The sequence below is a fragment of the Hoplias malabaricus genome, chromosome 1 (assembly GCF_029633855.1).
Source record: "Hoplias malabaricus isolate fHopMal1 chromosome 1, fHopMal1.hap1, whole genome shotgun sequence".
NCBI classification, from domain to species: Eukaryota; Metazoa; Chordata; class Actinopteri; order Characiformes; family Erythrinidae; genus Hoplias; species Hoplias malabaricus.
Genome location: NC_089800.1, coordinates 25,496,230 through 25,640,408, shown reverse-complemented (window position 1 = coordinate 25,640,408; position 144,179 = coordinate 25,496,230). Strand labels below are relative to the sequence as shown.

The window sequence follows — 144,179 nt, the reverse complement described above, 5'->3', positions numbered from 1 at the left end:
TTAAGGTCACTGTATTGCTAAACTATTGCAGATTGCTGTAATGTCTGGCCGTAACAATGAGAACAAGAGAACAAGTCACATTGGGAAAATAACTGTAAAAATACTTGAAATAAATTGAAACTGTGAAATGAATCATAAATCAATCAAAACAGACTGCATTTTGATTAAATTTCTTGTTTTGTCCTGTAGTGAAGAGAAAAGGTGAAGGAGAAAGGTGCTTGAGTGCAAAATGGTCTTTTCATAACAATCCTGGGAACAAGCCACCGATTGAGCAGCCCAGCACCAACTTCCACGCCAAATCTTAGGGGAGGTACAGTAACTAAAGTGGCATAGACACATTGAGACATGACTTAACCACCATCTCCACACCACACACCAAAAAAAACAAGATATTAACAATGCATTTTGGAAAAAAAATCCGGGATAAACTTAAGAACGAAAAAGTACAATTCAGAAAAATACAAAAAAAAAAAATTTTAATATAGAAGTATTTCTACAAGTGCTTTAAATACAGAACATGAAAAAAGAAAAGCAGGTTTTGGAACAATCTTCAGTTAAACATCCACTATGTCAGTAGATGCTGCTGTTATCACACAGGAAATGCCATTATCGTTACTAGGTTCTGTCGGTAAACCACATGACATATTTGTGGCAAATGTGGGCGGAGCCTATCTTTCATTGACGATCTAGACCACACAGAGTAACTGCTGAAAAACACGTTGAGTTTACCGTGATTGCAAGTTTATAAAACTTGTTTATAAAACGTTTATAAAACAAATGATAAACTGGTATACGACTAGCATCTTTCCTTATGACATAATTAGGCCTGGTGTTTCTACACAACAAATAAGTTCACGCATGGCTTATATCATTGGTGTTCATTGGCTGCAGATCAGCACAAGTCTAAACATTTACTACTACTTCTGCAGTTGGATATGTATTAGATCTACAGATCTGTGTTTCACTGTTTCTGCCCTGTAACAACACAGTACTATTACTGTGATGTTATTGCTCTTCAATATTTAACACATGTTCTAATGCGTAGCTAGTCATTTGACTTTGGAGCATGAAACTGCTTTGGAGTTAAAATACTGAACTGGAATCGAATATGGAAATTAATCTGTCTGTGTTAAGGCTTGAGTTCAGTGTTTTTGTCATGTTAGCATGTCAGGCTAAGATGATGTCATCATTTACATACATCTACAGCATTTTAGCCCTGCCCATTTCCGCTAAAGCATTTCCGCATAGACAGCCAATCAAAACAGAAGTCACACATTGTCACATTATCACACTGTCAACCAAAGTAATAAATATGTAGTTCAGGCTTACATAATCATGCTTTACCTTTTATAGCCCCTGCATTCTGGACAGCCCTCAGCGTGTTCTCCAGCTCAGTGTCATTGTTGCCAATAGATGCTACAATGCCTACGGGAAGCCCCTGGCTCCTGAGAGAGCTGGCCACTTTATTAGCTGTGTCAATCCATATATCCTCATTAGAAGACACGATGCCAATGTTGGCCCAGCTGAAATGCCTCAGCACGGTGAAGAGCACTCGAGTGGGGGATGGCAACGTCCGGGTGAAGGTGGGGTAGCTTTGAGGTTGGTCCAACTCATAGTTGATGCAAGCCCAGGAAAAGATTGCCTTGTCCCAGTTCTTGGCCAAAAGGGTCGCTGCGTTGCAGTATCCTGGATTTGTTGGGCCTAAGAAAGTGTCAGCTGATTTTTCATAATATACAAACGTTGTCAGGGCTTTTGCTGTTTCACATGGCTCATGAAGCACCACAAAGTCCACTTTACATCCCAAGTCCAAAGTGGAGTCCTCATTTATCCTCCCAATGGCTAGCCTCGATGCTACAGACGGGAGCGCTTTAGAGAATACAGGATCACAATTCCAAGGCCCCACAACCCCGACTTTAAATATCAGACACTGCACACAGCAGGGGAAAGTCAGCACCCCTAGAATTATCCACAGGGTAAAGTTATAAAGGCTGTGTTTGCTTTTGAGTAGGGGGCAGCAGGGATGGCTGGATATCTCCCATAATGCACCTCCAAAATGGAGAGGAAACTGTTGCATTGTCCTCTTTTAGTATCTGTTATGATACATATAGTTTATGCAGCAGTCTTTGGTGCCAGGTAAAAGCACATCTGAAAGAGAAATAGTTTTAGTGCTTCAAAGTGTGTCCTCTTTATTCCAACTACATCACATCATGAGTCTATGAGGCTCATTCTTGGATACTGCCTGTATCCAGTACTAAGGGAGGTTTTCGTTTTGAAGTTGCTTGAGTCTTTTCACATTGGCTTAATTACATTGAGCTATTGTGACAAATCCTTGTACCGTAGAAAACGAAGAAAAAAAAAGTTCAAAATTGAATGGTAGTGAATGACACAATGTGTTTCAAAATACTTTTGAAGCATAGTTGTTTGCCCTTTTTTAAAAGACATTTTAGCCCAATTTAGCATCAGCTAACATTTTCACATTCTGTCAACTGTGTTAAAAAATATATATATATTTTTTCTGACTGATGATTTATAACAAAAAATCATTGCAGCCTAAACCTTAGCATGACTCAGGTAACCCTCTTCACAGCGTGGATTCCCTATATCACAAAACATTTAGAAGTGTATATAAAATATAATAAAGGCTTTTACTTACCATTATGGAGCTACTGATTCCATTTCTGTAGTTAGATTAATTTTCCTTTATTTACTTTCCATTTATCAACAGGTCTGTCTCCAGGGGACCATTTCAGTGGTCTTTTCCTAGCAGTTTTTATAACTTACAGCAAGTTTTAGTAAGAGCAGCCCCTTAGCTGTTTATGAGCCATTGGTAGAAAGAGTGGAGGCAGTGGTGCGATGTAGCAGTGGCTCTGTAGAGAAGCGACTTCAGCACCCTGGAGAGCTGCTGTGCTCTTAGTAACGCTGTTCATAACCACTCCACACTCGCTTCCACTGCCTTCTTCATGTCTGACAGTCTACTGCAGGCCTAAGCTTCAACTACAGCTTTATTCACATACCTTCCTTACATTTCCATCACTGCATTTACGCTGTATCCACAACAACTCTGCAGCATTACCTTAATCTCGGTTCCTCTTCAGTTCCCTTGTCCTGAACAAAGTGATATATGTTGAGCAATTGCATTTTCTTGAGCAATTGGTGGAAAGTTACATAATCATAGTCCAAACTTATTCATGACCATTCAAACAAAGTCTTTTCAAAGTGACCCTTGGCTGAGACGTAACCATGAGCCCTGGATCTAATCCACAGAGGCGCTTCGTAAGAGGATTGTAGATGAAGCCCACATTTACGCCTCAGATGTTTCCTTACTTACAGAGAGAACCATTCATTATTTTAACCTTCGGTCATATATTCCTCTTTTATTTTTTAGACTCAAATATGACTCATGGATACAGCAGTGACATTTGTTGGTTACCAGTTCATAATGTTACAATTATTATAATAATACCTCAACAATTATTATAATGTTGAGGTATTATTCACTTGATTACAACAACAACCAAAAGATTCACATGAACGTGATCATATTCTAACTTGTGTTTATTCTCTAAAATAGCTTTTTATATATTTATATCTTTTTATAGATGTTCCCCTATGCCTTTCAAGACTGATAAATGAAAACAAACTCTTTTCTGATTGGCTTTCAGAATGAAAGCCGCCTTATTACATCATTATGAATAGGCGGAGCTAGTCTGCTGACTAGTGAGTATATGTCTATGTGTTGAGTCGATAATTTTTGTATGCACCATTGAATACAGACTGAAGAAATACTCAACAAAACCTTTGTGCCATAAAGTTTCTTTTACTGATTCTCTGCAGGAACCATGTTTAAGAACCATGTGAATGTGGAGAAAATGTAAAGCATTAAACAACCTTTGCATTATATGAACTTATATGTTCTTGATACATAATGAATTAAAGAATTATATGTTTTAAAATATACATTTTAAAAAGGTTATTCAAACACTTTTAATTGAACAAATATCCTTTAAAAGCTTTTGTAGGGAAACAGAATTTTGTTCTACAGCATCATGCAGAGGTCGTTAAGTCTGGAGGACCCACAAGCCAATGTTTCAAACCCCCTTCTTTGACAATAGCTTCTCAGTTCTTCTAAACTGGCATTTTCACAAAGTGCTGCTTTAAGCTCCAGTTTGAGTCCATTTAGTGAAAGACCCAGAAAATGAGGTAGTCCCCTGAAGTGCTCCGTGACGACAGCTTGAACACACTGGAGCAGAGTGCAGTAATTGGCCTTCTGCTTTGGTGATAGCCCCAACAGTTCAATTGAATTAGAGCAAATGTGTTTTGGGAATAATTAAAGTTAACAAGGGCCACTCTTCGGAACACTCCCTGGAGCTCTCCTACATTTGCGTGCGTCAGTTAAAAGGCACTGAATTGAGTAGGCCAGTCTCCAAGCTCATTTAAACAGAGCAGAAAAGCAGACTGCTATTAGTATCCTACAGCTTTGGAGACGTTTGTTTGTTTGTTTGTTTGTTTGTTTGTTTGTTGGTATTTCCTAGGTGAGAAATGCAGTAATAAAATATTGCAAAAGAGTTACAGTATTGTTATTTGATTTATACATTCATTTTCTTTCACCTTGTTCTTTGTTTCTGCCACAATTTATCAGCTATTTCTTTACACTCCATTTATTCTTTGCAGTGTCACAATTTCATAATGAATGGCAGAGAACAATGGATTCAAAACGACATTAATATTTTTTGATCATTCAAGGTTTTATGCCAACAGTGAAAAACATGGACTTCTAAGCGACCCCTCTATGCACCAGCCATATCACATGGACAACAATAGCTAGCATTTAGCATTGCTCTCGCAACACCTGGAATACTGCAGTAACACCTGGGTCAACATTGCACCTGTTATCAACCAGCTGAAATACTATAACACCCTTTTTCTACACCCTAAATGTCTTTATTTTTCAGAAAAATTTAATCAAGTACCCTCAGGTACAGGCCCGTTGAATGACATACAGACTGTGTGTGTGTGTGACTGCATGCGCGCATGAAACTGGGAGAGAGACATTGCTTCTCCATTGTGTTGACCCATATCCAATAAGCCCCTGAGCTTCTTAAATACAGCACCTTCACAGGTCTGTCCTGCAACCAGAAATAGGGGCGGAGAAGTGCGCACTCAGCACGGGTCAATCACAACACGCGCCGACTCCATTACTCCTGCACACGGCCTTCACGTTCAGCTTCCTGAATAATTCATTCAAACAATGTTCATGGAACATAAATGATCTTTCTCTCTTTCAGTTTAAATGGATGAGACATGGTGAATTTGAAAGATTGACACAACCTTATCTTAAATACAGGTGGCATAAAATAGTTTATGGAGTGAGGCCAAAGAAGAAGTATTTCAGGTTCAGCGCTTGAGAGCGTTTACATTTTTTTGTTGCCTTCTAACAAAATTGCCTCATTAGGAATATCTTTTTTATGTTGAATTTACTCCATTGATTATTATCAGTGTTTTGCATCAGTGGGTCTTTTGTTATCTTTCTGCTCCTTTTTGCTAAAGCTGTTTAGGGGTAATGTAACATACATTCTTTACATTATTCACCCAAGTAGAGAATTTACAATGCATTTGTATTTGGAGAGAGATTGAGATAGAGAGAGAGAGCACCTTTCATACAGGAGCAATACAAAATGTTTTAGAGAAAAAAGAAATTCATTTTTGATGTGAGATTTTAATATTGTGGATTATTTAATAAACATATGAATCTAGAATGGTTGAATTAATGTTTTAAAAATGGTTAGATTAAACATTATACATTTGGAAACTGATCTTGGGCAAAGATATGCATGATTTTATGTGAACTACAGTATGTACATCTGTAACGTAGCACCCAGTCCAGTAGATATAGTTCAGCACACCTCCACAAGCAATAAGGGGGGTTCTAGCAATATAAATATGACCAAATATAGGTATATTTGCTGCACTGGCTGTGCAAACGGTTCAAATATTATTCAAAGTCACTACAAGTGCCTCAACTATAGTTTAAATACAAAGCAGCGCGGAAATAATCAGGTGTTTTGAAATTTACCACCAGAGGGCAGTGTTTAATCGTTGATAACATTTTCTGCGTATTTTCAGTTCCTCAGCGTAGCCTATTTGTTTTTAGCATCCAACGCTATCTACACACGGATCAGTATGATTCACTGACTTCATTACATGCCTCAGTAGTGTGCTAAAATCTGACAGTTTTTTTTTTCAATTCCAATGAAATTGACAATATGCAACCACCTTGCTGTGGAAGGTCACAAACACGTGTGGATTTCAGATCTGAAGAGTGGAACTTGATTTTTGTCTGTATATTAAACATGAAAGCTTTAAGTGCTGTTAAAGAAGATTGTCAGCATAAGATTATCTCATGGCTTTTATAATATACTTTAAAGTCTTACTTTCTTTGTTGCACATCCCACTTCCTCTATATCTTATAATTGTCATTATTCAAGTTTAGAAACTCCCTGTTCTTGAGTAAATGTGTTGTTTTATATTTAATATGCTCAGAAATATTGAATAGCTTCTACCTAATGGCAGCTACACCTAACACGAAGCTTACTCACTAGCTCTTCACAGGGGTCATCAGGTAGGCACCTCCCCTTGTCAGTGTTTCGCTGAATTAAGTTCATGACACCTCCAGAAGGCTCAACAGTGAAGCTTTACAGCCTTAGCATCCCTCAACAACCATAAATTCACACTGGCCTCCCTGGTGACTAAGGCTGTACCTAGCCCCACTGGCACTGTTAATGCATGCTCAGTGCCCCCAGTTCCATGTGAACTTTACTTAATATTTCACCGGTAGCCACAATAACACAACACAGCACCCGACGCACCTGTGTTGTCCTCTTCATAACTATAACACATTTACAATATGTTTTCCCAACTATTCTGTGCTCTCCTTATCCACACTCACTGACTAGACCTTTCAGCTACTACTGACATATATTTACTACAATGATAAATATTTTAAATGGGTAAATTCTTAGCAAAAACATCTAAAACAACCATGAAACACGTGCCTTAGGTTTAACCCTCACATACGCCTTCAGTACAAGTGGATCTATGAATATACAATTTGTCCACACCTCTATCTCCACTCCTTGAACACACACCTAAAACATCGAAATGATGACATTGCTTCCTTAGGTTTATGGTGGAAGAAACCTTGGCTGTCTTTATTTGCCTGTTTTTGTAACACTGCATTTTTAAATTGTAAATCCTCAGCCGTGGCACTCACTGCATATCTCACTCATGATACATCTTCTTGCATATAAACAATACCATATTGACATGTTAACACTTTAAAAACTTGTTTATTGCTGAATGGGGTCAAGTAAAGAGCAAGCTCTCCGTGCGTAATCTTGTAACACATCTCCGCTTTGTTTGTGAGTATGCACATCTGATCCACCATCTGGAGCAACAGATAAGATCAGAATGACTCTGCTTACTGGCCAAAATAAAAGGGCACCATGCTGGACTGACTGTGTTGAATAAATATATCCAACCAATGGAAATGTCATCAGAAATGTGCCATGGATGTACTCATTATTTTTTTGTAGATTGGTTTAATATGGAACAAGGGATCAATCAAGTACATTTCCATTCCACCTTAATTGCTGCAGTACACCAGTTGACAGAGTTGAATATTTATATCCTTTAAGATGGAACAGAAAAATCCAAAAGCAAAGTTCATGAACAAAGTTCAGTTTAAAACAAGTAGTTTACAATTTTCTATTTGCAAAAGAGGAAAATGAACAACGTACTATAGGTTTCCCCCATGTGTCTAAGACCTTCATTCCTTCGAAACAAATGAAGCTATGCTAACAACCTAATAGTGTTTGAGAGCAACATACGTCATGGAATGGTCTTAAAAAGCATTAGGGTTTCCATAAGGTGTTGTAAAAGAATTTCAATTTGAAATATATTGTATATAATATGCTGGGCTGGTGTTATGTCATTTCTACACATCTATTTCCCAGTCATAATTCCTACATATTTATATGTACATATGCTACCAGCAGGGGTCTGTGTATGTCTGTGATCGATGTGATGTTTTCTTTTTTTTCCCTCCTCCTCCCCTTAGTGTCTGTAACAAAATGGATGCCTGGGCAGTACAAGTTTGTCGGACTGAGTCAGTTTACTTTGCAAAATAAGAACAGAGGTTATAGGTAAGTGGTGTTAGATTAGTGTATTAATTCAATTAGAGGCAATGACCTTATCAGATATTTTTTCACACAACAAAGGTAAAGGAAAAAGATTCTATCTTGCAAAGTTAACTAATATTGTGGCTTTGAAAGATGTACAGTAGTTTACTGGTATAGCTTGTAGTTTACCATTTTTAGTGGTAAAGCATTGACTATCCATATATTCACATCTGTGTATGTTTATATAGCCCTTAAGCCTATGTAATGTGGCCTAAGATGGTGGGATTCCCCAAAGGGAGAATGACAAGGCCAAATGGAGAAGAGCTTGTTAACATCAGTGTTGAAATGTGCAGAGGCTTTCGAAGCCGGGTCAAGTGTACTTCTACTGAAGACCACAAGAGAGCAGGGTTTTCTCAATTTTGTAAACATGTGCACCGTCGGTGAAGAGATTGCATGTGTGCATAGCTGGGTCAATTTACATTTTGCCTGTTTGTTTGTGTAGTGTGTTTGTGAGTGAGTGAGACAAAGCAAACTAACGAGAACCCAGAATAGCACTATCCTCTTTTGCGGCTCGCTCATATGGAGAGAAATCAATTCAAAGTAAACATAAGCCAAAATAAACATAATACACGTGTTACTTCTCATTTTCAGACTTAAGTTTCACAAACATTTACATTAAGATCAGTTGTTCATTTCTTCATTACATGCTTCAAAGTCTCCTGACTGATGTGGGAAAAAAATTACTTTTATCAGTTGGATAATATTAACTCACCTTTTGGTGTAATATTCAGTCTCCCCAGACCATGTACGCCATTTTATTTCAAAAATGTAGCTATTGCTATGATTGTGACATCAAGCAAATTTTATTTTATAATCATGCTTTGTTTTCTAACAGAAACATTCAGAGCTAAAAATCACAAATACCTTATAAGTATTAAATAAGTATTAAGTATAAAAATCATCAGCATCATAGCTAATTAACATGTCCAAGTTTACTGGCTGTTCCATGCCTATTCTCTTTTTAAGCCACGGTCAGCTTCTGGGACAGATCTGTTTACAGCTGTCTGACCAACAAGGCTCAGAGACGGGTATTAAGACGCGAATATAAATTTGTTAATGGAACTTGAACTTGTCACCGAGATGCATTATGTTTTTAATCTGAACTGAGGCACTGCAGCTTCCCAGATGAGCTCATTTAAAAATGCAATTACAATCAGGCACGTAGAGCCCGCAGATTGTGTAAGTCTGTTTCAAACTCACACAATCGTTCTTTTGGCCTTTAAATCTATATGATGGTGACATCACCAAAGTGTTGATTTTGAAGCAGAGCTTAGGACTGGTCTTATGATCTTTATTATACTGTAAGATTAGTATTGCTGTGTTTGGTAAAGCTGTGATTACTGTGAATCTGGTTAATGTATTTACCCTGAGTCAGTATTAATTGTTAATGAAGGTACTGGAATAAACATCTTTAAAACTTAACACTGACAGAGTGAAAGAGATGAGGGCTGAGAATGAACCCCAAATCTGAACAAAAAGCACAAAGGGGTTTATGTTGTCAGCTCTGAAAATGTGAATTTGTTGTTAGACTTGTATCAAAAATACATAGTTCATTCAACAACTGCGATTAGTCGTGTATTCCCGGTTGCATAGACTGTTTTTGTTTGAGACCACAAAAGGATTGTTCTACTGAAAGGGAATGGACAGGTTGTACATAAGTCCTCGCTCTTTTTAAAACCCTTCCCTAAGGTTTCAAAGGTAGTTTTACGTTGTTGTTTTTATTAGCTTTCTGTTAGCTCAACAGTCAAACACAATTTTTCACTCTATTCACTATTCACTACGCACTATACAGTGCACTATTATTGGGAACTGAATTTAGCAGAGTAGTGAATGGTTTCGCACACTACCTCATGCAGGTTTTTACCAAACTGTTCACTAGCATACACTACTTTTTGCAGTACGTTGTTGGATTGTTGGAGTGCACTGAAGATTATCCACTATGTTTTCAGATGCTACAACAAAACGGAGAGACACCAAAATACTGGACACAGCATGAGTGCTGTTTGAATCAACATTTGATTCAATGATCCAATGATTCGTAGAGTTGAATTGCTTTGAGTTCATTTTCGGTTCATTCTCGAAATTACAATGTCAATGTTAAATAAATGCGAAAAGAAAAATGTGGCTATAATTTTGGATTATAACAAACAACAAACTTCAAACTGTTTGTTTGTTTTTCTCCCCCATTTTAGATTTTTGCAGATTGTGATTGCAATAGCTGCACCATATCAAAAAATGACCCTAAACCCTAAACTCTTTATTTGGAAATGCCACCAATTACAAAATGACATATAACCTTAATGTACAGCTCGGCGCACAGTTGTGTCGATAAAAAGGTTATGATATTAGCGTTAGCCTGATTTGTACAAATCTTTGATTTGTCAAATCTTTGAATCTCCTGATTTGTACAAAGCACTTTGAATTGCTTCTGTATGAAAGGTGCTCTATAAATAAACTTGCCTTGCCTTGCCTTGCCTTACAAAACTCGTTCTTCCAAAGGCAACCAATTAAAGAAGGCAATTCACTCTGAGATTACTACCGTTGGATTTGTGAAAGTACAGTCATTGTAGACTGGGTTAAATCACTGCTCTGGTTAGTAATCTCTGAAATGAAATTGGGTAATGCTTATAAAGCCAGAATGGGGGCTTCAGTCTCCAGAGGCTGTGATCGAAAACCAGCCGTAACTAGTGAGGCTCTGAAGCACAGTGTAGTCCTCTATTCCAACTCATTAGCTTTGTGTATTGGAGATGGAGGTGGAGGAGAGGGTGGAGGAGGAGGCTACATGAAAGGCCTCTCTCTTCCAGTTCAGAGTGCCACTCCAGCAAACTAATGGTGTCGAGCCACCAGGGGATGAGCCCCTCACTGCGTCTCCTCGTCTCAGCAAGGACAGCCCCAAGTCAGATGCTGTGTGTTCATGTGCTGCGTTTGTAGGTTTTCTTCACTCCCCTTTGCTTTCATCGGACTGGACGTCCTCAAGGGCATCTGCCCATGCCAACAGGTGCACTTCATTTCAGAGCTCAGTACACAGAGCCCTGACCATTTGGAGATGCAATTTCAACCCCACTCTCTTCCCCTTCACCTGTCATCACTGTGATATTAGATGTGGTCCTCAGACTCGCTCGCTCGCTCACTCTTTCTCTGACTTTGTCTCTGCACTGACATATCTCGCTGTATAGATGACCAAAGTGCAATCTCTTCCGATGAGACAGCCCAGCCTCTGAGCCACAGATATGAGCAGTGAAGAGTAAATGGCTTTTAAAGCATTTTTCACCCTGGCTCTCACTTATTCAGCCATAGAAGGCTGTCCACTCATGAAAGCCCTGAATTATACATTATTCCATTGCTTCTGCATCATATTTCTGAGCCACTTTAATCGCTTTTAATCCAACCACAGCCTCACTTTTATTTTAAACCCTATATGTCTTTTGCATCTTGCTCTGAACGCTTATCTAAGAAATACTTCAGCATTTTTTTCACTAAACACTCTTTGGCTTTGATGTTGGGGTGCATTTTATAGTTGAATGTGTTAGTGACTTCTAATTTGGTGTTTAATTGTTTGTTTATTCATTCATTTATGCAAGCCCTCCCCAGCGTGTCCCCACCTTGCTCCAGACCCACCGCGACCCTCAACTGAATAAGCAATGACCAGTGACAATGAATGATTGATTGATATATGCAATTATTAAGATGACATACAGTCTACAAATATTAAAATAATGTGATTATGATAGACTTTTGTATTTCTAAAGGATGCTCTGAGCTTTGGATGCCCTACACGTTCAGTTCCTTTTTTTTTTCTCTTTGCCGACATTTTCTATTCCTCAATGCAACTAAAGTGTATTCATTCATTCAACACATGGCTGTGATCAGAAGGAATGACATTTAAACCTGACTTTGAAAGATGAGTTTGATATGGTGGGTCGCAATTTTTTTAGCAGTGTTGTGTACTCCTGATATGTCTTGAAAGTGCTTGTCACAAAAGGTTCAGTTAATCCCAGCGGAGTTTTCACTATTGGACTGGACTATGCGAGCTGAGTAAAAATACTAAGAAATAAAGAATACTTTGAGCTGTATGTAAATGTAAACTTACCCTTGTGAGATTTGTAATTGCCTTGGTTCATTCACACAGCACACAGCAAACTACAGGACCACCATAGGGCCCCCACTGACAAGTTATAATTTAGGAGGTGGACCATTCTCAGCACAGCAGTGATAACAGCATGGCAACAGAATGTTAGTGTGAGTTGTGCTGGTACAAGGGTACGTGAAGCATTGTTAGGTGTGTTGTTTAATGTGTTGTATTATTAAACCTTCAAGATCTGTGCTGGATATTTTGTGGGTATTTCAGATTAAGTTTAGATCTGCTAAATATTTTGCATACATTCAAACATTGCCCTGCTTTAAAAACTGCTTTAAATATTTTGTGTCCCCGGTACCTGTTAACATTGGGTGATTAACAAAACTACCATCACACATGTGTTAAAACTGTGTCAACACAGGTGAGTAAAACTGCCAGAGCAAAATAGTCTTTGGATTTTCATGGGGGTTCCTGCGATGTATCACACAATTATTTATTTATGTATTTATTTATTTATTTGTCTATTTATTTATTTTTAATTGTCTGCCCCTGCACATCATACTAGAACAACTGCCTATTGGTCATTGTACCTAACACATTAATGGACAGTAGGCAGAAGCCTGGCTTGGGAGACTAGACATTGACTTATCAAAATGCTACATTAAAAATCTAAACATTACATGCCCAAAAGCTTATTAACCCATACCATAATTTTTGTCTAAAATGAAAGGTATTTCTTGGGTAATCCCCACATTGATGTAATCTTCACTCTTCTGGCTTTAGACTGGATTATTTAATAATTCTTTGAGAATTTGTTTGCCATTAGTGATGTCAGGTACTGATTTTTATTGTTACTTGATCACAAACAACAGTTCAATTAATTCCAAAAGGACAACACTGCTCCATCACTCCAGTGAATGCTGTTGCACTGCTTCACATCGTAAGGACTTCAAACCCCTCGAGCTGACACTTGACTTTGGGCATTGTGACCTTAAGCTCATGTAAATATAATGCCCACTTTCATTATATATGTTTTCCTGTGCATCTTGAAGTAGCTGCATTCAGAAATTATAAAGGAACTTTTAACATATACACAAACTATGTAGGTGTTTCATATGAAGATGCTCCTAAAAAAAACATTTTAACCCTCAGTAATGCAGCTGTGCCTAATTCACATAGTGTTTTTGCACTTTCTAATGTACACGGTAAAGGCAAATAGTGTAAAATTAAAAAAATTATATATATATATATATAATAAAATGGATGCTGTGAATCCACGTGTTGCCCTCACACTCAGTAATGTATCTTCATCTGCGCTTCTGTTTCTGGCTTGTTCTGCACACATGCTATCTTTTGCAGTGGAGAGGTGGAGTGAGTTCAGAGCTGCCCGTCACAATCATTGTCTCTCACCCCACCGTTCTCTGTTAAAGCTTTTGTGAGGCATGCACTAAAAGCTCTCAGTAGCCTGAAACCATAACTCATTCTCTCTGCGTCTTTGGCTGGCTCCTTCTACACTGCAAAAATCTATTTCACACTGTTAAAACCAACATATCGTGTGATTAACTAGACATTTATAATTCATAGAGTACTGTGCAAAGACAGAAACCTTTTATTGTTTAAATGGCAGTCGAAATGGCAAATGTGCACTATATGACTCCATTCATTTTTGAGAAGATATTTCTGAAGAGACGGGCTTGCAAAAGAAAGAGCAAAATAAGTGAAACCAGAGAAAGAGGCTGCTGAAGGTAATGTGCTTGGAAGGATTTGGAGCTTGAAAAACAGCAAATGCAACCAACATCTAAAACTGAACTTTGGCAGGATGGAAAACGCCTGTTTCTCCCAAACATAATGGAAGCTGTAATAAAGGCACAGAGTGGAAACTCTGGGAAAGCCATGGTCTAATGTGAGAGCAGAGCGCTTGGGACCAAAGTTGTCACCGGTTCGTCTGTGCTTCACTGCTACAGACCAGTTAAATGTGTTAAAGTCTCAGTTTCCACAAAATGATTCATAAACTCACTTCTTCATCTTGGATTTTGCTGTTTTACTTTTGGCTGCCCTTGTGAGGAGTCACCATAGTTAATCAGTTGATCCACAGAGTCAGCTTGGCACTGGTTTTACGCTGGATGCCCTTTCAGAATGAAGCCCAGGGCTTGGGACTGGCACTAGGAGTGCACTGACCAGCACGACTCAAAATGACAGTGATCTGAGACATGGACACCCAGGCCCCAGAGCTGTAAAGTAGCTTCATTACTCTAACGTCAACATGACGCAAGTTAACTCCTAATTGACCCAAGAGTATATCACAGATGTTGAAGTTGTAAAACGGTTGCGTCTGGGGTATGAAACGCCTGGTGGGGCACAATAAACTCTACATAAGCAAAAGCCAAATGAAACTACATACAAAATTCATACAGCCCCTACTGTAGAGACATGTGATTCCTTTTTCCTCCTGTGTCCTTTCCTTTCCTTTCCTTTCATGTGTCCAAGTGTATTTCTAACCTAGTTGTGCCACTCTGTCAGTGCTGCTGAAACGGTTATATAACTCAGCTTGCTTGCTTAACTTGTCTGCTTGAGACCATTTAAATACAGTGTATCAATAATATAGATCACTATCAATCTGAAATTACAATTCCAGTCAAGCACACTGACCATTTTCTATAATTTGTGGTAAAATACACCTGGAGAATGTGTTTCTGACAGGCTCCCGGGCCGAGAGAGGAATGGAAATGTAAAATACAGAGTAAGCTGGGACCTGGCAGCTGGGTCATTAAAGGCCTGTCCACAGCAGGTGTGCTCCCAGTCCACCATGTGTCAGACGGAGAGCTAATGCTAATGCTGTGGTATTTTCAGAGCTGTAAGGAGAAGGCCTAAGGCTCAGCTCCAGAGATGACACTGTCACTCACTTTGACTGAGTCTCATTTGCCTCGTCATTTACTGTCGGCTCCAGGAGAATTGGGAGAATCGGAAGTGCTCTTCCTCATGCAGATGGAGTGAGATATAAAGAAAAAGCAGAGAGAGGGAGATAGTGTTTTACTTTTAATATGTTGATGCAAACCCTTATGCGCCCCCTTTACAGCTCTATGGTATTTACTGGAGTAAAGCAGAGAAATGTCAAAAGCGACTGTCCAAACGATAAGAATGCGAGCTGAGCTGTACATGAATGGAAGTGAAGGATTTTTCTCTCTTTTATTTTCTCAAGAGCGCTTGAGAACAAATTCAGAAAGTGCTCAAAACTCTACAGGGCATAAAAGCCTGCGTCAGTGTGCACTCGTCCTGCAAGCCTTTATACTCTGAAGATGTTCAGAGTGGCTTTTGAACTTTGAGAACATTCCTTAGGGAAAAAAAATCTGATTATTTATTCCTGTCTTTATACAATATCATATTCACCAAGCACTGCCTGCGTATACGTGGTATTTAGAGAGTAATTTCTACTGTTACTGTTTTGGTTGGTGTTCTACAGCAGATAATCACACCAATGCAATTCTGATAGAAACTGTACTTACACTGAAGCATTCTTAACAGTGAAAATATCTGGGAGATAAGTCAGTGACTAACGAAAATCTGCCAAGAATCGTAAAGTCTAATAAGTTTCGTGGAATCTCCAGTTTGCGTGCTTTTGGTACCTTGTAGCTAAACTCCAGCAGCACTGCTGTGTCTGATCCACTCGTACCAAGACAACACACACTATTTCACCACTGCCACGTCATGGTCACTTCATCACTGAGCATGATCCATCACCCAAATTACACAACCACTCTATGTTGGACTTGTGGGGTTCTTGGCCATTTGAAGAACAAGGTAAAAATGTAAATAGAGGAACAGATGACCGACAGTCTACAGTCTAGGACTATAAGTGCACCTGTATGTTCAATGGAGCTGGGAGAATCTGCAATAAACGTAGAAACAAGGAGGTTTAAAATTATGGCTTAGCTGTGTGTAATAAATCTTTTAATCCGTACGATTAGAAACTTAATTTAGATTTAAATCATATTTAAAACGTATCTTGACAGTGGCATTTTATGAATGTCGACAGTTTTTCCATTCACCGTCATCAGAAAACTTCTCACTTGCCTCTTACCACCACCATAAACAGTGGACTGTGGACATACAGCTGGACTGAGCAGAAGTGGAGCCTGTTTTTAACTGGATTGCTACTACTTTTCAACACTTATCTACAGAGAGAGAGAGAGAGAGAGAGAGAGAGAGAGAGAGAGAGAGAGAGAGAGAGAGAAGAGAGAGAGAGAGAGAGGTGTATCCAGAAATAGAGACAAACCTGATTCACTGTGTAATGATTCTTAACAGCTCTGAGGAAAATGTAAATAACTAAACCATAACATTAAAAAGACAATTATTCATATTAGTGGATTATGGGAGAATTAGAAATGGCTGGGCTGCAAACACTGAAAAATATATATTTATTTTCTTATTTTGTTTTAAAATCCAATAATGCTGCACTCGTACTAATCCCGTGTTTGTGTAACTGGAGAGGGAAGATATCAGGCCTGCAGTGGTTTTGTACTCCCTTGACACTGGCAGGCTGTGGTCAGTAATTGTTAACCTACAATTATTGTTTCTGATCAAACGGCCAAGGGTAAGGTAACAAACACTGTGTTAATCAGGCTGCAGGCCTGTATCTTGTTTATGTTGTTAGAATAGTTATTATTTGTCTTTCCTACTGCTCGACCATGCAGTGTGTGTTAATGGAAGTTATTGTGTGGTCGTGAGGATGAGCTGCGCTCTCTGTCTGGGTTTTGTCATTAGCATACGTATCTCTGGGAGCACTGCTGGCCACCTGTCAGCAGATAAATAAGGCCCAGCAGTGGACGGCTGCTTGTGACAGTGATAGGTCTTTCAGAGCTTTGATAACATTCAAGTATGTGTCCGACTAATCAAGCTCACAGCTGATTAATGGTCTCACTGACGTTGTCCATGCGTTAGCGTGGCATCCACTGACAAGATTAAAAAGGCTTCCTTAATCGTTAGGATTTGATCTTGGTTGATATGCCATCCAGCGTCTCTTTACAATAAGCGCGTAATTAAAGAGGCTGAGCGATCTGAGCAATCTGCTGGATCAACCTTTATTAAAGAGCAGATGCTATATTTATAAATAAGGAGAAGAATGCAGAAGGATTTTCATGCTTCAGTACCTTGAAAATGTGTACTCCATGAATTACACAGTAAAGCAAATCGTCTCTCAGGGACATGGTCAGAAGTCCCAGTCCTGATGAGCTAAATCAAGTGTGCACAAGAAAAGAAAACCTCATCCCTCAGGAAGGGACTGGAAATCACCATTTTAGGTACACATTTTGTGCATATGCATTTTAAAAAGCTAACTGCCCCAGTCCAGTTTGAAATAACGGAGCACTGGGATTTTATTTCAAAAATAACAATATAAATAAATAAGTGCTAACTAGTCTTTCATGTTGTCAAGTTGTTTATCCACATAATGAAAGAGCAGTTCTTCAGAAGATGTGCCTGAAAATATTCATGAGAGCGCCACAGCTGAGGTTTTTTGTTTTTTAACTGAGTAACTTGCATTGCAGATTAATGCACAGTGGCCTTTTTATAAACTTTGTTGGTGGATGAAAAATAAAAAAGTAAATAAATGAATAAATACATGGAACGTCCTGGATTTGTCAAAGCACTGGATCCTCTGTAAGATCAAAGAAAAGAACTGCTGACATCCCTGGAATTTGGCAGCTAAAATGAAAGCTAAGCCATTAAAAGGCAATCTGTTTGTGAGGCAAAGAGCAACTGTGATCTGACAAGCCACCGTGAATCAGTCTGGATGTTGGGTCTTTTAGGAATTGGCACAGTTTTCTGGGCACAAACTAGTGCGGATTTCCACATCCTTCCATAGTTAGGACACATCACAGAAGGCTGCAGCATCCATGGGACTGGCTCCGTCACGCTTGTGCATGTTTTTATGCTGCAATCTTTATGGTTTTGCAAGTTGCTGAGACATACAGCATAAAAGAAATGATAAACTCCTGTTTTGAAAACCCAGTAACACTATATTATTATTAACGTTTTTTTTTTATTTGAGAAAAAAAGAAAGTATTTTTTTCCTCTCTCCTTTCAAACCCAGAAAATTTTACACACTGTTCAGTGGGTGTGTGTAGTCAAATGTGCATATAGGAAATATTGTATAGTAGCTCCAAACATGATTCAGCCAATCATGTTTTAAAAGCATATTTTTCTACTACACTCAACCATTTGGAAGCCAATATTTTTTAAGTGAGTTTCACAGTTAGACTCCTAATAAACTCAGAACTTAAAATTATTTCAGCCTGGTGAATTTGATCAAAACTTTATCACCGGTAAATCCCTTTATCACAAGGGAACCGGTGAGCTGAGCAAGGCAACCAAGTGCAATTAGTGCTCAGAATTTTTTTATTAGGCCTATAAGGAATGCTAATTACAGAACTCTTGAAGTGGAAATTTTGGAATGAAAATCATTTGCCAGCTTTAAGTGGGTCAATTAGTCTGGAAAATAATGCAAGGCAGGTTCTGTGAAGGAATTACTTTTCTGCGTGAATCATGTATTAACTGTGAAAAATGGTCCCTGCTCTGTATGTATGATACACACACCTGGCCCCAGTCTGTGCACCACCATGACCTTTCCATTCTGCCTCCACAGACCCTGTAAACATCTACAGAGAGCAAGTAAAACCCATATCAAAGCCCAAGATTATATGACATATACCTACAAATATTGTATGAATTATATGTCATGATATACCTTGAAAATAACCTCAGTATTTATAGCATTTTTTGCCAAACAAAAGGAAAAAATGACATTTGACAAAGGAATGTTTTACTTTATGTTTTGCTCATGGTAGGCTAATGTAGCATTGGGAGTCTTGCCAAAGGGCAAAAAAATATGATTCTGAAGAAGAGTGGCCTGGTGGCGCTGCAAGTTGTGGTTTCGATCCCTGCTTTGCTGAGACTCTGTGAGGATTTTGGTGTGTTCTCCCTGTGTCTACATAGGTTTCCACTGGGTACTCCTGTTTCCTCCCCCAGTCATTTTTTTTTATATTTCCCCCTAAAAAATTTGTACTTGAAGCCAATGTACCAGAGAGAACTAATTCGCTGACACATTTGTAAGCCAGCACATATAAATCTTTTTTTTTACAATCACATTAACACATTTCTGAGAACATTATGTTCCTTTTATTTAATGTATTCAGCTGGTTCTTTTGAAGGGCATGTTAAGCTCTAGTATATCAGTGGCATTTTTCTGCAATTCTGGAAGGAAGCCATACTGGTTGTGCATGGATGAAGGCCATGCCTCTAAAACATAATGGTAGGACATCCTGTCTCTGGGGGGGCATGCACTTTAATATTCATGAATGCATATTTATTGTTGAATGCTTATATAACTATGACCCTGCAGCAGAGATGGAGAGTGCCTGGTGTCTATGCCACCAGCGACAGACCTAATCTTTATAATGCTTTATAATTTATTTTCCTTTTCCATTTCTGAATAACTAAAGATAAAAACTGGGCTAAGGCATGTTGCAAATGAAGAGATGCAGAATGCAACAGACTTTGCCTTTCATACTTGTAAAGTGGTATAAAGGTGAAGTTCATGATTTTAAAGGCAATTTAATCCAATACACTTTTTATAAAATTCAGAGACCGTTTCCTCACCCTTTGTTAGCTCTTCAGTCAGTTTGTGCCCTGAAAAGACATCTGGCTTAGTAAATGGGAAACAAACTAAGAGGCTGAGTTCAAAAAGAGCCCAGGCGCTCTCTCCCTCTGTTGCCTGCTCAGGCATGGTCAAGAAAAACTGAATCTGGAGGAGTTTGGACAGTGGAGAGGCTAATCCTATTGAAAAAGAGATGTCTGTAATTTTGTAATAGACAGCGCTGTGAGTTTATTTTAAAGTGTACATAAAGTAAACATAAATAAACATGTGCTTTCTGTCTCATTATTTAAAAAATCCATATTGCGGGTTGGTAATTAAAACAGGTTGCATTTCGGAAGCTTCAACATCATAAGCAGCATCTCTTCTATTGATGTTATATGTTCAAAAATATATTCCAATGTCTCTGTTGAATTTGACTTTATTAACAGGGTGAAAATCACCACTGAAACTCACTTACGGAACAAAATCATCTTCGTATTGAACAGTCAAATCCGATTCAACTGGCAAAATTTGGAGTCGAGGACAGCCCTAATACACTCACCTTGATTTTCAAGCATACTGTCCCATCTTAAAACATGCAGAAACACAGATGGGCAAGGGAATATGTTTTGCTGTGTGACCTGTATTTCTCCAGAATCATTTATGTTACTTTTAAATTTCATATATACAGGGTGGGCCATTTATATGGATACTTCTTAATAACATGGCAAAGATTGGTGATATTAACTTCCTGTTTGTGGCACATTACTATATGGGAGGGGGGAAAATTTTCGAGATTGGTGTTGACCATGGCGACCATTGAAGTCAGCCATTTTGAAGTCAGCCATTTTGGAACCAATCTTGTTTTTTTCAATGGGAAGAGGGTCATGTGGCACATCAGACTTATTGGGAATTTCCCATATACTGTGCCACAAACAGGAAGTTAATATCACCAGCCATTCCCATTTTATTAAAGTGTATCCATATAAAAAACCCTGTAGATTATAAAATAAATTTAGCAAAGTATGCTTCATGATTATTGACTCCCATAGTTTATCGACCAATATGGCTCTCTCAGCAAGACTTACATTTAAAATCTGAGGTATCATCCAACCTTTGCCTAAATCTGGGTCTCCATCGGGACAACAATCCAAACACACAAATAAATTGAGACAAACTGGTTTAGAAATGTCAGAATCAAGCTTTTGACGAGATTGTCTCAATCACTCAACCTAAAGAACATTGAAAACCTGCAGAGAGAGCTGAGGAGAGTAGCAAGGACACCGAAAGGATAGTAATTTCTTTGAAGAACTTTGCCTTCATTTTTTCATCTTCTGTAAATGTTCATCCTGTTCATGGTCAAAGATGCACACTGGACTCACACATGGGGACAGTTTCACACACCAACACCTGGAGGAAACCCACACAGACACAGGGAGAGAGAGTGACCTGAAGTGAAGGTTGAGCACAGAACCCTGGAACTGTGTAGCTGTGTGTCAGCGAGATTAACTGTTGTGCCACCGTGCTGACCAGAACCTTGCACTGGATGTTTATCATAGGTTTAGAAGCTAGATGTTGTTTAGAAACTCCACATTTGTCCTGTTTGTGGCCTAGAGAAAGTTTCTTTTACTGTCGCTACATTTCCTGCTGAGCAAAGGCCACAGGAGACAGCAGAGTTTAAATTCTTGTATTTGTGGAGAGAGCAGCCTTAAGCCCTTTAATAAATGTTTGTTGTTGTTTATTCACTTCTTCAGGGCCAGAGTGACATGGAGATTCCTGAGCTTTATATCAGATGTGTTTGCAGCCTGCAGTCAGAGTACATCTACAGTTTCTCTGTTTAACTCAAAAGTCCTCGGAAAAAACAACCTGTCAATACTTTGGATAAACCTATAAGTTAGCTTTTAGTTTGGATGAACATATTTATAACTTTTAACCATCCACCAAAATACATCTACTGAAGTTCAATCTGCAAACGTAAATGTGCTGGTTCCTAGTTGGACTTTGGCTTAGAAGCATGGTTCATGGAAAATGTTATTATAGGGATCATCACAATATGTTTTTTCTTTTTTACAATTCATCAATTTGCCAAAATATTAGAAAGATCTCCTTGGTTCCACCCTCATTTACCATTTTATCAGCTCCACTGACCACTTACGTGCAGTTTGTAGTTTTATAATGACAGATTGTAGACCATTTGTTGCTTTGCATGCATTGTAAGCCACTTTTCATCCAGTTCCTCAATGATCACTGCCCTTACCTGACCACTATAGAGAAGGTTCACAGAGGCATTTATACAGGTGGATCAGACACAGCAGTGCTGCAGGAGTTTAAGAGTTTGAGTTGAAGAGGGTGTGAGTGAGTGAGGAGAAAACTACAGCATGCAGGGCAGAGCCCCCCAATACCAGGATTGAGAACCACTGGTCTAATAGAATGGACAGTGTTTAAAAAAACCCTCAGCACTGCTGTCGGATTCGTTTGTACCAGCGCAACACACAATAATAGTACCACCACCACCACCACCACTCTAATGTCACTAATAACGTCAAAGCAAGTGGAACTGATCAAATGGTAGAGTCTTATGTCACTCCAACTATGTACTTAGCATGGCATTTCTGTGTTCTTCTCTAAGTTGATAAAATGTTTTTAAAAAATAAATAAATAAAGGATGTTGCAGGTTGTGAAGGATTTTTTAGAAAATGGATGAACTAGAGAGAGAGTCTGTGTGTGTGTGTGAGAGTGTGTCTGCCCCAGGAGACTGAAGCATGAGGGAGACTGGCTCACAGTGATAGATTAATGCAAACATATCTGGTGACAAGGATGAATGGAGCGATAAAAACTCAACATGTGAATTACGGCCCAGAGTTGAGGCGAACAGTCTCTAAAGCCAAGCGCAGCCACTTTATAGAGCAGCATTTTTATCAAAACAGATTACGAACTTAACAAAAGGGCTCTGAGATGAGATTAGCTGCCTTCTGTGTGATATCAGGGACTTTTCTAATGCATCAGTGTTCACTGCTATTACATTTTCATAATAGATTTTCATTATCGACAGAAGTGGAATTTAAAGCCTAAAACTGAGTGAGGCAATTGATTGTCCTTGAGGCAATTGATTAGAGTTTAAGTCATAATATTCGATCATCCTTCAGAAGAAGGATGTTTATGATCTATGACTAATTATTGTCCCAATAAATTCTGGCTGTCAATTACATTATATTCAAAGTTTGAATATTTCATAGAATTATTGAGATACAGTGCTTCAGTGTGGAAAGAGCTCAAGGTGACCATTGAAGAACATGGATTTATCTTTTTTTTCTTTTTTTTTTTTTTGTAATTTTTTTACATTTTCATTTGGTGTCCCTGGCATTCCTGATCTCTTTTCAATATTTTTTACTGTTTTTTCATGGTTAATTACAACTGTGAGCTTGAATAGTCAGGCAGTTTTAGAAAGCACGAACTGCAAAACTAAACTTTCAGTTTCTCTTTTGCCCTTGAGTACAGCTGCTCAAAGGCATGCTTATTTCTTTATACTATGTACAATATTTGGCAGATAGAGGCTTTGCTATCAGTGCTTCTTGACATTTATAGTCATGGTACCAGTGCATGTAAGTGTTAGGAGTCAGGGTTGTGTGTGAACTGGGGCAGGATATTGAACCACATTCTCCTGTACTGAGGGCAGTGGTGTTACCCCCAGCACTCTGATAATGCTGCCTTGTACTATCACTAGTACTGTGTAAATTACAAAATCTTGTCTATAATAAATAGAACTTTCTATCGTATATAAATATAATAGACATCGCCTGCACTTTAAAAAAAAACAAACAGTAAACTGTTGTGTTCCAGTTCCCAGGACATGGTCTGCAACTCTTAGAGGAAATCTAAAGCTGCTGGCAGGTAATCTAAAATGGGCTTGTCTTCATCTCTTAAAGCAACAGTGATTTCTGGATGAGTCATGCCTTAACAAGCTTGTAGCATAATAGAGTTAGACCCAGCTAAGCGTAGCTTTATCCTTGGCTTCTGTAAGTGTAAACTTCTGTAAACATTGTCACTCCAAAAAGCCCTCACATATCTCCCAAATAATTACTGTACAGAAATTCAGAAATATACGATACATGGTTCTGTTGTGACAGCCATGATAAAAGTGAAAATCACATTCATAACGCTTAGCTCTGCAGTGGAACTATATATCACTGCATCATCTGTATTTCTACAGCCCTGAAACTGCACTGGAAACAAGCCTTTAATATTAGGGAGCGTAAAAGCCTGAAGAAAAACATCTATCTCCAAAATATTCACTTTACAGGAGAAGGAAAAACCTTATGTTTCAATGGGAGTCAAAGAAAAATATATTATTCCAGGTAATTGTGGAGCATTTCTATTGGCCCATTCGTCCTGAAATTTCACACAATGTGAATGACAGTTGCTATGTTCAAACGATGTATTAAACAAAAAAAGATTACAGTTATATAGGTTTATAAATATCTTAAAAACCTGTTTATTACATGTTTTTAATTAGGTTGTAAACACATTAAAAGTAATTAATAATCATTTCTAACACAGAGATAGGGCGACAGTGACCTCTTTATTGTAATACTGAAAGTGTCACAGAACTTACTGAAAATGTCAAGATAACGAATAAGCTAAAGCCTGAGAATGTGAATTTAGTTAATTCACATGTTCAGGTTATCATTATCATTACTCTGTTGGTGGTTAATTCTAAAACTTGGCTGTTAAATGGTTAAACTATTTAAGACATGTGCTGAAGCCAACAGGCTTAATGTCGACTGATGGAGAAGACAATGTAAGGTCAATATCTGGCAAGACCTGAGGTCTAACAGTGTAAGTGGATGTAAGTTCATGTCTTTGCAAATAACCGGTCACTTTCACCCTTTACATCTAATAACCGATTATTAATGTATTATTATTATTAAACAGATTTTACCATTTACAAACATTTATATATGGAGTCTTAACATTTGTTTTGCAGCTATTCAGTTCCTTGGATCACCACCTTAACGTGGTGGAGGGGTTTGCGTGCCTGCGTGAGCCTAGGAGCTATGTTGTCGGGGGCAATAGCCCCTGGTAGGGTCTCCCAAGGCAAATTGGTCCTAGGTGATGGGCCAGACAAAGAGTGATCCATAAAGACACGAATGAAAAAGATAACAACGAGGACACAGCCTCCCTTGCCCGGAGCAGGGTTACCGGGGCCTCACCCTGGAGCCAGGCCTGGGGGAGGGGCTCCTTGGCGAGCGCCTGGTGGCCGGACTTTCACCTATGGAGTCCGGCCGGGCTTAGCCCGAAGGGGATACATGGGTCCACTCTCCCATGGGCCCACCACCTGTGGGAGAGGTAGTAATCCGGGTCTGGTGCATTGTGGATCGGGTGGTGGTCGGGGTCGGGGGCCCTGGCGTTCCGATCCTCGGTTACTGAAACTGGCTTTTGGAACATGGAACCCAGGGTGAGAGGCGTAAGGCAGGTGTGGGCTTACTCATAGCCCCCCGGCTTGGCGCCTGTACGTTGGGGTTTACCCCAGTGGACGAGAGGGTAATTTCCCTGCGCCTTCGGGTTGGGGAAAGGGCTCTGACTGTTGTTTGTGCTTATGCACCGAACAGCAGTTCAGAGTACCATGCCTTCTTGGGGACCCTAGAGGGAGTGCTGGAGAACACTCATTCTGGGAACTCCATTGTTCTGCTGGGGGACTTCAACGCTCACATGGGTAATGACAGTGAGACCTGGAGGGGCGTGATTGGGAGGAACGGCCCCGCAGATCTGAACCCGAGTGGTGTTCAGTTATTGGATTTCTGTGCTCGTCACAGTTTGTCCATTACGAACACCATGTTCGAACATAAGGGTGTCCACAAGTACACCTGGCATCAGGACACCCTAGGCCGCATTTCGATGATCGATTTTATAGTCGTATCATCTGACCTGCGGCCATATGTTCTGGACACTCGGGTGAAGAGAGGCGCTGAGCTGTCAACTGATCACCACCTTGTGGTGTGTTGGATCAGATGGCGGGGGAGGATGCCGGACAGACCTGGCAGGCCCAAACGTGTGCTGAGGGTTTGCTGGGAACGTTTGGCAGAGGAACCTGTCAGAAAGATCTTCAACTACCACATCCGGCAGAGCTTCGACTGCATCCCGGGGGAGGCCGGTGACATTGAGTCCGAGTGGGCCATGTTCCGGACCTCCATTGTTGAGGTGGCTGAACGGAGCTGTGGCTGCAAGGTTGTCGGTGCCTGTCGGGGTGGCAATCCCCGCACTCGGTTGTGGACACCCCGGGTGAGGGGGGTTGTCAAGCTGAAGAAAGAGTCCTATCGAGCCTGGTTGGCTCAGGGGACTCCGGAGGCAGCCGACAGGTACCGAGGAGCCAAGCGGCTCGCAGCCTCGGCAGTCGCTGAGGCAAAAACTCGGGTGTGGGAGGAGTTCGGTGAGAACATGGAAAACGACTTTCGGTCGGCTCCGAGAAGTTTCTGGCAAACCGTCAGGCGACTCAGGAGGGGAAAGCAGTTTTCCACCAACACTGTATATGGTGGGGGTGGGGAACTGTTGACCTCGACTGGGGACGTCACCAGACGGTGGAAGGAATACTTCGAGGATCTTCTCAATCCCACCAGCACGTCTTCCGCAGAGGAAGCAGAGCTTGGGGACCCCGGGGGGTGGGGGGGGGGCTCTTCTATCACTGGGGCTGAAGTGGCCAAGGTGGTAGTGAAACTCCTTGGCGGTAGGGCCCCGGGGGTGGATGAGGTTCACCCCGGGTTCCTCAAGGCTCAGGATGTTGTGGGGCTGTCCTGGTTGACACGTCTTTGCAACATCGCGTGGACATCGGGGGCAGTGCCTCTGGACTGGCAGACTGGGGTGGTGGTTCCCCTTTTTAAAAAGGGGGATCGGAGGGTGTGTTCCAACTATAGGGGGATCACACTCCTCAGCCTCCCCGGTAAGGTCTATGCGGGGGTACTGGAGAAGAGAGTCCGACCGATAGTTGAACCTCGGATCCAGGAGGAACAATGCGGATTCCGCCCCGGTCGTGGAACACAGGACCAGCTCTTTACCCTCGCTAGGATCCTGGAGGGTGCATGGGAGTTTGCTCAACCAGTCTACATGTGTTTTGTGGATCTGAAGAAGGCATTCGACCGTGTCCCTCGGGGTATTCTGTGGGGGGTGCTCAGGGAGTATGGGGTACTGGGCTCTTTGTTACGAGCTATCCAGTCCCTGTACAAACAGAGCAGGAGTCTGGTTCGTATGGCTGGCAGTAAGTCCGACTGGTTTCCAGTCGGAGTTGGACTCCGTCAGGGCTGCCCGTTGTCACCGGTTCTGTTCACAATTTTTATGGACAGAATTTCTCGGCGTAGCCAAGTGGCAGAGAGTGTCCGGTTTGGTGGTCTCAGGATCCCATGTCTGCTTTTTGCAGATGATGTGGTCTTGTTAGCTTCATCGAGCCGGGATCTCCAGCTCTTGCTGGACCAGTTTGCAGCCGAGTGTGAAGCGGTAGGGATGAGGATCAGTACCTCCAAGTCCGAGTCCATGGTACTCAGTCGGAAAAGGGTGGAATGCTCTCTCCAGGTTGGAAGTGAGATCCTGCCTCAAGTGGAGGAGTTTAAATACCTCGGGGTCTTGTTCACGAGTGAGGGAAAGATGGAGCGTGAGATTGACAGGCGGATCGGTGCAGCGTCAGCAGTAATGCGGGCTCTGTACCGGTCCGTTGTGGTGAAGAAAGAGCTGAGCAGAAAAGCAAAGCTCTCGATTTACCGTTCAATCTACGTCCCAACCCTCACCTATGGTCACGAGCTTTGGGTAGTGACCGAAAGAACGAGATCGCGGGTACAAGCGGCTGAAATGAGTTTTCTCCGCAGGATGTCTGGACTCTCCCTTAGAGACAGGGTTAGGAGCTCGGACATCCGGGAGAGACTCGGAGTGGAGCCGCTGCTCCTCCATGTCGAGAGGAGCCAGTTGAGGTGGTTCGGGCATCTGGTTCGGATGCCTCCTGGACGCCTTCCTGGAGAGGTGTTCCGGGCATGTCCAACGGGGAGGAGGCCCCGGGGCAGACCAAGAACACGCTGGAGAGACTATATGTCTCGACTGGCCTGGGAACGCCTCGGTATACCCCCGGAGGAGCTGGCGTCGGTGGCTGGGGAGAGGGAGGTCTGGGTTTCTTTGCTCCGACTGCTTCCCCCGCGACCCGGACCCGGATAAGCGGTGGATAATGGATGGATGGATGTTCAAACTTGTAGATGTGTTCCCTTGGTCCAGACCAAACAAGAAGTTACATTGTTTCATTTCAGTCCTAGTTTGCTTTGTGTTCATACTGACACATTTACAATCAAGACAAAGTAAGTAAAAGAACAAAGTGACACATTTTGCACTTTTTATTAAGTCGTTAGCTGGGATTAATGCTCTTATTGGGGTAGTGTGTATTTACCCGGAAGTAGTTTTACCAACTGGAACCACAGTAAGATGGGGTAAAATGGATGAACTCTTCAAAATGGCACCCAAAATTCTTCCACCTCACAAATCAAAGAAGGTCAGCTACAGAGAGGAGAGTTTGAAAGGCATCGTTCACACTAACTCTAAAAAAACTGCTCTAATAAACAGAAAAGTTGCACCAGGGTTCATTTTAGTAGAAGAAAGTCTGAACACACCCTAAGTGTGGTCCTACTGCTTTGATGCAGAAGCATTTCTAGAATGTAATCTTCTAGAGGTCATTTGGATAAACTTATCTTCAGGCATAGCCCTTACCAATAACAGTAAAACTGAGGGTTGATAACAGATTCATAGTGAATGCCTGGTTCAAATTTATGGGAAATTTAAGTTTACTCTTTCAAATTCAAACACACTGCAGCTGAGATCTCTAAGTTAGGTGTTCCCCCTGAGCTGAAGCTGAAAATCATCACTTGCAGGGCCTCGGTGTGACATATTTGTGTTGGTGTAACAGTCTGAGTCCTTGTTGCTGATCGATTGTTTTACATGGAGAGCTGCACCCCATGGTTTGACTGACTATGTCATCTGCAGAATTTGTGGGCCTCAAATATAGACGCTGCACAAACATTGATTTCAATCAGTGTCCACTGCAGTGGGCAGAGATGCTTTATAGAAGGTGGGTATAATTATAGCTTTATTCGCTCTTGAAATAATATCAAATTGGAGGATATAGATTTAATATCTCATTCAGTTGATCCCAAAATTATAGTATGTCTCAACTCCAGCCTGAAGTTCTCCTAACATGTTCTACGACTCATAGTCCATTTGCAAAATGAGCGAGCAGTATCTTGGCATGTCTGCAGGGAGTGGCTGCTTATTCACACTTCATTGGCCACAAGCACAGTGATAAATTATGGAGCTGACAGAATCAACGAACAGCAGTGAAAGAAGGCAGGTTGTACCTAGGCTCAAGTAAACTGATGTTAGAAGATTGTCACTATCCATCAGTACCTGTCATACTTACACTGTCAGTCATGGTTACTAAGTGTGGAAATACACGGCTAGATCAGGCTCCCAGAGTCCCAAAATGTTTGCCAGAAACATGGCAGCAATTTAAAATCTTCACTATGTAAGATTTAATAAACTGAAAAGTATCGCTACACATGAATGCACAGAATAGTCCAAAAATGACAAACCACTACTGTAAGTAAAGTTACTGTAACAATGTCAGACACGACAAATGACCAACAAACTCTACTCACAAACACAGGGCTTATATAGAAACACCTGTGAACTGGGTCACCTGACCCAACAAGGCTCACAGGTGAAGATCCAACCACAAAACATAAACAATGGCACATGGCAAGAAGTCATGACAAGACACAGCGATAAATGTGTAATAATCATGTCATTTGAAGCTAAAAATGAAGAAACGGATTGGTGGACTGGGTAGGTGAGGTTTTAAAGGGCTCAAAGGGAACATCAACACTATACTGAAGATATGATGACACTTGTGGATACGTCCCTTACATCCTCAGAGTACAAATCACTTTGAGTTTTGCCCTGGCTTTTAGAAACTGCACACCAGAGGATGAAAAGAAGCGAAGGACAATAAATGTTACAAAAATGTTCACCAAAGAGGTCACTATATACCACATTTATTAATGTATATACAGTAGTTTAAAATAATGGGGAAGGTACCAAAGAGGTTATCTGGAAACCTACAGTATCAGTCCGATTTTGGACACATCTTCTCATTCAATGGTTTTCCTTTATTTTATTATTTTTTAAATTGTATTAATATTGAACACATCAAAACAATAAAAGAACAAGCACGGAATTATCTAGACATAATTATCATCATCATCAACATCTACAGCTTCCCCCATCTCCTCCTGGGCATTCCCCAGGTGTTGCTAGGCCTGTCATGAGCACCTGAGGATCCCCCAGGAAGATCTGATGGAAGCTGCAGGGGTAGTGAGGTTGATGTTTGTTAGTTAATTCCTCGGCTCACAATGTAAACACCCATAACTTTTTGTCAGCTGAACATTCTTAAGAAAACATCACCATGTTCAGACGGGGGATGAGGAGATCTAACTCAACCAACACTGCAGTAAAAACAAAAGGTACTTGAAAAGAACAAAGGTAGCATTTCAAAAGACATCTTAAGTTTTGAATAACCTGTGAAACTTTAGTTTCTTTAGAATGCACCCAGAGAAGAACTGCAGTTGTCTGAAACAGTAGTTCTCTTTTCTTTGATGATCCTTTTGAAGATCCATTGATGATCCTTTGATGACATAAGGGATGGTAGACAAGGAAGCAATGAAACGGAGTGAAATTAAACACATATAAATAATGATAAATATGGATAGTTAGTGGCTAAAACTTAAGAAGGACAAACCCTCTCTCACCAATGAAATAGAGTGAAAATAAAATCATTATTATTTGAAAGTAAGGTACAAATCCAAGAAAGATGAACACTCAAACATTTGTCCACAAAATATCCTCTGTGATGTAAAAAATGCTGTATAGTATATAATATGATTTTGCATAGTGCCAAATGTAATGTGTTACAGTTGTGTTACATTGCTTTCAGTTAAAGAATGCTTTTTCCGTACAAAATATATTTTTTTTTCTTCTAACAGTGCAGCTAGTTACTTCCTTTTCTCATGACATTGCAAGAGTTTAATTGAGTCCCATTGTTTATTCATTTATTCACTCTGCTCTTACCTGAATTAGCATATGTCACATTTTCCAAAATGTCTGTCCCTGCAGAAAACACATGTATGCATATAGCCTGGCAACAGCACTGTCCTTTATTTATCTGTTCTTTGTTCTTTATTTTCTTAAGTGACTATGACAGGAACTTCGAGACTACCACATTAATATTTTTGCATGTAACTACTGCTTGGCTTAATGCTGCTGCTAATCTTCTCTCTCCAATTCTTTCGCCTTGAGCACCTGAACGGTTGGTTTCTTAGTTGCGCTTCTTAGGGGAACCCTCTCCTTTTCCACTCGCACAACAAAAAAATAAGCCATTTCTTGTTATGTTTTGTTCTGCTCAGGGAGATGTATTTCCAGCATGTGGTCAGAATACAGATGACTGCAGTTCTTACACACACACACTCACACACAGTCATCACTCCAGTTCCAAACATCCATAGCTGAATAATTAACGTTCAGATTCAGAGGCTCCCTGTCGTATTGTGCTGGCAGGTCAGAGAAGTGGGAGATGAGCCAATAACCTTTCGCTGACAGAGTGTGTGTGTCAGTTAGGAAAACACAGCCACTCTTTAATTTAGCCCTCCCCTGGCCAGAGAAGAGAAACAGCTAATCAATTAAGAGCCAGTGAATATCTGTCGAGGGACTTCAAGATTTGTTTGTCATTGAAAAAGCTCGGAAAAGTAGGGAGGGGTGGCTGTAAACAACATTTTAAATGTACTCCATCCATCATGCTGGTCCTTGACCTGCTTTCTTCATGTGCAGGCTGCAGGTTGTAATCTCTCTTTCCGCTGGAACTCATTTCTGAGTGTGATGAATTGGCCACAGAGATGATCAGTGAAGTTAATTCAGGCCAGATCTAGTGTTACATTTATATGACACAGGGATTTTGCACAAATTTGTTCGATGACATGCTGATTGACATCACCACAATTTTTATTAATGCTCCTGTGCAATACAAGCCAGAATTATATCAGGGAGCAAAAAAAAAAAAATCCAATTAGACTGCGCTAAACGCCTCATTTAATATCTCTAAGAGATACGTCAGGGTTTAAATCGTCTCCAAACAATGGAGGAAACTAGTGCAGTTCATCAATGTAAAGTGATGCCCTTGTTTAAAAAGCAGTAATTCATCACATTCATTTATTTCTAACGGTTCGTTATAGGCCATTTGTCTTCTCCCGGCAATGTTTTCCTGAAGTGCAGGATTCATTACTCATACATTCATCAGTGAACCGTATACAGAATCTAAACAGAACATAGTGTCCCATATGCATGTGCGCCGTATACAAGTAAACAAACAAGAACACGCTCTATAGTCTTTTTGCAGAAATGACAAAGCATGTTTCTCAGGACTCACCTGAAATATTTACCCAATTAACCTCAATCATGATAATGGCTGTGGAGCAGACAGAAATGAGTAAGTAAGCCTGCTGGAGAGCTGCGACCCAGAGCACTTTTGTAATGAAAAGGCTACGGCTGAGGTTTGGCTGGCGTTCAGGCCGGGAACGGAGGGAGGAGAGAAAGACGAGCAGAGGAAGGTCAAAGTCCCAGAGGCTGAGTGGCACCTGAGTGGAAGCACGGCTTGGGTTTTCAATCGCCGCCAGAGGAGCACTCCTCGACTCATTAGGCCAAAGAGTGATCGCTCGGTGTGTGGGTGTGTGCGCGTGTGGGGGGAGAGCGAGAACATGCTCGGAATCTCAGCACAGCCCTGGCTGAGCGTGACCAGAGCACGAGGCTCTTGTTCTGGGGAGAATTATGGCGGCTCTGGAGTCAGAGCGCTGCTTCTCTGGGTGATTGACTGCTCCTCTGGGTCCATATCCACTCTCACATGTGACCGGGTCCTGAATGTACCGTGCTGAGCGCGGTGAGTGATTCGAGGTGTGGAGGAGGTGGAGCAGGTGCCGTAGACATGAAACTGTTCATAACTGACACCATCAACACATTAAATGAAGACATTAAAGCAATAAGTCTTGAAAGAATGTGTTTCAGTGGTTTTACTACAGTTAAGGAGTGTTATTAGGCATGAAGCAAAGCAGAGTACAGCCTCCTCTTATCCATGATTTTAAACATAAGAGGTTTGATAAAACAGCAGCAAAATACCATCTTAAACATGCAAATGATCGAGAGATATGTGATTAAATATAATTGAAGTAAACAGCACTTTTGAGTGTAATTGCATATTAACCAGACCAATGAGGTCAACTGGGCAATGACCCCAAGGCACAAACAGACATAGAGTCCACCTCAGCTGTAGTTCAGACAGGAGGTGGAACTTCATACTAAAATGGAGATGAGATTGTGTTCTCCTCTTCATATCTCTAATTACACTCTTCGTTTTCTAAATAAAACTCTTCTTAGCTTCTTTTCCAAGATCACATCACGACCACAAGCATGTTTTACATCTGACAAAAGCTGGCTGTGTCTGAACTAAGCTTTTCAAGGATGATAATTACACAATTCAATGTCCACCTTAAATCAGGCTGTGTACTTTGAAAGGCAGCATGCTGAGGAACTGGTTTTTGTTTTTAGTGGTAGGCGAAGAGGATGCATATGGCAGCTCCATATGTCTTTGCTCATCACTGATCTGTAGGAAGTGTAAAGAAGCTGTGAATCCTCTCCTAACAGCTGTAAGCAGCTGCTGTCTCTCTCCAGAGGGTGCCCACTTCATGTTGTGATGTCTACGAATATTTAGGCCTGGATTAGTTTAGGGTGGTCCATATTCCTGTACTGATATAAGCCACGTTACTTTCATTCTGTTTTCTTGTAACTCACTGAGTTATTGCTCTGTAGTAGTTTTAGAGGTCATTATGCTTTACACTATTAAAAAAAAACACTGCTTTTCATTATATTCCATGATCGATAAAAAAGGCCAAAGTGATTTGAAACAGAGGCGTTAGTAATGAACATATTTTGGCTTCCCCTGTGAAGTCAGCATTTCAGAGATTTGACATTTTGTTACGGCAGCAATGTAATATTTATTGGAAGTTGCCTGTTGAGAGATGAGGAATGGAGAGATAAAAAAAATAAACTGAGTTTTTCCAGGCTATAGTGATGTCTACATTTTCAGAACAGTGATTTTCTGAGGGTTCTTTGCCAAAATCAGTTTAATGGAGATTCAAGAGCCCTCAAAGAACCTTCAGAAAGCTAGGTACCCTCAAGGCAACATATTCAGTACCTTTACTTAGGAAACTGGACATTAAAACCACTGTTGAACCGTTAAAGGTACCTTTAGGATCATTAATACACTTCTACCACACGTTTATTCTGAGAGTGTATGAGACAGAGGCTTGTATCAATTCTATATAGAACTCGGTGCTAAGACTTTTCTACACAGCTTAGCTTCCTCTAATGTCATTTTCGAGTTTCTATTCCATTTAAAAGATCCAGCTGTCCTCAAATCTCTAGTGCTCTACTGTGCCACAGCACTGAGGAACTTTCTTGGAATCGCAGAGGTCACACGACCAGGTCAAGCAGAATGGGTCAGAGTGACCAGCCCTCTCTAAGGTACTCATCAAGCCAAGCAGCTGGCACAATCACAGCCCACCTGAGGCAGAGCACATCTCCGACCCCCTCTGAGCCCGCAGCGGAGAGACGGGAGCTCAAGGTCGAATGAGACTCTGAATTGCAGCAAGCGGCAGATGAAGAGAAAGAGGCTCAGCATGGGGCCTGGCTGGCTCTGGCAGAATAGAAAATTGCATTTAATCTGCTTCCATTTTGAGTTTCCTGTCTGAGTCATGCTAGTTAAAGTTTTGTTCTTCCATCCTGACAGCATCAATTAGATGACTCTGAGGACTTCTCACTGAAATGACAGTTACTTTTTTGTAATATAAAAGAGGAGTGACAAATCTGTTATTTTCCGATGAATGATGATACGTTTGATAAAACCAGTGTTTGCTGCTGATAGATTATTTGGAGCTGTCTCCTGAGAAAGAGCTTCAGGTCTACAGCCCTCAGGAAATCAAGTAACTCGATCATGCTCAGGACTTGTGACACTTATGTCTATGGTGTATTGGAAATTTGTGTATGTCTATGGTTTATTGGTTATTATCGATTCCATGAAGCATTCAAATTCCAATAGCAAAAGAAATGGAAATTAGGATGCACACTTTAATTAGCAAAGAGAATGGAACGAATGATGGAGGACTGATGGGGCAGAGCGGGTTATGTCTATGACTTGGCCTTGATCTTTTACTCTGAAGAAACTAAGAGAAATTTCTATTGATATAGGATTGCTATTTAAAGGAAATTGTGCAATTACAGTTTGATTTAGACATTTTATTGCTTTTATATTCAGTGAACTATACACTGACAAGTTAGAATTTTCACTTGAGTCTTTTCATACCCCAGCAGTAACTCATTCAAAACAATAACCTGAATTTCATTTTCTTCCTGCTTTTCTGTAAAGCATGTTCTAACCTTGCAGTGTAAAGCGTATCATTTCTGGTACTCAGCTGAAAGATGGTTACTGTGGATACAACATCACAAATAAGAGCACAAGTAGAGCTCTTCTCAAACTGTGTGTTGTCTAAGCAAACTGTTGTGTAAATCATAATATAATAACTCCTCTGCTACTTAAAGCACAAACATGGGATTTTTAAAAAAACACACTATCAACAGAATATCTCTGAAGATGTTCCTCTGCAGTTTCTGTGCGGTTTTGTTTTCATTTGCAATAAATATTTCAACGCTCAATCTTTCAAGGCATGCAGGTTTTCTCATGTGAACAAACATATTTTTGAGCAGTTTATGTTGAAAACTCAGAACTAGGCAGCCCTCCTTCTTGTTCCCTGTGCAATGAGTGTTTAACAGAATGTATGAAGCCAAATGAAGGACAAAAGGATTTACTGCAGTCAATATGCTCCCTCTAAGCTGAGAGGAGTTTGAATGTTTGTTCTGTCACACAAAATGCAGACAGAAGGCTCCCCAGTGGCACCACGATCTAAGCTTTGGCCTTATCTTCAGGAGGCTGCAAGTTCACCGATCAATGTTGATGCCATCCCAATTTTAGAGATCCAGAGAACACAATTGTCATCGCTCTCTGGGTGAGTAGGAGGACCTCAACCCATCTCTCTGCTGTCACATCTGTCACAGTGCTTATGTGACACATCTGGGCACGTTGCATTCTCTTCTGGTGCATTAACCCTTTCACTGGGGTTGTATAAGCTTCAGTCCGAAAAGAAGCAGGGGGCTGGCCGCACACGTCTTAGAGAAACTACATGAGGTAGCCCCTAGTCTCTCCAGGCTGGTGGGGCAGTTTACAATCACACTCAATGATGGATGGAAACTGCAAAGAAGGCACAGTGCATCAGTGCAGGCATCAATAAGCCACGTAAGTGAATTGGTCATTTAGTGTTCTCCTAGCATTTGAAGTTACCCGGCATTTTTTGTCCAATAACATTCAAAATAAAATGTTTAAAAATAAATGTGGCATTTGAAGGAATTTCACATAAATATTTGTGGGAGATTTATAAGGAAAGGAAGAACAAAACCTAAAGTGTAAAGGCATTAAAAGTATCACAACCTGTCAAGCCTTCATCACAGGGATAGACATGTGTTGAGTGTGCACCTATGAGATTAAACAGTAAAACACCTCACTCTTTGTCTGGCTATGAACACAGCTGTGGCTCATTCTCATTTAAAGGATCAGGCACTGAAATGGGTCTTTCTGGACAGGGCTGTTTATAAAGGGAAGAAAACTATTGCATTGTTTGATCCTTGTGTTATTTTAACCAAATTATTGTAAAAGACATTTAATGAGGACCCCAAAATTGTGTTAACTTGTGGAAAAGGGGTATAATATGTCCCCTTTTAGTTTTTTTCCCTGTTTTTAGAAAATGTTTACTTGTGTGTATGTACACAAAGCATATATAGATATAGATGTGCGGTGTGACCTCAGAACAACCTATTTTTCAATGCATCGATGTCTACTGAGGTCCACTGAAAGACAGAGCAGCTCATCGCATGACTTCCTGCTCACTGACCCTCTGGACTCTCTGATGGTCGCACTTTTCTCTTACTTTACAGTCTCCCTGCACACCACAGTTCAACCATGATCCTGCACTAAGTAACACTGGATCTGGAGTGGAACTCAGTGGTATGAGATGAGGGATGCTGGAATGGTTTGTTGAGCAGCAATTAACACTTCACTCCTAAAAATAAAGGTGCCAAAAAGGCGATTTGCAGAGAAGGCATAGAAAAATAATAACACTATTGGATCCCTGAAGAATGCCTTGAAGGACAGTTCCTTAAAGAAACCGTTTTTTGACATGTGTGAGTGTGTAGAACAGTTACATGAAGAAAATGAAGAATCAGCATTAGGCAGCTTTTTACACAAACTCAGATATTTATATTTATGGAATTTGGTAGATAGTATCAAAGCAATTTTATGCTTTGGCAAATTTTGATTATGTTCTCAATGTAGTAGATGTGTTGTAAGTATATGTGAAGAACCAAGTTAGTGTAGTGAACTCAGGATGGAATATCAAATTAAATCTCTCTCAAGTTAATCAGATGCCCCGAGTTAAAATCTGTTATTTACTCAAGGCCACAAAACAAACCTCTTTGTTAGGAGATCTGTCTGTTTTTTTTCAAGATCAAGGTGGATTGGGGGATGTAACCTTGCTACATTCTTCTTCATCATATGGATTTGTTAAATCAACAGAACCCTTGATTTTACATAATGAAGCATTTATTAACCAGTAAAACTAGGTAATTGATGATAACCTCATATAATACTGGACTGCCACAAGGACAGATTTGGAAAGGGTTAAACCAACACAAACAGAACATCACTACTTACTGTAATAATATTATGGGTTTTTATTAGAATATTATATTGTAATATTCTGGCATTTCTAAGATGCCTCACTCTGGGGAAAAAAATACAGTTACGTTATTGCCACTAAATGTACACAAAACAAAAATGAACTTTTTAAGGTAGAGCGGTGGTTGTATAGTTAAGTTGGGTCACCAGTGTTAAATCAACACTAGTTTTAACTTAACACTGAGAGTGTTAAACTATTACACTAACAGTGTTAATTTAACACTAATAGTGTTGATTTAACACTGGTGAATTTACTATGTACATTCTACAAGGGGAAATGAGTTTTCATTATAGAACTGTGTAGAATTAAACAACAAAATACAAGTCCTGGAGATGAAATTGGCCGTATTATATCAAACAGCTTCAAAATCTACAACTATTATAGAATATAGTACAATTGTATTTGCTAAATAAAAGTACTGACTATGTGTCCTTGAGGGTAGCACCACAGTGATAGTTTTATTGAGAGTGTAAATCATTTGCACAGTACTGTATTCTGAGACTTCAGTTGTCTACGGGAACTCGTTTTTTGTGTCATATTCCTTTTTTGGAATCAAGGATCCATCTTCAAATCTGAAAATCAACTAAAATATCTTTAAAATTCTCAGAGGCCATGTCTTTCACCGTCAAATGTTTACTGGTAATGTACTGCGCTTTCTGGAAGTGTCTTGTTTGCTGAGGGAGCTGCTATAAGAGATCTTTATTAAGTTAAATGGAGTCCTGCAGTAGAATCAGTGATCAGTAACTCTCAGTATGTGCCACTGTTTAGACTGGAGGGAATGAATGCTATTTGTTTACATTACGCTATTGCAGTTATGTGACAGACCTCATAAGAGACAACATTACTCCATCTTAAGATCATTCATGCTTTCCACAGGAAGGAATTGTGAGATCGACCTTCAGTCATTTAGCTCCACAAGCAGTTAGCTGTACATTAGGACCACGTGCTGTGACTTTCAGAATCGCTCTGCTTACACAGCCCTATTGTGTATAAACATTATTGCTTTAACAAAATTACTTAGCTAGTATCTGCCTAGACACTATGGGGGAAAAAAATCCAGATTTTATCGTCTTTCATTGGGCGTTTCAAGAATGTGCAGCGCGGGTGTGTCACTGTCACACAGATCCAGAGTCCATGGGGTTGTGAGTTAGAACCCCACCTCAGGCGACTCTCTGTGAGGAATTTGGTGTGTTCTCCCCATGTCTGCGTGGGTTTTTTCCGGCAGCTCGGTGGATTGATAGTGTGTGAGTAAGAGTGTGGCCATCGATGATCCGGCACTCCATCCAGTGTGTGATCCCACCTTGTGAATGTGATTCCGGGTGAGGTTACAGACAATTAACAAATAAATGTCCCAGGAATTTAAACCTTTAGTTATATCCAAAACGTAACAATGGAAAAAATGTATTGACTAAATTTGTAAACCTTAATGAAAGCCATTTGACATACTTTGAAGACTCACTGCCTGATCAGAAATAAACAGATTACATGTGCCTGTGGAGCATGGATGGTGTTACATAAGCTTTTAAACTGGCCTCTTCATGTGTTGGAGAGCCTCTGTTCACGAGGCTGTGAGATGTTTTATAACTAAATTCTCTTTCAGAGTTACAGTGATATAGGTGGACAAATGAACCATCTGTCTTTACAGTCCCCCTTGAATCATTTGTGGCTTCAGTGTCTGGTGAATGGATGTTTGATGTGCATGAAATAATTTATCTTATTAATAATTGTTGTTCTTAATAGGATCTTCAGCAATCTAACTAAAAATATATGTCCATTAACTGTAATTAGTGTATTAAACTAATTTAAGTTAGACGCCTTAAGTTTTCAAAAATGTATGGCCTTATATATAGAGAGAGTATATATATTTTTTGAAGTGTCCTGTGGTCGGTGCTTGGTTGTGTTTTGCTCAGTTAATTTTGTGTACAAGCAGTGTGCAAACTCTTGTCAGCATGTAATTAAATGATCACTCAGTGAACTGGACACAAAACAGTGTCTTTAAATGAGACGCCCACGGTTTTTCTCTTCATGCCCAGGATCACATACATTTTGCTTTTGTATCACATGGCCCTGTCACATCTCCATTAGAGGCTGAACATTCGTGTGATTTTGCAATTATCTTCTTGCTTTTCATTTTGTTTGTCTAGATGAGCATGTCACACATGATTACAGAGTTAGCTCAGTGGTAGTCGCAGAGTGAAGGAAAAAGGCTCTGTTTGTTGTGTGACAGCAGTGGGGAGCACTTGGGGATTTCTAGGCCTCTAGAGAAGGTCTGTGATGAGTTAAGAAATACACGTATTGGTTATAAATATTGCGTTAATTTTTATACATATTTTAGTGTTGTTTTTGCTTACATGTCTCTGTGGGCTGAAGGCCTAGTTTTAATAGTAAAACTTCAGCCCCGCATGAAGTGTACAAACCTGAACTTGCTCAGTAATAAAAACAATCTGTCTTCACTACATTTCACAACACTCCAACAAATCTGTACTCACAGGTTAGACAGATCCTCTTTTATGAGTATTTTTGTTCAGGACTTTCATTGAGATTCACATCATTAACATGAGCCAGGCTTATTTTGGCCCTTAAGCGTAAACAACACATCCAACCCAGACTCCAAACAGCAACAGACAGAAGTCTCTGTTGGGTTCCATTCAGTAGAATGCTCAGTCCTGGAGAACGCACTGATCTCTGCTTTGTTCTCAGAGCTGACTACAGTTTTCTGCTTTTGCACAGAGCCTCTGGGCATCCATCCCTGAACCTCCCTGCTTCAGCACCAACTGGCAGAAGTGCACTTTAGCGCTCAATCTGTCTCCAGTTTCCCTACTGTTCACTCCGAACTTTCCCTCGGCCTCCGTGATGAAGGGCAAAAGCTCTTTGTGAGATTATAGGTTTGAACGGCTTATGTGTTAAGGCCCCTCTTGCACTGGTCAAACTGTTTTGGAATTTAAATGAAGTTTCAGATTAATTACTATTCACAGCTCGCAGGACTTTTAAACAGCTTATTAGCATGTCGGTATCGTCAGGATTAATGGAGGCGTTGGGGTGGCGGTGTTATTTTACCGAATGTTTAGTCTACCTGATTGTAATGCATTGTTAGAAGACGAGCAACACCATGTTAAACAATAACAAATGAGAAGGCTGTGTTTTCTTTTGGCTGCAGAAGAAACCATTCCATTGTCAAGCTACAAGTGCATTTGTCCAAATTGTTTCCTTCAAGGTGTTATGCTAAAATGCACCTCAATCTAAAAATGTTGTTTAACAAAGTGTAAAATTAATTTCATTCCCATGTAAAACCATATTCAGACTGTGATTTTCTAGCGTGTTATCAGTGGGGCTTTCCTCCAAACATTTTGTGCTCTCTTTCCAATTACAGAGAAAATTAAAATGTCATTCAGCTCAATGGGACTCAGTGCATTACATTTCAGTGCAGGTTTGAAAATGGATTTTTCAATAATCAGAAAATAACTTTCCAGTGAATATGCTATTGGGGTTTCAGAATAAGTGATGCATTAAAATGACCTGACTCAATTATGAACATCATTTTCACAGGAATAAGATAGATCAGCAGTTTTAGCCAAATGGGTTTTACATTTTTTTGTAATTCCTTTTCATATGCATTATTGTTATTAAAACATAAGTGTACTTTATATATTGGAATGATATATATTGTGATGATTTATTCACAATTTAAAGCATTTTGAGAATAGTCTTGATTCTGTAGTTATATATATCATCGCTGTCCAATGAAAACATCTATCTCCAAAATAGTAACTTTAGAAGAAAAGGGAAATGAATAACTTGTAATTGATAGACAGTTTTACTAGAATAAATATAAATTATGCGGTCTCTGTCTTTTGCCCAGTATTATATGCTGAAACATGAATTTACTGCATGGCTTTGCACTATTGTAGTCTGCCTCCCTCTGTGCAAGGAAGCTGTTTTTGGACAAAGTGCTTGTAGTGATAGCAGATTATTGAGATTACAGCCAGTCATGCTATTCTTTGCTTTTATAAGGAGCTGCGTGTGTTTGGAGTCTGTAAGCAGAAGGTCTTAGGAAACTGCCACACTATGAAGATTCATCATTTTATATACCTGACAGACAGGGCATAACTGGCATGACATTAGGGCACAGAAAAGAAACACTTTCCATGGCCAGCGTCCATATGCTCTTCAAAGCCATGTGTGATCAGGGAGGTAAAGGTTCTAATAAGAAGTTGCCATCTGTTCAGCTGCAGCCAGAGCAATTAGTTCATGTCAGTGTCGTCATCTGAGCCTGAATATGCGGCACTAAGAGTACCTGAGGGAATCTGACAACCTAGAGCTATCATGCCTGCCAGCTGCAGAGGTGAGCAGGCCACAACATGCCATGCATAACAAAACACACTCAGTGACTTTTAACCAAACCTGGAACTGTTATATGACTAGGTCATTGTAAAGACCTGGGACAGGATGTAAAACTGTAATTAACAGATTTATAAATCAATTTTGCAATTTGTAAACAATATTATAACAATATTAAATGATTTAACTTTAATACTGACACATTCCTGAAAAGTTAGTTAGTTAGTGTTTATTTCGGTTTTCAAAATGAATAAACTTGCCAAGTGAGCTACACATTTTTAATTCCTTATCAAAACTATTCCACAAATTAACCCCCTTAATGGATATCCATCTATTTTTTTATATTTGTCCTTGCTTTTGTTTTTGTAAACATACCTGTTCCCCTCAGTTCATATTTGCTCTCTTTAATTTCAAACAACTTGTGAACACAGATGGGAAGTAAATTGTATTGTGCTTTGTACATTATTTGTGCAATATTAAAGTTAACTAGATCACTGAATTTTAAAGCGTGTTATTTAATAAATAGTTTGTTGGTTTGTTCCTAATAATCCTTTCGATTTACAATTTTTATAGCTTTTTATTGTAGCATGATAATTGGTTTAGTTATGGTTTTATATGTGTTTCCCCATACCTCCACACAGAGTTAATGACACAAGCCAGTGTAAGAGTAAAAATGTGGTGAAATTCTCAAAACATCGTATCAAGTTTCTGTATCAAAAGTACCGAGCTGCCACTTTTCAAGGATGGGTCAAGGTTCACTAAATGACCAAAAATGTATGAGCAAATAATCCAACATTGTAACAACAATCTTCCTTGATGCAGGATGGAAATGTATATTGTGGTCTGATGAGTCAGATGTTTATGGAAAAGACCATTCAGCATAAAGTTCAAAAGCCAGGGTCTTTCATGGTGTGGTATGTGTGCCTATGACCAAGGTGTCTTACAAATCTGAGGCCACCATTAAGACTGAAAGGTATAGTGACATTTTGTAGCAATATATACTGCTTTACAACTTTTTTGTTTTTAATTTTGGCAGCATGGTGGCACAGCAGGTAGTGTCGCTGTCAACCACTCCGGGTGAATGTCTGTGAGGACTTTGGTGTGTTCTCCCCGTGTCTGCGTGGGATTCCACTGAGTGCTCCGGTTTCCTCCCACGGTCCAAAAACACACATTGGTAGGTGGATCTGTGACTCTGAAGATTGTGCATAGGTGTGAGTGTGCGTACCTAGCCACTGGAATGCATCGTGTTGCAGTGCCAGTCCAAAGCCCGGATAAATAGAAGTTGCGTCAGAAAGGGCATCTGGCGTAAAAACTGTGCCAGATCGACTGTGCGGATCGCGGTTGATTCACTGTGGCGACCCCGGACGGGAGCAGCTGAAAGAATTTTTTTTTTTTTTTTTTTTTTTGTCAGGAACATCTATGTATATTTCAGCATAACAGCACCATGTTACAGCAGCAGACAGGTGCTGGACTATCCTCCTGTTCAGATGTTTTTCCTTTAGAAAATATGTGGTGCATTATGAAGAATAAAACATGACAGCGAAGGCCCCATATGTGTGCAGCTCATGTATTGATGAATGGCTGAAAATCTGCTTGCAAACCTGGATCTTTGGTGTATTCTGTCCTCACATAATCATTTATATGAAGGCCATATCACTCAGTGGTGAGTATGCTCTTGTACCAACTTTTAAAAAACATGTTACAAGCATCAAAAATTAGAACTGAATTGTGTTATCACTTCACATCCTGTCCAGCTTGTTAGGAATAGTGGATTGTATTCTATGAGTCAATCTTCATGGATAGATGATTATAAGTACCTCAGCAGCCAATGCTAATTTACAAAATGTCAATAAACTATTTCTCAGTTGAATAGCCTTCAGTGTAACAAAGAACAACAATGGAAAAATGATTCTGTGTACGAATGAAAAAACTATGCATCCCATAAAGCCCTACTGAAGTGTCCCGAGAATGAGTATTAAGTGCCACTCTGAGGTTAAGGGATGAGCATTCCCACAGAGGATAAAGAGCAGCGTGAGGAGGACTCTAAGTGAAAGATCAGCATGCCGCGAGCCTTCACTTCCACCAGGGATAAAGCAGCAAAGCTCCTCCATGTTTCAAGTCTCTGAAGGCCTGAAGGATAGAAGAGCAATTAAAGAGCTTCCATCTTGCTCCAGGCGGCTTGTGTCTCAAGGAAAAAGACAAATGGCAGGCCACCAGCCTAAACGTCTCTTGAATAAGTCAGTAGGAAACTGCTGAATAAGTCAGTAAGAAATTATCTGAATTCCAAAGTTTTTGCATTCATTAAATATTGGATTAGTGAACACTTCATTGACTTTTCCTTATAGAAATAAAAAGACTAATGATCAATTCATTAATTTTATTCTGTGTAATCACCAGAGCAATTAAACCATGGGGGCTGTCCACATGCAGAAGCACTTTGACTAAACAGCATCAAGGGTTTTACTTTTAATACTTCAAGTAGCAGTTGTTTTTTTGTGTGTTTTTCTTTTAACAACACTCGATAAGCATTTGGGAACTAAGGAAACCAATTGCTGTAGCTTTGGAAGTGAAATATTATTCCATTCTTGCTTGTTATAGAATTCCCCCTGCTCAGCTTAGGTCTCCATTATGTTTTTTTGTGTCATCATCAGTTGTTAATGACAGGCCTGGACTAGTTTAGCAGCTGCATACTTTACTAAGGAGCCATGTTGTTGTGACGCATGCAAAATGTGTAATGGCATGGTATTACTGAAATAAACAAGGCCTTCCCAGAAAAAGACATTGTCCGGATGGCAGGATGTTGCTCCGAACTCTGTATATCATTCAAGTTATGAACTACTGCACCCTAATAACATCACAGTGATAGCTTTTATGCACTGTAACAAGCCGGCTGATCCCTCTCCTCTGTAACCTGGAGGATGCAGCATCTACTCCAAAAAAATTTCAGTTTTTGATTTGGTGGACCACAAAACACTTTCCAACTTTGCCTCAGTTCAATCCCAAATGCACTTGGACCCAGAGAAGGCGGCTGGATTATTGCATCCTGTCTGAATATGTTGTTTCTTCCTTGCATTTGTGAGTGTTAACTTTTGCACAAACGTAGCATTTGTGGATGCAGCAATCAACTTTGTTCACAGATAGTTATTTTGGGAAGTATTTCTTAGCCCATGCAGTAATCTCCACTACAGAAACATGTCTGGTTTTTTTAATGCAGTGCCTCCTGAGGGCATAAAGCCACTCAATATTGATTTAATCCTTTTCCTTTGCATTTAGAGATTGCTCCAGGTTCTCCAAACCTTTTTAATGATCTTTTTAATGACATGTTTCACAATATTTCTCCTCCCCAACTTACCTTCTGAAAGACTCCACCATCAGATGCTCTTTTTAAGCCCAGTCATGTTTTGCCAATTAACGTTTTTGTTTTGTAACATGCATTTTTTTTCTAGTAAACTACAATTTCTGGAAAAATAATGCACGATATTTTAACTTGGAGTTTCTGATAAACATTAAAAAAGTTTGTATAACCCTTTACATTCCAATGACATCAACGGGCAGATAGTTGGTTTGGTTACGTCTAAAGCCGCATGACGAATAAAAAAAAATAAGTTAGTCGATAGTGAAAGTCGATTTTAAGGATGAATGAACAAAACAAATGTCTCATTAAGTTTTCCCCTTTGGACATTGAGCTCATTGGAAAATGGATTAGGTGGACCAAAAAAAAATAAAATAACATTTTTACCTTTAAATGTTTCCTTTGCATGGAATCGACGTTTTGTTTTGATAATTGGAGAATTTGCCCCATTGTTAGTCATATCAGCACATTACACAGTCACTGGAAGCAATTTATCCTCAACAATCTGTGCTCATATTGACCACTTTTCAACTGCAGGACAGCTGATGTAGAAGCAGTGCCTTTCTTTGATCTTTAATCGTGTTACATTGAAGATAAAGGGATATTCATAGATTATAATTATAGAGCAATGAGATTTAAATTTTCCAACAAAAAAAAGGCACTGCAGTGTGGATGTTGCATACACACCTATACAAAACAGTCATCTATAACAGAAATAAAATCCTTTTCATTTGTAGATTAATCTGTCACAGGCTTGAGCCCAATGATGACCTCAGTCCAATTCCTGGAGGAAATCACAGTGGGAAGCCATTAGGATTCATTCATAATTCATAAACAGAACATAACATTCTCTCTAAGGCAGAGGGCAAACCAGTGCATTTTAACAGCTCTCTGTACTGGAATTGCTAATAATACTCAAAGTCATGTCAGCTATATGAAAAGCGGTATTTATTTTGTGAGCAGTCATTCCTCTGCACATTCTTCTTTGATAATCCTGAGGCTGAGAGACATAAGGAATAGGAATCAGTGTGTGACTACAGCCAGAGGATTACAAAATGAAATCCAAATATTCTCCCCTTTTATATGAAAGTTTAATTCGTTATGTACCATACTGTGCAAAAGTCAGAGCCTACCCTTCGTTAATTCCTGTTTTAAACTGACATTAAGTACATTTTCTTTTTTCAGAATTAAAAAAATTGAAACCTTTATATTCACAGTAATACAGAGTATTTGACACTTTTTCTTCAAAGACGGGGGGGAAATCCAAATCTCTTCTTGTTTCAGATCTGAAACAATCCACTGGTGGTTTTGGTCATTCTTCAAAACCTAAGAACACAACTCAGCTTGATAGGTCTGAAAGGACATGGCAATGTCAAGAAGTCATTACTGAGAAATAGAATTGGATTAAAAAATAATATGAAAATAATATTGGCAAATGAAACAAAGAAACCACCTTAAAAAGTGTAGAAGCTGTAATTAAGATGAAGTGTGGACACATTAATTACTGATAATGAGATACTACATGTAGTTGTTGAGGCTTTTTGGTAAAATGTGTTCTGCTAAATGAACACTGCAGATTTTGCACAGTATTGAGGAAATATCAGTGGCTTCATAAAAAATGTAAGATGTGGGCCCACTCCAACCAATACTTTCAAATTGCTGCTAGGAATTCATTTGAGACACTCATTTCACAGTGTCTGATGTCAGTTGTTGCGTGATGTGATAATCAGATGCACCTGAAACTGGCTGTCAACTAGTAATCAGATCAGTGAGGATTAGTGCACTACAAGCATCACTCTGCTAAAGTTAGTGTAGATATAGCTTGAAGCCCATGACATAAAATCACTGGACATATGCTGTATCCATCATACTGCTGTATCTGCCGTTGGCATGGTGACAATCAAGGTGTTACTTCCTTTCTTCTTTGCCAGTTCTTGATTAGGTTTCATCTGTAGCTAATGGTCTCTTTACATATGGAGCCTACCTACCAAATCAGGCTAAAACAAAGACTGGTGGGGACAAAAAAGGAATACTAGCATGTACTGGTCTCTATAATTCTTGTAAGCAGGCAAAGAAACATTGTTTTGTGTTGGCTCTATTACAATATGCTGTTTTCTAAATTGGACGCTGGACTGCTCAGTGCTTGTGACACAAATCTGGAGTGAAGCTTTATGACTGAAGCTTTTTTTTTTTAAGTTATCTTGCTGCTGTTGACATTTCCTGTACCAGAATGTTGTATTTATCTCTCCTTTTTTAATAGCTGACAAGTGACAGCCCACTTTCTCACTGGCTTGACACTGAAGAGCACCTTGCTTTGGTGCTATCAGAAAATGAATAGTTGTAACATATAGATCTGTACAGCAAATACCGCAGGAGGCAAAATGGTGAGCCAGTCTTACAAGCAGAGGTTTAAAATGACAGAAGGAGTTGCCATTGTTAGAATAATTTATTATAAAACACTAATGTGATCTAAATACACACAAAACATCTGGGAGAGGTGAAGTTTGTGGAATTAAACTCTCACAATGTCCTGAAGGCTTGAAAGTGGCACACGGTGACGAGTCATGAGCTTCCACCTTGTCAAATGCTGGACATACCCCCTGCGGCATAATCATAATCACACAAGATTTAATCTTTTATAAATCTTCACTGCAGCATTTAAACATAGTGTTGTTCAGCTTGGTGGCTAAGCTTCATGGGAAAACCTTACCAAAAAATAAATAAATAAATAAAATTGAGCTGAGTTGAGGCTTGGGGCTAAAAATAAAGCACATTTCAAATCCTGTCACTTACCAAATCCAAGAAGCAACAAAGCCCTTAATACAAATATATATATGTGTGTGTGTTTATATAGGTTGTATGCAACAGTGAAAATAAGAAAAGCATCCTCTACACAGAACAAAAAAACACCCTTTGGCTCTTTAATACACAATCCCCGTTTTTCCCCCTGAATCAACACAGATGGGGGAAAAAATGTGGCTGGTGAAATTTTCAGCAAATAAATAGACATTGTGCACTAACAATTGTAGAAAAATACCATATTGTTCCTTGTAGAGTATGTGTTAACTAAGTTTCACTCAAAAACAGACATACAGACAAAACCTGTCATCAGACCACCCAAACTTTTGCATACTACTTTAACTACACTAATTAGCCATAATGATTAAATGACCTCGTTTCTACACTCACTGTCTATTGCATCAGCTCCACTGACCGTGTAGGAGCTCTCTGCAGCACACAAATACAGACTGTACTCCATTTCATTCATTCCACACTAACATCGTGGTGGTGTATATTTTTTAGACCTGCTCTGTAGTGGTCCTGTGAGGGTCCTGGGTTGGAAAGAGCTAAAAAATATGCAGAGCAACATATGGACTACAGCCTATAATTGTAGCGTTACCAAAGTCTACCTGCATGGCCAATGGTGCTGATAAAATGAACAATGTGTGTAGAAGCAAGAAGCAACCGTTTTAATGTTATGGCTGATCAGAGTATTAAATGGATCTTTGTTGACATCCTCTAGCTGGGAGTGAAGCCCAGGTTTAGTGTAGTCCAAAGTTCTCTGTTGAGAGTTTGCCCCTCATCATCTCGGGAGGTATTCCTGAGGCAGGCCTGTGTGGTTGCTGGCTCGGAGAGCCTGGTCCACTGCACTGATATAACCGTCAATCAACCTCCTCATGTCAGGGGTGAAAGGATCGAAAGTGGGTCTCCGGGCACCCGAGCGTTTGAAGTGTCCATCCTTGTTGTTTTCTGCACAGAGGAGGCGTTCCTCACTTGTGCTGATGTTCAGAAAGGAGGTGATGCCACGTAGCCTGGGCACCAGCGACTCCTGCAGTTCTTCATAATGAACCACCAGCAGCTGTCGGCCAAAGCGCAACCAGTCCAGCACATGGGACGCCCACCAGGACGCGTAACTGCCCACAAACTCCGGCCACTCTGCGGAGACAAGGACAGACAAGAGTCCATTTTGATAAACATTTTAAGCCCTAACGTAATGCGTTATTAACAGTAGATTCAGAGATTTATATATCATGTAATTACTGCGTATGATCCACTCGGACCAGCACAACACACACAAAAACACATCACCATCATGTCATTTTCATTGCAGTGCTATTGATTATCAACTACCCAGATCATACCTGCTTTTTGGCAGTCTTGTTTGGGCCCTGGGTTTCATTACTTAGTTATCAATTATAGATCAGTTAATTATCAGTATGCACAACTTTTTCCAAAGTTATTAAAAAAAAGATAAAATCTTCTAAACATCTTCAATGTCCTGTTTGTTTTTAATATTGTAAATCCTCTTCTAACTGGCTCTGTTGCAATTGCATTATGGAGGGATAATAATAGCTGTGATCCAGGTAATACGGAATGTGATTTTTTTTGGAGCTCAGGCCTGATCCCATTAAAAGAGGTTGCCAATGACACAATGAAAGAATGCAGTGTGGTGACCGTACCTTTGCTCTTCCAGTGCTGGTCAGACGCATAGCCAAGGTGTCCGGCACATTTGCGATTAAACTCTGCCATGAGAGAACGGTAGGGGTTCCTGATGAGCAAGATGGCTGAGTCATACATCTCTATGTCTCTCTTGCTGCTCTCGTGTGTCTTCACACAGATGGTCCGTCCACTTTTCCAGTAATCCTTCTCGCCCTTGAAGCCTGCACAGAAGGAGGGAATGGAAGTTTGCAATGTGGAGCCAACACCATGTGGCGAGCTCTCAGAGCCATGTTGCAATCCAAACACAAACACACACACACACTCACACACACAATGCAAAGGAATGAACCCCCCATCCTCCAACCCTTGTCACTCCAGTGATGGATATAAACCCGCTGTGACTTTCAACCTGGGTCAAATTCTCTATTGCAAAGACATGACTTACATAAAAGTTCTGATCTACAAAAAAGTAAAAGCTTTGGAGATAAAATATGGCTGAAATTTAGTCCCGCTCACAAAATTGTACACAGTGGAACCAGAGTGATGAGGTAAAAATTAATAGAACGTTGAAGAGCGAAGAAATGAATAGTGATGAGTCAACCAGAAAAAAAAAATCCATAATGGAGGACGCACTTCAATGTCATCAGAATAAAAATTCTATATTTGACTGCTCTAATGAATCATAATGTCAACAACCCATTTCTCATCAGTCAAGGCAGAAGCTAACACTGGAATTTCACCCTTAAAACTATAAAGCCATATGTGACTGTTACCATAAGAGTACTTATAGAAGCCCATTCCCACCAGGTAGTGGAGAAAATTTCCCTATGCCTGTTGTCCCATGTTTCTGACAGCAGTGTATAAAAAAACTGTGTCAGTGCTGAGTGTGGAAGGTACTGTAGATACTACAATACTTCAGTATCTTAAACTACTAACTTATTTTCACCAAATACTCACATCGTATCTCAAAGCAATGACTGGGTTTCTCAGATATCTTGAAGAAACTGGTAAATGTATGCTTTCTTGTGTGTAACGGACTTCTATAAGTTTTCCTCAAATCACTCTGAAAATCTGATCTAAAGAAAAATGGTTTGTACCTCTGTTATAGAGGGTTCCATCAAAGTAGTAGCTGCCTGTGTAGTAGCCGGTGGCCAGTTCAATCAGATGCCTCACCCAGGTATTTCCTGCTCCAGGGAAACTGGACAGAGCCACCAGCCAAGTGGATTTCTCTGGCAGAAATCTCCTCTCAGTACATCTGGAGTCTAGAAGATTGTTCATTGGTCACAGGATGAACAAGACTATACTGAGGAAATTAACACATTCATCACTCGCTGTTAGAAATGAGCGTTCCCATCCACTCACTTTGTAACTTGGTAACTTTATGTGCTCTGCATAAATTACAGGTCCATTATATTCTGTATGTGTAGGATTATAGACTTTAGTCTGTATCAGTTATGAAGCACAATGTTTCAGTTACATTCCGTCCCATTATTGGTCTGTTTCTGACCACAGAGCCACTGTTGGCCATAATTATGTTACTGATATGGGAGTGCCATTTCCATAGCCTGGGATTTAGGATATGATGATACTGTGATACTCAGTATATTGCAAGACAATTCTCTACAATACATCATGACATCTGTGTAAACGAAGAGGATAAAATACTTTGAAATACTAGGAATTATGTATTCATTAGTGTCAGATTCACGGAATGTGACCACCAGTATGAAACAGTGTACAACTAAGTGCATAGCTTAGCTTGCTTATGTCTCTTTAACATCAACCATCAGTTCAGGATGATGGCGAACAAGGTGGCTATGCATGTTCATTGTGTTGCCCTTAAACTTTATTTTAATAAGACAGTTCTGGCAAATCTATTTTTAATTGATTCTATTTTGTTTGTGCCTTATTGGTTGTTAAAGTTGAAGTGGGCCCAATCTTTCGACTTGAAAAAGTACGGTGCCTGCTTGATTTGTTTTCCCCTATTTTCTGCCTTTTCTCTACTGCGAGTTACTATTTCTTCACCGCAGGTTTACCGTCTTCATATGATTAGTACCACCATGTGGGGTAATGAAGCAGTGACTTCAAACTAGAGGACGAGTCTTGTGGAGTTTAGAGCGACTACGTTTCAATAAAATTATCGACATTTGATGCCATGTATCAATAACATAGCAAATCAAAATGATACAATATATCACTGTATTTGTTTTTCTTTGTCTTTGGGTTGTGGCCATGGAAGTAACACTTCCACAACAGTGAGGTTTTATAGTTTTTTTGTGTGCTATCAATGGAACAGTTTCACAGTTTCACCGAAGCAAATTACCATTTTTAATGAAGATCCAAAAACTAGAATAGTAACAGCACCCCCTTGTGGAGAATATTCAGTCTGCTAAACATGAGTGAATAAGTGTGTGAATGCATGAGTTATAGGCCAGCTCCATGAGATGCTCAGTATTTAAAAAAGACAGTACAGTTTTCTACAGTATAGCAGCCAAGGGCTTTTTCTAATCAAGTAGAAAGTGAATGTATTTGAGTTGAATTAATATGCAGGTCTTTTTTAAGAAATGACCAACACAAAATATTTTTATAATTCATTATTTAATGCAACTTGTAAACTAGTTTGCCTTTTCAGGCACATCAGTCCAACAGTGATATTACAGATGTGTTTGTGTGTGAACTGTACATCCTTAGGTTCGGGATCTTACCCTGTACCGGGGTCTGGTAAACCTTGAGGAAGTTTGAGTTGGGTTTGGGGGTTGTCTGGCTGCTGTTAATCTGGGCACAGTTTTCTTCATCCACAGGCTCATGGAGGGAGAACTGGGGTGTGGCATAGCCACAGAAACAAGCTGGTCTGCTCAGTATGGCTAAAGGAAACTCCTAATCCAGAGAGAAATCCAGTGTTAATATGAGTGTAAGAGAGCCACTGCTTTTGGCTATGTGTTTCAGACTTAGACTCTCTTCTGTTTACAGAGACCTGTAATAAATTTGATCTGAAGAAAAATTAAAACTGCATCTAACTTTTCATTTCAGCCTACTTTTATTCAGATGGAGACGCTCTCTTCTCTGCGTATCATTGCATCAAATCCCATCTATTTTTAGATCCCATTAAGGGAAAGCATTTTCAAACGCCGCAATTAGTTTCTCGGTTGACAATCAATTGACCCTGTTGGCAGAGCGTAACAAAGCATGTCTATCTGATGGAGGGGGCTACGATTACGCCGCAATCACAGCATTCAAGTAGTGTGCAAGATTGATTATGGCGTGAATTGATTCTCTTAAGGGCCACATTAATGTTTAAACAAGCAGATTGTTTTCAGAACACTGCAGCAAAAAATCAAACTTTCATCCTGAGCACCTCGAGAAGAGCATTAGCCACAGCACAAACCCCCAGGAGAATGGACAATCAATGCTAATCTTCACTGATTTAGGCTGAGGAAAGCAGCAGAAAGTGAGTGGGGAGCTGGGGATGTGAAGAAAAGGGCAGAAGAAAGAAGAGAGACAGACCTTGTCCAGACAGGCTTCTATGCAGGTCTGGGATGTGAGGTTGGGCTGGACCATGTGGACGAAGGATGCTGCAGAAGTGTTTTCTGGTCTTTTGAAGCAGCCTCGGTAGCGGACATTCCTGTCTGAAAGCATATATATTATAGCTACATTCGTTTGGCCAAATATAATAGCATGGTACTTCTGTATAGTTCCAGTTACTGCCACATTATAACAGACCTCCATAACTGCTAAAATTCACAGGTTTACAGTTAAGAGAATGTTTTTAAATAATTGTAACTCTTTATATTCCCATGTCCCCGAGATAGAGTCACCAAAGTTGTTTTCTGTTTATAACTCTTCAATTTCTGTATATGGCTTGTTAGCAATGTTAGTTTCATAGTTTCGTAGCTTTGCTAAAGAAGATTTAGAGCAGAGGACCTGGATTATCAGTTGCATTTAACGTTATGATTTTTTTAATTTTGTACGTGTTGTGTCAGTTTCTAATGGCATAAGCTGTTGTTTGGATGATTTGTATGTTGGGATTCAACCCAGCAGTGATGATATATTTGAAAAAATATAATTTTCTACTTGTTTTTAAAAGTGATTGTACTGTATATTATTTTCAAATAATTTGACCCTAGTTCTATATCAATTCCCACCAGGCAATTTCTCTCTGTGATAAATCCCCCACCAGGCAATTTCTCTGTGACTGAAACACAGTCCACTATATAGACTGTGATTATAACCCCATCCACATCACATTCACACCCAACTAATCACTGAAAACTTCTTATGTACACACCAGAGACACACACATTTTAACTTATATTTTAATCTTGTGAATTCATAGCAAAATATAATAACATTTAATTAAAAAAAACAGGATGTGATTATCTCACTATACCACGGTAAGGCTTGTGTTTCTGTACAGACTTATTTGAGTAACCTCCAACCTGCAGCAAAGCAGCGCGAGCCACATCCTCCAGAACAAGAGCCTCGGCCACATCCCACTCATCTGTAAGAGTGCGTGGACTGTGCAATTAGAGCAGTTACAAATTCATTAAGTACCATGTGTCATCTGCCCTGTGGGACATGCCATGACACAGTACCCATCAGCACCTCTCTGGAACGAGCCAGTGCCACAAAGCCTGCAGGCTTTTGTCTGCCTCCTAATAAATGAAGAGGCACTTCGGCCTCGAATGGACCGAACAATGTTTGATCCTCAGAGGGCGAGAAAGATGATACAGCTGCAGAAAATCATCAAACACACTGCTTTTGAGATGGGGGGGCGGTGGGGGGATGACAACAAAGAGGGTTTAACTCTGTGGCTGCAGGGCTAGCATCTATAAGCATTTGCCACGGTGAGATATCAGTGTGCAGGAATGCATTCGCAGTTTTGTTCTCTTTAAAGGTGTGTCGAGAGGACAGGATTATAAAGAATATAATTTTTTAAAAGTTGCATGCACAACTTAGACACACGTTATATTACATTATTTAGTGTAATAAAATTTTTGGTTACTTTTTAATGAATAAACCATAATTATAATTCACTTGCTGAAAATAAAATGGTTGGATCTAAAACAAAACATATAATGAGCAAAAGGATTTTTTTTTTATCTGATTTTTAGCTGTTGTTGCCAATTCCACCCACACACTAGGTGTCCACATTTACACAATGCTAACAAGCAGAGAGGGTTCAGACATTCTTTCATGCTTTTTTTACATGCTTTTTTAAAGGCAAGTGAAACCAGGCACTGGTTCTTATCATACCGGCAATAACACATCACCGGACATCTCAAAACATTTGGAGGAGAACACTGATGGCTCTGTTCTCCTATGTTAGCAAAAAAGACACCTCCACTGGCTAACATCTTACTGGGTAAGAGGGCTGTCCTTGCCACTCATAGAGAATGATGCTATGTTTATGCTTCTATGCTGTTGGGCTCCTGGCAACAGATGGCAGTGGTATCACTAGCGATCAGACTCACAAATGCTTGGAGTTGCACCATGTGGGAGCCCCCTAGAACACTTTATATATTGCTTTTTTTTTGTTTTGCAATATGTTAAAATCAGGGAATGGTAACTGCACAGTAGAATGTACAGAGAAATGCAATGTTTAGGTTAATTCCCTGTAGAGGGTAGGTGTGATGTGTTTTTATTTGAAGAACAACAAAACAGATCGTTTGACAAAAGGCATTTAAACTTTTGCCCGTGACTGTAGATTTCTGGGAGGGAAAAATCTGTACTTAAGATCTGAACACCATTTCAACCACCACCTGTGTTTGCTTTATTTCCAGACACAAACACATCATATGTTTATAACACGCAAATTGGATAAAGCGTCACTATCCTGTATTCAAGCAAACCGGACTAGGGCAGCAGCTCTATTTTCAGGGTAATTTGGGTGATTTATTTAACATAATGAATAGCACTGCCTATTTAGGACATGAAATATGCTGGGGAGGTTTAATGATTGTGTTTGCGAGTGGCTGTGAGGGGATGCAGCTGCTGTTGTGTTGGGATAACTCCAACTGGCCTGCACCTGCATGCGGACAGAGGGTCAGAGCAGCCACGGTCAGCGGCATGTGGAGGAGCCCTCTGGACCAGCCTCACTCAGACATATGGCTATTCATAGTGCTGGACCTCGTCCCTACATCACCTGCAATACAAGCTCCAGGGCCAGGAACATGGTGACAGTGTTTGCATGGTGTTTAGGTGTGTGTGAGAGTTTTGTAGATTATTCACGCTTGTATGTGTGTGTGTGTGTGAGTAGAGAAATGATTCCACATCAGCCTGGCCTGTCAAGTGAAAGTGCATGCCCCCTGGTGGTTATGTTCCAGACATTTTTTTCTGCATGTGTGCGTGTGTGACAAGAAAACTGATTCTGTGCCAGACTTCTACCATATGCTTTTGTAAGCAGGTGTTTATGTGTACGTGCCTTAGGGCTGTCATTGTTTAAACGCTTGATTAAATAAACTTAACCTATATGTCCACCGCTTAGATTTAGGAAGTTCGGCTACTTTAAGGATACTGAGAAAACACAGATCGTATACTCGCTATAGGACAGCATGAAGGTCAAGGGCAAGCATCAGCAGGGGACATATATGCCCAAGCATCAGCAGCGGGTATAGAATGCCCCCCGATATTGGTCTGTTCAGCAGTGCAACTACACGCTATCAACTGATGGAGAACCATCCAGCAACAGTGGGATGAGATGGGCTGGATATGAAAACTAGAGATAATCATACAAGTACTTGCTAAATGCCATCAAATCCTTGCAGAAATGTTCCAAAATCAAGTGTACATTTTCACAGAAGAGTAGAAAGCTTGATATTTAAATGTGGCGTTCTGTATATTAATTAATATGCAATTTATTGCATTGTTTATTGGATTATTAATCAAACTTATAGTGACAGCTCTTATGTGCATGAGTCCTACTGATGCTTTAATAATTAAGAAACAATGATGACAATAGGGCGGCATGGTGGCGCAGCAGGTAGTGTCGCAGTCACACAGCTCCAGGAACCTTGTGGGTTCAATTCCTGCTCAGGGTGACTGTCTGTGAGGAGTTGGTGTGTTCTCCCCGTGTCCGCGTGGGTTTCCTCCGGGTGCTCCGGTTTCCTCCCACAGTCCAAAAACACACGTTGGTAGGTAGATTGGCGACTCCAAAGTGTCCGTAGGTGTGAGTGAATGTGTGTCTGTGTTGCCCTGTGAAGGACTGGCGCCCCCTCCAGGGTGGATTACTGCCTTGCGCCCAATGATTCCAGGTAGGCTCTGGACCCACCACGACCCTGAACTGGATAAGCGGTTACAGATAATGAATGAATGAATGATGACAATAACTCAGCTGTTCCACAGCTTTAGGACAGAGAAAATGAAGACAACACATTCAGTTTACTCACATCTCCTTTGGCCCGGAAGAACCTCCTCCACCTTGTAGACAGTGAGACGAGCCACACCCCCACAAACAGAGCCCTTCTCCCCTTTACAGTCCAGATTACACTCTTCCTCCTTCATACGAGTGCTGCTAATGCGGTTGCCACAGTAACACTCGGACCCATACTCCAGCCCGGCATACTGGTACCCACTGCAGGAAAAAAATGTAAAAAAACACAGCCAAATGAGAATCCACAGATTAAAACGTTTGCCAGTGTAGCAAAGAAACTAATAAACCACAGAGGGCCTGGTTAGTTATTGCTTTAAGAATGTGTAAAATGTTTCTGGTGAAGGCAAAACATAGAAAATGCTGAGTTACCCACCACATTGCTTCTGTTATTAATGAGAACACTGGAAATACCTGTAAAATAATTAGGCTCTGAAGATTTAAGAGGAATGCCACACGTTTCAAAATGTCTGCATAGTTCAGTCATTGAAAAGTAAAAGGCATTCTTTTAAAAAAATCTACCACTGCCACTTTCACAATTGTGAAATTTCCTAAGAAACAAGCACTTAAAAATTTCACATCAAATACTTTAAATTATTATTATTATTATTATTATTATTATAATTAATTATTATGCAATATTTTGAAAATGTTGTGAACTTGCTCTTTAAGGCTCAGATACCATTATGAACCTGGGCCTAGTTTTCCAAAAACGTCTTAATGTTAAGGTAATCTTAACCAAGCAAGATGTGTTCAGTGTGATGCTCACTCAACCACTCAAGAATCTTTTTGTTCTAAGATGCTTTTGGGAAACCCAGCCCAGTTCGATAATCAATCTCTACAAGGCAGTTCACCAACCCGTGGAATTGCCTTTCGATATCTGAACTGCATAAACCACCAGTTTTAAGGTTTAACAGGGATTAAGTGTCTTGATTAAATGAGTTCAAACTGCTTCCACTGTTTTATTGTCAATGTGTATTTTATTATCTTTTAACATGAAAAGGTTTGTAGAAAAAAGAAAGGAAACAGGAAAACAGGAAACATATTTTTAAATCTCATTAATAAAAGTTGTATTGGTCATTGTATAGCATTGCTATTTCTAGCCTTTATTAAAACACTTTCCAACCATACACAGTATGTTATGGCCAAAAATATTGAGAATGAATATGTCTGATTTAAGGCATGTTCTATAGACAACACTGCAGAGCTCCATTGTCCTTGGATCAATGTGAAAAACAATTCTCTGAACTAATTGCCTCAGGCAGAGAAATTTAAAATGGCAAAAAAAAAAAAAAGCAAAATGGAAATCCAGCCTTCAGCATCAGCTCTGAGGCTGTGAATGAAGTCTGTGTATCAGGGCTTAGCTGAAGCTGATTAGGGATGTGGTGTTACAGCCTGGGAGCCTCCCTTTTTCTCTGCACCCGGCTTGGGGAGTTAACAGCTGGTTATTGGCCAGCATTCTGTTCCAAACATCTGCCCGTGTGGCTCTCTGGCCTGCAGCGCTGGACTGAGCCACTCTGTCGAGACAGCTCTCTGCAGGACACTCCTGTAGGACACCTGGACATTATCCTCACTGCAGCCAGCAAACTGGCAGCCTCCACACACACATATATATATACATCTCATACATATCAAAATCCTGGTCCAGAACTCTCATTTTTCTTTTGCTTTCATTTGCTGTATCCGCTTCATCCAGTTCAGGGTCATGATGGGTCCTATAGGTATACCTGAAATCACCGGACACAAGGCAGGAACACATCCTGGATAGAGCACCAGTCCATCACAGGGCACCACACACACACATTCTCTTTAATGCTCAAAACCATGGACATTTTTGAGCAGCCAGTCCACCAGTTTTTGGACCATGGGAGGAAAACCACACAGACACAGGGAGAACACACCAAACTCCTCTCAGGGAACCGAGGTGTGGATTTGAACCCACAACACCAGACTATTGAAGCTGATATTATTAATAATAAAAATATACTTTAAATCAACAGTGCAAAGAAGTACTAAGCCACTAAGAAAATTTGTGAAGCTCTAATGGATTGGCTTATGGGATATTTTACATTCTTATCCTGTGTATGATTAAAATGACATAGAACAATAAGCATTTTAATAATAGCCACGGCACTTTCTAAACTGTAAAAAAAAATGCTTGTCATTTCAAGTTTAACAGCTGAATTTCAACATTACTTCGACTAACTGGGGTAAATACTTTGAATGAATCAATCCAAAGAACTACATATAATGTACATTTTTTTACAGTGTACATTGTGTTACTGTCTGACACAAAGTGACTATCTAAGTGCAGAAGCCACCGAGTGAGCTGCTGAAACACTCAATGGGCATTAGACTGAACACCTCTACTAACTGTTTCCCCAATGCCCCAGTTCGATATGTGGCATCGACACATTGCTATGGCAACCCAAGCACAGCCTTTCCCGCTGTTATTTCTGTGAATTAATGGCTGTGCCGAAGCACATGACTTAAGGCTGAACAACAGAGCCAACTTCTGCCTGCCCCCTCTAAGCCTCATATGCGTATACTATTATGTCAAACTAACAAAGAACGAAAATGTTCTGAAAAATTCAATTGTGTTTACATACATATATTCCTGGAAAATGAGAGTTTCTTGCTTAGATATGTATTCCTACCATCTTGTCAAAATGGGTGTTGTGCGTGTAATCCTGACTGGTCAGTCTATAAGATTCAAGTTCCCCCTTTTTTCTGTCTCAGTCCATTAAGGGCTGAGACTCTGAGAATGTGAGCAGCGGCTGTAGCTGGTATATACCACTCACAATTACATAAAGCTCAGCGTGTTCACTTAAACTAAAAGCATTCAATAAGAGGAAGGCTAAAATGAATCACTGACAAATTTCATCATCAGCAATTCATGCCATTAACTTCAAAGTGAATTCACATTAAATCTGATCAAATCTTTTTAATGTGATAAAATATTCATCTATATGAAACACATACGCGTGCACACACACACATACACACTGTATAGCATAAAATAACATTACATAGCTTTAACTTCAGCTACACTCTCTCAGCGCCCGTTCCAAGCTGAAAGTCTCCCCTAAGTGTTAGTATCAGAAAAGTCAGCCAAAATCAAAATGCAAATAGCTATCCATGTTTTCCACTCAACTACTTAAATTACCCCAAAAGACTGCAAATGTCACCCATGTTATTAAATAAGCTGCGACACACTGCGGGTTAATTAAAGGGGGCAATCCTCCCTCACCCGATTCCTCTGGTGGTCAATTAACTCTAGGCCGAGGAGTTGGAGCAGGTGTTGGCTTCATCACTGCAAACAGCAAAGGCTCCCTTAACATCCAGACTGTCGAAGCCCAGGCTCTGGAGCTGTTCTCCCTTAATTGGCCTTGTTCCAAATCCCGGGTTGGGCCAAGCCAGCTGGCGCCATACTGCACACTGCATGTTCACTTCCCTAAACACTGTTTCATTGCTTCTTGATTTAAGTGGAGTGATGAAGGAGGTTCTATGCAACATATGCCTTTCACTGGTCTAGATTTGTGTGAAATTCAACGTACCTTTCTGTGCATGTGTCCTGACACAAGGTGCTGGTCATTTTACGGAAGTCATAGAACACCATGCCCTTCAAGACTCGATCCTTGGCATCATCCAGGAAACAGCCAATGTAGGTGCCTAGTCAGGAAATATAGTGGACACTGTTTAATAATTACGCTTCTAGTGTTAGCATGTCCTAAAAATGTATATCAGATTGCTAGATGGAACCTCAGGCATCAAAGGATCATTTCCAGCAGAACAGCGCTAATTCAATGCTCAAAACAGCTCTAGATTTCAGCTGGCTTCTACTGACCTCTATAGTATTTACCTTCCTTGGTATGCCTGATTATCGAGCCACAGTCAAATTGCACATCTATTGAATATTTGGGTCTCATTAAAGTTGTATTGTCTGTTTGTCAATGGCTCCAATATTTCACTGCAAGTTTAGAGTCTTGTGTCTCACCAGCATAAATAATCAGGGATTCCTATTGACAGTTTATGTGTTTAGCTACAGCCTGAATGTAGTGAACTGAGTGTAATTTCAGATGCAGTGCAAGTGCATATTGCAGCCGCATCACAGAGCAATTGTCCTGAACAGCGCGTACGTGCCCAGTTTTCTCAAAATACAAATATCTGATATCCATTGTTTCTGTCTGAAATTAAGGACACCAGCATGGAATGTGTCACCCTTTGGCAGATTAACATGTTCTACTCTTCTGGGGATGACTTTAGACTAGATGCCACAATATTGTTGTGAGAGTTTGATTGCATTCAGCCACCAAATGGACTCATGTACTGATGTTAGAGGGTTGGTTCTGGATGGCATAGCTCTTGGATTGTGTTCTATCACTCCAGATAATGCAGTTCTAATGCTCCAAAGCCCAATGTTTGGAGGTTTCATACACCTCTAGCCAATACTTAGCATGCAGAATATTAATCTATGGTGATTACAAGTACAAGTGGTCAGCACAATCAGTGCCTGTGGCATTAAAACATTATGTGGTGCTTGGAGAGTTTTAGAAATGTGACCCAACTTAAGCCAAAACCTACTCTGCATTTCAGTTCTGGTTTTAACTAGCCCGCACCCACTTCAGTGAAGTGTGGTAGATGAGCCCTTGGAGGGGCAAGGGAACAAGTTAACAATGATGTTCCATTTCAGAAGCAGAACTTGCCCAGAATGCATTGTGACGTGATGCAATTTCAATAGCAACAGCAAAAATATTGTTTGCCAAAGAGCAGTTTATGTCTAAGCCAAAATAAACAAAAAAAATCTTCACAATGCTTAAACATGTACAAAAACATGTAATACATCGTAACAATATATATTTTTTTACATATATTTTATGCTATTGTTAGATTATAAACATCAAGAAATGCTCATCTCTTGTGATAGCGTATTGAAATCTTAGCCTTTTTATTGATGACAGTGTAGAAAGTCAGCACCAAAATGAATCTACAAATCAACGAATAAATCAATTCAGTGGGATTCATGTTTGTGTTTGTTCCCAAGGGCGAGTGTGTTCTGATTGAAAAAACTGCTCCTCATTTCCCCCTCTCCCCCTTGCACTGTGAGTGGCCACTTCTGTAACAGAGGTGCTATGTACTTCCAAGTGCGAGGGCAAGTGGGATTCGGAATTAAATAACAACCTACAAACAATATCCAATAGCAATTCTCTGTTGCACCTAAACCTTCACTAAAGATTAGGCTTAATCCATATTTGTGAAACCAGCACATACACTCTTAAATATAAAGGTGTTTCAAAAGGTTTTAAGCGATGGCATAGAAGAACCATGTTTGGTTCCGAAAAGAACCATTTTTGTTTAAGAAATGTGTGTGTCTAGGAATTTTTAAAGGATTAAAAATCTACCCCTCTGTCTCAAGGTTCTTTACCAATTTAAACATGTTAGCAAAAATGGTTCTTTATGGAATCAAATGTGGTTCCTTTATGGTATCGCCCAAAGAACCTTTTGTAGCACCTTTAATTTTAAGGGTGTAGTGTAGATTTGAAATTTACCTTTGTGTCTGACCTTCCTCTTGGGACTGACTCTCTCAACTCTGGTGGTGTCCTGTTCAGACATGAGGCTGTGGAACCAGCGGCGCCTCAGGTGCCGGATCTCTTGGTTCCGTGACATGAGCCACTGTGGACCAGACCAGTCCTCTGACGGACTCCCCTGATACCCTTTTAGCCCAAATCGAGAGCTCATCATGCCGTAGCCTGTCCTGAGGGCTGGAGGCTCCAGAGCTCTGGGAGGAGAAGGCAGTGAGGGTGGGATGAGGAAAGTGCTGCTACCTCCATGCTGAGATATGACCAGTCCAGACCTCTGCAGCAAGAGGACACTTCCAGCCATGATGTAGGCCACACCCAGGAACAGAAAGAGCAGCTGAGTCCGCCGCAAGAAACGTTGAAGCCTGTAGAAGGGCTTGGCCATTTTGCCCTTCTGGTTAGTGAAGTGAAGGGAGGCACACAGGCCTTGGTTTTTACAATATCATATCAGCATTGCACTCACCCACGAGAGCTGGGTTATGTAAGATAACTGAAATTTCCTCAGGGGATTTGCATTCTGCTTAAAACACAGATCCTTGTGAATTCGTCACAACCTGATGCTTTACTTCAGTGCTCTTGCACTAGGATTACGTGAGGGCCAGGTAGTTGTACTCCATTTCCTGGTGACAGAAGAACCTGAGGGTGGGAATACTCGTCTTCAAATTCAGAGGCTCGTGGGACCTGAAGTGAAAATAGAAAACAGATAGTTACAAGTCAAGGCACATCTTTTTTATTTATTTAATTTTTTTTTTCATCCTTGGTGATAAACCTGAGAGTTGGAGACCAGAGGGGAAATATGGATGAGGTATGGGCAGAGTTTTTCTGGTTGTATGTCTCCATTAAGGTGAGAGGAACTCTCCCTGGCGGTGCTGGCATCTCTACTCTATTTTCTGTTCCTTTTTTATGGGATCACAGTGGCCTTATCAGAGAGGGATATAGTCCAGTGGTCTTAACTTATCACAGCTGAGTTGGCTCAGCATTAGTCTGTTCCTGGATAGTCTGACTGGTAAATATCACTACAGTACTCCTCCTGGTAAAATCTGACAAATGACTTAATTATAATGCTGTCGTTGATTAATAACATGCATGGTTATTAATACTAAATCTTTCTCATCTCGTTTGCATGTTATTTTTCTCGGCTGATAAAATGACTTGCTCTTTTAAACTCCTATAATTTAATCAGCTCATTTTTCCATTCAGAAGAGAATGTAAATATAACAAACCAGAGAAAACCAAGCTTAACTTTAAAGCCATATCTGAAAACACCACAGGTGTTTCTGTCCATACTTCTGCTGTGAGGAGGCAACCTAACAATGTGGGTCTGAACAGATGTGGAGCGGTCAAGAAGCCATTACTGATTAAGAAAAAAATAATATTTACAAATCAAACAAAGCTGCTAATGTTCTTAGAACATGGCGGTTAGCACGTTCGCCTACCAGCGGGTTCAAGTGCTATGTGGATGGAGTTTCCATGTTCTCTCTGGGTCTGCATGGGTTTCCTCCAGTGTCTCTGGTTTCCTCCCACAGTCCAAAAACATGGAGGTTAGGTGAATTGGCTTCTGTAATAACTGTCCTGGTGTGAGTGAATGTGGTGTGCTCAAATATCTATTGGCACTCTATCCTGGGTGAAACCCTAGTGCGCGTTTGACTGCCGCTTCTTGCCTGTGTGTGTGTGGATTGAGTGTTGAATGGAATGGCGTTCTGAGCAGTGTTGATTGTAAAGTGTCCTTGGGTATCTAGAAAGGTGCTATATAAGTGCAACGATAAAATAAAATAAAAATAGGCTTACCACCCCAAATCCATACCGTATAATGTATGTGGTATTACTGAACTATGAGAAGCAGAAAATATAAGCAGTACAAGTAAAAATAAATGTTCTAGTCAATAGCACTAAGTGTCAATGCATGGTTTTCCTGACCTGGAGTTGCCATTATTCTGTTCTTAGGTAGTTTCAGTATAAAATAATAGTTCTAATTCTAGACCATTCTCTTGATAACGCGCAATCTATCAGCCTAGTGCTATACACGCCTAATTAGTTTATTATACAGCCTTTTTTTTGATTGATAAGGTGTAGCATAATTAATGCTAGCACAGCCAAACTTAGCAGAACTCATTTGAAGGGTGGCATTTTTCTCCACAATGGAGAGAGTGACTCGCACTTCTCGAAACGTAATCAGCTCATTATTTCAGACCCGAGGAGAATGCTTGTATGAGTTCGGAAACTTGAAAAACAAATCTTGTGAGGGGTCTAATTGAAGTGAGGGGTGGGCCGTCTCCTGCCAATCAGACGAGCCGACTCACATCGTGGCCCACATTTTCTCTAAGTCTGTTTCATGTGAAAAGTGTCTGCAGAGGCAAACACGAGCTGAGCCCTGCGCTGATTAATTTTAAGGGCTAACAGTATAATCACCAGACTGCGTATGAATATGAATGTACACTCGCTTTAGTGCGTGAGATGTGAAGTAAAAGCTTTTGGAGCCCTCACAGATGGCGGAAGCTGGGAAAATGCCTCCAATTTTCTGTGGTTTCACGTACGGTTTTATCTGCATTCCTCTGACTTCCTGCGCTGTACCTCCATTTTTATTTCTGTTTTAAACTTGGGAGGGAATGCCAATCTTTTATCTTGAGAGAGTGGGAGAAAATCTTCCCCAGGGATAATTGGTCCCTGTGCAGCACTGCTCAAAAGAGCCCGCTCCGCTAACTAAACCCTGCTTTTGTCACCCCTCGCCCCTTGTTCCAGGCCCACTTTTGGCATGTGGCCCAGATCTGCATAAAGGCCGCGGATGCAGTGACGGGCGTTCTTGCCGACTCTAGCTACAATTACTAGGGGAAACCGCCGCTCCGAGCCTGCCCGGAATGCCAATCAGAGGCGAATTCATTATTCTACAGCCTCCAAGAACTGAGTGACTGGCGGCTGGAGGTTTTTCCTTCACTTCCAGCAGCACACACACACGCACTCAAAATCTAACACTGCAGCTTCTGACAACTCTATCCTCCCCAAGATGTAGATGACAACACCTGCATGAAATCAAATAACATCGCCTTCACTGCCATTCCACTTTCTTTATCACTATGGGAAATCAACGTGGGCCTCGATACACTCCATCAAAGCAGCATTGTGCGTCTGAAATTTCAAACCAAGACTTGAAAACTCAATAGTCACCAATTTTGCCTTTCAAAACATTTAAACGAAAGATATGACAAAATCTATCTGCAGTCAGAGTATGCCATGAATTATGCAGGAAAAAAAAAACCAATCACCACACAACAGGCTTCAATCTGTTCTTCTAAACACTGACAAGTCTAAACTGAACAAAATTCAGAGATCCAGAAAGGGAACAGGCAGTGTGACATTATTTACCGTTATTGGGATACACTTTATATTACTGCAGGTATGTGCAAAAATCAGAGGCCACTCTTTGCTTGTATTTCATCAGTGGACAAAAAAACAAAAAACGTGTCCGATGGTCTGTCACCAGCCAACCTGTTTGAACACTGAAGATGTGACAAATACACCCACAGACCTATTTAAAAAGTGAGCAAAAAAAGAACAGAAAAGTCAAAGCTTTGTCAGTCACATTCTAAAACCGTTTAATCCTGTTCAGGGGAGAGGTGGGTCAGGAGCCACCAGGAATCAGGATACAGGACTCACTGGACACAAGGCAGGAAATCACCCTGGCCAAAGCACCAGCCCATCACAGGGCACAACAGACTCACTCAATCTCACACAATTTCACGCAATCTATTAACCTACCAACATGTGCTTTTGCACTACGGGGCGTTACTGGAACACCTGGAGGAAACATACACAGATACAGGGAGAACACTGAAAACTCCAAACAGATAGTGACCTGAGATTATGCTCAAACCCGGGACCCCAAGACACTGGAGCTATTGAGCAGTTGCTACGTTGCATCATTGTTGAAGCTTCTAGGAAGCTTCTGTGTTATAGATGTAAATATATAAATGGCTCTTGTCCTGCCATTAAAAGTCCTGCCAATTAATAACAAATTTTATGTCAATTTTCTTCTTGAGATTAAATGAATGAAACCTGATGTTATGCACAGTACTTTATGCACACCCTGCTTTTCTGAGCACAGCATTGACATGGTCAGGACATGGATAAATAGGCATCGCTGCAGAAGTAACGTAATGCTTAATGCAATGTGTATTGTTATAGTATATTTTTTTGCCATATCACCCAGCTCTAAGTTTTTGGTTAATGTCTGCATTAGCCCAGGTGTTTGGAGACAGAGAATTAGTGGAATTATGGATGAGGTGATTCACACAGACTCATTTATATCAAACTTGGCCATGGGGAGGAGCGCTGTTAATTAACAAATGGCCTATATTAGAAAATGACTTCCTTCATTGGGTAGTATAATTAAGAAACGTATGAGATGTATTCTTCATTACAGCTATATCTCGCCAGTAGCCATGGTGTTCTCCTGCTGTTAAACGATATTAAAATCACAAAGAAATAAATACATTTCTGAATAATAAAACAGGGCCCAGGGCAGTGTTATTTTTCTATTCACCAAGCTTGACAACATGGGCAGCGGAATATACCGTGTGGGTTTTTGCATCTTGAGCAAAAGTAAAACAACTCTTGTCTATAATACCAAGGCCGTGCTCATTTCATCTCCATTTCTCCAGCAGAAACCCCACTGAGGGTGTGTGATTATCAACAGGCAGCAGCAGGGTGGTGCTGGGTGGTCTGGGGATGGGGGGTTTCCTACAGCTCAAAGGCCATTTGTCTTCACTAGTTTCCTCTGCATTTTATCACCTTGCTTCCACCAGGGCAGCCTCACTTCCGCCGCACTGCCTGATGGGATTGACCCTTGGCCCTTGTACTGAAAGTTTTCCTGCTCTGTCTTTCAGCATATTCCAGCTAAACAGCTCTTCTGCTGTTAGCTCACTTTAATAAGGTTGTATTACAAATTTGTAGGCCTTTGCAAATGTAATAGAATATTGGAGCATGGCCCTGTTTCCCCATAGTGCCATTGCATGCATTGTACACTGTGCATTGCGTGCACTAAATTTGATTGAATGCTACTAGCTTCTCTATTTACAGTAGCTTTACTGAGACTTTCCTATTACTTGGTGTGAAGTATTGCTGCATAACAGACATGGAGCATTTATTTAATTCATACATGCACTATTAAAGAGAGCTGGGAGACACATGAGGAATCAAACTCCTATAAAACCTGGGTCCTACATACATTTTGCAGCTATGTAAACATGCAGATATTGCAGTTAGAAGGCAAAATGCTTCAATACTGCACTGATCTCCAAGTCTGTGGTTCATTAATACATGTGTAATGCAACTTTAATGCGTCCTTAGAATTCCTTTTTATATTCTGTTTAAAAACATTAATTTAAATATAACGTATGCAGCCTTACTTGGTGACTTAGGTCTAAAAGATTTTCACATAAGTCAAGTTCCAATAGTCACTTAAGAACACAATGTGCGCTATTGGGTGAGCAGTTACTGCAGTGACTATAGGTTATTTTGTTATTTATATCCATAGCAATATTAAAATAACCTGTTCTTAATATATAATAACATATAATATATAATATATAATTTTATATAATATATAAAATTATAAAACTAATTTGATACAAAACTGCAAATACTTTGTGCAAAACATTGGTCTTATAAATGTGTATCTGAACTATAAACTAGACACCTGAACTGCCACATTTAAATCATTTTTTTAGTGTCACATTTATGGTACTGATTATGCATTACCTCAAAACATTTTAAAAGCCTCTCATCTTTATGACTTTAAACACATTTATCTATAGGTCCGGCCTGAAGCCCACCCTCTCATGTGCTGTTCATTACTGCAGCTGTACCCTCTCATTCAAGCTGAAACTACCTAATGATACCTTTAAATGAAGATCCGTTGACTGCTTATGTGCTTTAAAAAAGAAGAAGAAGATAGATATTCACTGCTAGGTTGATACTGTGCATCCAGTATCAGCTAAATATAATTTGCAAGCCAAACACACCGCTGATGTTGGACATGTCAGTAATTTGATTAATATCATTAACGTTAGCAGCCCTGGAGGACACTCTCAGAGGTAATGCTACAGCAACAGCAAGCTGCAAAGCTTAAGGACCCTTATACAGCATGTGTCTATGTTCTCCGCCAGACCAGAATGTCAAAAAATCACATTTAAAAAGTGTGCAGAATCAACTCTGAGTCTGTCACAGCTTCAGAACCAAACACTAACAATAAAGTTGTGGCTTGAATTTTTTCATGTTTAAAGGTATATGATGATGAAAGATGGCAAACTCCCTTGGACCCTCAGAAACTCGAGAGACACTCTGAAAATGCTGATGGGAGTATTGCTGATGTAGTTTTACTTTTCAATACACTATTTTGAACAGTTATCTTTTCAAGTGTTTTTAGCTATATTGAAATCATTTCAAGTGTAAGTATAGTTTCAAAAATATCTAGCGGAATGTAGTCTATCTATGCACTGGCAATGTAGTTTATCTATGTTGCAGATGGGCTTTCATACAACAGTTCATCTTTTCTTTTTCACTCTTTTGCCTGGTGTAGCTTTTTCATTCTTCACGCTGTGTAAGAACTCATCTGGATTTCTAACATTTTGTACAGACATGACCCTGCATTGTGTTTGGTATTGTTTTATTCCCCCCCAATAGCCATTCTGTCACTTTTTTCTGGCCGACAGCATGTGCTGCAGTGGGAGAGCACAAATATGAGAGGTGACCCCCTGCTCCGATGGCCTGCAGTGACCCCAATCTGTCTTCTTTCACTCGGAAAATGTTTCTAGTCCAACTCCAAAAAACAGAGCACAGGACTGGAGGAGATCAGGCTTCAATCTGTCAGAATGTAATACTTATTTGAGCCTATTTTTTTCCGGCTCCCAAATAACCAATGAGCAGACTAAGTTCACTCTGTTGTTTTAAACTGGATATACATGTCTCTGTTCTGGTTTTACAGATGAAAACATTTGTAAAGGTAATTGCACACATTAGTCTGAGGCACTGTAATTGCAAACGACACATTCTGTATGATGATGTAATACTTCTTTTTTTTTTTCCCTGGCTGCTAGTTGATTAGGCATAACTCAAAACGAATCAAGGAGAATCCTTGAAAGTAGCCTGCAGCTCTCTGGTCAGCGTTTTATCTGTTTTTCATAACGCTGCAAAAGGGCAAGACCAGTAAGTGGAGTCTAGTCTATGACTGATTTATAATCACAGAGCTGAATCCCTAAGACATACGTTCATAAAACCCAACCCAGCCACTGAACAAGAAGTGCACAAAAAGCCTGTGTTGTATAATGCAGATTACATTATGCATGGGTAAAGGCCAAACATGACATCCCCATATATCTGGGTTTTATAAGGAAGGTCAAATATGCTTTACATGTATTCTGTTTACGCTGTGTTATCCTGCTTTGAACAGCACTTTATATTAATGTGAAATGTTATTGTTCTCATGATAAATCACTCAAACCCACAACCCCAGGAGCCTGGAGCTGTGTGACAGTGACACTACCTGCTGCACCACTGTGCCACACCTGTTTTAAATATTAAATTGAATAATGGTGTTGTACTTTCGCCACATCACCCACCTTTACTCTGTATAATGAGCATTTCTGTCAGTGCTCATCCACAGTCAACAGTTTCAGCTGTAGCATTAGTTTGATGAGCATAAACCCAGGAAGCCAAACCATAATTATTAAGTATAAAAGACCAAAAGTATTCACGCTACCATCACATTCTATCAGGGTTGACTGCTAATGCCATTATCATTACAACAAATGGCTGTAATTAAGCAAGAGACGCCACAGTAAAATGACTCAGTATGCAGCACGTTGTAGGTTATGACAAGCCTGGATTTATGGCAATATTAACTTAGTCCAACCCCACCTCGTTATGTGCTAATATTCCCATACAACCATGAGCAGCTTTCCACCTTAAGGGCTACACTGGGAGTGGGAAGTGTACAGCTGTCATCATATGCAGGAGTAAGCACAGCCCTCATACCTGACCCATGTCAAATGTGTTCTACTTCGCTGAGCCACAGCAAAGCACTTACAACACCCTCGAGGCAGGGCAGGAGGCACACAGATCTATTGGGTGATGCATTAAAATTTTTGTTAGGAATAGACTGTCTTTGATTATTTATGCTTTGTGTTGCTTCAGCCACATTTACATTTGCAGATTTATGGCAGAGCCATAAACAAGCCACTATAACTAAAATCCGCTCGATAAACGCCTGCTGAAATGATAGCAAACGCCGGCCCCTAGACACTGTTTTATTGACCACTAAACTCAAATGGAAGTGTGCACAAAACAGAGTGGCTGCGGTTTGACACAAGAGACTAACAGCAGCCAGGACTGTGTGAGAGCTCTGCAGATTCACCTGGGGGAATTACACACCACACACACACATACATGCAGAACACACACACACAAACAAACAAACACACGCACATGCAGAGGAATCTGCCTGAAGTGCACAGATATGACTGCAATGTGTTCTGTGTGCAGGTTACAGACACACTAATCAGTAATTACTGGATGTTCAGCGGATGATGCTGGAATTTCTAAGACAACAGCTGCTGCTTAATTGTCCAGACAGGAAAAATAAAGCAGAAAGCAAATACTTTTTTTTTTCTTTGGAGGGGGGGGGGGGGGCAGAGATCTGAACAGCATGAGAAAGAGTTACACCCTGAGATCTCACACTATTCATGAACTACAATTAATAACAAGCATTTGTGATTTGTTAATTGTCTAATGCTCTTATGCTAAGTGTTGTTTATTTTTTCACTTAGCAATTTGGTGGTTTAAAAAAAATAATAATAAAACATAAGAAAAACATAAAGATTACTTGAAAACTGCAACAACTGGTATCAGTTCCCAAACAGTTAAACAGTATAACTGAAAGGAAACATAATGTACCATTGTGGTAAACATGCCTCTGTCAGAACTTTTTTTGGAGTTTCTGGCAGACAACAAATTCTATACTACCTTATATAAGGAAATACAATCAGGACGGTTGTTAAAACATTGGAAATAGTTTCTCTGTACATTTCTCTGTTAAATAAAGGTTGAAGGGAATAAACAGGTCATAATACTTTTATTATTGATTTGATCAAATGTCCCAACTTTTCTGGAAATGTGATTTCTGATGGATTGCTTTGCTAAATATCATGCAAATCTTAAATATCTACAGTACTTACATTTCTGCATCACATTTAAAGGCAATGTTTGCAGCTCAAAGCTCATTAGACAATGGTAGAATTAACAACGACTTGTTTTCACAGCTCACAGCTAATTCTTCTCCACTTAAATAAGCACCTCCACATTTGTTTCTAATTAGTTTTACTGTTTTGACAAAAAAAATCTGGTGGCTTGTTACTTGTTTAAAAAAAATTGGTTGAGTTGTTGTGAGTTTTACTTTCTTATCGGATGCTATGTTGTAGGCTAATAAAGAGTTGGAGTCCAATTACGGACGTTTATAGATATTGGCACTTATAACCTGCTTCTCAGCCAATCACACTGTGATGATGGAACTAACTGTGGTGTAATGTGAAGCTCTCCTCTTTATTAAGTCAGAGAAGCTTGAGGAACAGAAAGAAGAGGGACTGCTTTACTGAACACACACACAGTGGAGTTGATGAAAAATCCTTCCTGAGAGAGTGATTTGGTCCAAGACTAGGCCTAATCTGTCTGGGAAAGCAGCCCATTGAAAGGCCAGTGTTGTCGTTATTAATAATAAAACGCTTCTAAATTATTTACCAAATCTATGCTAGTCCCCAGCACCCTTTATTAGACACTTGCAAGGCCTCTACTGCAAGCCTGAGAGCTGAACAATCTGGTCATGAATGCGATGACCAATGCTTCGTCCAGGCTCCGGAGACTCTAATGTTCAGTAAAAGCCCAACACAACCCTCCTAAATCTAGGTCCGGAACTTCAATCAACATTCCCAATGGCATTTATTATTTACCTTCACTTTCAGAGGGAGGACTAAGTCCATTATCATGTTTGGTTGGTCAAGCAAGAGTGAATTTTGAGATGGGCAGGAAAAAAGTACACAGGGAGAAACAGACGTCATCTCTGAGGCTGTGGAGCCCTTCTGGATGACGGCAAATCAGATTTACTGTACACAGGGTTTATTACTTGTGTGAGGTTAATTTCATTATTTCAGTCAGATGTGCATAAACAGGGGCCTAATAGAAACAGTGAATTGACCTTGACAAGTTTACACAAAGTGTACACTTTTAAAAGTAGATGATGTTTTCCACTAATTCAACACTTCATATCTTTATAAGAATGTTTTTCACTTCCTCAGGAAAAAAATACATCTCCTTTATTGCAGAATTTGTATCAGAATCTCAATCATTTCTCCTAGACCACAAACAAAGCCAATTGAAATAAAAGGAGACTTAAGCTTAGGATTCCAGCTGAGAAAAAGTGTCCAGGAGCCTCACTTGTATCTCCTCTTGAATTTTAGCATAGTTTTAATTCAGTCTCACACTGCGATCAGAATTTTGAGAAGAATGAATTCCTCATCTCTCCTTTTTTTGCAGGGAATTCTGGGAATTGTTTTTTTTTACACTTTCAAAGTTGTGATTTTTTTTGTAATTTTCACTAGGGGTGAATGATATGGCCCTAAATTATAATCACAGTATTTCAGGGTATTTTTGCAGCAGCAATATCCCTGCTGATATGTCAATTTACTGAAAACTACTGTATTTATATTAATAACATGCTACTGCGACCAACTACGTCTTAAAATTTAATTTCATGATGAAAGTAAGTTTCACACAGTTGGTTATTCTCAAAACAATAACTTACAAAGATTCGGATTTTGCATTAAATAAATAATGTAAAAAATAAATCTCTCACAATAAAAAAATGACAAAATATTTAACACATGCATATAAGCGCCAAACACAAAACTTCACAATAAATAACAAAATAAATATACAAAATAAATGCTATGCTGAGGGTATGTCTAATATTTTGTAACCAAACCACCTGCGCACTACTGAAACTGTTCCCATGTTTGGAAATAAAAGGAGACTTTAGCTTAAGATTCCGGCTAAGAAAAAGTGTCCAGGAGCCTCACTTGTATCTCCTCTTGAATTGTAGCATAGTTTTAATACAGTCTCACACTGTGATCAGAATTCCGAGAAAAATGAATTCCTCATCTCTCTTTTGTTTCTCGTGTGTCAGTCCCATGATTCTAATGTTATTTACCCTAAAGATTTTAGGATAATCATCTGAACTATTGGTATTCCTGAGCAATAAAAGATAAACTTTGAGGGATAGAGTTTAGTAGAATTATTATTATTATCATTATACTCATTCTTCTGCATCTGAAGAGCAACCTAAACTCCTGAGAAGAATGCACTTGTTCTGCAGCAAATTCGGTGCTTTTATCATTTCTGGGTGTGTGTGTGTGTGTGTGTGTGTTGGGGGTGCTGGGGATATAAGCTCTAGAAAGGTCAACTGTGACAAAATGATCTTGATTAACACCGTAAGGCACAGAGCTGAAAACTGACTCATTGACAGCAGTCCCATAGCTACGCTCTACTATCGCCTGAAAGGAGGAGATAGTGACGGCTGCAGTGATGAGGTCACTCAAAACACATCACTTTATGAATGTGGTTCGCAGAAACATTATTCACCCAATTCTCAGCTTTCACAGAAAGGGGCGGGTGGGCTATAGGCCAGAAACAAAGCGTCTTGAGGAAGACATTCTTACACTAAGAATGTTCAGATCATGACGTTTCCAGTTTCACGTCAGGCAAAGCGCTGGACGATTATTTTAGCCTTTTATAATTGCCTTTTTTATTTAAACCAGAAGCTTTCACCGTATGGGTTAAGCAGGCATTTTGCCAGTACATTTCCAGTACATCTCTTCAGCTAAACGTACAGTGCCAAAGTGGAATAAAATACCACTCTACAAATAGATTAAATACAATAACCTTTAACAACATGAATCACATAAAAAAGGAAGGAAAATAAGACAAAAAATAGGATAGTGATATTTAGCACAATAACTAATGTACACTTATGGTCATTCATTTATGAGCATTAGTTTAGACACAGGAATCAAGAAAATCACAAAAGAAATCTATATTTTGTCTTTCAATCCTGTGTCAATATTTTGCTGGTAATATAATCTCTTTTTTTTTGCAGGGGATTCTGCAGGAATTGTTTTTTTTTTACACCTTCAAAGTTGTGATTTTTTTTTTGTAATTTTCACTAGGGGTGAACGATATGGCCCTAAATTATAATCACAATATTTTTGCAATAACGGTATCCCTGTTGATATGTTAATTTACTGAAAACCACTGTATTTATATTAATAACATGCTACTGCGACCAAATACATCTTAAAATTTAATTTCAATATAAACATCACAGTTTCACACAGTTGGTTATTTTCAAAACAATAACTTACCAAGATTCTGATTTTGCATTAAATTAATAATGTAAAAAATAAATCTCTCACAATAAAAAAATGACAAAATATTTAACACGTATATAAGTGCCAAACATTTACAATTATGCAAAAATACATTTAAAACTTCACAGTAAATAACAAAATAAATATACAAAATAGATGCTATGCTGAGTGTATGTCTAATATTTTGTAACCAAACCACCTGCACTCTACTGAAACTGTTCCCATGTTTGGAATAAACTTCTCCAGAGCCACCAAACATGACTCATGTAATGAAAGTATGCCATATTATGCTTTACTGCATGTGTCATTACATAAACAAGTCAGAATATCACAGTTATCATGATACTGATTTTTAAATATTTTTTTTAAATTACATAGATATTATCCAGACCTACATCCCATGATCCGAGTAACTCAAAGCAACGTGTGATTTTAAAGCAAAAACAATAAACTGATTCTTATTTTGCCTGATTCTGATCCCTGATTTCCAAGGTCTCTGTGTTAATGTTCTTTGTATTTGCTGAGGTTTGTCCTGAAGTTTGAACAGAATAGTCAGTCAATAAGTAGTACCATATTTAAAAAAACACCATCAAATCATGTGCAATGTTTTTATTTAATGTACTGCAAATTGTAAACAATTAAAACAGGAATATTTGCTCTCAGTGTATATTATTGTGCCCTTTTAGAAACCGCAATATCCAGGAGAGGTAATAGTAAAATGTTCACTGCTGTAATATTAAAATAGTGTCTTATAGACTTAGTCACATATTTCAGTCTCTGCATCAGGCTTGAAATCAAGTAATGGTTCATGCAGCAGAGTATAATAACACGGCTAAACGTGCAGAAGACTAGGGTTTGATTTCCTGCCTGGGTACACTCTCAGACAAAATGACATAGTAAAGCTACATATTGGTCACTAAAGGTACAAACAATGTAAATGGTACAACAGTCTAACAGTCCAGTCCAGCTGTGTTCCCTAAAGGTACCTTACATTCTCTTCTCCAGGAAAATAGATGGATTTCAAAATAGAAGTTCTGGAGCTTATGAAATTAACTCAACTTTAAAATGTGCCATTATATATATTAAAATAATAATAATAATAAGGTAAAATTATGTTTTCTAGGTACTGAATATGTGCCCTTGAGGGTACCACCACGGAGACCGTTTTTCTAACAGTGTAAGAGCACCATAGTAATATGGGTCCTACGATAATTACCTGCATCTGCAACATGATTGAAATTAATATATATGTCCATCAAACTACTGTAATTAAACACAAGGAAGGAAAAAGAAAACCTGTTGGTAATGCCATGGTTCCTTTAACATAGCAGTCATTAAAAATATGATTTTGCCCACAGAGATTTATTTATTTTATTTTAGGATTGTTGCCCAAGGACTCTTACTGTTACAGTGTTGTCTTATGTTTGGAAGACAGCAAAGGTATAAAAATCACCAATGAATGGGTGAATAAAAAAATATAAAGATATCACTACAAAACTACTGTATGGCAATGAGTGATAAACTGCAAAACAACATGCTTAGCCTTGTGTACTGACATTTACTGAACCATCCTCTTCAGTGCAAGTACTGGGTGAGAGGTGTGTGTGAAAATATCTCTTCAAAGTGAAGTGCACTTTTACATGTGAGCCTGCTGCAGCTTACACACACACACACACACACGCACACAAGAGTCTTAATCTAGCTTTAATATCTTTAATATCTGTCCGGGAAAAACTAGAACAGGAAAAACATCTGCATCCTGTCATTAGTACCAGCTCTACGTGAGAGCACATTTCCAGCATCTGGACCGAACGTGCTCAGATCTGTGTGAAATGCAGCCTTTCTCGTGGCCCATCAGTTGGCAGCACTTGTTTGCATTCGCTCTCATTAAAGTCTGTGTGGCACCCGATAGGAAACGTGTGATGTCCGTGGATACAGCTCTGTATCACCGAGAGAAACTTTGAAGCAATTTCTGCATCTTTGTACCACATTGCAGCGAGATTGAAGGCTATGAAACTTGAGCACAGCCATCGAAATTTCTTACCTCGAGTCCTGCAGCTCTTCGCTGAAAAATTAAGGTTATGAATATCGATATTACTAGCGTTCTCCACGAGCTCGTACACACTTCAGTTCGCATTCATTCGTCATCCGTGTGCAGTAAACATCCTCTTTGCCTTTCGCATCTCTCTCTCTCTCTCGCTCTCTCTCACTCTCTCTCTCTCGATGTATGTCACTAATCCGCTTTCGTTTTCTTACCTCTCATCTCTCGGTGGAGCCACTAGAACAGGGCTAATCCGCATCTAAACCAAACCCCAGCGATCCTGCCCTGCTCCCTCTTCCCCAGCTCAATACACACACACATACTCCTCTCCTCAGCGCGCCAGGGGGCGGAGCCAAGTGGGAAGGGGCGGGGTTGACTGAGTCCAGGCAATCAGATCGATTCATTTTTCTCCATCTCTGTGTTGTCCAGTTGGGCCCAGATCTGTTCAAGTCCAGTTTAATTCAAATAAATAAACGGTGATGAAGTTAAGGTCGAGGTGAGTCCAGAGCTTACCCAGAATCAGTGGACACATGGTAGGAACATAACATAACAGGGCATTACACACTCACACAGTCACTAACACACACATTCACTCTAACTTTCTGTCTCTTTCTCTCTCTTACACACGCAACCACACCTGTAGATAATTCCACACTCCTCCCAAGGCAAGGGTGAAACCCGGACCCCAAGAACCTTGGGTTGTCTTTCAGTGACTCTACCTGTAGTGCCACTCTGCTTCAATTCATATTCGTTCAGAAACGACTGTTGTTTGTACATGGCTGAAGTCAAGCTTGTCTGTAAGTTTTTATTCACTGTATGAATAATGACAGAATCCCATTTGTAACTTGAGTTGTTAAGTTTTGTAGCTCTTTCATTAATGCGGTTAACCACCTCTACAGTTTGGAGACATTTCCACTTTATGTGACCAGAAACATTAATTTCATTCATTCATTCATTATCTGTAACCCTTATCCAGTTCAGAGTCGCGGTGGGTCCAGAGCCTACCTGGAATCTTTGGGCGCAAGGCAGGAACACACCCTGGAGGGGGCGCCAGTCCTTCACAGGGCAACACACACACACACTCACACCTATGGTCACTTTACACACACACACACTCACACCTATGGTCACTTTTGGGTCACCAATCCACCTACCAATATGTGTTTTTGGACTGTGGGAGGAAACCGGAGCACCCGAAGGAAACCCATGCAGACACAGGGAGAACACATCACACTCCTCACAGACAGTCAGCCAGAGGAAACGCACGCAGACACAGGGAGAACACACCAACTCCAACTCACACCAACTCCTCACAGACAGTCCCTGGTCCCTGGAGCTGTGTGACTGCGACACTACCTGCTGCACCACCGTACCACCCCTGATCAGAAACAGCAAACATAAATTAATATTACCCACCTCTGCAGCAGAGACAGAGCAATATCTTCATTTCAGTTTGTGCTTTTCAGCATTTGGAGTTCTCTTCATTGTCTGAAAAAAAAAACAGACCGAGCATACCAGACCGAGACAGTTTGTTTTTTACTTATTTACAGACACTGGGGCTTCGTAAACATATAAGATTAGTTAGGGTTTTTTTTTATTACAGCTGTGAACGCCTCCTTTACGTTTCTTTTTTTTCAGTGTACTTTATTTCAGTCTGTTTGATTTGGTTCATTTTAAGTCAACTCATTTCATTTCAGATGAACCCGATTTATTTCACTAGAACTCAGTGTGTACTTGTACGTTTCCCATAAGGTTTCAATTTGTCAAAGATACATACTGTGTGAAACTACCATCATCGCAGACTCAGAAGCCACAGTGAGGACAAGCTCCCAGGGACGAAAACCAGAGAGAGGTGTGACTCAGATGGGAAACCCGTCTAATTCAGTCTGGTTTAATTCAAGAATCTCACTGCAGATTTACACTGTAGTATCAACTAAAAATATAGTAGCACGTAAAACTATGTAATGGTAGACAACTAATGAAGAGTCAAACAAGACACACACACACACACACACACATTTATATATATATTGTCTAAAAGTTGGTTCTATTATTAGGAGCTCAATGTTTTGACTCCTGCTAGATTTCCATGTCTCAGGGGAAGCATGTGTTTGCCTCTACCCTGGTTAATGGAATCAGGTGAGATTGGGGAAGACTCAGCTAATGGATGGCACTGGTAAAGAATAATGATTGGGGAGAAATTTGGGGTGTTTTGTGTGGTGGTGGTAGGGGGGGGGGTGGTGTAAATATAGTCATGACCATACACACGTGCTAAGATTTAATATTTCATTAAAAAGAAAATGGACAATGTTTCCAGCCTCTGGAAATGGATGAATTATTTATTTTTTGTCAAATAAAATAGATGTGATTCTTTTGTTTTCTGATTTACTGATATTTCTGAGTCTTCAAGTTTGGTAAGAAACGTCACAATCTACAAAACTTGACACACACTTTAGTTAATTCACTGGAGTTAATTATGAGCCTAGGTAAACAACCGAGCTTTAAAGCAGTTTTAAAGATGGCAAGTGCATATGCCATGTGAAAGATGAGTTGAGAAACCATATGGTACGAACGCTTTGCTTTTGGGGGAATGCCAGACTGAGTCCATGGAACAGAAGAAGGTGAGTGCTCATGAGAAGCAGTAGAGTTTACATCAGATTAGCAGTGAACAGCAGTCATATATCTGAAGAAATTGCATATATTATTAATGGGACCAGTGTACAGATAGAAATACTCCCTGCCCTTTTGTCCTCACACAGTTCAAGTCCCATTTTGCTCTGCATGTTTAATAACTACATTTCATATGTCCATTCTTAAAGACACAGTACTAGAGCAAGTGGGTCGGCTCAGGTTTCACAATCTTCATTGCTCTTGAGGGCCATCTGGCACAGCACTGACCACCTGTGTAGATTCTACCTCACAATGTCCAACTTGGCATCAATACACTGTAAATACTGCCAGTAAAGCACTAATAATCTCTCTTAAAATGAACCACATGGTTATTCTGAACAACAGCTAAACATAATGTCTTGCTGAACAAACTTTTACCTTGTGATTGTTATAAAGCATGGCTTTAGGCCAGACACTGTATTAAATAGTGTTAGCACCCACTAATTGATAGTAATGAGATATCATAGCAGATAATGTTACAGCATAATTTGCACGAGACTGTGATTTCAGTCCCCACTGGAGCAATAATGTGGTTAAATCAGTTGACCATATGAAGAGTTCTATGGTTTACAATGTTTTAAAAAGATAAAGTTTCCGTTAAAGTAAGTTAGACTCATCTTGATGTCGCATGAGTCTGAGCCTTGTTGATATTTTACTTGACCACATTCTATGAAGTATATACCAGAGTATTTCCTTATGAAATTTTTACTTAATAAGAAATTATTCTCAAATAACTATGAATAAATCAAAGGAATAGTTTGAATGTTGTCCGATATCATGTTTATATAAGTTTAATGCATATTTCCAGGAACACATTTTAGAATAGGAAAAAGCCTGCTAAAAACCTGTAACGGATTATCGTATTTGATCTTATGACATATTATTACTCTAGGTAGTTATCCTGAGATTAAATGTTATGACATTTCTCATGGCAATTGCCAATAATGCTAACATGACCATTACTTTACAAAGCAGCATGTTCCATGACATGTTTATGGCCTGGTTGTGTCAGTGTTATTTACCAGGGTTCCAGTGTTTTTCTGGCCTTAGTTCTTACATTACTATTGCATCAGGCTTTAATGATAGTCTTCATAATGCTCGTTAGAATTTTGTCTTGTTTATCATGTTCAACCATGGCTACAAATTTGATCTTTGAATTTCATTTTCCCAGGCTAATAGAAGGAAAAGTGGTGCTCTTTTGTAAAGACATGCTATACTATCTACTGGAGATTTGTCTGAGTGTTCGGTGAAATTCTGCCCAAGTGACTGCCATGTCGTCATCATCACAATCAATGAGATCAGTGCTGGCCCTGAGGTCAGAGTCAGTGATTGGACAGAGTGGGGGGATGTGTGTGTGTGTGTGTGTGTGTGTGTGTGTGTGTGTGTGTGTGTGTGTGTGTGTGCTTGTGTGTATAAAATCACCGTAAAGTCTCAGGCAAAATGGCTGCAGTGGTGTCATGACCTGAATCGATGGGATCAGTACTAACCCTGAGGTCAGAGTCAAAAATTGGACAGGGGAAGAAATATATGAGTATGTGTGTGGGTGGTTGGGTGTTTGAGTATGAAGGCAGCAATATGGAGAAATTAGTCTGAGCTGGATGGAGTATATGAAAACATCCTTTCTCAAAAAAGTATTTTCTTTGGTGTGTTGTGCTCAGAAGATACAAGTGGATATGAGATGAGAATGGAAGAGATAGCTGGTTACACATTATTCTTGTTTTCATGGCACCTTCCCAGGCAAAAGCATGCAGTTTCCAAAGTCTTTCTGTCAGATACTTGGCAGATGCTAAGACATGTTCTCTGGCTGCTCAGTCAATCACAGTAGGTCTACTTTAAAGGGCTCATGTCTTGGAAAAAAAACAAATTTTGTAACTTTTTCAGAACAGAAAAAGAGGTTTTTGATGTTGCATATAAACAAAAATTTCACAATGTAGCCAGTTGCTCAATAAGCTGGAAAAGGCACATTTGGATTCATTGTTTTGTGATATCACACACCCAACATATTTAAATATATGTGCCATCTGGCTTCATCCAGCCTTTATTTGTGGTAAGTCTTCATTTCTTTCTTTACCCATAGCATCTCCATCACGTCTACTGCCAGGTAGAAGTATTAGTATGTGCTTACAGTTTACAATGTGATCCAATCTTTTTTTTTCCGTCATCAGATCTTTTAATATACTGAATGTTATTGCGATGTATAGAGGTTGGACAATGAAACGGAAACACCTGGTTTTAGACCACAATAATTTATTAGTATGGTGTAGGGCCTTCTTTTGCGGCCAATACAGCGTCAGTTCATCTTGGGAATGACATATACAAGTCCTGCACAGTGGTCAGAGGGATATTAAGCCATTCTTCTTGCAGGATAGTGGCCAGGTCACTACGTGATGCTGGTGGAGGTAAACGTTTCCTGACTCGCTCCTCCAAAACACCCCAAAATGGCTCAATAATATTTAGATCTGGTGACTGTGCAGGCCACGGGAGATGTTCAACTTCACTTTCACGTTCATCAAACCAATCTTTCACCAGTCTTGCTGTGTGTATTGGTGCATTGTCATCCTGATACACGGCACCACCTTCAGGAAACAATGTTTGAACCATTGGATGCATATGGTCCTCCAGAATGGTTCGGTAGTCCTTGGCAGTGATGCGCCCATCTAGCTATTGGGCCAAGGGAATGCCATGATATGGCAGCCCAAACCTGATCCACCCCATGCTTCACTCTGGGCATGCAACAGTCTGGGTGGTACGCTTGTTTGGGGCTTCTCCACACTGTAATTCTCCCGGATGTGGAGAAAACAGTAAAGGTGGACTCATCAGAGAACAATACATGTTTCACATTGTCCACAGCCCAAGATTTGCGCTCCTTGCACCATTGAAACTGACGTTTGGCATTGGCATGAGTGACCAAAGGTTTGGCTATAGCAGCCCGGCCGTGTATATTGACCCTGTGGAGCTCCCGACGGACAGTTCTGGTGGAAACAGGAGAGTTGAGATGCACATTTAATTCTGCCTTGGTTTTATGTTTTTTGGATACAATCCAGGTTAGCTCCCGAACATCCCTTTCAGACAGCTTCCTCTTGCATCCACAGTTAATCTTGTTGGATGTGTTTCGTCCTTCTTGGTGGTATGTTGACATTACCCTGGATACCGTGGCTCTTGATACATCACAAAGACTTGCTGTCTTGGTCACAGATGTGCCAGCAAGACGTGCACCAACAATGTGTCCTCTTTTGAACTCTGGTATGTCACCCATAATGTTGTGTGCATTGCAATATTTTGAGCAAAACTGTGCTCTTACCCTCTGCTAATTGAACCTTCACACCATGCTCTTACTGGTGCAATGTGCAATTAATGAAGACTGGCCACCAGGCTGGTCCAATTTAGCCATGAAACCTCCCACACTAAAATGACAGGTGTTTCAGTTTCATTGTCCAACCCCTGTATTTCAAAAAATATAACAATAAAAAACTTTTTTAAAAACAAACACCTTAAAAAACAACTTTAAAGACACAGTAAGAAGAGATAAAGAGAAGATGAAAGTGTTAATAAAACAATGTATGTAAAGTAGAATATTGTGGTTTTATTATATCAACATTTTACAAACACATATTAATGTTGTGGTCAGAAAAAAAGAAAGATTCTTATTTTAGAATGGGTGTCACAGGGAGTTCATTTTAAAGTAATTATCTATTGGTCTGTTCATATAATTTTAACATAGCAAAGTGAGCTTTTGGTATATTTCAATTCATGTTTAAAAAAAGTAGGATATGGGCCCTTTAATTAGACATAACACATGGAAATGACACGTAGAGTACACAGATAACACAAACACATCAGAGGAAACGAGAGACAGCATGATTAAGTAATATAATGACTGTACTTAGATGCAAGACAAAAATGCAGCAGGCTTATTTTCCTCAGATTAGGGGATAGAACGAGAGAAAGTCTAGATGGATCAGTGATAAACACCCTCTTGATAATGTTTAGATAGACAATATGCCCAGAGATCACATGGTGTGCAATCTGCAACGGCCTTTGTGCCCCTGGTGAATGGAGAAGCCCCATGATCTACAAAAGCACAACTTTAAATGTGAAAGAGCTGTCTGGGGTGGAACGCTATATCTGGGCTCCAGCATCACACGACACAGATTGTTTGGGACAAGTGTGTATAGATAGAAGAACAAGAAAGTTAAAAAGTTAAAAAGGAACCTGTTTACAACATTATACAATTCTATACAAAGAATTCACCTATTCAGCTGATATTTTGGTGAATTTTAAATAATAATTACAGTGTATGGTTCTTTGGTGAACTTTTTTTTTTTTGTAAATGTAAGTGCAAATAATCTTTTAAAATAGAACATACTATGAACAAATAATTTGTTCTGTGCCTTAGCAGCTAGTCAGTTTTTTGTAGTCTGCTTAAGTCAGTAAACATGCATGGAATAAAAGAAAATTCTGGTGTTGTGCTGCATCTAACGTCAAGTGCAGACAGTTTAGAATTGCCCTGTCTCCTTGTCTGAGTCTTCTCAATTACAAAGCTAAACCCACAATTCTGTGAAAGCACAAAAATGTGGATAAACAGAGCACAACAAACACAAGTGCAGATAAGAGTACCATGTTAATACTTTGAAAACAAGAATGAAAAAGAAAGAGGACCAAGTAAAAACCGCTAAAACCATAGCTTCTGCTACTTCCTCCTCACGCCTGGGATCTTGTGCTGAACTGAACTGGCACTGATACTGGTTGTTCTGAACAGGGCTTCTTGGACAGAGGGGGTGGGACTGGTCCTGTGTTGTTGTGGTATTTTGAAAAAAGCATTTCACAGAAGTTTCATTAAGACTTTCAGGGAACTGTGTCAACTTGTGGAAAAGGGGATAATATGTCCACTTTATAGTCTATAGCATCCCCGCATAATGGCAATGTTCTTCACAAGTTAGGTTCTGATTTATTTGGAGAGTACACATTGATAGTTTGTAGATATTTAAATTACCTTTGCATTACATTCAACTAAATATCTTTTAATTTCTCCAAAGGTTTTTTCTTGGCTGCTAATAAATTTAAAATTTTTCTCAAATCCACCTCAGCCTTAACCATAATTTATTTCCTACCACTATCAGTGTTGAGAATCAACTCCATCTTGAATGATCATTTGTTCACTATTTGAACATCTGTAATATAAACAGTATGGTGGCCCAGAGAGTCAAATCACTTTAAGATGCAAACAAAAATAATATGCAAATAGTAAGTGTGAATGAAACATCATTAAGGTAGAACATGACAGTGTTAATGTTAAATTAATAACATAAACATTAACACTATAACATATTAAAGCATTAATATTAACTTAGCATTCTCTGTAATATTGTCATGTTCTAAATAAATATATTTGTGTTTCCCCACTATTCAGATAAACTGAAATAGTTTGTCCAAACTGAATATAGTTTAAGAACTTTCATGAAGGCATTTTCAGTACTATTACCTTTCTTGTCATAAATCACAGCACAGGGACTCGCTTTAGTCAGCTTCAATCTCTATACGAACTGAAAAACTCATTCCACCCTTCACAGTTTGTTTTGCTTGCTTAGCTTTCTCTGGATGTAGAAATTGAGCACTGCAAGAATTTTTTCGAAGCCAAAGGACTAAGATCATACATTTATTGCTCAAAGCATGACACAAAAGCTTCTTAATGCCCAAATTCAAATTCAGAACAAAATAAGTCCTTTACTTTCAGTCTAAGAGAGATATAAAATGCATTTATATTTCTTGGTCTTTTTTCTTCTGGGCTCAAGGACATTTATCACTCACTGAACAAATTGCTCCATTCATTTATGGACAGGCTGGTGCTTTCTGGTCTTTTGTAGTGGTTTGTTCTCTAAATCTCATCTGAGTAAAAAGGCACATGATCTACAAAGGTTCTGAGTTCTCAAAGTTTTGTTACTGTCCTGATGATTTTAAACACTTGCTGACAAGGTATTGTGAGTTTATTCTCAGAGCCAGTGAATGACTATTAGAGCCAGGTCTTCCTTTTAGACCATAAATGTCAAACAAGGTATAAAACACAGCTCCGGCGATGCTAATTTCTATCAGACCCTCTATGGGATTCTAGCAGTAATAATGCTGGTTCACTTGAACATTTTAGCCTGTTGTAGATTAGAAAAGATACAGTAGATTTTTCACTTCTGTAACAGGAGTATTTGGATATATTATATATATATATATATATATATATATATATATATATATATATATATATATATATATTTAGCAATTTTACAGTGACTCTTTAAGTAGGAATTCCTGTCACAAAGCTTACACTTCTAGAATCTGATCTGACTTCAGTGTGTTGACTAGAAGTCTAGAGTTAGCTACCACCCATTATTAATCAACATGTGATTGGTTAAATCCCTTGTCGATTTCTAGCTATTCATTCATTCATTCATTATCTGTAACCACTTATCCAATTCAGGGTCGCGGTGGGTCCAGAGCCTACCTGGAATCATTGGCGCAAGGCGGGAATACACCCTGGAGGGGGCGCCAGTCCTTCACAGGGAAACACAGACACACACACATTCGGGCAACACACTCACACCTACAGACACTTTTGAGTCGCCAATCCACCTACCAACGTGTGTTTTTGGACTCTGGGCACCCAGAGGAAACCCACGCGGACAGGGGAGAACACACCAACTCCTCACAGACAGTCACCCGGAGCGGGAATCGAACCCATAACCTCCAGGTCCCTGAAGCTGTGTGACTGCGACACTACCTGCTGCGCCACCGTGCCACCCGATTTCTAGCTATGTTGGTTGATAATCTTGGCTAAAGTCATGTTTCTAAAGCAAACCTAATTTTGAAATAAGGATATTTACAACTGGCAGATTTAAATACAAACATGATGCTGTACTTTTGTCACAGAAAATCGAGCCTGAAAAGTTGTCTACTCTCCTATAGTTTGAATGATGTAAATAATGGACTTACTCTGAGATAATTAAACCTCTTGTACCAGGATACTATAAATAGACTGTAACACAACATGCTCCTGTCTCAGCATGAAACAAAGGGAGAAAAGACAGTTAATTACTGGGTTGTTATTATAGTAGCTATAGATATTTTATCAGGTACCTTTACTTTTACCACTTCATTAGGTCCATTTACCACTTACAGCATTGGAAATATATTACACTAGCTTCAGTGACTACCTATAAAAAAACAAAATAATTTATTGTGTCCAATCAAGACCATTATTATCGTCAATAAAAAGAGTCTGTCTTATTTCACTTCTGGGCAAGAGCATGCTAATGTCACTCTTTTTGACTTCTACTGCTCCCTGAGTCTTACTCATGGTTTTTTGTCTTATTGTATTATTGTTTTGCTTAGTTTGTGGCTATCTGTGAGGGTATCTGGGTATGGCAGCTTTGCCTCTTCTTCTGCTGTCTGCTGTGAGATCTGACAGAGGGGGACATGGTTTCTTTGTCACTGCTTGACAGTTAGCTGCATCTCCAATGCTAAAGGCTGGGCCTGCTGACTAGGGTCCAGGGAAGCTTGATTTGTCACTGCTGTTCAGTGGCTGCTTGCTTGCCTTCGCCACTTCTGTTGGCTGGGACTGTTGACAGAAGCTGTTGTCTTCGCCAGTGGCTGGCGTCCAGCTGTTCCTGCTGCTGGCTGTTGCTGATGGCGATTAATGTAACAGGTCCTCGTTGCCACTGTTCGGCAGGTAGTGGTTTGCTAACACCATCACTAGTTGCTGCTGATATTGGCTGGGGTAGCGTGTCCTCATTGCTGCTTAGACAATGGTGGTCTCCTGGTCTTCCCCTCGGGCTGCTGCTGCTGCTGTCAGCTGGGGGTGCACATCCTTATTGCTGCTGAGTGGTGATTAGCCGCCTGCTGATTCTCCTGCTGATGCCAACAAGGTGGGGTCCATCTCAAACTACCAGCCTGCAGAAATTACTAATATTTACAGTGACTGTTCATTTTGGGAGACCATTATTAGTCTCACATTGCCAGACTTAGTAGGGAGTCTGATACCTGATACAAAATGACCAAACAAAAGTCTGTTATTTTGGCATGAAGTGTAGAAGGAGACAGATAACCAATGCAACTGGCAGAGTCCTGACAATCTAATGCCAAACATATAGAATGATGTCTGGTTTGAGGGGCAGCCAATTCATTGTTCTTAGTTTGTTAGTATTATGAGGTTCCAAAAACACAGTGGACAATTTTCAGCACAGTCAAACAATCCCACAATGCACATCAAATGTAGTTTACAACCCATGTACATTAATGGATAGAGGCTACCCATAATACATTGCTTTGTTTTGTGAAAAACTGCATGAGGAAGTTTCCAAAATCAGTCACAACCCTACTGAATACATAATAGTGCACTTTAAAGTGAGTAATGTAGGAAATAGTGAATAGGAAGCCATTTTAGACAAAGCGTGACTAAAGACTTGCTTCCTAGTTATACATTAGCTGTCTTTTTACAGAAAAAGAATGGATTTTAGAGCAAGTCCTGGATGTTTTTCAGAGCTGAAACTAAAGTGAAGCTTGACTTTGCGATCATAAAAGGAAGCTTGAAGTGTTTTTATCGGAAAGCTGCCATTTTGTTGGCCTTCAGATTCTTTGTAGTTCTATGTTTACAGATTAAAGTCCATCTGGTGCCCGTTAATTGGCCGTCAGTGAGATTGCATGCATATGAGCTGGTGAATATTACAGTGTAATCTAAAAGCTCACTGTGTCATGTTTATACATTAGAAAACTGCAGGAGGTACACTTTACAGTTGGTTCCCTCATGTATGAACTAAGGCTAGTTTTCCAGTTGTTGGCTAGTTTACAAAGTAAGGGTCTTTTTGAGTTAAATTCCATTACATGTGCTAATGATATCATTAAACAGCTTCAAAAGCCTCCCTACATACAGTAGTAAATCTAGTGTTGACTTAGTTTGAATGGAGTGCAATCAGGTGCCTTTGAGACTAAAAAGCTGAAAGATCTCCAACGCTTTTCTTTGGACATTTTTTAGAAGGAAAGCTCTACAGAGCTCTGCTGTGCAGTGATATGTTTGTTGTGGGTTGAGAGGAGTAGCTTGTTGACAAAGCTGTATGATTTATGACCCAAAGAATCAGCCTGGTTCAATTCCCCACCATCCGCAGTGTTGGCTTGTGTCACCTGCCTTGATCGCACTCGCCAATGGTCTCTCTATCTTCCTTCAGCAGATTCCAATCACAATGGCAGGGGGTGGGGAGAGGGAAAAGGGAGGGCAAACAGGGCAGGCAGCAGAGCCCTTCCCTTCAGAAAACAGCTCATTCCAACCCAAAGCTGTTTCATTTAAGCGCCAGGCTTTTCCTCCCCAAACAACAGAGAGGGGGATTGAGGCTGTCAGAGAAATGAGTGTGTTCGTCAAAGCCTCACACCTCTCTGTGTGGATGTAATCTGGGCTCGGAAAGGATGGAGAGTGTGCCGTTCTCTGTCTGTCTATCAGCTGGGATCCTGTGGAGCCTGCAGTCCCCCCCCACCATGTCTCTCAGAGTGAAGGTCAAGTTCTTAATAGCTTTTGACTGCCAGGTATGCACACAGGCGTTTAGTGCAGAGCACCACTGTGTCTTACCGTAAAGGTATTATTCCTCAGGATCAATAGAACCAAGAAGGATTTAGATTTCACATTTCTCCCAGGGATAAAAATGCACACCTTTCATAGTGGATGGATTTAATATGTTGGGCTAAGATTTTCTCCTTTTTTCTTTTTTTTTGGGTTGAGTTTATTATTATTGGTATTTGTCAGTGCTCTGCCCATGATTGTGTATTTTAACTGAACAGTCGCTAGCTTGGACCAGCTTTCCAGATTTGAGACGTAGAGGTGAAGAAGCAAAAAGTGTGTTCAAGCAGGCCTGAAAACAAATGACTTTTAAATCAAAATTCAAATTGAAAGAATGCATTTTTAAATCACAGAAATCATAGCTTGTGTTAAAGCAACCAGGTAAGACTTGGTACTTTTGCACCAGGACTCCCCCTACATTTGCCATTTGCAGAGTGTAATTCAGAGCACCTTCTTAAAAAATGAAGCGAAGGAGCCTGGGGGTTGGTGATGAATCTGGAGTTTCAATGAGAGAGACGCTGTTCTGTTCACACTTTTCTCTTTGTTTTATTTTACATTTTGTTTCAGAGGTGGTTCCTTGGTCTTTCTCTGTTATTGTCACTGCTTAGGTCTCAGTCTCAAGGTATTCCTTGGTTTCAGTCCAGTGTTTGTCCCTTGGTTCATCTTAGTTGTAGTGTTTAGTTCTCAGTTTCTCTCTGTCTCTGTTTAGTGTGCTTTTCCTGTTTCATCTGTTTTTAGTTTTCTGTCTTTGCTCTTGTTACTTCCTTGCTGTCCTAGTGTTTGTGCAATGATTAAGGTTCATCTAACTCCTTGTCCTTGTCTCGCTGCTCTTTTAAATCCTACCTTTCAGTTACACTTAATGAAGTAACATTAGTGGGCGACCTGCTCATCCATCATTTACATGGACCACATGTAGAAACATTGCTCAGATGATTAAAGGGCATTCACTCTCAGAAGCATTATTGATGATTAGTTATGATTATTTCAGGATTATGAAAGCCACTCCAACTCATCCCAAAGGTATTGTATGGTGCATCATCAGCGGAGATCCCACTCCCACTGCTATATATACAGTTGCAGGTATTTGTATCCCTCTAGTTGACATTTTGTATTGAGCACAGTAAGCTTAGGCTCATGTGCAGCTGCTCCAGAGTGTGCTGTTCAAGATAATACAAGCTCTGTGTACACAATAGAACACCAGTGTCCACAATAGGTGACCCATCAAGAAGCTGAATTCACTCTTTATACGGGGTGTCTACAAATGTTTGGACATGCAGTGTGTTCCTTTGACCGCTCAACAGAGGTGTTTGGAGAATTCCTGCAGAATATTTGAGAACCCAGTGCCCACATTTGCCTAACATTCGGAAAATACTTTGCCCATCGCTCATTGCTATTTTTCCTTTCTGCGCGAGGACACATCAGTGCTGAATGCTGCGGAACACTGTTATGTGAGCGCCGCCTTTGAAATCAGACGCTGGGTGAAAATTGAACTAATGATGTGCTTGCCATCCCTGCTCCCTCAGGTGCTCCTCTACTCCTCTCCTCATATTTATTCTGACGGCTCTGTTTTCCCTCCACCTCTCTCCCTCTCCTCTATCTATTCTTCTCTTTCTGTCACTGCACTCTCTTGCTCTCTCTCTCTCTCTCTCTAAAACCCTCTCCTCTCTCTACTCTCTATCGTCTCTGCACTCTCTCTCTACTCCTCTCCTCTCTCTGCTCTCTTTCTCCATCTACATTTCTCTTTCCCCCTCCTCTTTCTAACCCAACCCCCTCTGTTTTCTCTCTCTCATTCTCTGTCCTCTCACTCATCTCTTTCCCTCTTGTTTTCTCTCTTTCTCTCTACCCCTCACTCTCTAGCACCACTTTTCTCTCTCTCTCTCTCTCTCTCTCTCTCTCTCTCTCTCTCTCTCTCAGCAGAGAGACTGAATGTGGATATAAGTGTAAAGTAAAGCTTTTTCCATATAGAAATCCATTTTCAGCACACATGAAAACAAAGGAATATACTTCCATTTACCCATGACAGAGCAGAGGAGATGGGGTCCTCGGGGAAAGGAGAAGGCTTAAGAATAAATAAATTCTTAGAATGGAACTGAAAAGACATTAGCAGTACATGAAGAAAATGCATAATATTAATGTGACATATCACTAAGTAGCACACTGCGAATATTAGGCCGAGGCTTTCAGCATGGAACAAATATAAACCCTTGAAAACATGGAACTGTCTCTTTAAAATAATAATTTCTGCTGTAGCACCCCTATGGGATTCCAGGACTATGTTAGCACTAAGCTAACACTGCTTTACATAAACATTTGTCAGCCATTCTAGAGTAAATACATCCATTTTACAGATCTTGAAAGACATTAAATATTATAGCTTGTAACATGCACTAACTAGCCAAAAGTATGTGGACACTTCTCCTTTGTATACTCTCAATAGCCAGGGTGATCTGGTCATACAATTTGCTTTAGCACTCTTCATCTTAGCATTATCACTACTGCTGCTTAGCTGAACTACTGTTGTTCCTACATGCTTCTGCTTTAAAATAAGAGCATTCAGTTTTGACCAGGGCAGATCTAACAGGACAGAAAGGTATACAATTGTAGAATCCTGTGACAGTGCTCTTTTAAAAAAGTTTGTAATTCCTTCAATACTACTCATTCTACTGCTAATACTCGTCTATGAAGGCTGACCTGTTTACAGTGGACGTGGTTTAAAGATCTGATCTCAAACTTTAAGAAAGAAGTTCACCATTTAGTGTACAATGCCAAAGTATGTTGACAAGATGCCCAGCATTACTTGATTATGCTTTTATTTGGTTTTGAATATGCTATCCACAATGTTCCAACTCTGCAGAGATATATTCACCAGACTTTAGCTGAAGTAGGTCCAGCTATCCAAGCAATCTGACCATTGGACATATGCCTAAGCAAGGCCACTCTGGTCTCAGTGCTTAGCTCTCAGCACTGAGGCTCAAATGGAGGACTAACTTCATTTCTCCTGATGTAAGGTGAAGGAACAGAGTGACTCCAGAGGAGCTGTGCTGCCTGATGCCTAGAGAGCTGAAAATAGGGTTTGCGTGACGAGCGGGTGACACCAGGCCAGGCTGATGGGTGTAATTGATGGAACTTTCGGCTCATTAATGCTGGAGCTGTGGCTAATGAATGCTAAGCGCCCAGTGTTCCTCACACCTCCGGGAATCTAGGGGGACATGGGTTGTCTTCACACCACTTCGACTGACATGTTAATACACAGAAGGCTCCCTTAGTATTTACACCCAGTCATATTGCCCTGGGTACATCATTATATCATGGCTGCATCTTGACTTGGCAAGACATCTAGCCCAGTCAATAATCATAGCTAGATTTGAGGCACTGCATTTTCATTTGCAAAGCAATGTTTAATACATTTGTTGTAGCAGAGATTTATTTAGAGCAGATTACTGCAAACAAGGCTCATGAAAATCCTTTCAGTTTAAAGCTGTAGTCACAGTAGACCTTAGTCAGCAAAATTTGGCAACTGAAACCCTATTCGTTTTAATGGAATTTGCAGGACGAATGATTTCACGCCACAGATATCCACACCCAGTTCAAGTTTGGTGTTCTCTGACATGCAAATTCATGTCATTGACCAAAATATCTGCTGCTTTGGCTGCAATGACCTGAAGGGGAGGGATTTTACATCTAAAATGGAGGAAATGCTAAATATAGCTGTGTATTAGCATGAAACTTAACAGCATGAAACTTAATCTGAACAGATTATAAAATGGTACATAAAGGCGGCATGGTACACAGTCCGTCGGGAGGTTGGATTAGACGGTATATACGATTTGCTGTGTTTTATGGCTGCTGTGTTGGTTGGTGATTTATTGGTTCGTTAGCTAACCACACCAAAAACTGTTTGCATGGCCAATCGTCCAGCCCTGCCTTGACCCCACCTCTTTTGTAGAATGAAGCAAATGCATATGTCCAGCATGTTCTGAACTTTGAGCACATCTGTCTTTATAAACAGGATATGAATTTGATGGAAAGTACATTTATATATCCAAAATGTGTAGACATTCTTTATAATTACTGACTACACTCATTTTACACAGTATTCATAATCTACACAGAAAATCTTCAGACAAAATGTCATGCCCTGGGGGAGTTACACAGTCTTTGGTCAATGCAAAATGTGGTCAAGAGAGACATAAAGCGCCGTAGCTTTGGACTGTGGAGCAGTTCTGGATAGGCTCTGGAGTGAAGAAGCTTCATTCAGAACCTTTAGAATTTGTTGAGCAGGTGGGAGTTACCTAGAACCAATCATCCATCATCAGTACGTGACCTCACTCAATTTCTTTGGTTGATTGTCATCATATCTTGGCAAATATGTTCAAACATCTAGAGTAAATCCTTCTCAGAAGAGAAAATAAACATGAAATATGTTTTACTGCAGAAAATATCTTATATTCATATAGAAATATTAAATGATGGATGTCCCTGTACTTTTGACCATATAGTGATTTGCTGCACCTTCTTAAGTTTCGGTGTGCTCATAAATTCTGCCATGCAATGTCATCACAGAAACTGCTAATGGCGGATTCATCTACTTATTTATCACACAGAGCTGGAGGCCAGTACTGTGACGTCAAATTCCAGAGCAGACTCCACACACTGCATTAACACAATCTGCACACACTGATACGGCAAAAGATCACCCAGCATCACAGCAGCCAGGACAACACGGCATTAGCCTGCATGGAGTGTTTGTTTTAACTGCCTTGGGAAATCAAAGCCAGGGGAACAATATGCATTTTGTAAAGTGTGTAGGCGTGCTGTAAATATCACAGCTTCCTGGAATTCGTGGGTGTTTGACATTGAATTACTGATCAGGGAGGAAAACAGACTGCTCACAGCACTCAGGACAAATTAATACATGCACACAGATTTATGGTGGTATGAAATTATTATTGAGGTGTTTGTATGAGATGATTAACACAAACCAAAGATAATGATAATAAAAATGAAAAATTACATGAACAATGAAAATGGATGGCCCTATTTTAAATAACAACATGATGATATGATAATGAGATATTATTTAATATTCATTCATTCATTCATTGTCTGTAACCGCTTATCCAGTTCAGGATCGCGGTGGGTCCGGAGCCTACCCGGAATCACTGGGCGCAATGCAGGAACACAACCTGCAGGGGGCGCAAGTCCTTCTCAGGGCAAGACACACATACACTCACACCTACGGACACTTTTGAGTCGCCAATCAACCTACCAACATGTGTTTTTGGTCTGTGGGAGGAAACCGGAGCACCCGGAGGAAACCCTCGCAGACACAGGAAGAACACACCACACTCCTCACAGACAGTCACCCGGAGGAAACCTATGCAGACACAGGGAGAACACACCACGCTCCTCACAGACAGTCACCCGGAGGAAACCTATGCAGACACAGGGAGAACACACCACACTCCTCACAGACAGTCACCCGGAGGAAACCTATGCAGACACAGGGAGAACACACCACGCTCCTCACAGACAATCACGCGGAGGAAACCCACACAGACAGTCACAGACAGACACCCGGAGCGGGACTCGAATACCTGGAGCGGGACCCTGGAGCTGTGTTACCTGCTGCGCCACCGCGCCACCCTATTATTTAATTTGGTTGATAAAATCATTTTTTCCGTCAGTTAAGCCAATAGGTAAAATGGGCACACTTTAATAAGTCCATGCAGAATGTAAACTGAAAAGTTATTAAAGGGCCTGAACATTCGGGTGCAGTGATCATGAATCTATATCGTGGAATACAGAGAAGTGCGGTGATGAGCTACTCTCCTCTTTTCCTGTTTTGGTTCAGTGTTATTCCAGTTTATTGACAGATTGGCTCATTGTAACAGGCAACACGCCCAGTTTTGTTGAGACAAGTTTTGCTGCATTTCTAGCGCCAGTCTCTCTCCATGTCAGTCCAGAAGAAATCATAACAGGGAATTGCTAGGGTCCCTCAGCTTCCCCCTTAGGCCTGGCCATGGTCCACAGCTGTGGTCAGAGAATAATATCACCATTTCACTTCTGCTGCAGGGGTGTGTATAAAGAAGATATTGTCTTGGAGCCGTATCGCATCCAGTTCTTTGGTCAAATTCCCCAGGCTTTATACAGAAAGGGGGCTTTCTGGTTTCTAAGGTTATTATAAGGTTAAGGAATGAATTGTGTATGATGCCCAAAGCTTGAACTGATCACTTCCTTTATGTTTGCTGTGTGCTGTCGGGACATTCATACTGAAGCATAAACTGGACAGTCCTCTTAGTAGTAAATGCTTCATATTGATCACATTATCGTAAGCCCCAGCCGGTGTAGCCTGCAGTAACAATATATAATAATAATACTGCAGTCTGTGTTATGACTATGGAACACATCAGTAGCAGCAGACTGTTAAGATATGATTGGCTTGTGGTCTATAGACTTCTAATGTGCACTGGAAAGGAATAACATTCACTTGGATTTAAATGAATGGTCATCGTTTACATTTAACAGTTTAAATGGTAAAAATACGTTATTAATTTCAGCTTCATTTACAGAGATCTAAAATAGTGTCTCTAAAGCAGTTACTGGAGGAGAGACACTTTAAATTTTTTTTTAAAGAAACGTTTGCCAGATAACGTATAGCTGTCTATTAATATATCTGTCTATGTACATATCTCTACCCATCCATCCATCCATCCATCCCTCCATCCATCTAATCCCACTGAGAACCTGTGTGTGAGAGATACTGATTCAGGGGAAGATCTCTGCATTCCTCTCTGTGTTTATCATAAGCGCTGCTCACTGAAAGAGGTTTTGCTTGCTCTCAGTTTTGCAGTCCTGCGCGAGACACCTCAGTGAATTCTGGAGTGGATTATTTGCGCAATTAATGTAATGCCATGCTTTGGGCAGACCCCACACACACGCACACGCCCTCCTTTGAACCATGAAATAACCTCTTATTATCAAAAAAACCTCAATTAAACCCCCCTCCTCCCTCTCCGTCTCCTCTCCTCTTCTCCTCGGCTCTTCTTGTTTGCAGTAGGCTGAGGATCTGGAAGGGCGGACCGCGTGAGTCTTGCTGTTGTAGAGGCTGGAGAGTCCAGCCATGCATTTGACGGCAGTTTAATCATTATTACTGCAGTGGTGTGGGAGCTGTGTGGAGGGTGTGAAGAACTCCACTGGAAGCGTCTGCGTAATGAGAGTGACAGTGGTGGCGGGGGACCGGTTACTGATTGCTTAATGCATGCAAATGGGATGTTAATGTGGAAGGCGCATGTGGAGGCACAGAGCCTCAGAGCTTCGCTGCAGCCCACTGCCACATGCTGGAGACCCCCGACCGAGACCGTCTGCAATTAAAGACATTACAGGGCATGTCAGTTCCCTCAAACCAGCAGCACACTCACAATCAGAGGCAGTCTACTGGGCTGATACACCTCCGTGGATCTGGAGCATACACTGATTATTATTGCCAGGATTTAGGCAAAAGAATATTAAATATTATTAATTTTTCAGAATAAATACCATATTCATCATTGTGAATTATTAAAAAGATCTCAAAATATATTTTACTATGAAGCTGATTCTACAGAAATCTGAAAATCCAGGTGGTGTTGTAATAAACCAATTTTGGGCCACTGATGTCATATATTTAAAGCTGCACTTTGGGAATTGGTGACCTCTCTGGTAGAAAATATGTAATTGCAGGAAATGTGCTGAAATATATTTTGTAGCATGAGACTTGCTGTGAGTGTGTTGAAAGAGTATCCAAAGAGAATAGGATCAAATATCAGTCACGGAAATGTCTTCAAATCAATGGAATCAGACTTTTTTTCAAAATTAACAAGGGCATATTTTCAAGTATCAAATAAAAAAAAAGAATTTAAAACTGAAAAAAATAGAGCTGAATGAGCCTCCTATCATTCGCTCACAAGGCATGGGGACCACGCCAGTGAGGTGCTGTGCAAGTAAGTGAAAGGAGACTCTGTGCCTCACTGGCGAGCTCCACTCCGCCTCACTGGCAAACTCCCCATGTTTCACTCACAAGCTCCCATGGCCTCATCCACTAGCTCCTCTTACTTTGCAGCTCAGTCCATTCATATCGAGTCATATCATGCCATATTCAAAATCTCTTTCCTTCCATTCACTAAGTGTTAGCGCTCTACAGATCAGCCAAGTGAACCACAGCCAAAATTCAGGTAACTAGCCCATGGAGTCAGACATTTTTGAGCCTGTGTTCAAAGATGTCTGATATGGTTGAAAAACCTCTGTCAAACCCAACAGCTCTAATTGGGAACGAATATCTCAGGCTTTTTTATTCATGAAACTGAACAGTTAAATCGATACACTGCATTTATTCATGTCTAAAAACAGAAGAAGAATCAGAAATTTGAAAGAATATCTTGTACAAATGAGGTTCTGTCACATGAGAGTTAGGTCTTTGCTGCATTAACAACCCCTGCAATGAATGCAGGAACATAGCATTATGTATTTGATGGCAATCTGCTTTGAACCATTAGTGAGGTCAGGTACTGTTGAACTCTAGCTCACCCTATATGTATTTAATGTAGATCTGTTATTCCAGAGAACACACTGTTCCACTCTTCCACTCTAACACAGGCTTGGCACTGAGCATTGTAATCTTTAACTCTTCACACTAATTCAGAGCAAGTTATTTTATTTAATGTTTCTCTATGAAGATTGTGGGTAATATAGATGTGAATTCTGTGATGCACACAGCTCAGTCACTGAGAAACAACTAGAATGATTTATTTTTACTGTAACACTCTCTAGCCTCAGTCTTCTGCTGAGAGTTTTGCTACTATGAGAAAGTTGCATTGCTAAAGAAGCACTTTTTACTTGAATCTGTTCAACTGCATTAAATATTCATGTTACATTTCACCCCACATCACACTGAGCCTCAGTACACTGTAAATGGACAATGTGAATACTAATTTAATCTGAGATGATGCACAGAAAATGACTGGTCATGGTGATGTTCTTAAATAGTCTGTTTAATAAATTGCCTCTAGTTGACCTCTACACATTTCCTTAAAAAATGGGAATAGGATTTAGATTATTTTCTACGGAAATGTGTAGTGGTCAATACAGTAAAACGCAAAAATGTGTACACAGCCACTACACCTGTAGAAAAACATCAGACTCATGATTTTACTGAAAAAGAGTGTGAATAAACTATCTACACATACAATTGTATTTTACTGTTGCTGTTAGCAGTGTTGTCAAGCGACTTTTTTTTTTTATTAAACTGGAAATCTGGAAATAGGCCTCTACTCATTTTCTGTAATTAAGAGGTCATTTCAGAAGCCTCGAATCTGCAGATCTTAAGTCAAGTATAAAACAGATATTAACCTCGTGTAGTTCCTTCAAAGCAGGGGTGATATCTGCCTGAGGACCTTTGCTGTTGTAGTTTGTACATGCTGCAGGGAGTGTATTGTTTTCCAGGGAAGCCCAGTAAGAGGTGCTTTAAAATAATCTATTCTGCTTGCACGAAATGCATGAAAGTTTCTCTGCCTCACTCTGGGACAGAAAAGACCAAACACAAGCAATGTTTCTCAAATGATAAAAAGCTTTTTTAGAGACTGTGTTTACATGCAGGATAAAGGAGAGCTCAGAATCTAAAATTATATCCAGGTTTTAGACTTCAGAGGAGGTATACCAGGCGACGGGGCCTAGTTTTCCATGGAACAGCTTTCTCTGCATTCTCCTACCAAGAATCTTTGAGTAGTTGTTTTGATTCTATGAGAAATAATCTTCATTTTCAGAAGGAAAAGAAGGTCACACTGGTAGCATTAGCATAGTTAGCCTATATGTTTAAATATCTGTAGACACTTGTTATAATTAATGAGTTCAGTTACTAAAACATACCCACATTAAAGAACATGCCCAAATTTGCATCTTCATAGAAAAGCATGAAAATAACTGGAACACTCAGGGCTGCTGCATGAGAACCTAAGGTAACCATTGCTAGTATCAGCTAGAGGTCTATAAAGCCCTTCAGCATTGGGCTGTAGATCAGTGGAACTCTATTTTCAGTTTGAGCTTATAATGGGTGAAAACTGAAGTCATGTTTTCTCATGAAATTTCCAAGAAATAACTAATCAAAGAGAAAACGCAAAGGCCCTAGAACAGAAACTTGTGGTACCACAATAAAATACGCTGCTGATTTGATGTTTCCAATGTATACTCATCATCAGTATGCAGAAAAGTGCTTAGAACTTTGAATTTACCATATAGTAAACAAACAATAGAATAAATAAAAAGACAAAAACATACATTATTAATTTGCAAATATATACATTTTTCACTGTATTTCAACAAAATATATAGGCGATTTAACAAAGCATCCACAGCTAAAATAGCAAGATCCTTTCACTAACCTGATTTCATGGCTCTGATTGCAATTGTAAGCACCCAAATTAAACTGAATCGAAAGTCTTTATTGACCACATTTTTTATTGAACACACACACACACACAAACACACACGCACACACACACACACAATTTGATCTACTTTGAGTGCATAGATCCTAGAAAAAGGCTTTGAATAATAAATAAAATTATAGATAAAAGGTATGACATTTCCTATGCCATCCTTCTTCAGTGTTAATAAAAGGTTCTAATGAGAAGCTGACCTTTTTGGAATAGATTTGTAAATGTCATGAAGCAGCACCCTCCATATGAAATTGGTGCCTTAAACAGGGGGGCTGGAGGGGCCTGAGGCAGCAAGGGGCTGACCTGCCATCTCTCTTTTTCTTCTCAGCAGCTGCTGTCACATCTGCACTCAATGCATATTCACACTCCTCGCATAGGAACGTCACTGTGGTGCTTGGCTCAGAGGGCAATCTGATCTGACTGCAAAATTACATACATAATTAATTAGAAAATCCTATTCAAATGGGTGCTGTAGGCCCGTCTGTGTGTCATGTGAGTGTGTATGTGCTTGTGTCTGAATGGGCTTCAGGCCAATTCAGTGTGTAAATATTTTAATTGCCTGCGACTTGTGTAGGTTTCATCATCCTTCTCCTGTGGTCACTGTATATAATCTTTTAAATAACATGTCTGAATCTGTTCAGTTTAGATGACACATGCGACCCTCTGCGACTTTTATGATATTTTAAACATGGACAAAAAGTGTGTCAGAGACAAGGACGTAGATGTAGCATGGATGAAGATGAGGTGTCCCCACCAATATCCAGTAATTATTGAATGGTCCCCACCAATAATTTGATCCCCTCCAAAAAAAAAAAAAAACGTTCTATCGTCTCATTAAACTAGAGGTGCAGAAAGGGTTAAATTATGTTCTCTGCTTGAGGCCTACCTCCCCTTAACACATATGGCCTGTGTGATTGTCTGTGCTTTTCCCTGCTGTCACAGTACTTTAAATTGAATTCTATGCTAGCTTCAGTCCTCAGAAAAATATAGTGAATCTGAAACACAGTCTTTCATTCATTGTCTGTAAGTGCTTACCCAGTTCAGGGTCGCGGTGGGTCCAGAGTCTACTCGGACTCATTGGGCGCAAGGCAGGAACACACCCTGGAGGGGGCTCCAGTCCTTCACAGGGAGACAAACACACACACTCACACCTATGGACAATTTTGAGTCGCCAATCCACCTACCAACATGTGTTTTTGGACAGTGGGAGGAAACCAGAGCACCCGGAGGAAACCCATGCGGACACCGCAGTCTTTTAGTACAATAGAATGAAACAACCACAATATAAGTCTTTGTCTCTCTCTCCCCTGCTCTGTCTGGTTCCCCTTATACCTGCCAGCACAAGCCAACTGGTGTTTGTCACAGAAAATATATGACAAGTAATCATGAGAGTGGAAATTCGCAAGGAAAGTGATGAGGCCACAGCTGCACCTAAATCCGTACAGATCCAGGATGCACTCTGAGCTATGCCTCCAGGTTCCTAGCTCTGTACCTCACAGGGGAATTGGGGTACAGCCAGTAAGTGGCTTCAGTGAGCCCCACACCTTCTGGAGTTGCAGAACATAATATTTAGTTGTCGAAATTTCTGTCAAAATTTTCAGATTTCTTCCTTTCACCTTGAAAAATGAATATTCTTGGTTATTTTGACTGAAAAATAAATACATGGAAGGCCATCATTTTGTACAGTATTGTGTGGGTGCAATTATCAACCACCTTTTTATGTGTGTGAGGGGGGTGAATATGTCAAGCGCCTAGAGGAAATAAAGGAGAAACACTTTGCTAGCTGGCTGATCTCTTACAAGCGTATACACAAATAAACAAAGCTGAGCAAAAATTTTGCACATCAATATTTGAGGTCTCAGAGTGGACTGACCCCTCTGTGGAGCAGAAACAGTGTGAATTAAAGCAGAGAAGATCAAACCTCTCCAGGCTCACGGCTCCGAGTGATGACCCAGAGAGCAGCAGAAGGCTTTCATCTTCAGCTTTGAAAATCCCTTCAGCAATGGTCATAAAGGAGAGGGAAGCAGGCATCTGGCTTTCAGTGGTCAGTCTTTATCCTCGGGGCTGGCCATGCATTTATTGGCCTTGAACAGCGTAAATCGCCTTTGATGAAGTTTCTCATGTGGAACAAATCTGTCACTTCTCATTAGCACACACAAATAATCAGAGGGATGCATACAGCTGACAAGGATGGACAATATTATTCAATTATGTGAGGGAATTTTTAGAGCCCTGTCCACACCTAATAGTATCCAGGATTTAAAGCACTTATAATGGACAAAAATGGTTTGAAAACACCAAACACTTAAGATATGTTTTTTCAAGATTCAAGAGTTTTATTTTCATGTATGAAATAGCACAATAGTAAATCATAGATGTGTGTGTTGTGCATATTGCATTGTCATGAAGTGCACTGTGCATTATTGTAAACAGTGGTATTACAGCAGCAATAAAAGTAATAAATCAGGTACAGGTGAGCAAATAGCAAGTGTGTGGACCAGAGTTTATAGTGATGGGGAGGGACAATGTGTTAATGAAGAAAATGTTCCACAGTTCTGAGGCCTTAACGAAAAGTCTATGACATGCATAGTTCAAAATACCACTAGGAACAAACAACACAGCAGTGTTCTCCCCTTATCTAAACAGCCTTGTTCAGAACAACCCATTTCAGCACCTGTTCCTGATTGAGCCACAGCTTAGTTCAGCACGATAGCCAAGGAGCGAGGAGCAGAAGCTCTGTATTTTAGGTATTTTTGCTGAGTTCTCTTTCTTCTCCATTTTCATTTTCTCTGTTTTTATTCAGTACATTTCTCCACACTTGCTGTGTTTGTATTGCTCCATCTAACCTCGTGTTTACATGAGGAGGAGGGACAGTTCAAAAGTCTCTGTACTCGTCATAAAATGCAGCAAAAATCAAGTTCATTCACTTGACAAGAGAGTGTTATAATATGCCTCATTTAAAAATAGGTATTTTTATGTATAAAAATATATATTGTATATAATTATACAGGTATAATTCAGGTATTTGTAACAATTTCATGTAATATCTACTGTGTGGTTATTAGAGATTCATATGTCTGTCTGTGTGTGTGTGTGTGTGTGTGTGTGTGATTCCAGTAATGGCAAGATTGTCCTCCACAGGTTATAGTGCGCTATGAGCCATTAAACTGTGCGTGCTATGGCATTTACGTAAGGTTTATAGGTTGTTGTGGGTGTGTTTAGTGAGGCACAGGCAGAATTTCACTGCTCTTCCACAGTCTAGTGTCCTATCAGCATGCATTGCCATCTACACAAGATCTATAGGCTATCACACACACAAGTATGTGTTTGTATGTGCACATGACTACGGGTTTACCATTTATATTCAGACACATTCTTTTTGGTGTGTGCATATAATCTGTCATATTTCTGATGCTAGTCTTATTCAAATCATTCCAGTGAGTGGAGGCTGATTGACACTATGCCTGTCTTTCTGCTGCTTCATCAAGCCTCAGTATGCTCACCAGGCTTCCCTGCTCTGAGTGGATTCATAACTGGGGTCACTGTCTGTGTGGAATGCCAGAGTGAAGGAGAGAAAGAAAATACATTGTGTGCTTCTATAGTCAGAGCACAAGTCAAGGGCCAGCACTAACAAACCCAGAGAGTACTTTAACTGCAGAAAATAGTGACGTTTGCAGAGGACGCCCTGGCAGACTCAAAGCCACTCAAAGCTCCAGCTTCCATTTACTTCTTTAATCCCAAATGGTAGACAAATCTATCCCAGTCAAAGGCTGGGCACTGAAGTGGACAAAAGCAGATTTTAGGATTTGTGCCGCCGCGAGTCATGGTGTTCCACTGATGCCGTTTTATATCCGACCCATCGTGGATGCCCTCATTTCCGTGTTTGGCCAAAAAAATGGCCCTCTGGTGCCTCTGGTTTTAAAGCTGTCCCTCATTTTTCCATTAACTTCAATAGGGCCCTAAATGTTTTGTGAAAATGCAGAATGTAATAACGGAGAAATGGAGAATCAAATTTGCCCCGTCTGGAAATGAAATTGCATCGCAGGATTTATTTTATTGCAACTCGCAATTGCTTTTTAATGAATTCCAACAGATGGACTGTTGGTTTGTGTGTATAACCAGGCTTTTTTCCCCATGGCCTGATGACATTTGGTTAAATAAGATCTCTCCATAAGAGCTAGGTTTGGGAATTGTGGCAATTAGGCTGAGAATGGCCACAACATTTCCCCATATCTCCTCTGCGGCTGCCCAAAAATTAAATGAAATTAAAAGCCTAATGCACTTTCCTGTTATCAGTGAGGACCCATATGTCACAGCAACCGCCAACCACACTTCGACAAGGTCAGCAGAGCTGCTGTTTCCTCTTCAGTGGATCAGGAGTGCTGAAGTTTGGTGATGAGCAGATGTGATTACACTGGGCAGGAGATGGAAGATGAAGGTGAAAATTGAGCATCCCAGGGGAGTCTCCCACCCACTGCAAATCAATAATGCTTTCCTCAAAATTCTCTTTGACTCTGACTGGTGAGAGCTATAGATTGCTCTTTCCTGTGGATTGAAACAGAAAGTAAGACGGGGATCTTTAAAATATAGAACATTGCTATTAATAACTAACTATGAATAGTGGATAAAAAAAGAAATTATGACCATGGGGCGTCTATATTCATTAGTACATAAATTATATTCTGTTGTATTATTAGGAGGGCGGCACGGTGGCGCAGCAAGTAGGTGTCGCAGTCACACAGCTCCAGGGACCTGAAGGTTGTGGGTTCGATTCCCGTTCCGGGTCTGTGAAGGGTGTGGTGTGTTCTCCCTATGTCTGCATGGGTTTCCTCCGGGTGACTGTCTGTGAGGAGTTTGGTGTGTTCTCCCTGTGTCCGCATGGGTTTCCTCCGGGTGACTGTCTGTTAGGAGTGTGGTGTGTTCTCCCTGTGTCCACGTGGGTTTCCTCCGGGTGCTCCGGTTTCCTCCCACAGTCTAAAAACACACATTGGTAGGTTGATTGGCAACTCAAATGTGTCAATAGCTGTGAGTGTGTGTGTTGCCCTGTGAAGTGCTGGCGCCCCCTCCAGGGTGTATTCCCACCTTGCGCCCAATGAGGCTCTGGACCAAACCGCAACCCTGAATCACTTACAGATAATTAATGAATGTATTATTAGGAATCTGATTTAAAGGGTATGTAAAATGTGTAAGTGATTGGAAGGTGTGCCAACTATATGATACAGAGGGATTTAAAAACTCAACTCCTGGTGTGTCTGATCCACTCATACCAGCAGGGCACACACTAACACACCACTTGAGTAGGTCCTGACCACTGAAGAACAGTGTTAAATGGGGATAACAATGTATATGTAGTATTAAGCATTAAATATATAAATATATATATATATCTTACTACAATTACTGTGCAATATATAATATGTTTCTAAGTTATTTTTCAACCTATGGAATAAATGATTAGCTCATGTGTAAATGAAACCTCTTGCTTCTAGAAACATAATTTAAAAGGCATAACATTATATAATGCATTATACAATTGAAAATTGGTGCAATTCCAAAAAAAAAAAAAAAACAGCAGTAGGAAATGAAGACTTGCAATCCACTTGCATCAGAAAGGTCTGCTCTCTGGAGGTCTTTAACATCACATCTCTGTGTATAAACGCCTCTGTTAGACTACTGGGTTAACATTGCTCTAAAAACAACATGAACATGCTTTGCCCATGTCTGACCTCACACAGGCAGGAGCTCCATTAGTGCTTTGGTGCATGCATTATCTGTGCCTTGGGTACACGTCGGAGCCTGTTAGCTTAGCCAGTTTTTCCAGAGACGGTGGGGAAATGCAGAGATCATTATCTACACTCTCAGAAAAACTGTCACAGGGGTGGTACCTTTCACCTTGGTGGGATGGAACACTCAAATGTACCTACAGTATATTTATACGAGTAACTGAAGCAAGTGTATGTTGCACTGTTACAATGTTCACTGCATTATTCTGACCACTTCCACTACAAATGTACAGTATCTTTTTTGCTGACAGTTTAGTTAAAACCAGACACAAGGAGACTGACCCCTTAAGGCCTGTCTGATTAAGACTTCTACCTTGCCTCTACACTGGGCCTTGGATAATTGCGGTGCACTTGCTTGGCGGCATGGACGCGCTGACGGAAGAATCGACTGCAAATTGACATCGCTAGAGTCAGCGGGGGCCAAGGACTGCATGGTGGTTTCTGAATGAGTGTGACACATGGAAAGGACTTGAGATACCACCGAGAAACCGATAGAAAGACGTAGGGTAAAAGTTGAACAGTGAACGCAGAGGCTAATAAGCACTGCAAATTGGTCCAATATCTTCCCTGCAGTGATCCTTTAGAACAAAAAGCACACCTTGTGCTGCCTCTGTGACTTCATACAGTGGATATCACTCAAACTGGTTCTGAACGTTCTACAGGCAAGGACAGATTTTAATCTCACCAGGTCCCTGAGACTCTCCCATTAGGAAACCTGGGGGTGACCCCTGGGGGAGTGACAAAATAAATGACAGAACTGACTTTAATAAATACATCAAATTTATTTTAATTAGTGCTGTATTTGTGTAAAATTCTCTCAAATGTACTAGTTTTTAATGCACATATGTAACTTACTTGAAAATATGATGGGCCTTAGTTGAAGTCAGAATTGCAATTATTAATTAAATAATTCATTCATTCATTATCTGTAACCCTTATCCAATTCAGGGTCACGGTGGGTCCAGAGCCTACCTGGAATCATTGAGCGCAAGGCGGAAATACACCCTGGAGTGGGCGCCAGTTCTTCACAGGGCAACACACACTCGCACATTCACTCACACCCTGGAGCTGTGTGACTGTGACACTATCTGCTGCACCACCATGCTGCCCTAATTGAATAATTAATTATTTTATTTATTTATTTGTTTCTTTTAACTTTTAGTGGACTTTTACCCATTTGAAAATACATACTCGCAAACCATTTCAGAAACATTTGACTGTACTTTGCACAGCAGAATACACATGCCACCAACTTCTCCAGGTTCAACCTCAACTGAAAGTATTATTTTAATGGACATCATGTCCTCTGGACAAAACTAATCAAGGTCATAAAACAGGGTCAGTCATGATGTATGTAAGTGTGGGTGCGTCTGTAAATGTAAGTGTAGATGACAAAGGTCTACTTTCAAATCTGTGAAAGAATCATCAACACTGAAATACAGCTTCACATTTTGGAGTAACCCGTACTGCTTTCTGGATGATGCCTTTTTCATGGACACAAGGGCGTACTTCAACATTACAGCACTTAGCCACATTCAGCTTATCTTTCAACAGCATGGCTGCCTGATCAGAGAGTGGGAGTGCCAGTCTAGTCTGCCTGCAGTCCATATCCATCTGTTACTGAAAATCTGTTGTGCATGTAAAGCACAAAATATGACAAATGAAGACTGTCTATGGTTTTCTGACTGAGGGCATCTATAATCACAAGGGATGGTTAAAAATAAAATAAAATAAAATAAAATAAAATAAAATAAAATAAAATAAAATAATAGACCCTTGCTCTCATAACTGAATCAATTGGTGTCATCAGTCTCCAAATCATTATTAAGTGAAAAGTCATGCAACACAGTGGTAAACATGCTGCTCTCCTAACTGTTTCTAACATTCTGCAGGCATCTAATTTGGAATGAGAATCATTTTCTTTTTAAACACAAGTGAAATCAAATTTTCTGCTTTTATTAGCATTGCACTTGCACTGAACAATCACTGGATTAGGAAATCCTTCCTTATCAGCATTTATTTTCCATATTATCAGCTCCATTGATGACAGATGTACTTTGTAGTTCTACAGTTGCAGACTGTAATCCGTCTGTTTCTTTGCATATTTTCTTATCCCCATTTCACCCTGCCCACCCCCCCTTCCAGAGGACCACCACTTGGGGACCACCATCAATTTGGGTGGTGGATGATTCTCAATCCGCGACCCTGAAATGGACAAGCGGAAAAGATGACGAGATCATTCTCATTGCTGCAGTGACACTGACATAGTAGTGGTGTGCTGTGCTGGAACAAATGGATCAGACACAGCAATGATATTCGATTTATTAGACCCCCTAGTGTCACTGCTGAACTGAGAATAGTCCACCAACCGAAAATATGTAGCCAAAAGTGTCCTTTGTCCATTGTTGAAAGAATAGAGGATGACCAACACAGACTGTGCAGCGACAAATCAGCTACTGTCCCTGACCTTACGTCTACAAGGTGTATGAATGAGGTAGTAATGTCTAACAGAGTGGACAGAGAGTGGACATTGTTTAAAAACTCCAGCAGCACTGCTGTGTCTGATCCACTCATACCAGTGCAATGCACATCCACCACCCAAATCATACCTGTTCTGTAGTGGTCCTGTAGGGGGTCCTGACCACTGAAGAGCAGGGTGAAATGGGGATGAAAAAGGATGCAAAGAAACAAATGGACTACAGTCTGTAATTAGAACTTCAAAGTGCTTCTGTATGGTCAGTGGAGCTGATAAAATGGACAAAGAGTGTAGATACAAGATGGTTATTTCAAATCCAGTGGATTACTGCAGTGGCACCATAATGCCAGTCATGTTGCTAATAGGCTGCATTTCACGCACATCTGCTAATCTAACGCTTCGCTTAATATCTTGAAGCTAGCATGCCGAAAACATGGCAAAATCCTGCACTCTTGCTTTATTCAATGAAACAAATCATGTCAATAAAGGCCATGCCTCAAAGCAAAGCGAATTGAACTTTGTGTGGTCTCCGAACTACCTTCAAAGGGCAACCATGAGTCTGACAGTATGAGCAATGTAGCAATTTCCAGCATGGAGCAATTGTGCATGTTAGATACGGAGAACAAGATGAAAGATCCTGACTCTGCAGGAGACACGGTCAGAAAATAGAGCTTCAGAGTTGTTATGGAAACCCTCCTCTCCAGAGATGCCAAAAAGGATTATGTGATGCATTTTCACTGTGGATATTCAAATTTCAGTTCAGTTTTCTAGCCACATTTTACAAAACAGTGTAGGCAACACAGATTTAAAGCGATGGGAATTTCCCTCATGAATATGCATACAAACTTAACTAATTAGTTCATTAATAAATCTGTAGCTATTACATTTAACACTCAGTAATTTAATTCATGATAGTCTCTGGGTTATCTCAGTCAACGTAAAATCCTCAAGTCATTTAACAAATTTTTTATTAATCCATTTCCACCAAGCTCACACTGCAGACATGATGTTAACTCTCTCACTCTATGTGTGCTCTATGTGTCATTGTGCTATGATGAATAATGGCAGGGTAGGAGATATAAATTTATAATCATCTGGAGACATTCAGAGCAACTTGGGCTCCCTGGTTTTCTAAAATCAACTTTGGGAGATGTTCACATGCTGACAGATGAAGTTCATTACTCCCGGAATGGATGTGGCTATTTTCCATTAAGCTGAATATGCAGCCCCACTTCCATCTGGAACGGAGAGGAGATTGGAAAACACACATCAGGGCCATCAGTATACTGCAAATGTCCAATAGAAGAAGCAAAAAACATCTAGCATTTTTACACTTTCTCGCAGTGTCTTTTCTCAATTCCAGCCCAAAAGACCTATCTGTCTCAAAAAAAACTATGCAAAGATCAGAGACCACCATTTTGTTTATTATTTTTTTCTGTGAAAAAGTCTTTAAAATCATTCAGATTCAGAAATTGATCTTTTAACAGGACCATCCTCTCTATACATATGTGTTTGAAAATGGCATCCAATTTCCAATATTCCTACGAATCTTTCAGAAATGTACACTCATTGTTGATGACAATCACACTCTGTAGTCCATCTCTTCCTCAGCATAGATTTGCCTCACTTTTACCCAGTTCTTCAATGGTCAGGACCTTCACAGGACCCCCACAGAACAGGTATGATTTGGGTGGTGGATCATTCTTAGCGCTGCAGTGACACTGACAAGGTGATGTGTTAGTGTGTGTTGTGCTGGTTCAAGTGGATCAGACACAGCAGTCATGGGCCAAAAAAGTTTTGTCTAACCATGTGGACACTGGGTGGACACAGTGTTTAAAACTCCAACAGCACTGCTGTGTCTGATCCACTCGTACCAGAGCAACATACACACTAACAAACCACCAACATGTCAGTGTCACTGCAGCGCTGAGATTGATCCAACATCTAAATACTTGCATGGTTTTCTGGGGGCCCTGACAATTGAAGAACAGTATGCAGAGAAACAGCTGGACTACAGTCTGTAAGTGTAGAACTGCAAAATGTTTTTGTATGGTGAGCAAAGCTAATAAAACAGTGTGGAATTTATACTGCACATTTAATAATGGTGTTTTTTCAAGAGATCTTAATAATGAAAATTGATCTCTATAGAACCCTGAACACTCAAAGTACCTTTTGCATGATTAAATGGTTCATTGCATCATGATGGGGTTCAGATAGATGGAGAATGTGTTGGATTATTTTCAAAACACTAGTAGCACAGACACATACCACAGCAGGACAAGTTTAATAGGCTGTGATTATATGAGCTGTGTTTTGACCCTTGAAGGTGATGAACACCAGTCCAGTTAATGTTGGTCACACTGCAGAGACCCAGAGCTGTCCCAGTTCAGCACAATGGCACAGTGCAATCTTAGGGCTGGGAAATAGGCCTCATGCATATGAATGAGAAAAGACCTGTGGTGATGCGAGGTGTGACCTAGATGTTGGAATCATTAGTAATAATGAAGTTCCTCACCAGAGAGCTGCTGTCGTGCTCACCATCCACCACTGTTCAAGTGTCATGAAAATCTCTGACCGTTCTTCTAATACCTGCTTCCCCAAACCCCTCCATTTCAGTAAAAATATACAGAGCTCATATGTTTGTGATGAAAATACAACTTCAAAAACATACAAGAGGGAGCTTCGAGTGGGTAAATAAATACCCATGAATTGCAGATGCTCTACAGAGAGGAGTTCAAGAGCATGAGACACAGTGAGTGTCCAAGGAGCTCTGCATTTATTTAAAATACCTTTAAAGTAGCATGGCAACTGCAGGTACAGAATCTGTCTACACGATCTGGCATGAGTCTTCATCATGGAGCATAAACCACCAATTTCATCAGAATTTAACAAATGTGCAATTTGAAAAATCACTGAAAGTAATAGTGGTCAAAATTAAGCATTAATTGCAAATGAATATTATATTAATAAAATATTTCTATATTATTAAAAATGTTTAAAGAAGTATAGTTGAGCTGAAAAAGTGAGTCTAACCTCTGCCTGGTGATCATTTGAAACACAGCCAAAAGGTTATCTATCTGAAACCTCTAAAGCAGTGAAACATTTCTCTGGTGGTCCTGAAACAAATCAATGAAGCTAATTATGTTGTTATGCTCCTGATGAGTGGAACAGCACTATATTGAACCTGTTCAGGTTCAGGAGACTACCACCAATAATACCGACCTCGATCTGACCCAATAATACTGACCTCAATCCGACCCAACAATGTGTGTGCAGCAGGTCTGAGCTAAACGGCTCCTGTAGCCAGGTGTGCTTTGTATATTGGACACAGCAGAGAAGGTAAACAGTGAACCAGTTACATTTTAGCCACTAATCCGAGAACTACAACAAAACATGCACTACTTCAGAACACAGGACCTTCTTCCTCTGTTTACATTCCTGCCCCTGCCTCAATCAGGCCTGACCAGAACATTCTCACATGGTTCCCAGGGACACGTTTTGGTGAGCTTGGATATTTCCCTTCATGAAAAACAGAAACCAAAAGAAGAACGCTCCAACTTCTTTACTGAGTCCACAACTGCAAATAATTACAGTTGTGAAAATGCCCTTAGAATGTCATTCATTTTACCGGTGGGGTGGCTTCACCTTGCTGTGAATACTGCAGTGGCATTAGTAATCTTGTTCTCTATTTATATTACCGTAAATATTGTAAAATACACTTACAGAATCTTCTACTAAACTTTTAAAAGTTCTGTGAAGTAAAAATGCTTTTTGAATGGTGAAGAACTCTGTATCATTTTCAAGGAGGTGTGTTTCATTAGTCTGAAAGAATATGCTGTTAATTGTACAAAACAGATAAAATAAATTGCACTGGCATAACCAAATGGGAGCGATAAATTTTAATACTCTTTTACACTACACCTCTTGTGTGAGATGTTCTATTTGCATATTAATTGCATCCCTTCACAAGCTGAGTTGTGAATGAGAATACATCCATAAAGACACAACATGAATTCAATTAGCGCACATATCCCATATGTTGTAGGAATTATATTAATTGGGAAATTTGAATGATTTCTCAAATGGTTTTCATACACGGGAAGCTGAGTGAACGGATTTGATTCTGGTCATGAATTCTTTAATGGAATTAATCTATCAGCTGTGCAGTACGTAACTGAGTTTCATATTTCAGTTCACCATATGTTTGTTACTGGGTCCAGTATGAGTGGACATATGGTGAAGTCAAGTGCGCGTGGTTATGTGATAATTTTGTGGGTGCACTCTTAGAAATAAAGGTTTCAGGAAGGATTCTTTGGCATGATGCCATTGAAAAGCCCACTACGGGTTCTTTAAAGAACTATTCAGTAGATTCTTCAAATAACTTTTGTTGTCAGTGAGAAGTGCGGATGTGAAGAGCTATACTTTTCCCAAGTTTTGGAAAATTAGGATACCGTGGAAAATACAGGAAACAAATGGAAAATTAAGTAACAAAACCATTTTAAAAATGTATAAAACAGTGGAGAACTCAGCATCCAAGCCAAGAAATATTTAGAATCAGTATTTTAAAGAGCTCAGGCACAGGTGTTTCTGAATGTGCATACCTCAGTCCATCCCCTGTCAGGAATGTTTGGAACCGAAGGAGGCTATAAGCAATGGTCAGAAACACAGGCTGCCCATTCCTGATTGATGTGTCTCTAAACGGGCTCCAGCAACAATTGAGTGGCTTTTTCAATGCCTGCTGGCATAAGCTCCTTTATCCTTACAGCTCACGCTCTGCGTCACTCCGCTGGAGATTAATAGAACTCAGATGGTGGCAAGCGTTTTTATGCTCAAAATATCAGCAAGTGTTTTCTTTGCTATCCATCAACCAGCCTCCCTTCCCCCCACCCCCACCCCCAAAATCCAGCCCATTGAGTTTGGGGTGCAGAAAGGAAAGAGACTGGACAGCAATGCCGTTCTGTGGAATGGAAGAGGTTTGGACCAGACTGTGTGATTAAACTGTGATTTAAGTAGGTATCAATGTCCTTAACTTCACACTTAATATTGATGTTTCTACAAGGATTCCTAAGGAAAGAAAATGGTTTGTACGAACGGTTCTTCAGACTGATATACAGAATGTGCTATAGATAGTTCTATATAGCACCTTTCAGAAAAGTGTTTTATATTATATAAAATAAATTCCAACACATTACAGGTCCAGACTGACCTCAGAAAGATCTTCAACATATTTTGAGGTCTTAAACAACACCCTTCTGAAATTCAAATGGAATTCTAAGCCAAGTTGAAGTAGGTGAGACTGGCAACGTATAAGGGTATGCCATAAGACATTTTGTTTAAAGGAACAGGTCCTGGAACCACTCATTCGGAAGAGGGCTATTTAGAGAGAATGACAACGCTGCAGTGTTTTTTGATCCTTGTGTTTTTTTCACCTAAGATTGTCACAGATGTTTAATTAAGACCCCAGGGGAACAGTGTTAATCTGTTGTGTTAATGTCACTTTTCTATTCCCCTATTGTTCCAGACTTTACCTGCAATATTTGTCCCGGGCATAACCCAGACTTTTTCCTGGTAGCACCCTTTTAAAGACTCTGGGTAAAGTCAGAGTCAGTGCATGTGAGAACGCAGCGGAAAATGTTCTGGAGTTTCTCCTGCAGGTGCTGCACAGGTGCTACTAGGATAATGTCCAGGCAATGTTCGCAAAGAATATTGTGGGTAGTCGGGTTCACACATACATCTACTCTGGGTAAACTCCGGAACATTTCTGAATCACCTTGTAGTGGTAGTTTCAGATAATAATAGATATGTATCACTTCATCTAATATTATGGTCTATAGATGTGTTTGTTGTGTGTTTTTGTATGGAAATGAAAATTCAGATAGTGTATGGAGCTGGAGTCAGCTCAGTCATTCCCAGTGTACATCAGGCAAGTCAGCGCCAACACCTCACATTTCCCTCACACACCCCTGGGAGAGTGAACTAGCAAATGAGCCGTGTGACATCACCTCAGAGCTCGAGCTTGTGGAGATGTGACACGTTTCCTTCAGCAATGTGTCCTCTCCACGCTGAGCCTTAACCCTCACCTCTCCTGCTGATCCTGTTACTGTCCAGCACAGCCAGACATTATTACAGTCATCCTCTCCTCTCCTCTGACATTTAGAACATGTAACCTTTTCTATGAATATGGTATGTATGTATATATGTGTGTATATCTGTATGTGGTTTATATGTATGTAAGCATGTATGTGGGTATAAATCCTATCTATAAATGTATGTATATTATAAATCAAGCTATTGCACAAAATTCTCATATCTCTGAAACAGATACTTTCCAGGAGATGGATACATTTTCTTACATTGCAATGGAAGTCAATATAAAAATGTAAATAAGGATTTAAGCTAAATATCACCAGACCATTTCAATTGCTCCAGTAAGCTTCTCATATATGTTGAAATTCTCATATATAATTTTCAAATAATTTCAAAAACCTAGGCTTTTTTCTGACAGCAATGATATGTGTGTACTCTCAATAAATATATTTATTTATATTTCACTGCCCTCAGGGATTCTTAGTGTGTGTATGAGAGTATGGGGTGGACAGATGGATGATTTGCCTTCTGCTAATGGACATATGGTAATCATAAGAGTATGTAATTTCATGACTTGGTAAAGTGCTTTTAAAGGAGTATTTTCCTGCACATACATTGGACTAAATGTAATCTTGTTTTATTATATTCCTAAAAAGGTGCAAACATCACTTTAAAAAAAAATATTAGTAGTTCTTATGAATTGCTTGCTTGACTGATTGATGGTTAAAGGTAGGAGGAACATATCGTGAGCTAATGAAGCAGACTGATGAATTGCCTGCTGTAATAATAAGATATAGATCGACTGTGTTAATGGGGCAGTTTAGTGTATGAACTGTCAATCAACAGCAGAGGACACAAGCCTATTACACGGGTACGTCCTTACAATTAAAAAATGCCTTAACAGTATGATAGAGGGATATGAATAATAGTTCAACCTTAGGATAAAATATCTAGTAACAGGAGCTGTGGACATGAATGCAAGGGGAATCATTATGTTTTCATTTTGGCTATATTTGGTTGGCAAACCTTTTAATTGGTTACATTGATGTTTGAAATTCTTAAAATGTCAGTGTTCAAGCTCTGATGGTTTCCATTTGCTGGATTTAGGAAACCTTGAAGATTATCCTTCACAGCAAACACTGGTGGCTTTGAGGTCCTTTTGTTCTTTAAAGGCAAAGCTGGAAGAATTGTGCATAAACAAACCAAACAGATGGGAATTCTGACTAGATTATGTCAACAAGGCTGTTTTCCCGACCATCCATGCACCTGTACGTGTTTTGTTGGCTGTTTGCAGTCTTACTGATATTTGTTGTAAACAGGAGCTTAGGAAACCTTATCCTATGCCACTTGTATAGAGCATAGGTGAACATTTCCATGAAAAAGCTATGGTTAAATCCAAGCATCCAGACCCTTTGTGTAGCTTCAGCTCCAGCGTGTCTTTAATCAAAACCTTGTGTACGTTAATACTTAGAGGAACGCAGTGGGTTATGAATAATTCAGATGTTTTGACTCTAATTGCACACAGCTTTAAATCGCCAGAGAGACAGCTTTATCTATGTTTTCGCTTCATGAATTAAAGATGCAGGGCAGTGCTGTGGGGATAGTGGGCTTAGAGCCATAGGTTTGATCCCATGGTTCCTGGGCTGTGTTGTGTAGTTGAGAAGCTTTCAGTGTGGCCAGCCAGAGCCCTGAAGGAACAGGAACCGTGTAAACATTGGAAACAGCTAAACACAGTGGATAAATGCATGTGGACCCTTCTGACACTGTTCAAAGAAATAGAGGATCTATAGAGGAGCCCATTCGCGAAGATATGGGGCCCTCAAAGGATGACCTTAAGTCACTAGGACCATCGTATCTTCTCAGCTACTCCAGTGACTCAAAAACATTTTTTTTATGTTATATCACTGCCCTTATCTTAGAATATGATTAAAATCCTATTTAGGAAGATCACAGAATTAGAAACGAATGAGTAGAAAAGTCCCACTTATGGTAACAAGACCTGAGAGCAAATGGCAAAACTCATGGAGAACAATACTCACGTGTTCATTCAGACATTGTCTGTAACCACCTATGTGGTTCAGGGTTGTGGTGGGTCCAGAGCCTACTGACACTCTGGACAGGGCACCAGTCCATTGAAGGGCACCAAACACGTACACTCAATCTTTTGGATTGTGGGGAAAACCAGAGCAGCTGAAGGAAACCCAAGCCATCACAGTGAGAACACACCAATCTCTTCACAGACACTGACCCAAGGCAGGGCTTGAACCCTGGAGCCTGACACTACCTGTTGCACCACCATGACGCCCCTACTCACATGCTGACTACCATATTGTAGGATTTTTTTCCCCTGATTATATCTGACCCCAGCATGTTTATTAGATAAACAAAAATGTTAACTTTACCATTAAATGCTGGAGCTATGATTTCTAGCCCTAAAAACCTATATTTGAAAAGATATTCAGGACTAATTTTTTTACATTGAGTAGAATGTTAAAATTCAAGTAATGCTTGCTGTTGTATGTTACAGCATGTGTTATATTTAGTAACACACTCACATTCTTTTCTTTAAAACCACTGCACTTAGTGTCACAGTCACCGTAGAGGTACGTTACTGGTCGCTAAAGGTACACACAATGTAAATTTACATTACATTCTCAACTCCAGAAGGAGAGGCAAGTATTTGTAAGATTTCATTACAGAACTGTGTAAAATAAAAGAACATATTATAAGTCCTGGAGATGAAATGAGGCGTATGAAATCAACAAAAAATTAAAAATATACTATTAAAAAAGACTAAGGTACAATTATGTTCCCCAATTAAAGGGTACAGAATATGTATTCTGGAGTGTACCACCACAGAAACAGTTTATAGTACATAAAATAACACTTTATAATACAGCCTGTGCTTAGAGTGTCCTTTTCCTATATTTACAGTGTATTTTCTCTGTAGTTACAGGGTACTCTTCCATGTTGTTGAGTCAGCTCAGCAACTTACAGTGTAATATAACATGTTTTAGAGGGAATATATATATATATAACTACAGAGAAAATACACTGTAAATATAGGAAAAGGACACTCTAAGCACAGGCTGTATTATAAAGTGTTATTTTATGTACTATAAACTGTTTCTGTGGTGGTACACTCCAGAATACATATTCTGTACCCTTTAATTGGGGAACATAATTGTACCTTATATATATATATATATATATATATATATATATATATATATATATATATATATATATATATATATATAAACTGAGGTTACAATGTACATGTGCAATCTAATGGTATCAAAGTCCACAAATAATACTCTCTTGTTGCTCACTGTACATAAATTATAGTGTAGGAACTGCTTTGTAATATGTACTGATACTTATAAAGACGTTACACTGTAAATGCCAGCAAAGGTCACTCTAAAACATGCTATTTTACACTGTAAGTACAGAAAATACATTGTATGTACAGGGAAAGTAACTCTGACTCTATTATAAACTGTTACATTATCTTACAAATCTAAGACAAGTAATGTTCCTGAGCTGACAGGTCACTAACATTTGTTTGTAAATCGTTCTATTTCCATTTTTCAACCCTTTTCACCTACGTAAATCAGATTCCTGCAGTCTTGTTCAGAGTTTTAGTGATGTGACTTAATAGGAACATGAACTTTGGTGCTTAGAGAAATAGAATAGTACTTTAATTCTCCAGCATCATCATTACAATTTGTGGAATGTGGAATTAATTTCAAGCAAGTAAGTAACAGCGGGTTGGGCTTGTACTCAGTGACTTATAACGTCTAGAATTCCAGTGGAACATCTAATTACATCCAACTTTGCTCAGCATAGGAACTGACTCCATTCTCCTTCTGATTTTTTTGGTCCAAAAAAAGAATGCTAAAGCTCAGAGAAGTCAATCATATCGTCACAATGTCTCTCCTCTGTGGAAAATGCAGTTGGACTCTGCCATTTGGGACTGGCTCAAGTGTTTTGAATCAAAGGATTTCTGTTCTTGTGCATGGAATCGTGTCTAATTTATTAGCCATGGATTGACCATATGCAACATAGAGATTAGGTCGAAATATTCTGGCTTGTTCTTCAAAGAACATCCACTGGAAAGTTCTTTAGGGATCCAGGTCATTTTTTATGGTTCAGAAGAACCCTTTCTTAGTGTCAGTGTTTCTGTTAATAAGTATGTCCCCTGTGCCTTTGATGTGTTTGCGTCATCATGAACACATAGCTCCTTATAAACTGTGCTTTGTTTGTGTTCTTCAGAACATTTTCACATTCATGTCAAATCCTCTTAACAACATGACGATTCTGAGATTCGCTAATTCCGGGACATGATGATTTCTGGAAATGGACGCATTCTGAGTATGTAGAGTAGACCCTTTCCTTTGAGGCTAATTTTTCAACTCCACCTACAGCTATGTTAGAGAGACAGAGAGAGAGAAAGAGAGAGAGGAAGGAGAAGTTGAGATTTGTCTCCCAGCCCCTGTAAGTTTGGTGAAGGATCCACTCTGGCCTATGAGTAAACCCTTCAGGGAGGAACACAGCCCTTCACAAGATGCACTTCCAAAGGCACACTTCATTAACATTGCTAATGCAGCCTTTCATCCTTACTAATTAGAGCTTCTGTGAAGTGAGTCTTGCATTTCAAAAGAGGGAACAAATGAGGGAACGACACCAAGGTCCCTGTCCTTGAGCTGCACAAAGCGCTGCTGTAATGCACAGGGCTCAGTATTCCAGTGGAGAATGACTAACTGGTGAAACCAGCATTTATTCAGCATTTGTTTCCAAATAGGGAATTTTAACCTTGTTCCTGCTATCGGAGCTTTGTAGTTTAAAAAGGAATTCAATTCTTGCATAATTCAACTGTTATGATGTACAAAGTTGTTGGGAGTGGTTTGATCATAAATGCTCTGTCCTAGAGAAACATAAGCTCAGAATGGTCCACAGTGGCGGTGATAGGAACCAGATTTTTGTAGAGTTACTGCTTCTAAAAGGAAACTAACAGAAAGGTATTCCGTGAAATGGATATGCAAACCCAGTCTGATACCTGGGGCATTGCTTTGCAATAGTTCTGAGAAAAGGTTTTGACCTTAGAATTATTCATGGGTGAGAGAGGTACATGGTGGGCAAAGTAAACCTCCAAGGAAAGTTTATTTCTCAGTTTCACCTCAGATGAGGTTCACAGATATTACTGAATTAATGAACAAACAAAAGAATGAATGGTTTTATTCCATGTAATTTTGCAGCATTTCTATTGGTCCATTCATCATTACATTTTCAAAGAATTCATATGGACATGAATGTTTTTCATTAGAATGTGTTGGTATGTTTACACCAGTAATTTTGAATTATTCATTTATTCATTCATTATCTGTAACCGCTTATCCAATTCAGGGTCGCGGTGGGTCCAGAGCCTACCTGGAATCATTGGGCGCAAGGTGGGAATACACCCTGGAGGGGGCGCCAGTCCTACACAGGGCAACACAGACACACACACACATTCACTCACACACTCACACCTACGGACACTTTTGAGTCGCCAATCCACCTGCAACGTGTGTTTTTGGACTGTGGGAGGAAACCGGAGCACCTGGAGGAAACCCACGCGGACACAGGGAGAACACACCAACTCCTCACAGACAGTCACCCGGAGAAGTAGTCTAACCCACAACCTCCAGGTCCCTGGAGCTGTGTGACTGCGGCACTACCTGCTGCACCACTGTGCCGCAATTTTGAATAAAACAGAAATTAATCAGAATTCTGTAAATCATAAACTCTAAGGAAAAAAAGGGCAATATACTTACATTAAAGGTAGTGTCACTAAAGGTACAAAGACTACAAATGCACCTCTAAAGGGTACAAGAGTGGTTTTAAAAAACAATTGTGTCTTCTAAAGGTATATTACATTCTCTTCTACAGACGGAGGTGTGCAGTTTTGTTACCATTCATAACAGAACTGTGAAAAATTAAAAAAATAATTGCTGCAGATGGAATGGGCATTTACAATCTACAGCTATTATAGATTAGGGTACAATGTAATGAACCAGTGTAATGAACCAGTCATATTTGCAAACAAGATACACCTTTAAGAGTGTAAAACAGCAAAAGGAACAGCTAACACTGGAAATGTCTATAGTGGTTTCATCTGGTGTTGACTCCAGTGAGGATTGGGTTGTTCTTTTATGAGAAGAGCCACAATACTATGTAAAAAACCATAAACACCTGTGTCCTTCTACTGGCTTTTTTTTTTTTTTTTTTTTTTTTTTTTTGCTTTAGTCGCTTTAGTCTCTCTTTTAGGTTTTTTTTTTTTTTTTTTTGCTAGCTGTTATGCTTGTGAAGCAGAGGATAAGTGCCTCTTGTGTCCAGCTGAATCAAAGGAGAAAAGCATACATTCCTGATTAAATTCCATTTGAAATGCTTCTGTGAACAAACCTTTCTCCTTGAAAATGAATAATGGAATAATATTACAGGGAAGGATGCCTAGAACATTTCAGCCATTTTCAAATTGCATGCTTGTTTCGTTTGTGTTTTGCACAGAACCTTATCAGAATTCAGCCTGGCCTTGTTGTGAATTCCATATTACCTAATGACCTTTAGAAACTATTGTAAGTCAGTGCAGGCCTGTTCTCTTATTACATATGAAACACAAACACAAGCAAACATAGGAGAATAGAAATTCATTCATAGAGACGCATTATTTAAGATATCCACATAAATTACACTAAATGTTGCTTCCTGCACCAATGAAGTTTAACACACTTTCAGAAAAAGTAAAGGTTACATTGGGTTACAGTCCTCTTTATTTACTCAGCTATGAAATCAATGTGTCTAATGTTTACATGTTGTCATAAAATTTACATGTTGCTGTGATATCTAACGACACCCTAACTTCAATGCCAGGAAAAATTTGGAAATATTTAGGCTCTCTTACATTTGGACTTTTTTGGTACTTTGCCAAATGTCCTCATAATCTGACCCCTAGAAAAAAATGTAAAGGACCCATTCTAGAAATAAACAACACTAGAACAGTGGAATGTGTTTCTTGAAGCGATGGAGTACATTGGGATGTGTTAGAGTGGTGATCATGATCCTAAACCACCCAAAGAGGCAAAACCCATTTTAATAGTTTTGGCATCAGAAGAAATATAGGATGAACTTTGGCTCATAAAGTGTATGCCAAGTGTACATGCTTTTTTTTATTATTAAAATGTCTTCTTAGTGGCAGGCTGCAGACTTCACCTAGTACATTCTTACAAAAGTGAAGAGTCCATATGGAGCGTTAGTCACCAGTTGTAGTAAAGCTAATATATGGAAGCCTTTTGACAGTCGTCATTTTAACAGTGCGGTATTTTTCAGATTCACTGCCAGTGTTGGTTGCCTGAAATGCACTGTACAGCGCAGTGAAATTGCTGAAGCTTACAAGAGCCACACTAAATCTGTCTGCCTTTGTTTTCCATCTGGACCGTGTGTGTGCTGGGCTTGTAGTCACACCGCTCGAGTCGCCGTGCTGCAGATGTCACGCTTCAGCCATAATCCTGTTTCTCAGAGAGGATTTCTCACCCATCAATAACTATTTCCCAACACCATTTCCTCATGAATGCATCCAATCTGAGGGATCTTACTGACCTGTTGATGGAATACGGCGGCCCCACCATGCTGATAACTCCTGTATTTGCACAGAGTATCCACTTTCAAAATGTGGAGGTCCACAAAATTGTAGCACCTAGTGTGTTCTTCACTGCACACAAAACAGTATCTTCAAACTGTACCAAACAAACATTGCTATTGCATATCCATTTAGAAGACCCATCGTCTTGTTTTTACCCCAATCTTCACTCCTCTCTTTTTGCAAAACAGGATGATATTTACTGAAAAGGCTCTCTGTCGTCAAATATGCCACATCCTTGGCCAAAAATCAAAGCAAGCCATTAGCACACCATGTCACAGGCTGACTAATTTAATCCTTCAGTGTTTAGAATGACAGCATTTACACAGGGATTAGCGTGCTATTGTCTCCAAGTCTGTTACATTATCTGCTTCTGTTGTTCTGATGTATAATCCATAATAAACCAGGCTTTAGATTAATTGCCTTACAGCATAGAGCATTCCCTGCTCTGTAATGTCATCAGTTACTGGGGTGAAGCAGGGAATGGCAATCAGAGGCATTTTTCAATATGGGATGTTACAATAGTATTCTTTGTCCTTTTCATGGATAATTTAATAATAATGACATACTTTTACTTTCTATGATGTGACTGAATCAACAAACAATATTGGAACTATAGAAATGTTGACAGATGTTAATTTAATTAATTGTCTGTAACTGCTTATATTATGGAAACTATTGGTGGGGACAATTCAATAATCGCTGGATATTGGTGGGGACACGTCACCTCCATCCATGCAAATTCTACGTCCTTGGAGGAGTATAACACACAAATGCACACACACACACACACACACACACACACACACACACACACACGCACGCACTAGTGTAATAGGGGTATTGGGCACACCTTTTTTCCTATACAACAAAAGACCATGCAAAGATTTTGGAGATATTTTCAACCAAATATCTCTCTGAATTGATTTAAAAGTATTGCTCTATGACATTCACTACTTACATCACCAGTAACGACGAGATTCTAAGCTATTGCATGCCTTCCACCATTTTTTCTTCCATTGTACTTTAAATGCTTATTATCATTGGATCCATCCACAAAACTCCTACCATAACTCTTCCATGACCTTTACAATTTTATGGACTTTATTATATTATATAGACTGGCCTTGCTGTTTTTGATGCCGTTGACAGGTTTATATCTTGCCGCATAACCTTAATAATTATAAATCTGCAAAAACTGAAGGTCTTGATTCTGTAATATTTTTCTGTATTTTTATTGGTATCTTGGTAGAGCGGGACTAGTCAGATCATTAGGAATTCAGTCCGGTGATTCCTGCTCAAATATACTCACTAAACCTGGCAGTTAGTTAACAGTTGGATCAAGAATGGATGAGTTGGATCAAGAATGTTTGACCAAGGAAATCACCAAATTACTGGACACTGGGCCTGCAGAATTAGAGTCAACCAAGAAAGCAAACATGGTATTTTTCAGGTCAGTGGACAGCATAGTGAATAATGAGCTGAAAGCAACAGTTTAGCCACTCCCATATACACTAAATTTAAAGATGGTTCTCATCTCTTATAGCATTTTGAACCAGGCATAATGTAGAACAGCCAATCAGAACAGAGATAACATACATACATTAGTCCGAAATTCAATTGACAGCATAATACTGAAGGATAAAAAGGCTACATTATATGTTTTATACAACTTAATAATACAAATTGGTGTATCGTATTTTACCCTTCCTCAGTGTGGCCCAGGTACATATAGATTCATCTGAAGTACTACAGAGCTTTTTTATTTTATTTTTTTATTCAGAGTATTTTCAGCCTGGCTTTTACTTTGTGTTCAAGAAAATTTAGCGACTTCCTTCTATTTTCAGTGCTTAAAAGTCAGTGATATGCTGTTCCTCATTCAAGGTACGCATCCATCTTCATCAAATAAATTTTAGTGCTGGTGTTTCGTTTATAAAAAGTGCTTTCTGTGTCACAGAAGTGAGGTTTAAAAAACTTCTTCAAAACCTTTCCTAGTTTATATTTCCAGAATGACACAGACAGCAATAACTGAGTGACTCCATTCTTCTGTACTGAGGATATTTCTTTTCCTCTGTATTCTATTCGAAACATCTCTTTTTCCTCTGTATTATATTCAGAGTATCTCCATGACTGTATTATATTCAGAACATTTCCATTTCTCTGTATTATATGCATGATATTCAGTCTAGAGGAGCAGAAGGCAAACAGAAATGCAGCTCTTTCAGAGGTCTGCAGCATGAGGGCCTGCTCTAAGCTCTGTGTTCTAATGAGCATGCTGCTTGCCTCAGGATAACATTTGTGAAGCTTATTAGTGGAGCTCAGTGTATCCGGATATCATTTTCCACTCAGTGTTGGACTTTTAGAATTAGTTGAGTGTCATACTGTACATTCCATTTGCATATTTGTCTAGAATTTTTGTTTTAATGCTCATGTCTTTGTGCGTGGATCATTTATCATATTGAATGTAACCTTTTGCCAATTCTTAATGAGATACATTGGCCAGGCATGGAAGCCCCTTTCTGTTAATGTAGCCTGACGCCAGCAGGGAGTGGGAAAAGGCCTAATGGTTAGAAGTGAAATAAAAAGAAAGACATCTCTGTAATGTTAAGTTTTTAATTGATGCAAAATAAACACAACCAAATTATATTTAGAAGATGACAGTAGTATCAGCTGATCATATTCTGATTTACAATATTCTGTGAGAAAAGATTTACTTGAAGCCTAAATTTGTCATTGACTGCAGCTTAAATTGATTTTGCTGAAAAAGTTGCTAGGAAAAAAATGTTTTTTGATTTTAAAAATGTTCACTACCCTCCTGAATTCGGTTCCCTATAATAGTGCACTGTATAATGAGTAATATGGAGAATAGTGAATAGGGAGCCATTTTGGACACAGCGATAGTCTGTCCAATCATAGGGCTGAAACCCTCAGAGCCTCTCCAATCACAGCGCTGAAATAGTCAGCATCTCTCCAATTAGAGCACTAGAGTCGTGTTAATGCGAGATCACAAATGAGAGTTTTTAAGATGCAAAACTAACTAACTGTGGAGTATTAAGAGAGCTGATTGATTACATAAGGTGAAAAAGACAACAGAGAAAAGTGACTAAAAGCCAGCGCTTCTGCTCCATGTCCCTCTGATGCTAGAATATATTCATTCAAAAAGGTCTGAAGCTGGTCGTTTTAAACGGGTGTTTACACACGGTAAGGAAACTTTTGTGTTGATTTATCCATGTGGTATTTTTTTTCAAAACATGTCATAATCTATTTTATTTTAACCAGCATTTCATAACCTGACCTCCATAGTTTAGTGGTTTCCATGCTTTAACACACACTGCAACGTTGAAAGGTCTTGTTAATTAACTGAATCAGGTGTGTTGGAGAAGTGCAATAAATGTACAGGACAAGGTGTAGAAATACTGATGTATCCCTCAGAGATGTAAGTAGGAAGGTAAGAAAGTAGGTAATGAAAATACCTCATTAAATGTGGCTATTGCAAGATTAATAATTCCAAACAGATAAAGTTAATATATGAGTTGCCCAGAAATGAGTGAGTGGTTAAAAGTTGGGTGAAGGACATTTGGTCGGTGGTCAAGTGGCACTGTTGCTGTCTGAACTTAAAAAACTTTCCTCTGATTCAGCACCGACAGCATTAGAGTCATAAAGCATTAAAGGCATTGGCTGACACACAGTGTGACATCCACAGTACCCTTTTAAGTCTGGAAGCATTCCTGTTTGAGCTTTTTCAGTAGCTTTTAGATGATATGAGCTGATGGCTCTGGTGGGTCATTTCCAACATTAATGTATTTTTGCAGTGAATTACAATCATTCATTTGTGATTAATTGCATTATGTTATGTAGCTAATAAGGACTGTGTATATACAGCTTGTGTTATCTCAATAGCAAATAATGACATTAAGTTTAATGGCATGGTTTGGAGCAGCTGCAGATGAGTCTAAAGTCACCATGCTAAATGCCAAGCATCGGCTAGAGGGGTATAAATCTGCCCAGCGTTGGGCTGTCTTGTAGTGGAACTGTGTTCTCTACAGTGATTGTGCTCTAGCCAATACATTTGTGATGAACCGTAGTAGTGTTGTGCCAGAGAACACATAATCAAACATCATTACTGGGCCTCACTTATTCTCTATGTACTGAATATCATTAAATCCTCACAGCAATGTGTCAGCATCTAGTGTATAGCCTTCCTAGAAAAGCAGGCACGGTTACTGCAGTAAAAAGTGGAGTGTGGTGGTATACTACAAGGGGAGGCTGGTTAATAGACATGAAAAAAAATGTTTATATATACATATATATATATATGTGTGTGTGTGTGTTTCATAATATTTGCTACAGGGCAGTGTTTCCGCTGGCTGTTCTGCTACAGCCAATCAAAAACCATTGCTGAGGAAATATATGCACATGTACATAAATTTAGCCAATCAGCATCTTTGAAACGCTCCTGGGGCCCTTCTTCTCTTGCTCCAAGCAGAGTTGGTCAGTGGTATAGTAAAGACCTGATGGTTATATGTGCTACTCAGGGCACAAGAGCCTCCAAATTCAATAACATCTCTCTCTCTCTCTTCTCCAAAATCCACCTGAGGAGAAATTTAGTGAACAAACTACAAGTCAAATAACTCAGTCCAGTAAACACAAACTCAGGAATGACAGAATCAGAGTTATCAAACCTTAGTAAAATAACAGCTTTTGTTAAAGTACAGATAGTACTTCAAGAAGTGTTTTTATTCAGAACCTTTCACTTGATTAAGCTGGAGCTGAAGATCTGGTTAAAGGTTTCTCGAATTAGGGTTTTGCTTTACATTTTCTTCGACTTTAAAACACAAACACTTTCTCGACATTCCATAAGATTTACACTCAGAAGGGTATATAGGTTCCAGGCACTGAACAGGCCCACTGTCCCACCTGGCATTCTTTCTTCTTCTGCAAGGTAACAGTGAAGATCCACAATTTTCCATTATTGGTGACATCACTCTTCACTCTGTGCAGTTCACTCTCTAGACTCTTCAGTTGAGCCCTTTTTCTCCTTCTCTGAGGTGCTCACAAGAGAATTGTGTGAATTATACATACATATGGAGGGTTTTTTTCCATTCCAAGCTGAGGATATGTGCTCTAGAGCTCAGAAGGCAGAAAATGAACCATCTCCCTCCCCTGTGGCACCCACCCTCCCCTCGTCATGTGTGCTAGAGCAGTGGGCTGAAGCATGAATACAAATCACAGGCTGTCAGACATGGGGACGTGGGCCATGTCCTTTATGGAGCGTGCATGAAGATTGGCTTTGTGTAGTTGTGACATAGTCGAGGATGAGTGCAAATTTATGGCTAGTTCTCGGTCACGCGTTTACGTAAGTTAGTTTAATACAAAAAAAAAAAAAAATGTAAGAATGAGAGAGCAGGAGAGTTACGTGATTCATTTTGCAATGACATTTCAGAATATTTCAGAATTTACCTAAGCATGCTCTGCACACACTAAAACCTGCTGCCAGGATGGAAGAGCTTTGCAGAATGTTAAGCTGTGTACCGTTGTGTATCCAGTGCAGTGGACTTGTCTATCTTAACACCTCATGACTAGGCTGATTGTAAACAACTGATTGGCCATCATCATGGTTGAATCTACCATCAGGTGATTAAGCTGAAACCCTGGGGTCTGTCTTTCTAAAGGGCAGTAAGAGGAAAAATAATGGGGCAAATACATAATTTGGAACAATATTGGAGTTTTGTAATAACAACATTTTGGGAGTAGGACCACACCAGAACTCCTCCCCTCAGCCCTATGCATTTATCATCCTAACTCATTTCTGTGTTGGACATATTCTTTCCCATGTCCTCCTCGTCTCCAACCTTTCTCTTGCATTCATCTATCCAATGGGAGTGTTCGGTTTTACACCCATTCCAAAGACACCAAAAAACAACCAAAGGTTTTATCTGAGTTCACCTCCCCTTTTCAGCGTTCACATGCGCTGTCCTTACTAGCAAAATGCAGTTTATCTTTCATTCATTGTCTGTAACTGCTTATCCGGACCCTACCCGGAATCACTGGGTGCAAGGCAGGAACACACCCTGGAGGGGGCGACACCCACTCACACATTCACTCACACACACACACACGCCTATGGACACTTTTGAGTCGCCAATCCAGCTACCAACGTGTGTTTTTGGACCGTGGGAGGAAACCGGAGCACCCGGAGGAAACCCACGCACACACAGGGAGAAGAATGTGTTTTGATTTAGTGTGTTTGCTGCATGTGTGGTGATCACACAGGCATTCACAGAGATTCTCTTATATTCAATACAAGCTCTCCTCGACTAAGAACAACATTCTTCTTGTTTTCTCATCGCCACAGGGACCGAGGCTAATTAGTACGCAGTATCCTGGAGTCAGGTAGGATGCTAAGAGTAATTAAAGTGAAATATAGAAGCGAGGCTGAGGATCCGGAGTGTCCTTTTTGCTTTCAGACCACATCCTGCTCATTACAAATGGCACAGGCTCAATTAATAACCTCAGCAACAGTTGTCAAGAATTTGGCCCATCCTCCTGGGAATGCCAAAAAGAAGACAGGAGAGGAAATGAGGATGAAATACCAACTTCGAGGAATGTAGAGCCATATGGCCCTGCATATTTCAGCAGAGAACAGCCCTCCACTGAGGAGAAGGCTGCATAAGGATGTCTTCTCCACACCATTTTTTAGCAGGAGGGTAAATAGATAAAAAAAATAATAATAAGTTCACCCATGAATGAGGTTATCTAAAGCAGGTATAATGAGTTGTATTACATTTAATTATTTACTGTTATTATTATTCATAATGTATCATTAGTAATCATACTTATGAATTATTCGTGTAATTAACAGAAATGTGATTAAAAATCCCCAAAATGAGTCTGAAATATTCATGCCAGTTCCACCCACACTATCATGCCACTGCCAAGCCGCAAAACCAGTGTCACTGTCGTGCTGAGAGTGGTCCACCATCATAATAACATCTGGTCAGCAGATGTCCTGTGGTAAGAAACTGACCAAAGATCTGCAGGATTAAGGAGGTGGGCTGACACATAATTATAACATTTAGTTATTTTTCTCATTGGTTATATGGTTGTGTTGGTGGAAAGAAAGACCTCTTAAACATCACTCCTTTTGACCTTCTTTGCTGTGTAGCAGCTCCTCATTTAGACACACAGCCAACAGTGCCATTGTTAATCTGATAACAGTTACAGGAAAAATATTTGATTTGGTCAGGTTAATTATAAATATCTGGGGCAATTTCCATTCTGCAGCAGGCCTGCAGAAGGAGACTAGGGGGTCATTGTGAGTGCATGTACAGTTTTTTTTTTTTTGATAAAAAGTTCTTTAAATTCTTAAAGAATTTCATTCCAAATCTAATGGCTGAATCTGTTTATGTAATTTTACCAGCCTGCAGTATATACACTGTAGGGATCGAAGCATGTGGACGCCCACTCATTTAGTACACTTCCGTAGCCAGAATGGTGCCTCCTTTAAAGAACACTAGGAAAGGTTTTGTATTTTTGCTCCTGGGCTCGCCCCCTTACACTCCCCCTTGAAGAGTGTAATTGACTTTTACAGCACTGTCCTGAAACCAAGTGAAGAGTGGGTTGGTGGGGGGTTCAACCTCTTTCCAATATGTCACATAGTGCAGTTTCCGCAGTGCCGAGCCCAACGTATTAGTAAAAATAAGAACTCTGTTGTCTATGGGTCAGTTAAACATCACAGTGATTCTGAAGCAGTAATTTTAAGGTAAAAATCAACCCATCATATCAAACATTCTGTACCCAAATACTTCTGTCCAAACTGAACTGGTGGTTTACTAGTCAAAGTGTGACTGTAAATTGGTCAATGAGTGGAAGTAGTACATGTTTCTCATAAAGCAGTCATTGAGTGTAGAGAAGAGCAGAACATTAAACAAGAGGAATTATGTGTACTCTGCGCTCAGGATGCTCAAGTATCTCTATGAGTCACTATGAATCATGATGCCCACAGAAGAATAATGGTGCGCTCTAGACTAAGGGCATGGTGGTACTCAGGTGCCAGCTCAGGGTGTTCCTTTTCTTAGATGTAGCACTTTTTGAACTTCTTATGCTATGCATTTTTGCAGTGCGAAAAGAAGGCTTTCTGGTCACATTGGCTGCAGTCCCATGTCATTTACCACTCCTTCACTCAGTCAAAAGCATGCTGGAATATAATTACTCATTTGAGTCTAAAAATAAATGACATTCAGGGCCCTGGAGCAGTGTGAGGCAGACTGTGAAGTGAATAGGCAGAGTGTTCGGAAGTGAGGCCCTCTGACCTTGCAGAAGAACGAAGGACTTAATGCATCGCTGAGCCACCTACATGAAAGCAGATGACCAGAGGACAGCAAGGCTGTAATTATGGCATTGTAGATATGAGACTTAGAGGAGAAGGTCGCTGAGGAGAGCTCTCTGAAGTGATGCTATATCTATGCCAGAGCATGAAAAGGCCTTTCTTTCAGGTTCAGCTCTCTTTGTTCATATAATAAAATGAAAGCTCCTTAAATTCATTAAAAAAAACCATTATCTCTCCGTGTATCTAGTACCCCCTGAATCTTGTTCAATCACTGTACATAGAGCATCTGTTATTTTCATTCATATGTAAATACCTCTCAGTATTCAAACATTGGCAGTGTGCATTTCCACACTGAAATCCAGCTGTTGGATACACATCTGCAGAGCTTATACTGAGCACGCCCTTGAGAGGGAAAAACTAAAAAAGCTTTCCGTTTTACAGTGTCTCAAGTATCAGCATGTTTGATTTTCACACTTTTTATTGCCGGAATCGCTCATACAGCCACCGTTAATCTTTTTCACCGCACAGAGCCTTCAGTCTGTATACACACAGCACATTCTGACTAACAACTGTGTCTTTCCTAGGAAAGTATGGAGATAAAAGCAATGAGCAATGAGCGTGTACTGAAATATAAGCAAGACACAGCTGTGGGCATAACTGATTTCAAAAACTTTATTGGAATACTAAAAATTCAACATAATTATACACAGAAGTGGAAGATATACAAATAATCAAACCTCACCATCCAACAATTGCTTTATGTTTTATTTTGTTAGGTTTTTTGTTTACATTAAATCATGTTCTAAACCTCACTCAAGTGTTGGATGCATTTAAGCACGTTCCAGAGGGTACAACTGCACTGCTTGTGCCAGAGGTGGTATATGATCTTGGGAACCTACCAGCTGGAAAAATCAGTTCATTACCCACCTCAGTCTGCTCTCTTGAGATTCTGTGTTCTGCTTCCACAGGATGCGATTCCTTCACCCACTGAAGGGCAAGGCCACCATGTTCCTTTAGGTTGGAGCTTCCCCTCACCAGGCTTTCCACACCTGAGCGTTCCTCAGACCTGTGGTACCCCTGTGAAACGTAAACCTTTGGAAATGTATTTATGGAATAGATTTGGGGCTCCACTACTCGGCCAGGATGAAAAAAGTATAAATTATATGTTATTTACTCAACTTTCCTTTAACAGTTCATTTTAATTGAATGAACAAGACAGTTAAAATAAGCTGAGCATATGAACATTGTCAATTGCAGACTCTCGAAAAATACATTACAGCCACAATCCATAACAATCAGTTACTGCTTATCTGTTATACTCTTAAATGAGGATTTAATTTCTGCGTTTCTTCTTTCATAAACGATGACGCTTGGAAGATATCTGTCGTTTTGAAACGTGTCTTCTGAGCTGAGACTGGTTATTTTTTCACTGATGTTGTGTGTTGTTCATCAGGGTGCTGACGGTCTTGTCTGACATGCAGGGGTTCTCTGAGGGGAGAAGCTGTTCCCCTCAATAAGCCCCTGACAAGCATGGCTTGTTAAGAGATTGGAGCAGTGTTTGGGCTAAGTCTCCGGAGTGGCTGTGCACAAATAAGCTGTGGCAAACTTGGGGAAACATCTTCAAGTGCGAAAGTCACGTAGGGTGCATGCTAAACAGGATTAACAGATTCCCAGTCATGATGGCAGCCGCAGCAACTTCAGAATCGGAGTATTTATGGCTCCAACTAGAACGTTTTCTTTTTTGCGCGTATGCGTCAGTTTTGAACGTATTTCGCATGCAGCGCCATTTGCATATTATGATTTGCACTAATTACAGGCCTCATTAACACAGTGTTCCTCTGAGGTTAGGAGCCATGTGAATGTGCTAGCGTCAGGGAGAGGAGCTACAGCCTACTGATGAAAACCCAGCCTCTCTCCATAATCACATATAAAAATGATCAAGTGACAACAAAACTCTGCAGACATGTCTGAAGGCTGCGATGAAAAATCACCTTGTGAATTTTTGATGAGGCATGAATGCAAATCCAGATTGTAATGAATTAACACCGCTGGCTTTGGGAAAACACAAAAGAACAGCTGTAATTAGGCCATGTTTAGACAGCAGGGCGGAGGCTCACATCAAATTTGTCTCAACCCCCACCCACCACAAAAACACCTCCATACCCTATTACGTAGTTTTGGGTTTCAACTCTCAAACTGAAGTTCAGTTCTTAAAAAAAAAAAAAAGTTCTTTATTCTTCGCAATTTTATTTTCATTTATCCATTCTATGTATTCATCATGAAATATTCCCACAGTGTTAAGGATTGTGTACATTGTAAAATGCATAAACTTGCCAGAATTTTTCAGACTCTTTAATGCACATATATATCACTACAATCTAAACACACGGCTGAACAAGTGAATATGGCTCAGCAAGAAAGGGACAGTATAGAGAAGCAGGAACCAGCACAGATCCAATCAGAGGTGCATTAGATGCATAGAGATAGAGATTCATGTTATTTACTTTGCATTACAAGAAACAGAATGAATGGCGAGTACATTGCCTTATATACCACATATTTATTTGCCTATGTTACGGTTGGACTGTCCTTCATTAATGTATTTAATACAGCAATATATAATGCTCATGTCGGACATTATAAATTATGTCTGTTTTATGTATTTTTTATTAAATAGATGAGTCAGACAGGGAGAAAACCTTGGAAAACAGTGTCTTTTGCTCCTGCTGAGGTCAAGGAGCAGCAATATTTTGCCATAGATGTCAGTTATAAGGGTCAGACTAAAATGAAAAACAAGCAGCATCTATGTCCTTGATGTGAGGAAATGTAATTGAACTTCAGTCGTCATATCAGTAGATTGCATTGTGAAAACTTAAATACACATTGTTAGTGTCGTTCCAGATTATGAAGTTTGTCTTCCTTAATTAACCTATTCGTGGCAGTGAACACACACAAACACAAACGCAAACACACACACAAACTCTCACTCTCTCTCTCTCCTCTCTCTCTTTTTAAAAAGATTTTTAAACGCAATTTGAAAATGCCTTCAGAGGTTTCTGCTCTCAAAATCCCATGTGTAACTCTACATTAAAAGTGAATTAATAATGAAAGTCAATGCAGTGTTAAGCAAAAATGCATAATTAACTGTCATCCGAATACACTATCTATTGATAGTAATGATAAATAACATTATATTACATCTGATAAATTGTTAAGGAATTTACTGATTTACGAATATGATTCAAGGTATTGATTAATGGTTACTTAAGAGAGCATTAAGCATTTATTCAAACTAATACTAAACTAGTGGTAGTCAGCTGACCCTTGACATCGGGCCCCGTGACAGTATGTTCATGGGTCTCATTTCTTTCATCACATGCTAGCAGATTTAGAAACAGATTCTGTCCTCAGGATTCATGTGTAGTAAACAATAAATAACAGAGCCAGGTGTGGGCAGTCAAAAGAGCAGCATATCCCCTACCCTCATCTGTTGTACATTCACTATCATAACACTGTCTGCTTTAAGGCCCAATAGCAGTTTGTTTGGTTTTTTTGTGAACTGACCTGAGCCTTGCAGCTCAACAGCTTTCTGCACTGTACTGCATTGCATAATATGCTGGGAAAGAACCTTCTTACACCATGTAGTACATTGAAACATCTACAGTGTATCATTGCTCAGTTTTGTTCCATTTCTAATCATTAATGATGCCTGCAAGCTGCAGTGTGAAAGCTGGGCTGTGAATTCTTTTATAATAAGGTTTCTTACGGCTGTTGCTTTACTTTCTCCCAGATGGACAGTTTGTATCAGTGACTGCATTCTAACTGCAAGACACCATGTTTCTATTATTGGTCAGAGTAGAGGAGCTCAGGGTTTAGAATAACCAGAGAAAAGTGGTCAAAAAGGGAATGTGATGGAACTCACCTAGAAGCTGATTGGAAAGAAGAAGAAGCAGAGAGGAGGATATGTAGGAGCAGAGAATAGAAAGAGACATGGAGGAAGCAAACTTGAAACTCGCTGGGGGACATCTTGGAAACCCTTCTATGCTAAATTTATTTGACTTTTTGGAGTTATTTTTGGATTTATTTTTGTTCTAAAAATACAAAAGTTCCAAAACGTCAGGAATGAGAAGGACAACAAAGTACAACATTCGCTGTCACCAACAAAACATTATAGCAATGAACTCTAAGCCATTGCAGACTCAAATATGACTGGAAGTACATGTGAATGAAATGTCCTTGAGTAAACCCAACAGCCTACTACCTACCTCTGAACGTTATCCATTTAAAAGCAAAGCAATGTACAAATAAATAAATTTATAACTTTATATCCATAATTCTTACTCATCTCATTGACTATATCCTTTCAGGCGGTGCTTTGCTTTTTGTGCGCAGCAAACTAGAATAGTATTGAATGCACATTTACTGTATCAGCCAGAACCTCCTACACCCTCTTTCAGCCTTTCTCCAGGGGGTAGATGAAGCATAATGCTCTGGCTCTTAATGCTCTGAAGTCCTGGTTTTAAAAAAAATAAGCCTGACAGTGTGGGCAGACAGATCCTCACTCTAATAAAGAGTCTGGAAAATGAAAATATGCTGCAGCATTTCACATTCATTTCATGCTGCGATGTGACCTGGGAGGTTTGTTCTAAACAAAATATTTCATTTGCTGCAAAAAATGTGGAGAATGGCAAATCACAATGAAACAGCGCTTAAGGAAAGTGAAAGGACGTTTCAAAGAGTGCGCACTTATAAAATCTAAAAAGTACTTAAAGACTCCCTGCAGTGAAAATCCGGTTAATATCATGTTAGCATGCCTGTGTGATGTTTTTTACACTGTAGAAGACATATCATGAGTGAAATAAGCTGATAAGGCTGTGGCTAAGTGTTATTCCTTTGAAACTGGAGAAATTTGAACAGGGTTTCTTATGTCACAAGAAAGAATTCTTCCAACTTGCTGAGCAGGGCTTAAATGGAGATAAAGAAGGGGGAAATGTAGAGTTACATCTAATCCATTGTTTTGCGGTATTAAGTGACTGGGTTGTTTTTTATTATACTACTCAGAAATGTGTTTTTATGGGTTTAACTGATGTATTGAGGATCCTTCAGAGCTGCAGTAAAATCTCTTAATACAGGGGAATTCAATTATATTTCAATGAGATTAATTTGTTAAATTTCCTCCCAGCAAAGGTCCAAACATCATGATTCATAGCGGCACTTGGAATTGCTACTTTTGACTAATGTCATGTTTTCAGATCATGCCTTTCGCTTAGAACCACCTGCAGGTAGAATGAACACCTCCTGCTTCGTCCATTCATGTTTAAAAGTGAGGTTTTCTGCATCAGTTTTCTTTATTTTAGAGCAAGAAATACAGACCTCACTCTCATGTCCCTTTGTAGTCAAATGGCCTTGCAGGATATATAATCGATTTGATAGGCACAATGCTATTTATTATTGTAAAACTATTGCTGTATTAACAGGATTAGAACTCGTCCCCAAAAATAAATAAATTAATTAATTAATTAATTAATTAATTAATTAATTAATTAATTAATTAATAACTTGTTGAAACAAGTTAATATCTGTTCTCAATTATTTATTAAAAATTGGACACAAATCCTGATAGAGACATCACTGGGTCCATTTTCATACAAAGGAACAAATATTTGTTAAAATAAAATCATAAATAACACAGAAATAAGATTATTTACAGAAATAAGAATTATTATTATTATTACTATTATATCATTTACAGCAAAATTATATTTTTATTGTGCAGCCCACTTTAAAGACCTTAACTGAAATCATCTTTTTCATTTGCAACAAGTAAATCTTTGTATATCCAAACTAATGTTGTTACTCTCTCCACATCTTCCAACATTGAGAGTGAATATATAGACAGTCAGTAAATGTTTGGAGATTAGATTAGATTTGGCAATATGTCTTGATTAGCAAAGTAAATGTGGGTGGAGCATACATTTTACCATGGAGGGATTTCCTATTGCAAAAGCCTTACCCCATGAGGCTCTGAAAGAAATGGAAAAGGAGACATTTTAACCATGGACTTTAGAGGAGAAGCATAGGATTGGTGCTGTTTTCTCTACATCAGCAAGTCCACAGACACAGCCTTGAACCTGGAGTGACTCACTCGGAGCTTCATACAGCGCTAGTAATGAGGAGAACTCCCACCATCTGCAATTCAGTGCCTTTCAGAAATACAGAATATTCATTTTCTATAAATGTGTCTTTGTGTTTTATGTTCTATTACCTCATCAGTTCTGCATAAGAAAGCCTTAAAATGGAAGTACATTCTCTAAAATGGAAACTACATTGGATGCTTAAATTTAATGTATTTTAATATATGTTTATAGCATTCGTTTCACTAATGTAAGGTGTTTAATTCCAAAGTCATTCTCAATTATTTCTGGCTGTGCATCTTTCATGAAATGTTCACACTGTAAAGAAAAGTGCTCATGTTCCTTCCTGTAAATCTTGTAATTATAATGTAGTGTATAGTATTCATAATATCTTATAATTCCTGGCATAAGCCCTATAAACCCTACATCATTTTAAGCAATTGTCATATATTACAATAGCACTTGATATAACAGGATTGTGTTATTCTTACACTGTACCTAAAGTAAATTCAATTATAAGTAAATTATAGAGACTTATACTAGGTGTTATAACTTCATATGCCATATAACTCATTCTTGCTGTAATTATAACACACACCTAGGTGCTAGCAAAGGAATCCTGGATACTTCAGAAAATCTCCTCAATGTGAGTTGGGGGTTAGAAAGAGTTAAAGGGGGACAGGAGACTGAAAGAATTTTACATTCAGTTCAACTGTCACTGGTGCCATCAGTGCTGGATGATACATGTAGGTCATTTAAACTCAATCATTAATGCTTGAACCAAAGCCAGGCCATTACTCTTTTAATATCACAAGGCATAGGTTCAGGACAGCGGAGAAAATGAGTCTGACTGAAAATCTGCACTGAAACACGCTGCCACTGACTCTAGAACAGTCAATAAGTGCAGCGCTGGGGAATTAAAAGAGGTCATTTGTGCTTTTCAACTCTTAACTACATGTATTAACATTTCAAGCACATTTCTCTCAATGCGCTTCGTGCATTCAAATGAGCCTCACTGCACCACAACTGACTTCCTTCTTCTCTGTATAAAGTGAGAGTACTATTGCTAATATGTTGCTAATATACAGCGAATATCCAAAACATTAAATGTATGTTATGTTAAATAAATCCATGTTTATTAAAGGTCCATTTTGCCAGCTCCACTTTGAAGTTCTAAAATGTCTGATTTTAATCCATCTGTAGCTGTGCAAACTTTTCAAACCCCCTTTCACTCTGTAGTTCAGTGCTCAGGACCCCCACATGACCTGTTTGCTGCTTGAGTTTTTAAAAACTTCACTGTCACTGCTGAACTGAGAATAGCCAGTATACAAACATCATCCTGTGACCACTGATGAAGGACATGTGAGCTACTGTGAGGATAAAAAGAGCAGTTCATGCTTTACCTGCCGGACACTGCTTTTGTCCAGTCCATCACACAGCACCCAGCTGTGCTGGCAGAAACCTCGTCCGCATGACCACCAATCACATGGTCAGCATTGTGAGGGAATATGAGGACATGGCCTGTTACATTTCTGCAATTTCATCAAATCACAATGTGACCAAATCCAGCTGCACTGAGAAAGAGACAGGAATGCCCAAGACATTGCTAATAAGAGAAGTGACAAATCATTATTTGGAATGGTCCCATAGGAGAGTTCCCCAAAGAGTTTTATTTTTTTTTTTCTGTGAACACACCATGGAAGAGTGTCCTAAAGAGCTGTTCAATAAACCTGCCCTGGAAGATTTTCCTAAATAGTTCATCAGTGGATATCTGTCATGGGATGAATGCAGTGACGAAGGGATACAGAAAGCTGGATACACACGCAGAGGTGGATTTATTAGCACTTGACAGGTAAAAACGAGTTCTCCAATGCGACTAGAGAACTAAAACTTGAAAGACAGAGTTGTCAGATTTGGTTTGATTAAAATGAACTCTGCTCTGATAATTCAGTTTGTTAGAGTAAGTGTGAACGCTCCCTTTTGAACAGGGCTGTGCAACAAACATTTATGAATGGAATATGAATAAAAGGCATCCAAATGAACCAAAAAGAGGATGTGATGTTCCAAGATTTAACAATAATCGCCCTGCAAAGGAACAGAGTGTGTTTTAAAACAAAAAATGAGCAGAGGGCAAACCTCTTAACCTCCTCTCTCTATTGAAGAGCTGCTTTGGCTTGTGTAACGGAAGCATTTCTGGCACTGTTTTAATCCTTTTATCAATTTTAACATCTCGGGCTGTTTTTCCAGCTGGTAAAACTACCTCCAGGGGAACAATCCCTATAATTGCATTAAGCCTAACTCTGATGACTGGCTCACAATATTAAAGTTGTGCGTCATATGTCACTTTTTTATTTACTTCAGTTTGATTGTAAATAGGGAAGTGTGTACACAAATCAAACCATGACTATGTTGTAACAATGTAAAAGTGTTTCATTGTCTTGCTTGGTCTAGACCAAGAGAAACAAACGAAAAGGTTGTTCCACACTTTTAATGACCTTGGGAACACAAGGCAACTCATGCTTAAGAACATGCATGACATGAACAACCCCTGTGACACTAATCAGGGGAAAAACATGTGACAAGGGAGTGACCAAAGGAACACAAGGACACAGAAAAGCACTTGGCTAACATGAAATAACAAAGAATGTGGAGAATTAAAGAAAAATATGAAGCACAGGATTAGGACAAATTGAGACATCAGGACATTTTCTGACCATTTGCCATAGAATTACACTGAATTAGGAAGCGGGCCATTACTAAGAACATAAGGAACTGCACATTTCCTTTGCACTTATTTTCTCTTCCTGTGAAATTTGAAGCAGACAATGTGTGTGGCAGTTACTTCATGTTCTATGTGCAGCTCTGAACTTAATACACTAAAGAAACCTGGAAGAGCTGCTTAAAGGAATGTTAATGTGTGATTTTTGTGTGAAAGAGTGACAAAACTTTTTAAAGTTTAGAGAACAATGTTTTTTTTCCAAGCCAAGAACCTTTAGAAAGCTTTATTTTAAGAGCATATAAGAATCTCCCTCCTGAGCTGTACTTTAGCCTATCATTAGCCAGTGTGTAGCTGTGTTAATCTGCTCTGAGGCTCACATTCTGTTGATCCAAATAGCTTCATGGGTGACAGCTTTTTTTACAAAGTATTGTATCTGTAGCTACTGAACAGTACTGAGCTGCATGTGTCTATTGTTAGTGCCAACTCCTGAACCTACGAGTGTCTGCAGTGAAGCAAGCTTAATTACAACGTTATGTTAGAGGAATTGCTGGTGTACACGAGTGAATCATTGTAGCCCACAGCAGTGGTGAGGTGTGAAAATTGCTCTTCTTTAAAGTCTCAGCTCTGTATCTGTAATTATTGCTTCCCTTGTGAGAACTAATGTTTCTAATTAGTCAATCTTGCATTTTCTGCCTCATTACGATTATTGAACACACAGTGTATGTGTGCAGCCTGTATGATATTACACTGTAGATACAGACTTATTTATATTTCAGCACTTATGCCTGTGTTGACACATGGATAGTGGGGTACGATAGGAGTTGTTTCTTTCTTCATAGTGGACCAGTTATTTCAAAGAGATTGGCTACCCATTATTTACAATGGAAAAGGCAAACAGCAACAATATGAGCATTCTACCCATCAATGAATATAATTTTGTTGCATTAACTAACCACCCTTAGAAGGACCCTGGAGGCAGTGACCGTTTGGTCTTCTGGGCATCTTTTCCCACAAACAAGCAGAACTAAATTTACAAATAATAAACCACAGCTTTTTGGCCTCCTTCTTCCTTTTATATTTCTCTGTCACCTCCATCACCTGTTTCACGTTGGAATGACACAGGCAGGTAATCTGGGAATCAAATTTAAATGAGAACATGAGTTACACCGCCTCAGTCACACGGCTGTCCATGCAGCTTGATCATGCAGAAGTGAGGCACTCCATTAATGAATCTGCTCTGTCCTGCCTCCAGGGGCTCAGCATAAAATTCTATCAACAATGTTCAGAAATGCAGGATGAGTAGTGTCTACAAACCTTTGAGCATATAGTATTTTTCCATTAGATTGAATAATTAACATTTTTTGAGGCAAATTGTTCAGTCATGCTGACTTTAATGGAATTAATGAAAGAAATGTTCATGAGATAATTCTGACCCTGCTTTTAACTGTTATTGGATCGATTACCTGTGGTGCCTCAACCATCCTAGACTGAGAGTACAAGACTCACTTTCGTTGGGTGAGTAATACAGCCCCGCTTCTCCCCTTATCAGGTGTCTGTTAACTGTTGTGATGCACCTAGGCATTTGGTGCTCTCCTCCCCTGGGGTAATATTAGGGGAAGCTCAAAAAGAAGCGGTGGCTGGTTTCAAATGTCTCGGAGGAAACACAAGTTTGTTTTTATCCTTTGAGGATTGTGGTGTCATATGTGACTAGGGCAGTTCTAGCTAGCAGTGTGGTATTGGCAATAACTAATATTTTGGGGGATAGAAAAATATATTTTTAAAATAAATTTTAAACTACATTCTGCATACCCACACTTACCCCAGATCTCCCCATGGTCATCTCAGGTGTGTGTATTTTTTTCATGAGATCACATTTGGTCCCACAAGGCCGGCAGAATATCAGAGAATATAAGACATTAAGGATGGTTTCAGACACTGAAAAATGCTGCCTGCTGGTACACATTGACCTGACGGGGTCCTGGGGATGATGGGTAACATAAAGTCAGCCAGGGCACTGCAGTGGCCTATGCTCTCATCTCTGCATCTTATCTCTAAAGCCGTCTGACACTAGGGCATTATTGATCTGCAGTGTGGGAATCTTTAAGATGCTCAAGGACCACCTATCTGGACTGGGAAATGAGGGAGACAGAGAGAGAGAAAGAGATTGGAATAAAAAAATACATAAAAGAAGACTAAAGACTAAAGTTTGGCTAAAGTGTGGTTGTGTAATACCCAGCTTTGTAGCTTAATTAGTAGAAGAATTCATGGGCAATGGTTCCCTCAGGTCTTTCACTGTTCCAGAGCCAGTGTTGTTAGCAGGTGCACAGTTTTCCTCAGTCTCATTATTCTACAAATCTCTCATCATCTGCAAAAAAATACTGAGATGGCACTTTATTCTTCCTGCCTAAGTTGACAGTGTTTTAAATAATTAAATGATACTTAATGTCTGTATTCAGGGCCAAGGTGAAGTCACTGTTTTTTGGCACATTCAGACTAAAGAAAATAAACAAGAAAATTAAATACAGTGACAGCTCGACTTCCCCAGACAAATCAGCCAAGTTCACGCAGGAATAAAGTCCAAATTAGCACATCGATCATGCATTATCACTGCTAAAATAAATATATAAACAGGAGGGAAGAATGCTCTCAGAAAATGAACTTAGAAAATAGACCTGTGTAAGCCAAAAGATATTGATTGTGTAAAAAATGGTATATGAACACTAACAGAGATAGTCGATGAGATAGTTGACTAATGAAAGAAATGTAAACTTTATACTATATATCATCACACTTGCAACTTGACATGGGATGTACATTTGCATTATTTAGTCCTTGAGCAGATGCTCTTAAACAGCACAAATTGTGCAATCATTGGAAGCCAGGTCGTGGAAAGACATATCAAGAGCCTAGAAGTGGAAGACCGAAGTTGGTGTGCTGCTGATCTTGCCACTAGCAAGATAAGAATGATCTGCTTCTTGCATCAGCAGGAACCCCGTGGAGTGATGTCACAGAAAATGTTGAAATATGCATTGTGCACATTTGATTTCTTTTTTATACAGAATTGGTTACTAAGTTCATGAATGATATAGTAGAGTTGTATAAAGAATTTTATAAACATGAAGATTTTACATCATTTTCTTTTGTAATCTTTTTTCTTTGATGGATGCCAGGCTTAACTCCCCAACATCAGTGTCCAACCTCACTACTGTTCTAGTGTACAGAAGTGGTCTTTAATCAAGCTTCACTGCTGATTGGGTAGATGCGTGCAATTTAGCCAATCAGAGTTGCCACTGGCTCAGGAAAGGGCGGGTTTTCTGTAGCAAAAGACCAACCAGAGAGACAACAGACAGTTGAGCTTGTGATTGAGTGTGAGAGAAGGAGCTTAGTTTGTTTCAGACTGGGGTGTTTTGTAGTTTGTTTGGTTGTTTTGTCTTATTCTGTTTCTCTTTTGTGAACAGTTTTGGATAAGGGCTGAGTGCTGACAAATGTAATTTTGGTTTAGGTTTAGTTATCTCTTGCCAGGCAGGTTAGCTGTTTAGATGTCCACCCTTCACACTTCACTCCATCTGTAACAAGGTTGTAACAATCTTTATTCACTGTACTATACAGCAGTTTTTATTGACAGTGTTTACTCTAAATAAGCAGAGTATATTCATGAAGTTCTGTCTTTTGTTTAGGATTACCAACTGACTCATTTGGCAAGCAGTGTCACATCATGTCACCCTAACATCCCCAAAACAAAGGCTACAAAGGCTGATGTAATAATGTACTGTCATTTCACCACAACTTATTGTTATGTTAATTTAATATCAAGGTTGACGATTAAATAGCAGAATGCATATAATAAAGAGTGGGCTAAGAACAGATCCTTGTTGGACACCCTAATTTACAAAGATAGGGATCTATGACAATATGCTGCCTATTGCTGAGATAGAAGTAGCACCATTATGGTGGTCAGTAATGGCAAACATTTATAGAAGAGGAGGGAGCAGTCAAACTGGACTAGTGTACCAACCAGCACCCGAACAACAGATGGGAGCTCTCATAGTCTTGCAGTTGCCTCATGCCTGCAAGATTATAATGGTGTATATCATTGTAATTCATCTGTGGTGACGATGCAAGCTGGACAAAATTTGAACCAATATGCGCTGTTCTGAGCCAGAAGGCAATCAATTCACAAAGTGGACAAGCCTAATACTGGGCATACAAATGAGAGGAATCAAGTAGCAAGTTTACTAAGAGCTCCTCAGTCACCAGAAAGAAATTACTGGTGATGCTCAGAAGAACAGCTGAAGTACCATGCAGATATTTTTCAATATACATAATAGATATTGTCATTGCTGTCAGACAACGCACTTACGTACTAAAATGAGGTGTAATGAACTGCAGTATTTTGTTTAATGAAATGAGGACACTGTAGGAGAAATCACAAGGACAATGACTTTTCTATGGGACATTCTCAATGTCAGCACATGGCAGTCCTCCTTTGAGAATAATGCCACAAATTTAAAACACATTATCTCAGCAATACCAAGAGATTCCTGCTTAGGCCCACGCTTTCAAGGCTTTCAGCCCAGAGGCCAATGAGAGCATCACTAGGTTTTTGTTCCATACCGTGTGGTTCTGTTTTGCTGAGCCAGTGGAAAATGAGGTAATGGGCATTTTAACTGATGTGGCAAAATATAGTGACAGACTTGTGTGGTGGATAGTGACCGTGTTGGGGCTTCGTTTGTGGCTATAATGAATTC

The 144,179-nt window shown here is 39.7% G+C and overlaps 2 protein-coding genes across 3 annotated transcripts in view; both read right to left on the bottom strand.

Annotated features, from left to right (window-relative positions):
• The window catches only part of gucy2f (guanylate cyclase 2F, retinal), a 12,785-nt gene extending 10,711 nt beyond the window's left edge, over positions 1-2,074 (bottom strand). Inside the window, exon 1 of the mRNA XM_066677346.1 lies at positions 1,345-2,074. Within this exon, the coding sequence (XP_066533443.1) occupies positions 1,345-2,074 (730 nt within the window). The remainder of the gene's footprint in view (positions 1-1,344) is intronic.
• Positions 2,075-48,039: 45,965 nt separating this feature from the next.
• LOC136703554 (sialate:O-sulfotransferase 1) lies at positions 48,040-77,784 on the bottom strand. 2 transcript variants are annotated; one of them, XM_066678063.1, is made up of 9 exons: positions 77,707-77,784; positions 62,954-63,664; positions 60,962-61,076; positions 57,424-57,608; positions 53,543-53,664; positions 52,744-52,915; positions 51,136-51,300; positions 50,059-50,259; positions 48,040-49,534 (listed from the first exon to the last, which is right to left on the bottom strand). In XM_066678063.1, the coding sequence occupies exons 2-9, from the start codon at positions 63,366-63,368 to the stop codon at positions 49,182-49,184; spliced, it is 1,728 nt and encodes a 575-aa protein (XP_066534160.1). In that variant the 5' UTR covers positions 63,369-63,664; positions 77,707-77,784; the 3' UTR covers positions 48,040-49,181. The 2 variants fall into 2 exon arrangements, with proteins under 2 accessions (XP_066534160.1, XP_066534161.1); XM_066678064.1 differs by lacking the exon at positions 77,707-77,784 and adding an exon at positions 77,495-77,631.
• Between the last annotated feature and the right edge of the window lie 66,395 nt (positions 77,785-144,179).

Coding starts and splice junctions, on each gene's coding strand:
- LOC136703554 (XM_066678063.1), bottom strand. CDS start 63,368: ATGGCCAAGCCCTTCTACAGGCTTCAACGTTTCTTGCGGCGGACTCAG. Junction 57,609..60,961: donor CAGGACACATGCACAGAAAG/GTACGTTGAATT, acceptor TTTTTCCTGCAG/TGGGTACCAGTATGCCGGGC. Junction 51,301..52,743: donor TTACCAGACCCCGGTACAGG/GTAAGATCCCGA, acceptor ACAATCTTCTAG/ACTCCAGATGTACTGAGAGG.